This window comes from Rissa tridactyla, chromosome 3, assembly GCF_028500815.1.
Source record: "Rissa tridactyla isolate bRisTri1 chromosome 3, bRisTri1.patW.cur.20221130, whole genome shotgun sequence".
NCBI lineage: Eukaryota > Metazoa > Chordata > Aves > Charadriiformes > Laridae > Rissa > Rissa tridactyla.
The window spans coordinates 20234941-20378123 of record NC_071468.1 but is presented as its reverse complement, the minus strand read 5'-3'; the positions used below and the strand labels follow the sequence as shown (position 1 = coordinate 20378123).

Here is a 143183-nt window from a genome sequence, read left to right as displayed (position 1 = left end):
GGTCAAAAAGTTTTAAGAAGAAAAAAAATGTCTATTTTAAAATGTGATTATTTCAGGTAATTCCATTATTATTTCTTTTAGCTCTGTTATCTTGCTTCAGCTGTGACCCAAGTAGCAGAATTACAACCCAGACTTGCATGTGTAGATCATACATGGCAAAGAGCAAAGTCCTTGGCCTGAGACAGCCTTTTGCTGACTCCAGATGTGCTCTCCCATAAAACACTTTGGAGGCCCGATAGTACATGACATAAGCCATTCAGTGGTTTTAACATTGATTTCAACAGAAGGAGTGATCCCTTCTCTGTGTAACTAAGCAAAAGGTTTGGCTTGAGCCTGTTGCTATAATGAATTTCTAAAGCTGGGCTTGTGGGACAACTCTGTCAGCAAAGTGGGAGCCTCTGCTCTGTTCTACCCCCGGGAGCCCACAGCAACTGTCAGGGCTTCAGGCATCCGTTCCTGATTTCCACCAGTGGAGCAGAGAGAAAAACTCAGCCAGGAGAGGTGGATTTTCCTGGTACTTCTCTTGCGTAAGGTCATTCCACTTGTGTGGAAACCAAGTATTTTTCTTTTATAGGGAGAGAGAGACTTCAGTTATCTCAATGGTACAGCAAGAGGAAATTCTAACGTCATGATCTGGGAAACAGATAAATGCAATCTGCCTTAATGCAACAATCTCCTTTTCAGTTACTCCTACCAAGTTACTGTATCCAAAAATCCTTTGCAAACTCTATTCACTCAGGTAATCTCTTAATTTGCTGAAGGAGAGTTGTTTTTCTGTTTTGCAGGAGGAGGATTGTTTTGTGTTATGGTTGACAAATCTTCCTTGAGCTGATGTAACAAGGCCCCAGATGGTCTGCGCAGCCTGGCCACTTTTGTTTACATGTGTGAAACCTGCAACAAATTTGGCTTCCAGATTAGCTGGTCCCTATCCTCCCCCTCCACCTCCCAGCTGCAGACTACAGCAGTTTGCTCTTGGCAGCATGGGCACTGTCACCGCAGAGACCTTCCCCACAAAAAAAATAAAGGGTTTGGAGATTTTGTAGGAGCCAGAGTTTGAACTAGACCCATTTTTATTTTTAACTCTTTTTTTTTTTTTTTTTGGAAGCAGGAGGTGTAATCTGTTTTAACATATGAATTAGCAGATCCTGGTGTGGCTCCCCTGGTGTATCTACCTTTCCAATACGGAGTGCTTGGCTCTAGCTGCAGTGGGAATTCAGGGCAGCTGGGGCTAGTGGGCTGTGCTATGGGCCAGGGCAGCCACAGCTGCAACAAGTTTGTGGGTCTCAGAGGTGGCTGTGGGGTACCTAGGCTGCTGGCAAACTGGCCACCTTGGGAGAACAGATCACACCAGTGCTAGCTCCTCAGTGAATCTAGTAGTGAAAAGTAAAATGGAGCTGTGATTGCATCTGCTACATCCAGGTAGCCTGTATCTTCCTTTCTTTTTTTTTTTTTTTTTTTGTGGGGGAGGGGAGTAAAATCCCTGAAAAAGTAAAATGTAAGGGTAATCAAGCCTTTAAAAATTTATTATTTGGGTATTTGAAATGAGTAATACCTTGCCTTAGAACAAACCTGAATGTATAGAAATACAAACCTGCTAAATTTCTAATGTTGTTTTAGGAGAGGACATCTTTGTTTTAAAGTTTAATATTAGCTAGAACTCAAATAGATCCCTTCAGCATTTCCTTTTTTCTTTCTTTTCTGTTTTTCACCAAGTTTTGCCCATCTCAACCGCTTTCCTGAGGCTCTTTTTTGTTTATCCTACACAATTTCCTTCCTTCCTTCAAGTCCAGACCCCCGCGCTCCCCTGGGGCTTCCTATGATAGCTAGGCACTAATCATGTACTTCTGCCCCAGAAGCACAGATAGAGGCTTCCTCCCCCTGCTTCCAGTCAAAGGAGGATGTAAGGCATAATGGTAATCTTAAACAACACTGCTATTCATTGTTTGGGAGATCTGGGAAATATCCTTGAATTCAGCTTGCTAAATTAGCTGCTTCTTGAGTAACCCACAGCTGCTGCGTATCTGTCCCATTACATTTTACAAAAATGCAGCAGTTCTCATTACATATGATATTCTCTCGACATATGGACCTTCCATTAGTTTATGTCTCTGTGTAGCTCTGCTGCCATGAATGTATACACAGAAACATTTTCTTTTGTACTTAAAAAAAAAAAAAAACACCGAACGCAACAATTCTTGAAAATAGATTAAAGACAGGCATTTGCAATTATTCAGATGGAGCAAAGATGTTGGAGCGCCTCAGAATACAGCCTCTGTCAGGAGCCAATACTTAGATTAAAATGTTGCTTCTGGCAGTAAAAGTGTAACTACTAGTGGTTTTAAGGCTTCATCCTGCCTGTTGTGCACATGAATATCTCCCTTGAAGTTGGCAGGCGTCGTCTTGTGCGTGCAGATGTTGGAAGTCAGATGGACCATCAGTGTAAGGTGATGCTTAACCACCTATCTATCTGAGCCGCCTAAGGAGGCAGCGACACAGTTTTTTGGATTTGGTCTTCTGTATTTGCTTCTTCACAGTGATTCACGGAGGAATTTGGTTTGAAAGAAAATAGATTCCTGGTGTTAGTGGATTTACGCTCCCTACCCTTTTAATAACTTCCCCAGCATGAGTGGGGAACTTGAGCAAACCTTGGGGAGAAAGGTTTTTATGTCTTTTCCCGCTTGTGCACTTTTCTAGGCTTTGCCCCTCAAAGTGGAGCTGTCTCTTTGAGGTAAACCCAGACCTCCATCTTTGCTGTGCTCCCCGTGAAATAGCTATTTCCAGTATGGTGTAATCCTTGCTGCACCTAAAAAATCCTTTATTTAAATAAAAATACAATGCTAGAACAAGTACAAATTTTCCTTAGATCCCTTGAGCACTGTTCAACACTTCTCTTATCCCATCCGGGCCTTATTTCATTGGCTGTGGAAGGAGTCTGGCCAGAGGTGAGCACCGGCTCTGCTCTAAACCATGAGAAAGGGACACATGTTTGCACGCTGACTGTTGTCACTTTGCACAAACCAAGGGGGGACAGACCATGTCCTCTAAAGGGCATCCTCAAGCTATGCTTTATTGCATGGTCACCAACAAGGGCCAGCAAATATGTCTGTGACAGTGGTCTTGACTGTGTAGCCATGGATAGTAAGGCACTGGTATCCATCTCATTGCCTGCCTTCCTTCTTCCCACCTATCCTGGTCCCCTCTCTTCACCCTCTTTCCCTCTCTCTGTTTCTCTCCCATCCTGTTTTTATTTTCTTGAATTGCATTTTCCTCATTCCATTTTTGTCTTGCTGTGAGCCGATGACTTGACTCGCTGCTGTAAGTTTGAGGCTCTAGACCTCTGTTGTTCTTTGGGATGTTGCCGTGCTTAATCCTTTCTTCTTCAGGGATGTGATTTTGGAGCTTCTAATCAACTGCACTGAAAATGAAAAATATGTAATTAATTCCACTCTGATTCTATTTTGCACCTCGTTCCTCCTTTTATAACTGAACTACAAATATGTGTCCTCAAATATATCCACCCAACTAGAGATATAGCCTGCTTTGCTCCTGTATCTGAGCCTTCTGCAAGGTATATTTATGTCCGATACCTGCTTAGTGCCCCTGTGCTGCAGGAGGGGAGGATCATTTCTCTCCCTTAGGAGCTACAGAGTACTTGGAGAGCCGAATCTCTGCGAGGATGTGTCTCCTATGGCCTGGGGGAGCTGTGAGTGCTCGGGGCTCTCAGGTACCCCGTTTCATGCTGGTGTGTGTGTGAGGGTGTAAAGAGGATCCCCAGGAGCTGGTCAGCTGTGTGCAAGGGGCTGCCAAAACCTGGCACACACGAGAGGCTGAGGACAGGGCTGCGGCCCCTAGATGCCATTCAGGTGCTCAATCCTGTGTTATAAGGAGATGTCTCCTCCCCACCAGGATGCACAGGCAGGAACTCTTTGCAAGAGAGGCCCTTCTCATGAAATAGAGGAAGAGGGTTCGGGTTTCCTTTCAGTGGCCTCTAAATCATTTGTCCAGAGGACAGAAGTGTCTCTTCCTGGAGGTATTTAGGCCCATTCCTTTAGAAGTCATCTATGATTGTGTTAGTTTTTGTGCATAAATGAATATTAATGGTGAATGTGGTCTGACTACTGGGCTCATTTCCTCCCACAGCTGTTTTTTGTGTGAGACCTGATCCAAAAACATCTTGCGCGCATATCTTCCAGCCTGGCTCCACAGGCAAGCTTGATGGAGAACGCTTTGCTGGTGAGGGCCTGTTGTGGTTTAGGCATGGACACAGCGCATAGCTGCTCAGTGCTGTCAGGGTCTCAGCAGATCTGCACTTTCCTCACAGCAGACATTTAGGTACCCAGGGAACTTGTATTGTAACTGGAAAAAAGCTTATGTGCCAAAGGCCTCCTGTTGTAAGGGAGGCTGCAGCTGAGCGGAGGTTTGGAGAGACTGAATGCCGGAGTTCACTGCTCCAGCTGGCAATGGAGGCCCACCCACAGCTTGGGTGGCGTTTAGGGCTCTGGATTTCAACCTGAGCACCAGCACCTGAAATCAAATATTGGGACACCTGCATTATAGCACGTTTATTTTATTTGGATAGGGTTCTGCACCTTTCTACATTTATCTTTTTGTGGCTTTATCCCAAAGAGATTGCTGGGACTGAGCCTTGGACTCCTGCAGGAAAAGACAGTCCCAGAGACAACAGGTCTACAACGCCCTATTTTTTAATCATTAAATCAGCATATCCTTACAGATTTAGATTTATTTAAGTAGGGAAAAGGATTCGGTGTGTGACTCGCACGTCTGCACTAATTGCTACTCATATTTTTTTTGATGCAAAACCCTCACAACTGCTTGCGAACAATCTGCAAAATGGATGTGTGTGCTCGGAAACTCCTGAGCGAGTAATTTTGGATGCGTACACTTGAAAATGTTGTTTGCAGACGATGCACATGCCGACCACTTCTGTTGAGAAGGGGCCTAATTCAGAGTTTACGGCAGGCAGCAAAAGATTCCTGTTGCCCAAAATTAGTCACAAATTATTTGCCTGGCTCTTGGTTTTAATCACATGATCCAATTACAACTTAATCCCATCAATATGAAATAAATGTTCCCACCTTTGGTTATTCTCTTGGTGTCGAAAGCTGCTCACAGCCTCATGCCTGGCAATTAGTCTGTGTTTTGTGTTCCTGATGCAAAAGGGGAAGGGGGATGGAGGAAGGATGGTTGGTGAAACACTTGAAAACCCTTCTTTTGGCCCAAAATGGGAGTGGAGCAGCCCACAGAGATACTGTCACAGATCCAAGCAGGCTGGGGTTAAATGGTTTCCTCAGCTTTTCTCCCTAAATCAATTTGAATATTCTTGGCAAGCTCTGTTACTATGCATGGTGGGCAGCTGTGATTCAAGCAGGGTTTTTTTTTTTTTTTCCCCTTTCTACTGTCCCAGTCTTCCTGTCTTGTGCAGATGTGATCCTTTCCCTCTGTCTGCCTAACAGCTAATTATTTTACCAGACGAGCCAATAGTCTGAAGAAAACAGACCATGCATATTCTTGAAAGCAACAACTGTGTTACAATGTCAGGGGGGATGGGGAATTAAAAAAAAAAAAAAAAAAAAAAAGAGGAGTCACTTCCTTCTGACCCACTCCACTCCCTAAGAAAACCTCCAAAAATAGCAAGTGTTCTGATTTATAAAGGACCAACCTACCTCCTAAGTTAGTGCCCCCCCTTTAACAGCAGAAACTTGCACCATGTATTTGGGGAAAGTGGGGGAAAAGTCAGCTCGAATATAAAAGACATCCAGCTAACAGCTCTGTAATCAACGCCAACCCAAAAATGTACACACCCCTGTTACTGCAAGAATGTGGACAAGAGCGCATCAGCTGCTCCCCAGAAACTGCCTGGGTGTCACTGCGCTTGCTGAAATTTCATTCCCAGTTGCAATTATGCCTTTCTGATTAAAATCATTAGTGCCTAGGTCTGGAAAGAGCACAAATTCTGCATTCCGTGTTTGGTGGTTATGTTTGAGGGGGCTTTTCTGGTGGGATAGATATCTGGGCTTCGCAGCCTGTGCCAAAGCCAACAGCTCTAAACCGCTGTCTGCCGTTTTCCAGGTGTGAGCTGTGAGCTACCAGGGAGCACCACAACTGCACGGTTGTGTTTTATAGCCTACAGGCTGCGTTTTGAGAATGCCTACAGTATTGTGTGTCACAGGCAGGACAGGCAAAGAAACGTTTTGTTTCCAAATCCCATAAAAGCTCAGCACCAGCTGCTTGCTGGAGCATGGCTGTGAGACATGGAGAGTTGTGTTGTCCTGCTGATCATAGAATGGTTTAGGTTGGAAGGAACCTTGAAGATCATCTAGTTCCACCCGCCTGCCATGGGCAGGGACACCTCCCACTAGACCAGGTTGCTTAACCTTAATTTTGAGTTGCAGCTCAAAAGTTGAGTTGCTTTTGAGCAAGCAGTCTAGTCTCTTAAATGCAAGTTTCCTGCTTCAGTAACCCCCAGAGCATCAAGATGAGGACAGCTGTGTCCATCCTGGACTGCCTCATTCACCTTTCGAGGAACACATGACTTCGCTGACAGTACTGGAACAAGAACCAAAAGAATGAATATTCCTCATTTCTTCATTGCCGTTTTAAAAGCGGATAACCATTTAATTAGTTGTTCACCCTCCGGGGCTGTAAGTTCTTGTATAATTAGATAATGAGCAATTATTGTTACAGCGTTTTATTCTCACGTGGTACTACATGGATTCCAGCACTGACCACGTTTCAAAGGCTCGTGTTGCAGGTTATTAGCCGGTAATGCTACGGGAAGCACTAGCACCCCCTTTACAAGAAGACTTTCTTAGCGGAGACAATCTACCAGTGTGACAGGTGCTAATATAAATCCCACCTCCTCTTAGTGGACTTGCCCCAAGGTAGTTTGAAGTAGTGTTGATAGCCACTACAATGGGAAAACCTTAAAATATTCCAAGGAGATTATGTGGTTGGGCACTTCCCGAAATACTGCCTTTCATGTCCTTAATGCCACCCTTGCCTTTCCTGCTTTGGCAGGGAAAGCCAACATCAGGGTTACACGGAGCGGTTTAGAATGGAAAGTTATTGGACGACACAAAGGTTTAGATTTGGAGTAGCCCCCAGAAGGGCTCTTGTGCTCAGAAAAGCACCTGATGCAAGTCAGGACTTACAGGATGTACTTGTGTTGAGGTCAGCAATTGGCAATTAATTAATTCATTAAAATACCTGGAGAGATTTAAAATGGGCACATGGTGAGAACATGCGTGCAAGAGGAGGATCTTGAAACCACTTAAGCTCTAGGGCAAACAAAAAACAGATGGGAGATGGGTGTGGTGATGAAAAGGTGTAGGCAAGGGGCCCATATCTGTCATTATTCCTGCAGCTACAATTTAATTACCATTCCTAGGCTTTGGGGAACAGAATTTTTATTTTTTTTTTTAAAAAAAAGGTATGCAAAGGAACACAAGTTCTGCGGTTGGAAGATGCCCCTTAGCATGGTCCCAAGTGTCTGCTAAGACTCTTAATATGCTTTACTCATCACCCAGAACAGAAATGTTTTCCCTAATCTTTGATGTTAAGGAATTGCTTTCAAAAGCCGGGGGGGGGAATAAATTGAGAAGGAAAGCCCCACACTTCCTTTCCTCTCTGAATTCTTCCTCCTTGTTTCAGCAGCACCAGAGTAGAACTGGGCAGAAGGAAGGCAAGAAGCCCTTCTCCAGCTGTCTGGGTGATAAGCAGATGTGCGCTGCAGTTGTGATTTATGCAGTTGTTAGCTGTGACAACAGGCCGTGCCAACAGGTTACAGAAAGGTAAGCTGTTTACCTGGAGGACGTTACTCAAAGCTGATCTTAACGTTGTAATGCAGTGAAGGTCAAGAGGCAAAATTAGCAGCCTGCTCTGAATGGAAGATTATTTTTTTTCTTGAGGCCCGTAATGGCAAATTAACAGTGACTTACACCACCAGGACAACAAACCAGCCCATGAGAGAGGAACAAGTACTACATGGAAGAACCTGAATAAAGCAAATCTTTAGTTTAGATTTTAATACTTGATTAAAAGGTCCAAAACATTTTTTTCTAACACCGTTCTCCTGGTTGCTAGAACACAGGAAGAGATATATTTGGATAAAAAAAAAAATCAGACCAAAACCAACCACCAACAACAAGAAATCCCAACCCTTGGTTTTTCACAGTATTGAAAGAGCTAATGAAGCTTGTTTGTGGAAAATAGATGAAGTGCCAGCAGGGAGGAATTCACTATTGAAAAAGTTGACTAGCAATTGTCGACTGAGCTGTATTTAGTCCTTTCCACCCAAAAGCCATGTCAGGCAAGCCAAGCCAACGGGGAGGAGTGGGGAACGTGAATTATTACTGAGCAGAGGTAGAGTCTGATTTTATTTTTTTTTTTTCAAGAATGCACAGTAATAGAATAAAGATTTGGGATGTGGGGGTTTTTTTTTTTTGATATTAAAATCCTGTCTACCTGTATCTAAGATGGCATGTGCCTGACCTAGCCACTGAGACAGATGCACCCAGAGCCAAACCAGTTCACTCTAAGAAAACCAAAGCCATGCTCCTACTGGGGAACATACATACACAACAGCATCTACAATGCGCTGGGGTGAAGACGCTGGTTGAGCTCGTTTCAAAAGCCAGATAAAAGCACCGTGATTAGTGGGTCAGCCACTAATCCACACAGCAAGGTGAGAATTACAAAATTTCAGGTGCAAGAGCTGCTTCAAGCCAGTGCATCTTTCTAAATGCTACACGTTAACCACTCATGCAGTTCTTCTAGGGGTTGAAATGCAGGTGATGTAGCATATGAGGTCATAATGCCAAGGAGATTCTTCCTAAACAGAGCATTATTATGTGGCTTCTGAGCTTCGCCAGGGATGCTGTAGTCAATAGAAGTTGAGGGGGTCTTCCCATTTCACAGTACTGAGGATAGAGCTTGAACTAGAAAAGATTTATGTCCAAGCATAAGGATTTTATTTTATTTTTAAAGAAACTAAGATGGAGGGAGGGGAGTCTTGTCTAGAGAATGCAGTAGGGGTGCTTTTCTCACTCTGTGACAGCAAGCAGTAGGGAATGTGTTATTTTGTCATGTCAGATTTCCTCAGCATAAGCAGCTCATGATAGTTTTGTGATGGAAGTTAAGTTAGAGAAAAACTGACAGAACTGTGATTTCCCAAAGGAAACAAAGCAAACATAATCTACTTTGAAAAAAATCTGATTTTATTTTTGTATTGAAAAGACCTGTCACTTTAAATAGATGTTTATTTCCATTCATGGTCTCGACCAGTGTTGTGTGTTAACATTATTCAGAACTGTATAAAAAGCCATTTGTGTTACATCCGTTAACATCCTAGAACACTTGGAGCAGGGGGAGGGGTTTGAAGCAGCTTAACATTAAAAATAGGATGTTCCCAAAAAACTTACAACTGATGCGGCATCTTCTATTCTAATTTTATAGGAGCTGAAGCATATTGCAAATACAACTCAAGTTATTTGGTCTTCAAAAAAACCACTTTAAAACCAGATTGCTTTCATAGCAATATTGAAGCTGTCAGCTGAGAGAACACACACATACACTCTTGTGTGTGCAAACACACACATGGAGAACCACACTGAGCACAACTGGAACACCCCATTCAGTATTTGGATTACGTATGCGTTCTTCTGAATCCATGATTGCTGTAATTAAAAATGCTAGTTGCTTTTTCTTTTTTTTTTTTTTTAATATATACACGGTTTCCATGGAAACCCAAGATTCTGCACAATCAACTGACATTTATTACTCATGGTGCTGTGAAGTTCTCTCGTGAAAGGGCCAAATTCCAAAACCTTTACTCAAACATGCACATACCTAACCAAGGCCAATGAACAGGGGAGAAGATGGTTTAGAAAAGAGGTTGCAAGGTCAAGGTCTAGATTTGAAAAATCACATGACAGATTGTCATTCAAAAAAAAGGTTTTTAAATCATTCTTTGGTTTATTTCCATGAGTCTCAATACTGTCCGAAAAGCCCAGAGACAGTCACATGAGAAACCATAGCTCTAAAGCAAGCCCACAGCATTTTTAAATCTTGTGTATTAAGTGTTCAGAAGACTACAGGAATTCAGAGTACCCCTTACATTCATGTCCCCAAAAATCTAGTAACTGCTTAAGTGCATGCACTGAGGCATGACCGGCATGCCTGTTAATTCATATTGTTCAAGTTAAGAGTAAATATAGCTGCAAAAAACCCCACCCACCTATAATTAAATGGTCATTACTAGCAATACTATAGTGACTGTCTTGTTATTAAAGAAATGCAGACGTGGTTTCTGCCTGTTTGGCGCTCTCAGCCAAAAGGAAACTGTCCGCTCGATTTAGAAAGAAAGCAAATTTTAAGAGTCCAAGGGAGTTTAATATTTCCGTGTTCCCAGGGTCAATTATTACTGTAAAGATGTAGACAAATGGCAAGTATACGAAAGCATCTCTCTTACATTCCAAGGTTTGGAAGTCAAAAGCAGACTTAACTTCCTTACACTTAAATGTTATGGTAGGCTTGGAAAACCAGTAAGAAGTGATACAATATTTCCATGAAAAGCAAAGTAGAACTAAGTCTAACTGGCATTTGGATGCAAGTAGTTTTTGCTATGCTTTATGTAAGGCAGATTTTATTGCAAAGATAGTTACCAGTCTACTAGTAGGAAGAAAAATACAGGCAACTATACTCAGAGAAGATGGCTGATAATTACTAGTGACAACTTCCATTTTTCAGAATAACTCATCTTTAATGTACTTTCTGGAAACAGCATTTTAATCACTGGTTTTCACTTCCTTTCCCATCACACATTAAGCATCAAAAATCAAGACTGGACAAAATGAATTGTGGATATTTACCAACTAACAACATCTCATATTCCAATGTTATTTTTAACTGGAACAAATATAGGTCATTCTCTATAACCTACTGCCAGTGGTTGTTTATAAATATCTGCTTGCTGCAATAAACACTGGTCATTGAAATATTCATTTGCAATAACTACTTGGCACTAGGTTAATATACTTGTAAAGTTTAATGGAAGTGCTTCTGATGCACACACAAGCACTTAAAACATCAGACTTTTAAAACTTCGTTTGGAGGGGGTTTAATATCTATAGTTAAAGTTTTCATGAGCATTTCTGAAAGCATTAAATCTCTTCGGAAGTTTAGAGGCTCCTGTCTCAGCACATCTAAGTTTCTCAACAATTACAGAATAGCTAATTTAACATTCTTGCTCCCTATGCTGAGACAACACGGTACCAAAATTTAGCTATAAAAAGAGGCATTTTTGGTCAGACTGACCCCCAGCTGTCCCTTAACAAAAAAGCAACACAGCTCCAACCTGTCTCCTCCCTCCAGAAAAAGACACCTAAGGCAACAAATTTACATTTGCCAGAGTATCAGGTGTTTCTCCGTTTGTGGCAACTGTGTACATGCCCACTTAGAGAACTACAGTATGAAAGCCCCACCACCACCACCACCTTTAAGGATAAACCACACCTCAGAAGCCAGTTTAGGCAGCAGTGCGTACGGAACCACATTTACATTGAAACAGTGTGTTAAAGCCATTCCAGCTAGTTAAACTAGTTTCTAAAAATGTTTAATCGAAATTCCTAATTGCAGGAAAGAAAAAAAAAAAGTAATCTTAACGTAGAGAGAGGCAAAAAGATGCAAAGATAACCACCACGATGATCCAATAGCAAAAGCTCCCGTTTAAAGGTTTTCTTATGCTAAAAAAGGCACACAACCCCTTGTGAACTAGAGACAAAAGCTAGCAGTACTACAGCAATAAACCCAGAAGAAAAAGCCTACCAGAATTACCCAATTGCCTACTGGGAAGGAACAATGAAGTAGACAGGCTGCTCTTGCTCTGTTTTGTTTGCAGGGAAGTGGTCAAATTTAATAGTCAAATTTAGCCACATTAAGAAACATTTAACAAAAGCTACCCCAAGAAACCAGAACAAAACCTGACCTTTGGGTCAAAAGGCCACAGACAGGCCTTTCCATAGCATGTAGCTGAGTGAGTTCAGAGATTGGCAATGAAAGAAAAAAAGCTTTAGACATGTGACGGGAACAAGCTTTGGGATTTATCGAACAGTCACACCAAGCTTCTCCAGCACACGCACTCCCTTTTCTTGGTATTCTTGTCGGGTCATCCAGAAGTTGTCTTTGTCTTTCATGATGTCTGCTAGAACTGCACCACCCAAAAACACCATGTGCTTTCGACGAGGTGGATCTTCAATTCGGATCTTAAATTTCTAAGAAAAAGAAAAGAAACTGTTACGAGGATTCTTGAAATAAAGCCTTTCAAAATAAAATTGTGCTTTCCACCAGAACAATGAAATGGAAACCCTTTAGTGAGAAAAAATGCAACCAAAATACTGAAATGCTAGCATAGGGCACTCTGCATGAGCTTCCAGCTTGCGCAACCAAAGTAAAATAACTACTTTGCACTGGAAATTAGAGACAGCTATTGACACTTTCCCCAAAATTATACATTCGGTGTATCCACAAAAAGCCCAGGAGTCAGAATGAAAAAATACGGTCTTTAATTTTGTATTTCATGAACATGGTAAAGAGTGAAATACTTCCAAAGCTTCGATGGCTAAAATTATCAGAAGTTACCAGATCATCAAATCACAAAATACTTTAGAATTATACCAAGTTGTAGAAGGGCAGATGGAACAGATTTTAAATTTACACAATCTAAACCAGCTTAACTAATTAATATTCCCTTAAATTCTTCAATGCTAAAGCCCTAACTTCAAGAGAAAAAATGGGTACAGTCAAAGCTATGTGTGAAATACTGTTTTTAACTTAAAACATCGGGTACAATTGAATTGTTACATATAGCTGCAAAAGATCTTCAGAGAACGCTGTATTAAGAACTAGGGAAGTTCAATTCAGTTCAACATTAGAAACTCCACTCACAGGAAATTTCTCTGTAAATGCCTCCCCCTTGAAAAGCAGACAGCATTACAACGCAGTGCTACCTCTGTAACATGAGTGTGGCTGTTTTCCGCTTATCAGGGTAACCACTGAACAAGGGAAATTTATTCCACTTGAAGGTGTGTGAGAACTCTAGCTTTTTACTTTTGAGTATTTCACTTATAGCATGAACCAAAGCTTTCAAAAATAAATAAAAAAAAAATGTAATTTTTGCTCAATGGTGATTTCTAAGGCACAAAAACTCATTAGCTTTGTTAAACCTATATTACAAGTTGTGCCCTAGCATTTAACAGCCCGTTTTACATTCAAACTAACTGAAGAGTTCAGGAATTACTTGCTATTAGCAAGGACTAGAAGGTGGCTTTCTTGCAGATATATACACAAGCCACCTACTCGAAAGGAACTGAGAGGCAGCAATTTTGCAAGTTGCATGGAGGGCCACACGCCGCTTCTGCCATTTCTGACTACTTGGTTCCCTCTAGTGGGGATTCAGGATAAATCGCTGCCCCACACAAATAAAGCCGCAACTCGCCACCTACCGAGAGTTTTTCCACGTCTCCTTTCAGAACTCGTTCCAGGTAGAGCTGTTTAAGTTCCCGCTCCAGTCGCGAAGGCAGCCCGGGGTACATGGTGGACCCTCCAGACAGCACGATGTGCTTGTAGAATTCAGACCTGACCAAAAAAAGAAAATAGTCTTTCTAGTGTCATATAGTACACTTTACAGAGCACAAATAGGTACAGGAGGGTAAATACAAATCTAAAAAATGGTCACTACACAAAAACCGCTTTTGTGTGTGTGTGGCAGAATTGCTCATGCTTTTCCAGGTGTCCTAGAAAGCAGCATTAAAAAAAAAAGTCCGACAACAAAACTGCACTTTCAAGATATTATCCTTGCTTGTTCATACCAAATTCGTCAAGTTTCCAGATGACCCATTAAGCTCCAAGGAGTCATCTCAGATTGACCCCCACTCCTAGTATATACTCTCCCCCAGCAGCACAGATATTTGCGTCCAAAGCAAGAGATGTTATTTTGTTTGAACGCAGTTTTCATGTCACCCTGCACCCTGTCAGAGGATTTTAAGCGTTCCGCTCTTACCTGGTATCAATGTCAGCAGCCTGGATGGTGTTAAACAGCAATTCAGCCACACCGACCCCCTCTACATTGATTAAGTGAGGCTGGAAGAGAGCCTCCGGTGCTTCAAACCGTTCTCCACCGACTTTGATAATCCTGCCATCTGGGAGCTAGTGAAGAAAACACACCATTTAGAAGACTACTTTTAGCCACTTGGATACTAAACAAAGCCAGAGGAAATGACCTACGTTGTTCCCTAATGTTTTAAACAGGAAATTGTTGATAATTGTCACTGCTGCAAGAAGTCATTTGGTACTACTGAAGGAAGATACAAATTCTTCAATCATTACGCAATTTACTTAGCGACATCAGGGACCAGATACATCGATAATGACGTACCAAAACACATTTCGTTGCAATACAGCTCCTAATATTGATTTAAAAGTCGATCTTACAGCAAGAGTAATGCTTTCCTGCAAGATCTTTTCTTCTGTGTGCGATCACAGGAAGTTTCCTCTAAGAGCAAGTTTACCATTCTTATCACTAGATACCAGCCTCATGTGTCACTGCCAGATGGATGAAACTGAAACAATCTGACATGCTAGAGTAAGTCCACTTTCTCTATAAGTTCCCATAATTTAATACTCAAATTTCAAGGATCTACACTGACAAAAATGACTAAAGTCTTACGGAAAATGGGGGGGAAGGAGGGGAAGTGCGCTACTGCCAAGAAAAACGTAAAAGGAATCAAAGCTAAATGCTACCTGAATTTAAATTTCTGAAGTTTAGGACAAGAAAAGCTCTTAAGACACCCACCGTGTAGGATTCAACTAGTACTGTGGTCTCTAGTGCCAGTTTCTGCTCCTGTTCAATGTTGTATCCAACGTAACATAGTTTTTCCTTGATCATGCGAACCGTCTCAAAATCAGCAGAATGGTTGAAAGCATACCCTCGCAGTAAGAGGAGCTAAGAGAGAACACATTAGGTTAGCAGTAAATGAGAGGAACAGCCAGGATCTCTTTATCAGTAGACGTCTACATTCAAACATGTATCATTAAAAGTCTGTCTCCCTTTTTTAACTGCAAATTTAGTATTAAGTCAAATCTATCACAGTGTATCCGTTATTACCAGAAAAAGTAGAATAGCAGCAGCATTACTCCATGTTGGAAATTTCCTTCTTCACTACAATTTTCAGTATAATCATTAAAAAGACAAGTGAAAGATAACCAAAAGAATTCTTATATATAGGACTTCACTTCAGAACACTCTGGTATTCTGGTTTAATCATCAAATTTGCCAATCCAGAATGTTGCTTCTATTTTTTTAAAAAGCAGATATTCTATGAAACATACTGTCTTATTTAATAGTCTTATTTAATAATGTAATCACTACACTATTTTCCACACTGTAAGAAAAAGTCTTTCTGCAAATAGATGAATAGAACTGATAGAATACAATTTTGTTTTCATTTTATGTACGAAGAAAGCCAACTTCGGAGTTTTTCCTTCCCAAATACGGAATAAAATCTCTTCCTACAAGATTGCTACTAAGAAAATGTGAAGTCTCTGAATAGTATCGATAATATCACACGTGATTTAGATGAGGAAACATAATAAGGATAGACCGAAGCAATACAGAGAATACAATACAGAGTTCTTTATGTAATTACCACATAAATAATAAAGGAAAAACGTATAGAGGTTTCTTGCTATCAAGGGATTTTAACTTGAACCAATGTACCACAGATATCAGCCTCAACCTTAAAAATTCTTCCCACTTACCTTAATGAGGTACCTAGTGATATCCCTCCCAGCGATATCTAACCGTCTGGTGAGATGAGGGAGAGAGAAACCTTCATAAACTGGGCAAATATGAGTTACACCATCTCCAGAGTCCACAACAACACCAGTCAACAAACCTAAAAGAAGGAGGGGGGGGGGAGAAGTACAACTTTTATTAGCACTTTCATAAATAGAGCAGAATAGTAGTGTGTTTAAGATAGTTTTTTTTTTTCATTGTAATTTTAATACAACCTCTGTTCCCTCAGTGATCACTTTGGTAAAAGAAGTCACAATTTAAAATTCAGTTATTTTCATTCAGCTGGATTTTAAACTTAATGTTTTCATAGTAACAAATGCTTTCATACATGTGTTTTTAAAGTATTACCTCTACTTTTTCCTAGATGCTTATAACTCTACCGTTCACAATTTTATCTGTTGTTTTGACATATTAAATTGCACTCTAATTAAAGAGACTATCTAATATCATTAAATGCTTGTTGGGGCATAAATTCCTCCTCAGATTCAGTTGTATGTGTGCAACCTTATATTCATTTCTCAAATATGAAGAAACCTAGAGGTATTCAGGCCACAAGTTCACCTTGTTACAATTGTAAGGACTTGTTGATTTTGGCTGGTATTCGAAAAACAAAACAATGCTTTCATAAGGTAGAGAATTTTGGACTATAGAGCAGACATCTAATTTTTTTTCCCACAGAAAAAGCGTTAGGCTGAATCAGATCCACTTTCATAGACTAAAGAAGTGAACTCTGGTGAAAAAAGTTTACCATAAACCCATTAAATTCTAAGGAATACAAAAACTGAGATACCATAAGCATGTAGAAACAGAAGCTTCTATATTTCACTAACAAAATAAGTAAGAAGCCGAATTAACAGTGAAAGTTGACTAGAAAACAGTTTCCTAGTTTCTCCCAAGCTACCTAAAGCAAGAAAATATATTTTAAGGGGAGACATTAAAATAACAAAGGAACATTTAATACATAATGGCAAGCAAGGTGCATTGGTTTGGCTACTGTAATTTGCTCAAGCTTTGTAAAGAGAAGGCAAACAAATTGGTTATTTGCCTCAAACGAACCAAAGAACACACCTTGGTTCAGTTGTGCGATCAGATCTTCAGATTTATTAGTGAACTGGAATAACGGCTACGCAAATGCAACAAGTCTTGCAGTCGGACTCACGCAGTAAGGAAGGAAACAGTCAGTCACAAGGGACTACACCTAACTCCAAAAGGCTGTTGTGAGGAATTGCTAAAGAATTTCCTAATTAGAACTAGGTTTTGATACATAAACCCCTTCGCCTTTAAAAGGCACACGTGCACACAGAATTCCAGGCAAAAGCAACAATTAGTCTTAAGAGAGCTTTAACAGCAGGAACAAAATGTGGTGCACTGAAGTAAAGCATGTCTCTGTATATAATTCTAGCCGCTACTTTAATCTTTAATGTAATGTAAATAAGTAGGATGTTTTAAAGGGCTTTTTTTTTTTTATTTTACTTTCAAAAGCAAATGTTCTATTTATGTGCAACTTGGTTTTTATATTTTAGAAGGTCTTCAACTTTGTTTTAGATGATAATATGTAGAAACACCATGAACTGCTCTAAGCCATTTGGCATTTTGTTAGTCACAAAGTAATTGCACACTATATGGTAAAATACATGTACAATTATAGCAGAGTTTAAGACTATATGTGCTAGTCAATTAAATACTTATAAGGAATCAAACAAAAGAAAAAGCAAGGGGGAGGAAAAAAAAAAAGAGTAATAGCACAGATTGCAGCAAATAAAATTAACATCCAGGTCTGCAAATATGGTTTTGGTTCAACTAGTTTTAATGACTTGCGTAACAGGACCACCCTTCCAGTATCCCATCACTTTTGCATAGAAACTATGGTGACATATTAGTGGACAAGGGTATTTATGTGCTGCTATGTGACAGCTAAACACACCGAGCCACTAGTAAACAGATATATGGAGTCATGTTATTAGAACTGATGTGCTGGAGTAACTTCTTAAAATCCTAGATGGATTGCAGTCAATGGTAGAATTTCTGTCGAATTCAGTGAATCTGTAATTTGCTCCTCAGGCTGAGGATCATTTGTTCTAGTTTACCTACAGCAAAGGAATCTTTTTTTTTTTTTTTAAACTAAAAATAGTGCAAAAGTCACCTAGCCATCATCTTGAAATTCACTTATGGTAATGAATTTTTCCTTTATGAGGAAATCAAAAGCATGCCATTAAGACTTGATGCCAAAGGCTAAATGACTACACCCTGAAACAATGACAGTTTTGATAAACCAGGTTTTTGCATTTACAAGCATGTCTCCACCATTGGTTCATGAAAATAACACCAACAGTGGTACCTATCAGTAGTTCCTCAAAAGAAAAAGCCAGCCCTTAAGTCAGAGCTGAGCTCACAAGAGCGTTGAATTGAGACCCATTAATACCATGTTAGTACTTTGGCTCAGCAACACATTTATAAACTAAACAGATCTTAAGTTATCTTTGCCTACCTTGAGCATACAAAGTAAGAACAGCCTGAATGGCTACATACACCCCAGAAAACTGGTATGTCTCAAACATAACCTGTAAGATGAAGGCAAAAAATTAACATCCAAAACAGGCCAAATACTTAAAAGAAACTTCAGAGATGCTTGAAAACCGTATTTCTAGAATTCTGTATTTTTGCTAATCAAAAACAGTTTCCAAGAAATTTCATCACACAGATCCTACACAAACATTAGAAACCTACTTGCTTTATGGCAGTAAGTAGTACATTCAGTTCTATACCTTACCTGTTCACACAAGACAAGCCATATGAAATATTCCACATCCGTTTAGCAATGAAAGCGAATGCTTACAAGAAACCCACACACCAATTTCTGCAGCTTTACTAAGCCGTTTTCCAAAGTGCTTAATGAGTGGGAGGCAGTACTTGTAGACCAGCCAAGTACTTCATTACTGAAGCATGACTTGGGAATAGAGTGTTTGTTAAAGGTGTATGCTCTAAGTCTAACGAAGCGGTTTTTTTTATTCTTCCTATCAACGCTTACAGACTTTGTACAACTGCAAACCATGTCAAGTAAAGACCAAACAGACTCCTACAGGTATGAGTCGAGAATCAGCCCAGTGTCACAGGTTGTTCTCTGCATCTGGGCTGCCTTCTTCCCTTCTTTAAAGCACAACTGATGACAAACTTGTAGGATGAGTGCAAAACCCACTTCAATGGAAATAGCACAGGTAGGGCTAACTCCGTTACCACATACAGAAAACCACACGTTTGCAGAACTCTTACTGAAACACGAAAAATAACTGCCTGTCTTGTAGATTAGGTTCCCCTAACCATTAAACTAGTTTCAGTGAAGAAACAGTCTCTAAGATTAAAGGATGTACAGTTTATAAGATCTTGGCTTCTTTATAAACACAAAAAAGGCCAAGTAAACAAACCATACTGTACAGCAGTTTTCCCCTCAAAATGCTTTACCAGGAAAAATGGCTGAACTCTGATTATTCCAGCACATACAGAAGTTTTGCTTTTGCTATTCTGCAGCCTCCTGAGCACTTCTGCAATTTCTAGGATTAGAAACTGATTAAATCCTGAGTACTCCCACAGCTCAAGTAAAAGATATCCAAATATTTTTAAAGAAAAAAAGCTGATGCCTGACAATTTTAGAATTCTGAACTATTTAAAGACCCTCCTCTGTTAGAATAGCATGATTTTAAACGGCTGGCCCATAGCGAAAAACCTGATCCTTGCAAAGTCAAGTTAATTATTTCATAGCTGTATCAAGCACACTGCAAAACCCCTGGGAGGACTGACGCCGCCTTTCTCGGGATATTTGCTGTGAGTGCAAAGTATAGCAGAAGTCAAGTGGAAAGGGACCCAGACAGGGTGAGCTGCAGAGCACCCTGCCATAAGAACATCACGCTTCAGGTTTTTATCAGCCCCCAATGTGAACTAGGTAATATAAAAGGAAATTTAATACAGCAGTCAGGCGCACGGGCTAAGGATGAGCAAGACATTACAAGGCTGGCTAGTAAATTCTGTACTGGCCACAATTTCGCACATACGCAATACCTTCAGAAACAAGAAGCAGAAGTGTCTGCCAGAAAAGGAACAGTTGAAAGGGCAACTGCTCAAAAAGAGATCCCATTTGAACAGTAGTTGTCTAAAACCAACACTATTCCAATGGATGAGTCTTTCAAACAGCCCGAGTGCTTACAAAATTAAAAACTAATTTAAGAAAAATCTAAATTGTCATCTTCATACAACAAAATGAATATTCAAATGGCATTAGTTACTGCCTTCACATGTTGTACTAAACCCTAGAAGCCACAGCAAAACCCTTTTATAACCTATATGCAGGCATTTGGGGGGGTTGTTATTCTTTCTTTCAAGACATCTAGGTCTGTTCTATTTGACAAGAGAAATGCCTTGACGCGGGACATATGCATTAACAAATCTTATGATGTAAACACTGAGCAGGATGTTCTGAAAAGATTCTTCTTCTTGTGACAGCAGCTTTTGGATTACCTACAAAGTGATGTTCTAATTGGGCACAGAAAGGAAGAACTAAAAATTAGGGGAAAAAAAAGATAAAGAATACTAGGTTGGAATTAAGAGAAGTGACTGTGCTAGAGTATCTTCACAGCTACATGATATGCCATTGCAGTCCGGCTGCTCCTGGGGGTATTACAGAATGAGAACACAGCAGATAACCGGAGCCAAACAAACAGCAAACACTCACTTAAGCTGAGGAGCAACCAGTGTCTTGTAGGTGCTATGAAAGAAACAGCACTTTTTAAATATATGTATTTTACAATGTAGCTATCATGTGAACACTTGCTGCTGCTACTATGTAGCTGAGTTGATAGAGCGATGGGGTGAGGAAAGAGAATTACTGGAGTAGAATGAAGTACATTGTATGTAATTATCTATAATCTTGATATGGTCCAGATGACTAAGCTTTTCTTTTAAAATGCTGCTGCACTGTATCACAAAATGGAGAGACATTATTATATTTACTGCAGGCTTTAGGAAAACTCTTAGTTCAGTCCTCTGCTTCATACTGTGCTAGCCTTCCTGAAAAGGAGGAGTCCGTGTCAAAAGTGGAGAGAGTATAAGTATGTTGCAGTTAAAAACTAAATATTGCTAGTCTTCATAACACTGTGATCCATTCAAAATGTTAATAGAAACAGTGAGCTTCTCTAACTCAAATCTGAATTTACAAAAACGGATTCTAGGTCTCCCTAATCCTCTGGATTATGATTCAGTATGCACAATCTCTAGAGTGGTTTTAAAAAAGCAAATGGAGCAATACAAATATTTTATCAGGCTTCAGAAGCCATGAAAGACTTTTGAATTTATGGATTACTAAATCCCAGAATAACTAAAACCCAGCCTTTTGTGTTTAGCAGGAAGACAGAAACAAGAACACTATTGTAGACAGCTGAAAAGCAAAGAAGGCTGAACAGGAAATTCAACCATTCCTGCTACAGGGAGGCCACCCACAATAATCTGCTATGTCTATCACACCGCAGCTGACTGATATACAATAGACGGTATTACTAATGTTGCATTACATAATACTTTGGTAACAGGTCCCTAATGTCCACAATTGCTAAGAAATCCTGAATTTAGATTGTACAGTTTGATTTTTTTCACTGAAGTTTTTCCAACTTTGCTATACTTCATTTGCTCCCAAGTCACTGAAAGAAAAGAGTGCAAATATATTCACTGCCACACTGCAGAAAGCCCTGCTGTAGCTGTGACAACAAAAGGATTTCAAAGGAAAGGTCGGCAGGTAATGATAAAGGTAAATTCTTATTAGAACTAAGCAACGGATTTGGGAAAAATACATACATACAAAGCTTTCATATTCAAAGTTCTGATAAATGGATAAGGTTTCAGATTTAGAACCCATTTTTCCTGCCCTATCAGCTACTCTAACACTACATTTTTTTAGTTACATTTTTATTACACTGAACACTTACATTAATTGAAAATACCTATAATGCTTGAGAAAAAAAAAACGAACAATGAGACAGGAAACTAAAGTTTTTGTTCTTGTCAAACGTTACTGCTCTTCAAAAATCAAGTCTTTGTCACATGGTACTAGAGCTAAACAACGTATATTTGACAACCTCCATTAATGTAAGGTTCAGACGGAGCTTAGGTCGCAGAGGCCAGCACTGTAAGATCGAGGATCCAAGAACCAGGCTTTCCTTCTTAGGAGGCTTTAATTGATAATCCCTAGCATTAATCAAAGATTAGTGAATTGGTTGTCATCACACCTTTGTCTCAGCTACCTCCAACAACACTGCTCCATCTGGTAGGCATCATCTTGCTCAAGCCTCATTTTCCTCTGAAGCATTAGTGGCTTACAGAAGTCCAAGTCATTTAGAGTAATTAATATTCATCTAATAGCTAGAATTGGCTATATTGATATATATCTTGGATACATGAAGATAAACATGTATTTCCAATTCTGCATCTTACTGGCGATATGGCTTGAGCCTGCTTATAGCTTTTGAATAAAGTCAGCTTGTTTGAATTTAACCACAGTAGCCTTCATGACTATGGCTGAGGATGAGTTTTGGTTAGAAAACAGGAGAATTGCTTTGCCTCAGACGGTTACCAGGTGTTCCAAGAAGTTACAATCTCTTAGCGATGCTTCAATGACAGTATATATCAGTTTCTATTAGACCGACATACCTCCACAATCTTCTCCCTATTTTTAGTTGGATTCATGGGAGGTTCTGTGAGTAGTATTTTACAATTTTTTGTGTCAATATTAAGTTTTTCTGGTCCAAACGTGTAATCCCAGAGGTGCTTCATATCATCCCAGTTCCGAACTATGCCATTCTCCATTGGATAATTAACTTCCAGCATTGATCGTAATTCACTTGCTTCATCGCCAACCATGAGATCCTGTAAAATTTTAATACAGAAACATGTCAATGCTTGCAAAGTTTTCCAAACACCAAAGTCCTCAAGAATGACAGTGAACTGCTCCAGCCTCTGTACAATTGTGTTCTTAAACAATACCCACATTTTAGAATCATTTTCGGGTACTTAAGAGAAAAGTAGAATACATTTTATGCAGTATTTAAATTTGGTTTTTACCCATCCCAAACCTTTTCCAAAGTAAACTTTGTTAATTCCATTCTCCAATTAACCTTAAACAAACAAAAAACCCTGCTATAGCTAGGCCACAAAGACCTTTATAAGTACAGATGTTTCTCCACTGACACCTCCAAAATTCTTCAGTCAAATACTAATTTCAAAAGGCCAAGATGCAAAATAGCACATAAGGGTAGTAGGTGGGATTGGCAGAATATTTTTCCATGCATGTTGCAAATTTCTGTGCACAATACCAAAAAAGGAATAATGAGTGGTGAATAAGCATACCGAACAGTAGCAAAAGCAAATAAGAGATTAGAAGTTCCACACTAGACATTAAAAGAAACAATGGTTTACATATTGCCTATGTCAGTAGGGTGCAGAGAGACATATTTAAATATAAAATATACCCTCGTCTATTCCATGCCAGAAGGCCCAAGCGAAAAACCCCAGTAATGCATTCTTACACAAATACAACCAACTAATGCATAGTCTGTATAGTCATTTCACACTGATTAAGCAATCTGTTTCTTAAAGTTAGTTATGCAAACATTGCACATTCAAATTAGTAGCACTGTATCTTCTCCTTTCCCACGTATTTCCCAGAGGAAGTATGCACAGTAACATCTTATCTTTGCTCCCTATTATATCCCATACTTTTCTAAATAAACCTTAACTGACTTGCTCATATTTAGCTTGTAAGAGCATGTTTCTAAGTACCAATAACACTGTTTTCATACTAGTATTATATTCATTTCATTGCAAAAAACCCCAGCTTCATATAAAAGTATGCCACCACTTTGCAGTTACTGTGGCATAGAAAACTTTGACGTGAGGGTTACTCAGCCTACTATTCAACGCTAGGGAAAAAAGATGCACAATGAAAAATCCAGCATCCAGTTTACAAGTTTCCTTTTATAAAAGTAACCTAAATAGTTACTGTTGACCATAAAAAAGGAAGTTAAATGAAAATAATTTAAATCAAACCATTCCACTTCCACCCCCTCTCCCTGACAAGGCATTTTATTTGTTCTCCCTTCCACAGTAGGTCACACATCAGTTCTCTACTGTACAGAAGACAAAAGTCAAGACTCTAACATTTTAAATCAAACGTACTCTAGTGAAACAGTACTATGAAAACTCCACCACGCAGCCACGTTACTCCTGAAAATTTAAGACAGCAGAAACTCCAGCAGTTAGCAGAATCAGAAGCCTTTGTTTGTGCGTTATTCTCTGAGGATCTATGCTGCCGAACAGGACATGGCTCAGGGAAAGCCACTATTCAAATGTGCAACAGAAGTTGCACAGAACTTTCAAGTCCTTTTAAAATTAAGTTAAAGGGCAGAACAACCATTCTCCAGAGCACGCTAACAAACATGCGCACTTCATAGCTGAAGAGGAAGAAGGACAGCACAAGTGAATTTGCAGAGAGGAACCCGTATCATGACATTCAATGTTTCCACCACTTTGGTACTCAGTAGTATTTCTCTAACTGAAATCTGAAAGTTGTTTCAAGCTCTTGGTTTGTAATATTAAATAGAGCAATTTCTACCATTAAAGATGCCGAGTTCAGGTTGATCTTTTAAGAGTTATTCTTAACATCTTGCAAACCTAGACGTTATGTAGCATTTAGAAGCAATACATAAAATATTCTCATTAATTAGTTGCTAGTAAACCAAAGCAATGAACAACGTCCAAAATAAGTGTGTATTCAAATGTAAAATGTAGAACAAGACAGAACAATGAATAGCATCAAAAAATAACATAACAGCTACTAGGTCCCATCAAGCAAAAATGGTAAACAAACAGCACAGGGGCACCTCACTTACCATCTTTTTGTTATTCTACTTCAACGGGTCAAGAAAGGTGAAGAAAGAAGGTAGAAGCAAGAAAGTCAGAAAAGGCCTAAATGAAATTCTCAAATTATTTTAATTACACAGTAGATATAGGCTGAAAAGAGACGCACGTACAGCAGGAAGTGATCTGAGTTAGTTTAGTTAGGGCCAAACTAACATTCTCAGGCTCACAGATTAAAATGTCTCTTTAAAGGAAGCTATAGCTACTTGTCAGCAGCATGTCATGTTTAAGCATCTTACGTTGCAAACAAGATCAGTATATCTGCCTGTTTCTCATAAATAGGATTCTGTGCATAAATATTCTGTAACACTGGAGTTTTAGCCCGGGCAAGGCATTTATCTGAACTAGACAAGACTCTGCACAAGGCATTTGATCATAACTAGCTCTGACAAATGCTAAATTTAAATTTTGTTTTAAAAATTCCGCTTTAAATACCTGAGAACTGAAAACTGTAACATAAAAGCATTCACCTATAAGCAGGCTAATCTGTTCATATATCACGGAACAAATACACAAAAAGAATCAAATAAGAGATATTTACTTAAATTATGGCCCCTACTCTCAGCATGGAAATAAAACAATCATGAAGTGCAGCAGTAAGAGCAGTGTCTCAAAGCTCTTTCCCTACAACAAACTATGGAGGTAGGAAAATACGATAATTAAAGCAGCCAGGAAGCACTATGAGAAATTTGAAGTGTATGTGTACAAACATTGTCCAAAATTATACTAAAGCCATTTTCATGAGTACTGAGATTTTTCCTCCTTTGATTAAATTTACTTTGAGTAACCTAAACTGTCAAAAGCCATCTGATAACTATCAGCGCCATTAAGGCAAATCTACTTATTCTGCACATTGTGTCAGAGGAAAAGCACGTAGAGCTTCTGGCAGCTGCCTTTGCCCAGGCAGTACCAAAGAGGCTGGTCAGAGCACGGCCCTCTTCCTCACTTCAAATCCAGAGAACAACCTTCTCCAAGCTGTGTTTGGCAGAAACTGAGCAGAACTGCAGGACACAGACTATGGCTCAGCAGGTCACTGGGTCTGATCTGCCCTAAAATCCTGATTGTTTTAGCTACTCATCAGTTCCACCTTACTAGGAAGGAAACCTGCTTCCCCAAACCTGCTTCAAAGCTTGCCAAGCCAGTAAAAGCTAAGAGCAGCATCTATGCTTCTGATTTTAGAGTTTTAAGGTTGCAATTTTAAGCAAAATAATCTCAGTAATAACTGAATTTTTATATTTATGTCACGAACTGGGGACTCTGAGTAGGAGAAAAAGCTATGTCCCTGCTGCTCTTTCCTTCCAAAAGGAAAACATGGACAAGGCAACTTGAAATCAGCAACTCAATAGATGGATGATAACCAGTTTTGATCAGCTTCCAGATTCTCTTCACAGAGTTTCTGAATTTCACAGGAATGACAGCTTTTCTGAATAGTTTTGAAAAGTTAAACTGATAATCTTCTTGACAGCTTCCTTTACTCAGTTTGAAACTTATCCCATAAGAATTTGCAGTGAATGGCTAGAATTGAGTTTTGGCATAAGACTCATCTCCTAAATTAAATTTTTTAGGAAATCTGCAAGAATCTCACAAAGAAAAACAGCTCTCACACTTAACAAGTCTTCCTACTGTATTATCCTACCAGGAAACCCAAAGTATCTATGGCAGGGATTTCTTCTCTTGATACAGTTTCCTTAAGAAAGAGTGACAAGCTATTATAGGCAGATGCTATAGAACTTCTAGGAAGAATCTAGGTGCAGTTTATACTCTCTAAAATACACCATGCTCAAGCAGAAGATGGGCAATGCACGCGAAATTATAGTTTACTGGTTCTTTCACACTAATCTCATAGCAACTAATCACGTACACCTCCTATCCTTCCAATTCAACACTGTCATCTGTAATGATATAAACAAAGTTATCAGGTAATCAGAGGATACCAAAACTGGCAAGACAGGCTGTATCAGATCAGCTGGAGAGAAAACATGACTTCAACAATGAGATTTCATGCAAGAGAGCTGGTGGTTTTTTGGGTTTTTTGGGTTTTTTTTTGTTTGTTTTTTTTTACTTAAGACTTGTAAATCACTGCATAACTTTCATAAAACTCTACCAGGATCTTTTTGAAGAAATTGTCACATTAGTTCAAGTAGATATCTGAAGAAACACTTCTCTCCATGTCTTGCAAGAAAAAGGAAGATGTTTTCTCTCTCTTCTTCCAAAAACTCCCATCTACTGTGAAGAGGAAAGATCTCCATCCTTTCAACCAAATTGTCCTAGCTGACACAAGGTTAGTGGTATTGCAATATTAAGAAAAACCCAAAAAACAATGAAACAAACCAAACCAGAAAAAAGAGTATTTTGGAAAGGTCTGATGTCTTTCATCCTCTTGACTTCCTAGTATGGCCTTCTGCTGATACTACTAACTTTTTACAGGCAGCAGCAGAAATCAGATAAGTGAAGTTCTCCTTGTCACCCACAGGGTTCTGAAAACAGGGAACAAGACTGGGCACATTATTTTTTTTTTCTTTTTACAAGCTGCTGCTCAGAAGCAACAAGGAAAGCAAAACTGAAAGCCTGTACATGTGTAGTTCTACTTGACCTTCACCAGACGAAGTGAGGGCTTCTACAGTTCTGCATTGCCTCCTGCTTCTCCCTCACGTTTCTCCTTCTGCCTTGCTCTGAAACCGGAGCCTGCACAATTGTCTACTAAGGCAGTCAAAACTTTACCTGACAAAGAAATCACTCTTTTTCAGCTGGATCAGCTCACTAAAGTGTCTCAACACATGACTGCACAAGCAGTACAACCAGCACAAGGTGAGAATGCGTGGCTACGAGCAAGAAGGTAGGATATGACCACAGCAGGGCCAAGACGTTTACTGAAGCCTGTATTGCAGAAGCAACTACTAACATTTGAAGCGTTACTCTGTAATTACAAAATAAAGTGAGAAAGGATAGCTCCCCAGATTTCAGAAAAAGATGCTCAAACAGTGGTGTCCCCCCCCATTCCAAGCTTGGAATAATGTCCCAACATGAAGCAGCCTGAACACAGCCTCCACTGGTGTGGAGTACCTACATCTATCAACAGCAAAAAGAAAAGAAAACAAAAACAATAGAAACAATGAAATGCAAACATGACCAAGGTTAAACACCTCATACAAGATCACCGATGATCAACTGTGAATAGAAAGCAAAGAGTATAGAAAGACCTGGAAGCTCCAGCAGTTCTTCAGCATTGTCTCAGAATCCCACAGTACAGCTTGGTGACAAACATCAACCACTTCCATCTGATTTCTGCCTTCTAATCTTGACATCATTTATGTATTGGCATTTGAAGCCCCTTTTTGCCCAGAACCACTTGAGCCCTACCTCAGTTGGACTATCTGAAGGCCTCCAGTGCTTCAGATTACACTCTTAATAACTTTGTAGTTTGTGACAAGCTAAAACCCAATACAGAAATGAATCAAGAGATACTGAAACAGCATAAAGGGGAATTAAGGAAAAAGCATTTCCAAACATTACATAAGTCAAAAGCTGTCCTAAATATTTTTATCTGTCAGAAAGGAATAATAATGAAAAAAAACCCACCAACTTACCTTGATTTCAATGTTTCCCACTTTAGCAGTTGATCTTATAATGGGTCTTCCAACCAAAGCTGGAAAAATGTGCTCCGGAAAATTTGAGCCTGCGTAGCCACATTTCACAAACTGAAAATGAATAAATAATTTTATTAGAATACGCATTACTTTTGTTTACCAATAGAAACCTGGTTTGGGGTAAAAAATTAGAACCCCAAATTTAAATGCATGTGTCCCACTGGAAACCAATTGGAGCTACACTTTCAAACCAATTTTACACATTTCAGACGACACATACATCTGTAGAACTGAATTAAAGTACCTTACAGAATGTTTTCTGAATCAGACTGTCAGATTTTTGAGAAACAGTATTAAAATAACTAAGTATGTTGAGAGGTGTAAAAGAGTCCAGCGTTTGAATTTGGATTCGTGCCGCTCTATAAAAAAGTTCTCTAGCAATATGAAACACATCATTTTGTAATGGATCACCTTATAATGAGTACCCAATGCGATCAAATTAAATCACCTCTCCAACTAGAGCACACAGTAGCATAATGAATTACACATCAGAAAAAAAACAAAATCTTGTGAATTCAGGTGTTACGCTGGTATAAAAAGTGTCTGACAGTAAACTAGCAGACGGTGCAATTCAGATGGATCTCTCAGAGTTTCATAATTTTCAGGGCTTCATTTAAGGAGAAAGACATGAGTTTGCAGTAAGCACTTCTAAAACCAACAGCACAACCAAAATCTCAGCTGATGGTAGTTCACACCAAACAGGATACTCTGAAAGAGCGTTTGTTACCAAAATACGTATGAAAGGAAGCTTTGTATCACTGGGTCCCAACATAGTATATACACTAAGAAAACAGCAAGGATTAACTGAGTGTAAAAAAAAAAAAAAATAAAATACAGTCACTAGAGGAAGCGGAGCTGTAAAACAAGTAACTTCATGCTGGCCCATTTAAAGTTCAATTTTAGCTCGGTGATCAGCACATTATGTTCTTCAGCTATCCTACTTGATATTCATATATCACACACTGATGTTCTGCTTGCAGCTCATCTAGAGCAGGCGTCTCTTTTTTTTTTTTTTTTTTTTTGATGCACACCTAGCGTACATGCCAGAACAACATCCTGCAGTCACAAACTAAACATTAAGCATTTTCATCTGCAAAATTACTCAACCGTCTAGGTGTGTAGCAGCAGCAACACAGCCTCACGGGATCATTCAGGTTGGAGGGAACCTCGGGAGCTCTCTCAGCCAACGCTGGGCTCAAAGCGGTCAACACTGAATTCAGACCAGGTTGCTTAGGGCTTTCACCAGTCAGGTGATGGAAGCCTCCAAGTACAGACAATTCACAGCCTCCTTGGGACCCTGTTCCAAAGCTTAATTCTCCATTTCAGGTTGTATTAAAAGCCATCTGCTAGAATTTCCAGAATGCTCACTGAATTTTTTTGAAGTGAGGTCTGAAGACTGCCACTGAAACAATTATCACAGCAAAGAGTACAGCTAATTGCAGCTGAAGGGAATTCTGCCATAACACTAACGGTAACATGAAAAGTCACCTTCTGTTGCTCTAAATTCTTCGCCTTACTGCAGTAAAAAGGGCACTTCTTTTAGAAAGAAATTTATAAAGCCAGTTACAGAAAGAGACAAGGGATATTTTAATTAAAGTTGGGCTAATACAGAGGGGAAGGGACTTTTTTTTGCTTTTTGTGACCCTAATTTCTTTCACCCATTCAGTGCTTGCTGTCTCCAAAGGCAGAGCTGCTTGGAATACCTGAGGAATGACACTACGTATACAACTCATTTCACTCGATCAAGGGTTCTCTGAAAAGGCAAGTATTTATCAAATCTTTTGCTTATACAAAGGCCAGAAGTACCTACAAGTTACACAGATCTTAGATCTTATCTGTGTATTCAAGAATGCAGTGCTGCAATGAGAAAGCAAAGAGTAGCCACATGCATTTTTGGATCACACCACCTGAATACACCAGAAGACTTTACCAGAAGTTTTCTACCAGAGGAAACATATGAGCCATTTTGAAGGACTGAGCTGAGTTCAAATAATGGCGTCCAAATTTATTTAAAAAATAAACTCCCTTTCAGTCTTAGCAAATTACTGCATTCCGGGCAATCACACAATTTTTGTTGTGACTACAATATTTGGGTACGCTAGTTATAAATTTCACCATGCAGGACCTCGGCAAGCTAGAAGGAAGTTCTATAAAACAGCCCACACAATCCCATCCTCCAGCGCAGAGTTTCAGAAATTGTTCTGAGTACAATCGTAAGCACCTCCAGGTAGCCCATGCACCTTTACATTTGCTTACAGCTTTTCCTCCTTCTCTTTCCCCCAGCATGAAGCAACTTCCCTAACAGTCATCACCAACTGTGTTGGCCAACAGAAGTAACAGGACCAGTAACTTACTAAATGAATCTTTACAACTCAAGCCACTGAAGCACCCCTCAGTAAGCTCCGCTACCCACACAACAACTACTGCACAAAATCAGTAAGTGCCTCTTGGTCAACCTTAAAAATACCTCCCCAAGTCACATACAACTATGCTGACCTAGAAAATCCCAGCCTACAAAAATACTCTTCTAAGTTATTACTATTCAAACTGCAATAGTAACTTCTAGCCCCTTTCCGCGTTAAAGCCTTGAAACACCTTCCCAGGTCATTAACAATGTTGGCAATTAACAAATCCTAGATTTTAAAAGCAGACTGTCATTTCTCCAACCAGCCTAAAACAAAATCAAAACCAGATCTAATCTATGTGAACTACAATAAGCACAATTAATCTTGGACATTCACGATCTGTTCCCTACCTCTTTCGGGCCAGAATAGAGCGCCTCAAAAATGACATTTTAACAAAGTTTGGTAAACTCAACAGGAGACAGATGGGGCAAAATTTTAACTCGCTCTCTTCCCTTTCAAATTTGAAGTTTACCCCCCCAGGCTACATGAAAATTTGGTGAAGATGAGAACGAGTCAGCCTTGTACATCAGCTTTCCCAAAAATGAGAACATCCCCAGCGTAGTATTTTCCCTGACGTGTTACTGAATACCCAGCTGGTTCAGTAGGTTCATGACGATGTAGCATTGGAAACTATGGCTGAAGAACCAGATTTGGTAAAACTGCCAACAGCTAAATGCACCTAAGAAACACAAACGTATCCGCAGAATAGATCTTGAACGATTTTCGATTTTTGAAGGGGTACAAGAAACATAAGATATTTCTCCCTTCCTCACAGATGATCCTCCAAAACCTTCAGTTAAGTGTCATGAACTGCAGTAGCTTGGAATACAATCAGCTTCTCTTTTCCTGTGCCAGACATTAAATACTCACTGTTCTTTCCACTCTCAATGTGAAACCTTCTAATAAAATTTAAGTATAGCACACTTGTTTCTCTTCTGTTCCTTATTGTGCACATCCCTTGGACGAATTATCAAATAATTTCAGTACAATGCTTAGTATATACACCATGTCTTGAACAGTAACACCAACACTCAATGAATTTACACATCTTTGTAAGGAAGCCAAGAGTTCATCATCATTCATTTTTGCAAGCATTTGATACACATTCAGAATATTTTAAGAATAGCTACTTAGCTTGCCTGTGTGCAAGACCACACATGTAAGAAGTTTTACCATATATAGTTTCTTCTCCATTTCACTGTGGTTTATACTGACTCTTTCACTTCCTACTGAGTCATCGAACAGTAAGAACTTGTATGTATAAGTACTCTTTCAAATGAAAAGAACAAGGAAGCTCGCAAACAGGTCACGTGACAAGTTTTAAAATGAACACCAATATTCTTATCAGGTCTCTGTGCCTGATTCTTTTGATTGATGCAACTCTCAAACAAAAACCCTAAACACAATTAGAGCAATTTTACAGGCCAAGTAACTTACAAGTTGTCCTCTACCAATAAGACCACCCATCTCTAATGCTTTAGACCTTTAAGATGCCATTGTCTGCCTCTCTGCTACACTATATGTTGCAAGAACTTCCTTCTAGTCACCTCTTCCTCATATATCGGTTGCAGCCAGATACATGAGAAGTCCTATTACAGCATAACAAGAACAGTAAATTTCAAAGACAAGCCTAAAGTTAAAATTGCACCTGATTTTTCTAAAGATATTCTCCATTTTTAGGTAATACTTCTGGCACCTGGCAAGAGATTTCATTTCAATCATGGTTTTACGTATGACATATCACAGCGTACCAGAAATCATTCTGACATAAAGCATCTCTTCTTTGCCATACAGAAAAAAATATTATTATAAAAATACTGGTTTGGCAATATAGGACCACTTGGTAATCTCAATACACAGTTGAGGCTCAAAAGCTTTACTGAATGGAATTTTCTTCAGCTTTTATTACCCCATTTCTAGTTCAATTATCCTGATACAACCTAGTATTTTGAGTTTACTGATTTAACAATGATTTCTTGACACTTTGGCTCTCCCACACGATGAACCCTGTGGCCGGGGTGCTTCCACGGGCATGTTGTTCTGCTCAGAGGCCAAACACAACCCAAAGTAGCACAAGCTGAAGTGACACAGGCCCCTCCCCTCGGCACCGCAGCAGCACTATAAAGGTACCTTCCACTGCTATAGTTATTTATATCCTGCCAGTACCACTCCCAGAGGAAACAAAAAATGGATCATTCCAAGATGTCTCTTGATGTAAAAGCACACACAGATATGTTACACTGTACAAAATCCATGTTGCAAACCCAGCTTGAGACGTCAGGTAAAAATAACAGCTTTTACCCCATGCCTCACAACTTACTGAGACCAGCCGCAGCACAACACTGCTGTCACTACTGATATATTAAATGTTTTACAACCCAATGATTTATCGCTACATAAAGGATCACACTAAAGGATGAAGCTCTAAAATTTCTTTAGGATGTGGGCTTGACAATAACAGTATTAAACAATGAAAAAAACAAAAACCCAACAAAAAAGCTTCCACATCCCTTTGTAAAAAGAAAATGGTAAATGCTTTCTTTTTTTCTTTCCTTTTTCTAAATGACAGTATAAAAAGTGCCCAAAGGCTCCAGACCCCAGTCCTATTAACAACTTTTGCTACAGGAAGAAAAACGAGAAGACATCAGAACTGTCAAACCCCAGAACTGTCAAATATGATGTTCTTCTTCCTGAACTGTTCTAATCATTTCAGATGCTAATTGGAAAACCCTCTAATTCAGGATGCTAAATCTCTAACGTCATCCTTTGTCTCAAATATTAAAAAAGAAAGAAAATCTTTATTGCAAAAATAATAATCACTTCCTTTTTTTTTTTCTGACATTCAAGAGATCTTTATATGCTGTCTGCTGTGTTAACTCTCCACATAACATTTCTTCACTGGGGGAAACCCTAGATTTCTAAACAAAATTCCCAAGTGGAAATACCCACCTATAGCATCTTATCTTTTTTTTGCTTTAAAACGGTATCTGACACTTCCTGTCGAGGCACCTCAATGCCTGTGTACCACTGACAAAAGTGTGAATTTCTAGTGGGTGCCTGCATGCTCATGGAGGGCAGAAAAGGGAAAAGGATGGGGAAAAAACCTTTGGGGTTCTCTTGATTTAAAAAACAATGCCAACCTTGAGCATGTTGCAGATGAGGAAGGTATTAATGAACGGTCCATTTTGACCAGTAGTTGCAAAATAAAATAATATCCTAAAAGTAATAATCCTGCATACAGAAACACATCCCTGATGGCTCAACGCACAACGCACTCATTCATAATTTTTTTAAAAATGGCATTTTTGGTTAAGCGCTCGTTGCCGCAGAGAGACATGCTCAGGTTATGTACAGAAATAAGATATTAATGAGAAATCAGCAAAATGCCGGGGAGTGACACACACACACCCCACACCAAAGACCTCCGAGGTAGATTTCCCTCAGAAACAAGGGAAGAACCGGCAAAAACCGCCGGGATCGGGGTTTTTCCGCCCCGAGCTCGCCCCGGCTCCATTCATTCCGCAGGCCCGCACCGCGCCACGGCGGGGCCGGAGCGGGCGGAAGGCGGCAAGGCCCCTCGGGAGATGGTGAAAGGGAAAGGCTGGGAGGGGGAAGGCGGCCGGGCCCGGTAGCGGCGACGGCAGGCCGGGCGCGGCCCGCGGGCGTGCCGGCAGGAAGCCGGGCCTTGTGCATTGGGGGGGGTGAGGGGTAGTCGCCCTGCTTCCCCTTCCCCGTCGGCAGGGCGGATCCCAGTGCCGGAGCGACTCACCCCGGTGCCGTTGTCGCACACGACCACCTTCCTGCCCAGCGTGTCCATCCCGCCGTCGCCGTCGTCGCCCCGACACCGACCCGGCCGCCGCCGCCTCAACCTCCGCCGGGCCCCCCCCGCCCCGCTCCGCGCGCGCCCGCCCGCCGGAAGCTGTCAGCCGCCCGCCACCGCCCAATCAACGCGGCGACACCCCCCCCTCCCCGCACGGCCGCCCGCCTCTTCCCGCCCCCGTTGCCATGGCGACGGGCCCGCGGCCTGCCCCGGCCCTCTCCCTGACAGGAAAGCGGCCCCAAAAACGAGCCCGACAGCCAGGTTTATTTTTTTTTATTTATTTTCGCGTTTCGCCGAGGCCCAGACGGGGACAGACAGACAGATCCTTTCTCTGCCGCCGCAGGAGCGCAGCATGAGGTGCCCGGGGCAGCCGCGGCAGGGAGCCAGGCGAGAGCAGCGTCCCTCACCTCATGAGGAGAGCAGGCCGCAGGCCCAGGGGCTGCCCACCTTCCTCCGGGCTGAGAGGCCGCACGCCTGCCCGCACCTCTCACACCTTCCCCTCCACAGCAGCCTGCGTCTAAATGGGTCTGTCTGCCAGCTCTCCTTGCACAGAGCGAAATAAGGCAGCCGTTAAAAGAACTATTTGTCATTTCAGCCTAGGGGGAAAGGGGACTACAGGAAAGATGGGGAGAGACTCATTATCGGGGAGTGGAGCGATAGGGCGAGAGGGAATGGTTTTAAACTGCAACGAGGGGAGATTTAGATGAGATATTAGGAAGAAATTCCTTACTGTGAGGGTGGTGAGACACTGGCCCAGGTTGCCCAGAGAAGCTGTGGCAGCCCCATCCCTGGAGGTGTTCAAGGCCAGGCTGGATGGGGCTTTGAGCAACCTGGTCTGGTGGGAGGTGTCCCTGCGCAGGGCAGGGGGGTTGGAACTAGATGATCTTTAAGGTCCCTTCCAACTCTAATCATTCTATGATTAATATTGTGTTATTTCATAGCTCAACATCCCAGAAGAGCTTTTACTCTCCCCAAGAGATTTTGCCCAGGTCTGCTTGGCAAACAGTTTGCATTTGTCTGCTACACTTTGAATAAAAGAAAGAATAAGTATGAACCCCTGGCTTGCCTCTGACAGCCCAGTATTTTTTTCTTGTGTTGCCCAAAATTCCACTGACTTCCACGAGACCTGAGAAGTCAGGAACAAACTCCCACTATTTACTTCTCTGCCATGAGCTATGTCAATCCGCTATGAACAAAAACCTCTTACAATTAGACATAGCAGAAAATATTATAATCGCAAGGGATTTTGTGTAGTTGTATTTATATGAGTTACATATAAATAATGGTGATCGTAATGTTGTTTTCTGCCTGGAATTTTACAGACTAGTGAGAACAATCAAATTTTAAAAATACCAGAATATAGGTCATAGTATTTGACTTTTTTTTTTTCTTTAATCACATCCAGATATTAAGAATGAGGAGAAGAGAGGGCATTACCTAGTAGGATGAAGAGGCTATACAAACAAACATGCACTAATCCAGTGCCATGCAGCTATAATGGAAGGACATCCTGGTCACTCTGGAGCAGTAGCAGCTTTACCTGGGTAGGAATTGCATTCTAATTCAGATATGTTCAACATTCATATTTTTATCTGTTTTTCAGGGCATGACATTTTGATATTTAAACAAGTAAAGGGTTTACATTGCTGGTTGAAGCATAAAGCAATTGCCTTAAAAGCCTGCTCTTTGTCCAGAAAAATTAGTTAATCTGTATATCTGAAATCACTCGGCTTGTTGAACACAGCATGGAGGGCTCAGACAGGGAACTACACCCCGTTACCTGCTCTGCTGTTAGACTTGCTGCGTAATTCTGGACACATCACTTAACCTGCCTGTATCTTGGTTTCAATAAGCTGGATACGGTACCATGCTGTGTCATACTAATGCTCATGAGTAAAGCATCTGCAATCTCTGAATGAGAAATGTTTCATTTTGGGTTCAAATAATCTATTATTGATCTGTCAGACAGAATGCTTCATGCCTCCTCATGTACAGTGATGGCAAAATTTACTCTGCTTTGGGGCAAACTATGTTTTAATTTGGCAGACCTGAAGAAAAAAAGAGCAGACTAAAGAGCAGACTGCCTTCACTGACTTTTCTGAGATTAGATATTCGCTGGATCATTCTATATGTTTAAGATTTTAATTTTATTACATTAATATACATCCCCTGTAACCTTTACCACATGAGCCTTTTCCTACCAGGAATTTAGACTACTAGTTAAAGAAAACACTGTATGACAAAGGGTTAGTTTGAGAACTGCAGTCAGAAATTGCAGCGTAAATAAAGTTGAGAAATAGTGATACTGAAGTCTGCCAATCACTTGAAAATAAATGGTTACTTTGCTGCTTCTGGCATAGCATATAAGTTTACATATCAAACGGATGCAATTTCTGTACCGGAAATAGGCCTGTTAAGGAGGAACTTATGTACTGCGTGGTATAGTCAGTAAATCCATTGCTGTTCTTGCTACCAACTCTTGCTGTCAATTGTTGGATAGCCTTAAAAGATTTTGGTGTTTTCTTAAAGGTCACGTACAACACAGGAGAGGAAATATAATGTGGTTTGAACAGAAAACTATTTTAAAATTTATTTTACTAATTTAGTTGAACTGAGATATTACTTTTTGTTCTAAAGGAAAAAAAAAGCAGTGTTTGTAGGAAGAAAGTTGCAGAGCAACCTTGTCAGTAACAGGGAGGGAAGGTTTGTTGTGGTCTGTACTTGTCAGTGTCATTTTCTGCAAGCAGAGTAACAGAGAATGTCTTCTCCGTGCCAGTGCCTCCACTGGTGTTTAATTAAACACCCCAGAGATCCTGCAGAGTATCAGTATTTGTGAAGTACTTGAGCTGTGCTAATAGTACAGTGTACTTATAAATAAATCATAGCCACAGAGATTTAATTTAATTACACCCAAAATACACAGGAATTGGAATTTCTTTTGTAGGTCAGCCACATGATGCAAAGAAATTTTGAAGTGGAACAGCTTAAAAAATCAGTGAATTGATGGGTGAAAATATAGGGTACCATATACGTTTGAATTATCTTCTTTGTGTGTATATTGCACATGTTCCATTCTGCGTGTATTCTAGTTAGTGCAACTTGCTTAGAAGGTTGTAAAGAAATAAGCAAACAGAAGAATATGTTTTTTCTATTTTTAGAGTAATTTTGTATAGATACTTCATAACTTAGGTTTTTTGCAGTAAGTTGAAAAGTAATCTTTGCATAATATTGTGTAAGTAGGAGGTTTATCTTCCAAAAAGCTAGTGTCTGCTCGCTGCTGCTTGTAGAACCATGGAGAGAACTACCCACAGTTTCCTAGTAGGAGAAGGTGTGGTGACTTGTTGTGACTTTGGCGAGACAGCAAGTCTTCGTTATAGAAGATAATAAAAGTACGATGACTAAGCAGAGTGCTGAAGCTTATCAGATAAAGTACTACAACTATTTTATACTGACTTTAATAGATTTTTATGAAGTGGACAATTAAGTGCTCCATGCTTCTCCTAATGTGCAAGCATAGAGAAACCATATGAACAGAGTCAGGGAATACTCAGAACAGAATGGGAAAATGAGTTATGGGGACAGATGTCCCACAGCTCGGCTCAGTATAGCAGAGGAAGGCGGGTCTAGGAGGAAGAGAGACATCTCTCACACAGTGCAGCGAGCAGTGTGTTTCTTAGTCCCACTTTCACTTCCTACAGAGCCCTCTGTCTCTGTGTAGGTGTACAGGATTTGCACATGCCAGCTCTGTGCTGGCTGGAGAAACTGAGGCTAGTTCCTATGTTGATGAGGCCAATTCCAATGTTATTTTGTCAGAGCAGGGGAAAGACATTCTACCTAAGTATTAGAATTAATCTTTTCTGTTCCTTAATCTGTTTTGTTTCTTATTGAGGCATTTTACCTTTGTCTCAGAATTATTTAATTACTTTACCAAAAATAGAAGATTAGAAATATTCACAGAAAGAGTCCCTTAGAATTGAATAAACACTGGGTATCATTTGCTGGATTTATGAAACAGTGGATACAGTAAGTTAAAAACATTCAGGAAGTCTGAATACTTGTAAATAGATCATGGTTTATAGGGCAGATAAGCCCTCAAGAGACACACCTCCAACATTGTGTGACTACCTCATTAGCATTAAGGGACTCTGACCTTTGCCAAATCTTGAATATCTAACTTTCCTGGTTATCAAAACCAACCTCACTCAGGTGCCAGAACCAGTGTGGTCGTGGTAGCCTATGCAGGATAATTTTCCTGCTAAGAAAAGACAACTCTGGTGTCAAACTGTGTCAGACCAGAGTGCTCAGCAGGCCTGGATTTCTATGAAGGACAAAAGGGTCTGGATTCTCCTCATTTTAAGCACCACCCATTCTGAGTCATCTGAGCTGGAAGTACTGGCGTAATCGCAAAACATCTTCAAACAGATGGTATGATCCAGTGTAGGTTACACTAGGATTCTTGAGTGAGATATTTGGCTGTTTAATTAAAATACAATGGGGACGGGTTTTTACTGTTGGGGATTTTTCACTAACATTTCTTCACAAGGGGGACAAAATGTTTTTCCTTTTTAGTATCAGAGGGTTACAGAGTATGAACTTTTAGTTTTGTTGACTTGTTTCCAGATAAACATAAGAACATATTGTAAAAGTCACTTTGTTTTTTAAATTCAACCCAAATTCAGTTCCATGTAGCATCTCTAGTGTGTATCACATCTGCTATTCAAAATTTTTAAAACACAACTTCAAAGTTATTTTATGAAGTTCAGACATTGCAAATCATAATGAATTTTGATCACTGTATATGTGATGATGCTTTGTCACACAGGTCCAGATTCCTGCAGGGCATATACTTATGTTGATTTCACTGAAAGTTAGGGGCCACAAATAGTTTAACGGTAAAGAAAATCTGCCTTTTCAGCTGCAGCTTCTTATTTGAAATGCTTTAATTTCTGATGACCTAAGCTGAAGCACTGAAATGCGGAGATGAGGTGTTAGACACTGGACGCCTCACTCATGGTGAGTCTCTGGATGCTCTGGACCCTGCTCTCCATTGACCTAAATGTTTAGTTGTTGAGGCGTGTGCAGCAGATGCAAAGTATTAATAAATCTGAATTCTCTGCTTATGTCACTGGTAACTTTCTAGGGACACTTTGCAGAGATATAAATGATAACCAATGGAAATTCAGAGTTTGAGGAGTCTGATTTGCAGAGATTTTGAATGCTTTTTATACCAGCTGAAGTCAGTGAAACCATTTTCTGAAAATTGGGTTCCAGATATTAAAGTCTGGCAGGCAAAGCTGGATTATCCAAAATTAGATGCCACCCCTGAAAAGATAATTGTAAGTGATTATCTCGTAGATGAAGTCCAAGACAAAGCCAAGACTAGAATCTAAATCATCTGATACCCGGTCCTGTGCGTTAACTACAACACTGATTTTTTTAATACTGTGAGCTGTCTAGTTCCATGTGAAGATGAGTTATGGGGAGAGTAAATGAAAGGTAGCGTTGAAGTGTGTTATAAGGATGTCTTATTTTAGTAGGAATACTTAGAAAAGGAAAAAAGCTCCAGAGAACATGACACCTGAGGTAACAGTAACTTACGTGTAGTATTTAACTAGTCTGTATTTACTTGCAGTAATGACTCTGTGATAAAGTACGACCTGAATAAAATGAAATCATTGGTAATCGACCTAGCTTGCATTTGTGTACACATATATATGACAATAAGGATATTGAATTTGTGATCAAAAGCATATTATTGTCAGCACCCCATTGTGATAGATTGATCTGTAACAATTATTGTGTACTTAACACCTCATGTATAGTTTTCATAGAAATGACATCCTGCAATGTTATAGATATAAGTGATTCAAGATCCAGTATATATTTTAGGACGTGTGCACGACTGTATGGAGTGTAGTTCCAGATGAGGATGAGTTATGGGGAGAGTAAATGAAAGGTAGTGTTGAAGTATGTTATAAGGATGTGTTATTTTAATTAATTTGAGGAAAAAAATAATCTGTACATACTAGAAACTAGACAGCAGTGAGTTTTTCCATTTCTCGCATGAAGAAAGGCTGAGAGAGTTGGGGTTATTCAGCCTGGAGAAGAGAAGGCACCAGGGAGACCTTATTGCGGCCTTCCAATATATAAAGGAGGCTTGTAAGAAAAGTAGAGAAAGACTTTTTACCCAGGCCTGTAGTGACAGGACAAGCAGCAATGGTTTTAAACTGAAAGAAAGGAGATTTAGATTAGATATTAGGAAGAAATTCCTTACTGTGAGGGTGGTGAGGCACTGGCCCAGGTTGCCCAGAGAAGCTGTGGCTGCCCCATCCCTGGAGGAGTTCAAGGCCAGGCTGGACGGGGCTTTGAGCAACCTGGTCTGGTGGGAGGTGTCCCTGACCATGGCAGGGGGTTGGAACTAGATGATCTTTAAGGTTCCTTCCAACCCAAACCATTCCGTGATTCTATGATTCTATAAGAAAGCAACCCAAGACCTGCTTCAAAACCGATGCAATTTCTTTTTTTGACTTTTTTTTTTCTTCCCACTGCCATGGCACAAGAGAAATAACACTTTCAGTGTTGCACTGAGAACTAGTGAGTACTGCCCTTGAAATTCCTAACTGCGGGCCTCTGGAAGCTACCCTGGTTTAAAAAAAGCCAAAAATTTACAAAGATTGAGAATGTAAATGGGGAAATAGCTCAAATCAGTAGATGCACCACTAGTTTAAAATAAGAAAAACCTCTCTTCTCTTGCTACGTTGAAAAATATCTGAAACTTTCAATTTGCAATTTTGTAGAGATTATTTGCCCTGTATTTCAAATTAAATAAGGCAAAACAGAAAGAAAATGAAAGGAAATAAAGGTATTTTAATTTGTAAATTGCAGGCGAAGATTGGGTGTAGTCAAAACTTCTGTATGAGAATTTTTATACTTCCTTACAAGGAGGATATTGAGGTCTCAAACTAGATAATAACACAGGAATGTGAATTCATTTACTTGGATTCCAGTAGCCAGACTGATGGAGAGAAAGTCTCAGATGTGAATAAAAGACTGTGAGATTGTCGCCTAATTGATTAGAAGCAAAGAACTGTCAGACATCTGAAGCCTGCAAAGCATAAGATTGTCCTCTAATTTCTCAATTTTGGCAGTTTTGATACCACTTTTACTTAAAGTTAGTATTAATTGTTGGGAAAAAAACGCAACCTTTCTCCCTTTAATCTTTCTCCCTTTAATCAATAGTTTCATGTCAATAGTTGACATTTCAGATGTCAGTAATGTATTTTTATCTGGCAATTGATTAATAAAATGGATAGGCCTGTTGAAAGACAGAATAGTGAGACACAGCATAGTGCTGCCTGAGAAGGAAATAATCTCTTTTTGGGATTTTCATTGGGACTAATAGCTTTGGATATCCATGGAAATATAACTGTTTGTAAGACAGATACAAAGTATTGCATAGTTGCTCTACTTCCTGTAACTTATGTAACTATTTTTGTCTGATTATTTTTGAAGAAACATCCTTTCTACATAGAATTAGCTTTACCAGCAAAGGGAGTATTGGGAGAAGCACCCTGATCGAGTTACGCATCAGCCAGAGAGTGACTAGGAATTTAAGACAGGAGGTGGCGGTCTTGAGTAGCAACTCACTGCTCTCTCTGCTTAGTTTAGCTCGGATCCCAACTGGAGTCAGAGCTGGGCACAAAGATCTGAGTCCTTTTTCTTAAACATGGCAATGACAAGCAGCTTAGATATTGAAGATGTTAGCTTTTTCCTTTGTGCCTGATAATTTAAAATGCAGCTAAGTTATTTAATAATTTGGGGCTGTTTGAGTATTCCTAGATTTTTTTAATATTTGGATCAATAGTTGTAGAGGGAAAGACTGCCACACAGGGGAGAGGCAGAATTTAACCTCTCTCATTCTCATCTAGGTTTTTTTTATTCTAACTAGGATAATCATATTGCAAACAAGAATAACTCCTAATAAAATATTGTATTGTTTTATTCAAATAAGAGGTGTGTCTAATTCTGGTCCTCCTTTTAAGTATCCTGGAAGGTTGGGTGATCCTTCATCCCCTGACTGCCATCTACGAGCTAGTCATGAACTACCACAAAATAATGGCAAGAGAACCTACTTTTATTAATAATATTACTGATAGAAATTTTCTAAGCAACAAATCAGCACAAAACCTTGCAATTACCCAGTCTCAGCAGAGAGGGGAACTTGATGACGTCATTGTTTTTCCCCTGTGAAAATGCTTAGTTGGAAAAAGATAAAAAAAGATTAAATGAATCACAGTAGCTACATCGACATCCCACTTCTAATCTTTATGAAGAATGTGAACAGTGCCTTTCACTGGGATGATCAAGATGGAACCAAGACAGTTCTGCAGCATTGCTTATTTCTGCTGGGTATTCATAGTAGGAATTTCACTTATAAATTTTATTGTAAATTTTGTATATCTATTGATTGGTTTTCCCTACAGCCTCGCATTTTAAAAATATGTATTTTGGACCAAATCTCAATGTACATTTTTTTTCATTCAGATGCACATGAAAAATCTTCCTTCAAAAGTTTTCAAAGCAACAAATCCTTCATACAAGTTGCAACTCTGCTCTACCTAGAAAGCATACATGCATGTAAGCCTTTATCCGTAACAGAACTGATTTTCTCAGCTTGTTTTCTGTCACAGCCTGTAGACAAAAAATACAGTCTTTTCTTTTTTCCCTGTGGCTTGAATCCTTCAGTTAGCCTGTGCATGCACAATTGTGTCTGCTCCACACAGACACAATATCTACCTGGATGGCTCTGAATGCAAGATCAGGTTTTCTGTAACAGTCCAGTCCTGTTAGAAACAGCAGACATTGTCATGAAACCTTTTGTTTAATCTTTTTATTAGACAAACATTTTCCTAAGTTTGCATAAGAAGTCGCCCAGCCATGACTTCCCCACAGTCCTTTAATAACTAGCAGGGTGTGGTGATTAAATTTCCTCAGAGGCTTTTCTTCCATCTGACTTCCAAAGAGTAATTTATTCTTCAGTTAACATTATTGCTTACTTGTTTTGTTTCTTAAACTCCTTTGCCTGTTGGAGATAGATCAGTGAGTTAATAGCTGTCTTTTTAGTGCAAAAAGGGGGTGGGGGATGATTCCTTGAGCCTGATTCCCTAAAGAAATAAGGCTTGTGTGATCATACTCTGTCTGTCCCAACAGACAGCACTAATAACATGGAACCCCATTGGCCATTTCACTTCAGATGGAAGAGAGACGAGGACTCCAGTCTTCCAGCTTCCTAGCAATTTTATGAAAATGGATGGCTGGGAGGAGGAGAGAGATCCTACTACTACCTTCTAGTAAGGGAAAGCTTGCAGTGTGAACTCATTTCTTATTAGACAACTGAAAATTCATTCACGCTCTCCTTTGAGGCACAGATGTCTGAGGCGCTGGTCTTCACTAGTGAGTTGCATTGCTGAGAATTTATTCACGTGAGGACAGCTCTCACTTCAGTGGACACTAGCAAAGACAAGACACAGGCAGTATTTGTACTTCAGGTGTACAGAAGTTCTGCAGTGAGATGATAGCTATCACAATGTGAATGCATGCCTCTCCTTTGTAGTGAATATGAACCTGTGCCTCTTATGTGTAGATGGGTACCTGCGTGTGGTTGTCATGGTGCTCTTTCAGATAGCACTGTCTTTAAACATTCCTGTATCCTTCTGAGGGTGGAATGTACTGTACTTGATGCTGAAGAGGTGTGGAACGCATATAATTTTTGAGTGTCTGCAACAGAACAAGGTATTTGTTCATTTAAAAGATACATGTTAAGTTTCAAATATCAAAATGATGCAATTTTAGATTTATTTGGGGTCAAGATGAGCACTTGTCTCCTTGTGTGTATTTGTTTTTTCAATAAGGCTACTGAAACTGTGAAAGAAAGTGTGAAACTTGCTTCATACAGCTGATCAGTACTGATTGGTACTCTTAGGTTGAAGGCTGAGTCTTAACAGTTGTTCTGTGTATTAGTTCAATTTTCACCTCTTTACAGTCATATTTCCAGGTTTGGAGAATGTGCCAAAAGGTATTTTGCTCTATGAAAAAGTTCAATAAACTTGGGCTTTCTAGTGCCTGTGTTGCTGGAGAAATATGGTTTCCTTTTTTTACATAGGTATTTTTGGAGTCCTAAGGACTCCGTTTCTGTTTCTTGGTTTTCTTAGACAACAACAGCTGCAGTTGAAGCAGGCTAGTTTAGAACATGGACAGATGTTTTGTTCCAAATCAGGTGTGCAGAGGAAAGAGGTTTTCCATCCACAGCCGCATGGGTCCTTCTTGCTGCTACAGACTGACCTGTCGGAGAGCAGGTTTTGTGAGTTCTCCCTAATTCATATTAAGCCCAATTAGGTACACTATTTTAAGCAGTTTAAAATCCTGGTCTGAGATATGGCCACTGGCTTTGCCTCACCTGAGTTAGCAGTACTCCCATAAACTCTTGTTAGCACATCTGAAGAGTGGTGAGGAACTTCTGCAGTTATTAATCCTATCCATAGGCATTGCTTGATGTAGAAGAAAACATTTGTAGCTCTGATAACCTGAAGTTATATGGCCCTGTTGATAATGCACAAGCATATGGCATTGCAGGCACGGCTTCTGCCTGCACAAAAGATAAATGAATACCATTTGGGTATTGAATATCCAAGCTCAACAAACAGAAAGAAAAAGACTGACCTGTATACTTCTACAAACTAATGCCAGTTAGCAGAATCACATTTTAAACAAAGCCACCTATGAAAATGGTTTCTTACAGTGAGAAAAAATGTAGATATGTGGAAGTAGGCTATTTGAAGAACTGTTTAGTGGTTTGGGGCACTAGGGAGATCTATTCTGACTGTGGAAAAAAGTCCTCATTAAATATACATTGGAGTTTTTAAGGAGAAGAGGTAGTTGGAGTAGCTGGAGTATAAGGGATAATCTTGGACTGTGAATGGCATGAGCAGGTATTTAGGGAACCCTAGCTCTCTGTGTGGTAGGAAAGTCTAAGAGAAATGAGCAAGTAAGTCCATGAGCAATGGAATCAGTGAAGCCTGCTTTCCAATGGATTTGTGTCTCATGCAAGTTTTTTCCCTGGCCTGGATGGATTGTCTGATGTCTGTTAAGCATGGGGCTTTTACTACATCCTTTTCCATGGCTGGAGGCACCATTTGGATCTCCTCTTCGTCCTAGCTGGCTGCCTACTTCCACTAAACTTGTGACAACTTTGTATCTTGAAACCTGTGATTCACTTTCAAACGTAGTTGAAAAGCAGACACTGGATTCAAAAGTTACTCGAAGAGGAAGTGAAGACAGCGGAATAGGCACTCATACACAAAATAGATGACAAAGGCCTTTTTTCCCTCAGGAAATCGGAACAGTTGGAGAATGCACTTCCTCCAGATTTGGGGGTTTCCAGCACTGGCAAGGTCATCTCAAATAGGGGCATAGAAAGGATAAACGGAAGCAGCCCTAAAACCTGTTTTCACATTGCAGCCCTTGAAACTGTTTCATAGAGAGCTGGGGTACAGGTTTACAATATTGTACTCTTGTGGTGGGTTTCTTGGCATTTATTTGGAACTTGGCTATTTATTAGGTGAAAATATGTATAGTTAGAATTCCAGATGTCGGTCTAAATCTATATGTAGATTACATTTTTTTAACTATTTGTTAGGCAGGTGTTACTGGTACAATTAATTTTGCTTAACATGTTAGTCATTCCAAAGTAATATATATTTTTTTTCCGAGGTGGGAGCTGCAGTGTGTATGGATGGGAACACAAAATCTAGTAACAGGTGCATAAAACAATCTACCTGAACATGTATCTCAATCAATTTTAATAGGTACATTTTGTGAACCAGAACAATTTTCTGTAGTTCTTATCAACATTTTTATCAAATCTTCATCCCAGTAGGTCAGAACTCCATTGTTTTGCTAATGCTTTGGTTGACTTGAAAAATAACCCTCCTTTGACTATTTGAGAACCTGTAGCTGAAATATGTGGCAGTGGCAGGCTGTGCTTTTGTCCTAGGGAAATAAAATGCTTAAATGGGAAATGAAAGAGGAAACTATCAGAAGAACTGTTCATAATAAACAGCGCTCTGTTTTTCCCCTCTGTCTCTGAAAACTTCATTTAGCTCCCGGCATGGGTTTGAATAAGCTACCTCATGTTTGCTAACACCGGCTAAAAATTTATTCTATACTGAGTAATATATACCTTGTATCAGACTTAATAAAAAAAAGAATAGGTTTCATGTAGATTATGTTATTGCACGTTAAAAAAAATACATCTTGACTGCACAAAACAAAATGCTTTATCTAGGTGCTTATCCAAGTGCAAAAGTTTTTCCACCAAGTAAAAAAATACCTGTTGAGATAACTAGGACTGTAGATAGGTGTGATAAAAAGACTTATGTGCCTCAATAAAATTCTCCGTAAGAATGTACCGGCCACTAGGACTTGTAACAGGATAGTAATTCAGTTAAACAAACTATAACTTATGCTTCTAGAAAGTAGTAATGCTTCTACAGGCTAGGCCCTAGGATGTGTTGTCTAACAATGCAGCTCTTATACATGGATAAGTTCTTTTTAAATCCGAGGAAGTTAATTTCTCTTCCCCGCTTTTATATCATTTCATATATTACTCTATGATATAGTAGACTTTGGTATTCAGTTCCTGCCTTCCAAGCCGTGCTTTTTCAATTCTAATAAGCAGTCAGCTTGCAGGGTATAAGCCCTACTTTCAGCAATTGTGGTTTATAATATTGAACAATACTGAGGTAGTTCAATTAGGATTCCCCTCTTTAGGCAGTTCAGGGTGGTGACAAACCTGCCAAATGACTCTTTCACAACACTCTGATAGAGGTGGTGTGACTGGTGTGTTCAAATGACTCTCCCTGAGCAGTGCTGGGGTTGTTTGTAAACTAGCATGGGTATCTAAACTAGCACTGTTCAGATCTGTGCCTGCATAAGCTTAGCCAACATCTGAATCAACTCCAGGGCCAAGAAAGGTAGTAGTGGTAGGGATTTAGGCCCCTTAGACCATTTTCCTGCATTGAACATAATGTTTGCCAGCAAGTTAGAACTGACCCTCGGGTATCATCCATGAGTTTGCTGGGTGTGTATGATAAACAAGAGTTGTTTCCCAATTCGAGGCCTCCTTCAGATATCAGGAAGGTTAAGCGCCCTCTTTCTGTTTATATCAACACTTTATGTACTACGTGAATCTAAATGAGTAGTTTGGGGTGCTGTTTGTACTTGACATAGTATGTGAACAAAATGGTTCTCATGATTCTGTGAGTGGAAGAGGTCTTTTCGTGTGACCTTGGCAGCAGACATGGGCATGTCTTCATGAGACAAATGGTTATGGAAGCTGGAAACTGGGAGAATACTTATGAGAAATATCACTACATGTTCACCTTAGCCTGAATAGTCTTCCTTTGACTTCCTTTGGAAGTGTCTGTGTCATGGAAAACAAGATATAACCACAAAGTCTATATAGAGTGTGACCCTGGTGCCCGAGAGCACAGACCACACCCATAGCAGCCACAATCTTCCTCTTAACATGCTCAGCGTAAGTCACCGCATCTCAGATCACCTTTTCCAGTACCACTTTCAGTGTTCCTTGGGTAGTATTTAGCATATTGTCAGCTTAAAAATTAACTGTTGCTCAAGAATATTTCACTGATTTAATTGGTGAATATCTAAGAAAATCTGAAAGCTACAGCTCATGAACAGGACAGTCTTTCGTTTAATTTCTTTTTCTATCCTCCTCCACATTTTTTTTTCTCCTTGAAACTGACAAAGCCTTGTGTATAGGGATTTTTGCTCTCTGGACTCATGCCCTGAAATATGACCTCATCATTCCACACCAATTTGTGGTAGTCATTTAGCAGTATCTCTGCTGGATATGGGGATATTAAAGTTAACAAAAAGCATGTGGCTTAACTTCTACAATGCAGGCTAAAAATTTAGTGCCAAAGCATGGAAAGTCTGTTTTTTTCCCAATGAAAATGAATAGACTGAATTATTGAGACAATAAAGATGGAGTCCCATGATGGTATTGTACACAGCTTTGCTTTTCTTATTGAAGAGAGCTCAGAAGTAATTGACAAAGTAAAATGAATCACACCCTAAATTCCAGCCAGCTTGTCTCAGCAAATGGTCAATGGTCAATAAAGAGAAATAGGCAATTCAGAAAATGATTCGTTCCATCTATCTTTAATACCTGTTTCAGGACAGAGGAACTTGTCCCTCAGAAGGAGGAAGGGGGATTCTGTCTTGTATGTGCAGCTATCATTGCTTAGCTTTCAAATTAATTCCACTCTAACTAGCCTATCCAGCCAGTTTTTGTTACTAGGAACAAATGAAAATGCAGTCAGTATTTGCAAATGCAAAATACTGCAAAAATAGAAATCATTCTGATGTATTTCACCCTGCTCCACAGAGCAGCAGAGAAGACTTTTTAATTTACCCACTAAGAACAAAGTGCTGATTTGGCTCTGTGGTTCTTGGAAACCGTCTTTGCTCTGCTATTTCCTGTTATTTTCTCAGACTGTGTATTTTAGATGTGAACAGGGACCTACCTAAAATCTCTTTATGTTTGTAGTGGTATGACATGATTCCTTGGACAGATGTAGATGGGTGTTATTCGCCAGTAAAAAGGGAATGGAAAGCAAATGCATGGCAGAAAGCTTTTTCATTTTAGTTTTGAGGATTTGATGCTTACCGCCAACACACCGTGGTTAACAGCCTTCCCCAACGCTGACCTGGCTTGACATATTCAGCAGAGGCTGCATGCTAAATCGCATTTCCTAAGACTTTCAGCGCTTTGCATGAGTGTTGCTCCTTTCATCCCGAGACACACTTTACATGTCTGCACAGTGAGAGGGTCCGTGTTTGCTTTTGTAGCGTTGGCAGCGGTGCGTAAGCAGCTCCTTTCACACAGTCTGACACCAGAAAGTTGTCTGCAGGCCAGACAGTGCTGCAGGAGATGCAGACACTTTTGAACATCATTTCTGGCTGCATTAACACAAGATTAAATTTAAAGATGAGGCATTGCCACCGTGTTCGTGTGAATGACTGTGGTGCTTTGGCGTATGCTAGTGTCTGTTGACATATGTAATTCATAGAATTTTGTTTGTGTCTTTTGGGAGGGGGGAATATATCACTGCAGTGATCTGACACCTCACCTGTGTTGGTGGCCTTATTTCAAACTGTTTTGGATGCCAAAGTGAATAAAGCGCTTTTAGAATCTGTGGATGACTTGGTGGGAGCTGAATGATTGTCCTGAAAACTATATGTACTTTCTGTTTTGCGACCTTGGCAGATCAGTGATTGGGAAAGTTGTTCACATGCCATCTGCACCTGATAGCTTTGCCATGCAGCAATAGGTCATTTCCTTTCCAAACACGACTGGCTTTTGATACCAGTGGGAAATTGGCAGCTCTTATATGAAAGCAGTAGATTCCAGTTTCCTCTTTCGGCTTTTCACTGAGATAGGAAAGGAGTTGTTATTGTTATGGTCCCAGTGCTCTGTGTCAGAGCTCTCTTCCCCACATAACTGCTTTTGCAGTCATTCAAAAACAGTTTGTCAATAGTATATGGCATCATATCTTGTATTGTGTATTGGATTGCCCCAAGATCATTTTTTCCCAATATCACAGACTTAATTCTAAGCAGAACTGCACAACGTATGGTGAAAATACTTCCCTCTTGTCTCTTGGTCTTTCTTCCTCATTTCTATTAAAGAATAAGAGAGTGCAGAATAAAGTGGCTATCTGGTGGCAGGGCTTAAGAAACAACATAGTGGAATTGAAGTGTACTTTTCTCCCTATTTCCTTGTCATATCAAAAAGATGAGGTGAAGTGGCATTCATTGTTCTTTCAGTTCTCTTCTCCAGAAATGATGGAAAACCGTTGCGTCGTCATCTTTGTAACGGGTGTTTAAATCAGCAGGTAGGGAATCAGTGGTGTTGGGCAGGACGCAGGCAATTGCATCATCTCCAGCCCAAAGTATCACCTTAGCAGAGAACTGCAAAGGAGCTGTGTTGCTGACAGCGAGGTGGTGAATTCTGTTTCCACTCTTAACAGCATAAAGCAGCTGCACTGGCTTTACAAGTGATTCAAAGATTTGCTCTTCCTGAATGTTAGCGTAAATTGTTTGTTGCATCCAATGCATGTCTTTATAAATGTGCACTGTCTTTTTCTTCTGGTCAGTTACTGGAGATGGAGATAGAATCATGTGTTTTCATCTGTGCTTTCGTGTAGCATTATTAATGAAACAGGTAATCCTATTTGTCTTAAAATCCAGGCAAATATCTCTTGTGTTCTGTCCATCTGTTCCAGACACCAACAGCATGCTCATCACCATGGTATTGGAACAGCCTGGTACACAAATAGCAATCAGCAGTTATTAACAGAATATTATTACTTGGTCCATAAAGGTGATATTGGCAGAGATACTAGACATCACACACTGTGATGAACATGCTTTGTTCTGGCAGCATATGATAATATTCTGTACAAAAATCAGTAAAAGGATGAATTTTTTTATTATTTCATGCAAGCAGCATAAATTGCCAGTATAATATATGTCAAAGTTTTCTCTTTGCATCCAGTAATTTATGATCCATTGCTATCTTGTTGTAGAACAGCATTTTTCAGAAAACGAAGGGTTTTTTTTTCCGTGCATTAGATGAAATCAAACCACTGAAAGTTCCCCTTTCCCATCCTTTCTCCCCTAGCTGTTGATACAGACTGATACAGGAGTGGCTTTTTACATGCAGAAGGCCATTTATCTCAAACTTGAACTAGACAAGTTAAGGTTTATTTAGCATGCAGTCTGCTTTTGTACTATTGCGGGGGGTGGCATGTTCATTGCAGCCCGCCAGGAAACCTTAAGTCACTCTCTTTCTGCAGACGCTAAATCTGCTCTATGCTCTTCTAGCCTGTGGAAGGAACATGGACCATTCAGACCAACTTTTTTCAGGACTTAACTTACAAGGCAAGCAGACTGCAGTCCCCCAAAAGATCCTGAACACCTTAGAAAATTCAGAGGTTCCCCACCTGTCCTTACTCCCCTTCAAACATCTCACTTACACACATTCAAAAGTCCAACTTCAAATGTCTCCTTTTTATTTGGTCACTTTTCCTATGATATAATGTATAGATTTGTTTCAGAGTTGAACAGCCACACTTTTAAAGTCTCTGGTATTTAAATTGCTAGTTAAAATGAGTAGCCTCCTCTTAGGTGGCATATTTGGGCTGATCTGGTTAAATGAATAGCCCATCTAGATATCATTTTTCTTCCCTTCTTAATAAGAATATATTCTTGGGAGACCTATTGTGCAAGCTTGTCTACAGAGACTGCTATACAGAAGCAAGATGGAGCCTTTTCAGATTGCAGCGTCACAGTTTCAGTGTTTTAACTATGAAACAAAAGTGAAACTAAGGCATTAAGAGTTCCTAGTTCTTATATTCAATAACTTTTGCTTGCTTTAGATGGCAAATTGCTGCTCAGCTAACATTTCTGTAAGCATTACAGTGTCCATACAAGTGCTGCTATAATGAAAGGGAACGTCAATCTGAGCTGGTTGTGATTATGTCGGAAGGCACAAGCAGACTCTGTCAGCCGTTATTACTCTTTCAGTAAACATGAAACTTACTGGTCGTGATACTGGTTCAGTCTCCATTTTTATATCAATTGCTTTTTTTAAAAACAAAGTTAACGACAATAATCAAGCTTTACAGTAAACTAATTAAAAGTGTAAATGGATTGTTAAGAACTCTATTGCCAAACGGGATGTATATATGTGGAGCCTAACTGAAATGGATGGAAAGGCCAACAGGAATCTTGTTATAAAAATGGAGGCTCATTCCCTACAGTTCAGCTCTGCCTTGAACACTTGGCCATTGGCTCGACTGTGGGAAGGAGTCTAAAGTACTGTGTGACTTTCATACAAGTCTAGATACGACAAAGGGCAAAGTGCAGCATTTTTATCCTGTCATTCCCTTTTATCAATCTCAGTTATTAAGCAAGTGGTGGATATTAAGATCAACCTTGACTTAAACATTTAATAGACATATCTCGTTAGACAAACTACATGCGTCCCATTTATATTTCTTTCAGGGTCTGTCTCTCATTGGATACATGCCAGACTGTCCTCCAGGATATAGTCCAGCGAGCAGGAGAAGAAAGGTGGAATAATTGCAATGAACATAAAGGTATAGTTGGAACTTTTTTGGAACACTCTCTTCCGTCTTGCTATCATAGGCCAGTATCTTGGTTCTCTGCAGTCAATTGCTTTGGAGCAACGTTATTGAGAAGAATGAGTCACTTCTGGCTCAGTTTAATGGGTTTATCAGGACTGAAAAAGCTGTAGCTGGACTAAATGCCATATCTGCAGTTCATTTTATGTAGCTCTTTTTATCGTGTACAGTGACTGCCCACCAAAAGAAAATGAAGATACATTACTTTCAGCTTTTATAAGGAAGATCTGTAATGGTTTTTGTCATCTCTGTAACAGAAAATAGTTACGGAGCTCTTTAGCTTTCTCTGCTCCCTGGTTGCAACGTACATCACAACATTACATGTTACCATTGCACAGTTTTCCCTTGTCCCTTTAATTTTAGATAGGCTGCATCCTCCTCAGTAATCCTTCAGGTTTATGACATGGAGCATAAAATGTAACCACGAAAATAGGGAGGATGATTATTTTGCACAGTTTTTAATGACTACTCAAAGTAGGAGCTGGGGAAGAGTATGGCCCTACAGTTTTGTAGTACTGGATGCCTCCCAAAATAGCTGCTCTGAGTGAGATGGTCACTCAGTTTACCAAGTGTTAAATTAGTACATGGGCATACCCTAGAAAAGATCTGGTGGACTGCTTTGAATTAGTGAAGGAGGCTGGGGTTCTCTGATAATGCTAATTACGTGTTGATGGAAAGCACAGCAGTCCATTGCCCTTTCTGAACTATAGTTTTAGGACAAAAGCAATGAAAAATCATCACAGTGGGAGCTGTCACCCTTGTTCCCATGAGTGTTACATCTCTTCTATGAGGATCTCCTGTTGATAACAGATAGGAAAGCAAATACAGTTGTCCTGGTTTTTTTTCTTCAAGTGCTATCTCATGTAATAAGCCTCTGTGGCTTTCTGCCCCACCCCACTTTTTGATGCTCTTGGTTTAGATATGATATTATGATGTCTTCTGAACCATGTATTTTAGCAGATTTTGTATTTGGACATAAAACCCCAACTATGAAATGAATATTACATGGGGCAGTATTGTGTTAGATAACAGCCGAATTTGAATAGTTAATCTCATGTATTCAAAATGTGACCTTTTTTTCCACAGTACAAAAAGAATCTCATTAGTTAATGAACATAGGCAATGCACTCATTGTATAGGGAGTGACTGCATTTAAGTATGAATTACTTAATCTTTAAATAGCTTTTTTTTTTCTTAAAGTAAAAGGAACAAATAACTTCAGTACCCTATCTTGAATAACATTCTTTCTAATTATTTTCACCACAATAGCCAGTGGAATGTAAGTAGTGAGGGATTTTTTAATTTCTTCGTGGCAAATTTATAGCTCCTGAAATGATATATCTATTCTCTCCCCCTTTGTTTGCTTTTAGGGAGAAACTGGAGATGCTTCATCAGTGCCATTTCCAAACTGTGGCTGGTCTCAGGAAAAGGACTGCATTGATGAATTAGTGCAACAACCCTCCCAGCCATGGAGGAATACATCTTAGAAGAAAATCCATAGGTGACTAATAGGCCAGATTGGTCATCCCTCACCCACAGTGGTAAGCAGTCTTTTGAGAGCTGGGAGAAACTTTTTGGTATACCTGGAAATCAGTCTAGATCTAAATTAAATTAAATTAAACATCTAAATACAGAATTTGGAATGTAACATGGTGTGCCTTATGAACAAAAACAAAAAAAGAAAAATGAATTTCCATGGTGGGTATTTTAGTCTTGAATCACGCTTTTCTACCACATTTCAGCAATATGTCTTGTATCTTAATACCTTTGCTTTCATTTTTGTTTGTTTGTTTTTTAAGTTTGTCAGTCATTACACAATGTCATTTAGAACCAACCCTTCCATTGTGTTGAGTGGTTTCCAGTGAATAATGATTGCAGGATTAGCCTGCTAGTAATTAAACGTTGCTGCCTCTTAGATTGAAAATGAAACACCTCTATGGAATTTAAGAGTGTCTTGCTTTATTTAGGTTGTGTGTCTAAATAGTACAGATAGGTATACCAGGTCAGTGCAGACAGAGTGCCTTCTTCAAAAAAACAAAAAAAAAGCGCAAAAAGAAAGGACAGGGAGAAAGAAGAGAGCAGGAAAGTGAGAGAAGGAAAACAAATTCACCCAATCATTAAAACTTTGAATTGCATGGGAAATTTTCCATACTTAGCTGAATCCTGGGGGTAATTTCCTAATTTTGCCTTTGTACAATCCAGATAAAGGCCTCACATCCGTACTCATTTTCACTCACAGATGGGTCTTCAAAATTTGCAAGCGATAAGTTGTGTAAAATAGAAAGTATTGCCTATTTGTTGAAGCCTATAGGTGTACCTATTTCAGTAAAGCAGAATCTAGGTTCTTTTACTGCTTGTGAACTAAAGAATCCGTTCAGTGCTTGCTTCTCACATTGGGATTACTGATAGGCGGGGAGGCAGCAGAACTGCCACCTTGGATTTTCGAAGGGCAGACTTTAGCCTGTTTAGGAGCATGGTCGAGAGTGTCCCTTGGGAGGCAGTTTTGAAGAGCAAAGGTGCCCAGAAAGGTTGGTCATACTTCAAGCAGGTGCTCTTAGAAGCACAGGAGAAGGCCATCCCCATGTCTCGAAAAATGAGCCGACGGGGAAGAAGACCAGCCTGGCTAAATAGAGAGCTTTGGCTGGACCTCAGGAAAAAAAGGAAAGCTTACATTCTCTGGAAAAGGGGGTTGGCAACTTATGAGGATTATCAAGATATAACGAAGCTATGTAGGGGGAAAATTAGAAGGGCCAAAGCTCAATCAGAACTCAGCTTGGCCACTGCAGTTAAAGACAATAAGAGATTCTTTCAGTATATCAATAGAAAACGGAAGACTAGGGAAAATGTAGGCCCAGTGATGAATGAGACGGGTGCCCTAGTGGTGGAAGACACAGAGAAGGCAGAGTTATTGAATGCCTTCTTTTCTTCGGTCTTCACTGCTAAAGCTGTCTCTCACGAATCCCATACCCTGGGGGCAAGAGGGAAGGTCTGGAGAGAGGAAGATTTTCCCCCAGTTGAGGAGGACCAGGTCAGAGACCACTTGGCCAATCTGGACATTCATAAATCCATGGGCCCTGGTGGGATGCACCCGCGAGTGCTGAGAGAGCTGGCAGATGTTATTGCTAGACCACTCTCCATCGTCTTTGAAAGGTCATGGGGAACAGGAGAGGTGCCTGCGGACTGGAGGAAGGCTGACATCACTCCAATCTTCAAAAAAGGCAAGAAGGAGGACCCAGGGAACTACAGACTGGTTAGTCTCACCTCTGTCTCTGGGAAGGTAATGGAGCGACTCATTCTGGAGTCATCTCCAAACGCGTTGAGGAACAGGAAGTTATTGTAAGTGGTCAGCATGGATTTACCAAGGGTAAATCATGCTTGACCAATCTGATAGCTTTCTATGATGTTATAACGGGTTGGCTGGATGAGGGGAGAGCCGTAGATGTCATCTACCTTGACTTTAGCAAGGCTTTTGACGCTGTCTCCCATAACATCCTCATTAGGAAGCTGAGGAAGTATGGGCTAGACGAGGTGACAGTGAGGTGGATCGAGAGCTGGCTGAGTGACAGAACTCAGAGGGTTGTGATCAGCGGCATAGAGTCCAGTTGGAGGCCTGTAACCAGTGGTGTCCCCCAGGGGTCAATACTCGATCCAATTTTGTTCAGTATATTCATTAATGACCTGGATGATGGGACAGAGTGTATCCTCAGCAAGTTCGCTGATGATACCAAACTGGGAGGGGTGGCTGACACTCCAGAGGACCGTGCTGCCATCCAGCGTGACCTGGACAGGCTGGAGAGCTGGGCAGAGAAGAACCTAATGAGGTTCAACAAAAGCAAGTGCAAGGTCCTCCACCTGGGGAGGAAGAATGCTAAGCACCAGTATAGGTTAGGGGTGGACCTGCTGGGAAGTAGTTCTGAGGAGAAGGATCTGGGGGTCCTGGCAGAGAGTAAATTATCCATGAGCCAGCAATGTGCCCTTGTTGCCAAAAAGGCCAATGGAATCCTGGGCTGCATAGGAAAGAGTGTGGCCAGTAGGTTGAAGGAGGTCATTCTCCCCCTCTACTCTGCACTGGTGAGGCCACAACTGGAATACTGCATCCAGTTTTGGGCTCCGCAGTTCAAGAGGGACAGGGAACTGCTGGAGCGAGTCCAGCACAGGGCAACAAAGATGACTGAGGGACTGGAGCATCTCCCTTATGAGGAAAGGCTGAGAGAGCTGGGACTCTTTAGCCTGGAGAAGAGAAGGCTGAGGGGAGACCTTATTATGGCATACAAGTATCTAAAGGGTGGGTTGAAGGAGGATGGAGCCAGACTATTTTCAGTGGTTCCCAGTAACAGGACGAGGGGCAATGGGCACAAGTTGGAACCTAGGAAGTTCCGTTCAAATACACGGAAAAACTTCTTTACGGTGAGGGTGACAGAGCACTGGAACAGGCTGCCCAGGGAGGTTGTGGAGTCCCCTTCTCTGGAGATTTTCAAGACTCGCCTGGATGCAGTCCTGAGTAATGTGCTCTAGGCAATCCTGCTTTAGCAGGGGAGTTGGACTAGATGATCTCTAGAGGTCCCTTCCAACTCTGAAGATTCTGTGATTCTGTGATATGCAGTTTTACCACCTGAATTCACTGATTAATGTTTTAAGCAAAATGAAGGCTTTATTTATTTTATTTTTTTCCAAATCTGCTACCAAAAATCACAGTATTTCACCGTTCAAAGACAGTCCTTTGCTTCTTCAAAGACTTTATAAAACTGATCTGTACCATCCTCCTCACAGGGCTGTAGTGGTCTACCCTCGTATGACACAAATGATGAGCTTCTGTCTGAAATAATAGGGATGATACCTAATCCTAAACTGACATCTGAAGGATTTTAAATAAAGGTTATCAATGACAGGTCTGTCATCTACCCTTAGTTAGTTCTGTCTGTCCTGTGTTAGGATGAAGATGAAAGCATTTGACTCTCTCAACAGATCCCAAGCCTGAACATTTTTCCTTGAGCTTTTGTTACATTTAAGGACTCGTGATGAATAACAATAATAAAAGATTGAATCCCATCCGGTTTTCTGTTGATTGTTAGTTTAATTTAGTGTATGACTACTCAAAGTTTAGTCTGCCAGCCAAGGAAGGTATGCAGTTATCAACATTACTGATAGGATAAACCAGTTATGTAAGCTTATTTTCAAGTCTCCCTAAATCCCATAATTCTTAACCAAGTGAAACTCTTGAGCTGAAATGCACCTGTTTACAGAAAGATACAGCATCAAACAGAGGTTTCATTTAGAGCTTTGGGTAGACTAAGTGGCCTTGTTGACTGATTCTTTGCCCGTTGCCATTTTTAGGCGTGAAATATAGCAGGAAACTGAAAGGAAAGTATGTACAAGAAAAACACAGGGTTGTAAGAAAGACTTTTGTGCTTAGAAGGCTGTGGAGGCCCAAGCACTGAAAAGATCAGTATGTGCTGTGTTTCGGGGGTCTAGTTAGTGCTGCATCTTGGAGCTGTAACAGGATTTCTCAAACTGTGCGTCCAGCCATTGCCTTGGCAGGACTCCAGATCAATCCTGTGGGGGGAGAGGAAAGTGCCTGTGGGGCTTGGCAAAAGTTGTTTGTCCTTTCCTCATGAAGATATGCATTTGTTCCTGGGTAGTGTGGGAGTTGGCTACACCTTTCTCTCTGCATTTGTAGCCACCGTGAAAACAGATAATTCCAGGAGACAGTCTGATATGCAATTGCAGACCCAAATGTCATTGTAGAAGTCTGAGACTCTCTCCCCTGACACAGAACTGAATTGTACGTGCGTGTGCAAGCGGTTTCACCAGCCTGCTAATGAATGCCCCAAACCAAATTAGATGGAGCTCCCAACGGATGAGTAGAGAGAGAACAAAATGCCAAGGGGCAAGAAAGATTAAAAAGCACAAAGAACAGTGAGAAAGAAATTCAAAATGTAGATCATGGAAAGTGTAAAATGGTATCATCGATGTCAGGCCATGAAACAAGGAGGGGGCATTCTCATGTTGAATCACCTGTTGCAGGCCCCCATAAGTGTGCAACACACAAAGTATGGAAGATGCTGCACAAGGCAGGTGTGTGAAAAGGATGCGCAAACGGAGGAGGATCATGAACAAAGAAAAATTGAGAAGACAGTTTTTGAACAAGAAAGAGGTCAGAAGAGAGAATAATGGCACAAAAACGGGTATTGAAGAAAAGAGGTGGGACAGTAGAAGGAAAAATGAAAGAAAGTACAGCCACTGATTTGATTTACTGTTTTTCATTAGAAAAGTATCCTTTTGCCACTTCTGGATGCCATACACATATATTAGAAAATACAAGCTTTTCAGCTTAATGGGGTGAATCTCCCTTTCAGCACCGTGGCATCTAAACCACCTGTAAAACCCAGTAAAACAACCTTCAGTACTAAATGGATGTCGGTGGTAAATACCATCCTGTGCCAAGCGGGGAGATGCCAGCCCAGCTGGATGAATACATGCCAGAGCATTTAGATGATAACTGGTTTGATGAATTGAACTCTTAAGCAAATAGATACCTAGGCAAAGACCAGAGGGACCAAATTCCACGGTGCGCTACCCTGCTATCTCTGCTGGGTTGCAAAATGTATGAGTCAGAGGTAGAAGATAGCCCTTGGCAGTATCTGTGGTGAGTACTATGATCCCCACTTAAACAAACCCGAGTGTTCTTACTTCCTCATGTTTCTGGGCCCTTTTTAAGCGTACTTTCTAGCAGCACTCCGCCCCAGTGACTATGTGGCAGTCAACCAAGGTCTGCATCAATAAGAAAGGGTTGGTTTACTAGAAGGAAACGGGTGCTGCAAGCAGGACATCAGGAGGCGGCAACCTCAGAGTCCGGCCTCCTGTTGCACAGTTGTGGTCCAGAGTCTAAGCTGCCATTATAAAACCAACAAACAGGCTGGATCCTCAGCTGGCATACAGCCACAGAAGCTCAGCACATTAGCTTGAGCTCTCTCTTTATCTCCTGTGGCACCGAAGATTATGATTAGAAAGATCTCCAGGATATAACAGATGAAGTAAAGTGTACTGAATTCACCAATAACCTTAAGTAAAAGCCTAAGCTGCTTAATTTGTCCTTGGAATCATTTTGCCACTGAGCTTTTTTTACCTTTCTTGTGGGTGCTGTCATAAATGGGCTGTGGAAACAGTGGAATTGTCATTTCTGGAGGTTTTCAAGAATATCGCTATTGGGATTAAAATAGATGCAACTGATGGAGAGGAACTGATTAGATCATCTCTTGGTGTCTCGTCCAACTTGGGTTTTTTTCTATGATTTTAGCAAATGCATTCAGTTACTGTCCTAAGCTTGCAGCGTTACGCTGCTTCCACTAGGTTTATGTAACAAAAGCCCCAACTACCAAACCCCTCTGCTTCCTCCATGGCTACTCATGCAAGACAAAATGTGGTATTGTCAGTTTTGCATAAGGTTGGGAAATCAAGACCTGAACCGTGGCAAGAGCATAAAGTAAAAAGTTAAGAAAGATATCAAAGTTAATATGCAGCCAGCTTATTACAGTGTTTCATGTCCTGCTCAAAATAATTTTCTACTTCAAATTTGGGTGACAGGTGCCACAAAAATTCCCACATGCTCACAACAGTGCTGAAGCAAACTGGGCCTGGATTCTGAAGAAAGGATCCAGAGCAAGGTGATAGTTCTCCTTCTTGCAGTTTCCCAAGAGATTTAACTTACCAGAGTTGGACATCTGCTCTCTTCTCCTTTGCCCTTTACTTCCTAAATCAAGAATTAACAAGGAGAACTTGCTAACACCATTTTAAGTGTGCCGCCGGCATATCACAAATGGACTGGTTATATTGTCAGAAAAACACTGGTAGCTGACAAGTCCTGCAGAGAGATTAAATACAGGGGAGGACTGTGAGCAATACGAGAGAGACCTGCTGCTATTGATAAGCTGAAATCTGTGTTTCTTCCCCTGCACTCCTGATATCAAAAGAGTCAGTTGCAACATCTCAGCTGGCTGTTGTGCATTCCTGGTACGTGCCCTTCTCCACAGGGCTGTTGTGCATCTGTTGGCCCGCGAGCTTCCCACTACATGGATCAGATACTGGGAAGGGGGAGGGGAAAGGAAGAACAGAGTAAAGCAATAAGGGAAGTAAAGGAAATAAACACCTAAATTGTTTTATTCTGATTTTGTACATAGTCTAGGGAAAAGGACGCTGGCAGGAGCTGAATGGTATTCGAAAATGCTGTGCTAATGTGACAGCTTTGTGGGGAGGCAGGCTGGGTCTGGAGCCTGATTCCCCCTACCTTTGGTTCAAGAATGGTTACACAAGGGAAAGAGAGATTTACAGGGTGGAAACTGTGGTGGAGTGGTAGAGAGCAGACCTGAAACCTTCCTTTGCCCTGTGACTGCGTGGTGTGGTTATATAGCTACAAAATATTGACCATTTCATATGAAATAAGGGTGGAAGAGGAAGGTAGAACGAATCGTATGCCGGTCACTGCTTTCTGCAGGCTGCAGTCCACGGGGGCGGATTGTCCCAGTCCCAGTGACAGCCCCGCGGCAGAGCAGGCATGCGGGCTCCCTGCTGCAATGCAAAACCTGAGCTCATGCAGCTGTAACCTTCCTCCTCCATCATCTGTGCTGTCTTTCCTCCTTCCTCTCCCCTCTTACACCTGCCTGCAGGCACTGCAGCTTGCTTTCTCCCTCCCTCCTGTCCCCTGCCCTCCTGTCCCCTCATTTCCCAGAGGGAAATGTCCCTGTCCTCTGGCACATGCCTTTTGTGGCCTAGGGAGGAGGGAGATGGGAGCAGGGGATGGCAGGTCACCATTACAGTTCAAGGTAGTCTGTGCTCATGGCTTTTCCTGGGCCCTTTTCCATAGCCCAAGCCAAAGGCAATTCTGCAGCTGATTTCACTAACAGGATAAAATCAGCCTCTCTTGGCGCAGGCAGAATTCAGCCCTGAAGGTATATGAATAATGTTTCCCTAACTGGCATCTGATATTGCTCCTTGCATTACGCTCCTATTAGCGAGAGACGAGCAAGGCCTCTCTGCCTGTCCGGTGGTTCGGGGTGGCCAAACTATGAATCCCTACCGAAGGAAGGAGGGGACACAGGGCAGAACGTGATACACAGGTTATAAATCATTGCTCTGATCCCAGTGAGAAACCAGGCGGGTGTCCTGAGCCTCTTCATCTAGTTAAACGGGTACACATGCAGGTGACATCACAGCAGCAGATGACCTCATCCTGCAACGTGGGCAGCAGGAAGCCCTCCCTGCAGAGCTGAAGCAGACCCAGTTTTCCCACTGCCCTTACACTCAGCCTGGAGTCATGGGTCGCTTCGCCTGCCGTGCCGCCCGTGCAGTCACACAGGCTCAATATGCTCTTCTCAGGCACAGACACTGTTATTTCTCTGAGATGAAACAGCATCCCACACTCCTATTAACCCGTGCCCTACTTCAGAAGGAAATGTAATTTGCGGCTTTTGTTGTTAGCTAGTGCTGGTGTTGGTTTATCCCCGTGTCTGCTCTGACTTCACTTTTATGCAGTGCTACATGCGGAGAGCCCTCTGTACTGTGTGGCCTGTGAGCATTATTCCTCACAACAGAATAAGGAATTGAGGTGGTTGGAGCTTTTTGTTTCGCTGGGGAAGAGAGAAGTAAAAGCACAAATGTCAAAAATATCCCTGCAAAACCAATTTTTTGTGTTCAGCAGAGAATGAGGTGCTGTCTGCTAAACAAAGTTTGTCAGCCAGGATATTCCTGCACATCCAGTCACCTTCCACAGAGCGTCTTGAGAGTCGTGCTCCCCAAGACAGAGTTTCAGAGGATTCACTGGATTTCTGATGGCAAACCTCACATGAAACAGCCATTGTTTCACAAATACACAAAGTGACGGGGAAAGGGAAGTGGAATCTTCAGCGATGGCCACCACAGCAGCAGTACATACAGTCATGCGTGTGGTAGATTCATCTGTTACCTAACAAGCAAAGCAAAGAAAGCAAAGGAAACTCAAGACCTTTTTTCACTGATGCTCAATATTTTCAACTATAGTCGGCACAGTTTGACCTTTTTTTAAGGAATTGAACAGAACTATATCAAAACCATGAAGATGCATGGAGTGCAAGTGACTTTTCACAATCTTACTTGGGGGGGGAAGGACAAGATGGTGCAATTTCAGTCCTTCTGGGGATTCAGATCTGTTGCGTTGATGTCCAACGGAAAGACTCCCGTTCATGGTGGTTATCCCGGTTGTCCCTTGGTGTATTGACATGGTCAGGTGACTTGCGGCCCATCAACAGGCTAACATCTCAATGGCCACAGCAGCACTGGCCATAGGAGGACGAAGCCCCTACGCGCATGGGTTGTTTCGACGATCTCACAATCCATTCGCAGACTGTTCCTCCTGTTCTTGGAGCCGGCTGGAAGATAAACGTTGGTCAATGTGTTATACTATGCCCTTTGTCATGAAATAACGCCAGATAATATGTATTTAGTGGGGATTTAAATTCCCCAGCTGATTACAAGGAGCTGTAAAGACTCGTAAGGTTTAGCAGTGTACGAGTCTAGAATGATGCATAGTGTTGTTGCTGTTCCGGTGGCACTGAAAAGGGCAGGACTTTGTTAGAAATAAATCTGAAAGCATAAACAACTAAAAATGCCAGCGATACAACTTGATATTCAGTAAGAATTTGTTTGAAGTTGTTGACCAGAAAAACAAGCTCCTGTATTCTGAATTCTTTAAGAAGTCGTTTGCTCTGACACCCCAGGCATGTGACATGTAGTGATATGACGAGGGGAGATGGTTTTAAACTGAAAGAGGGGAGATTTAGGTTAGATATGAGGAAGAAATTCTTTCCTGTGAGGGTGGTGAGACACTGGCCCAGGTTGCCCAGGGAAGCTGTGGCTGCCCCATCCCTGGAGGTGTTCAAGGCCAGGCTGGATGTGGCTTTGAGCAACCTGGTGTGGTGGGAGGTGTCCCTGCCCATGGCAGGGAGGTTGGAACTAGATGGTCTTTAAGGTCTCTTCCAACCCAAACCATTCCATGATGATCCTGTGAACCTCTCCCTTCCCCTTTCCCAGCAGTAAAACATTCACTGCACCCAAAGAACATTATGAAATGTGACTGGATCATGCTTTTGAGGAAACAATGTCCTGCTTTGACAAAGATGCAAAAAGGGATTGTTACTGATTAAGGCGTGGAGAAGAGAGCTCCGCACCCCCATGGGCACCCATCGACGCCGGCCACCCCTGCTATCCCTGTTTTGATGACAACGCCTCCATTTTTACCCCCCACCGGGCACGAAGGCAAGCGGTAAAACGAGCAGCAGAGCGAGCTGTCCCCCTCCATCCCTTCCCTTTCCCTTTCCTTTCCCCTTCCCCTTCCCCTTTCTCTTTCCCTTGCCCTTCCCCACCCCGCCCGGGGCGAGGGGCGACCGCTGGCCCCCGGCCCGCCGAGGCCCCGCCCCTTCGCCCGAGGCCCCGCCCCTCGCCTGCCCGCGCCGTGACTCGTCCCAGCTGCCACGTCTCCCCGCCGACGTCACCGCCCGGCCGGCTCCTCCCCGGCCAATCGGCGGCGCCCAGCCCCGCGCCCAGCCGACGGGGCCGAGGGAAGAAAGGCCGCCCGCCGCGCATGCGCCGCCGCCGCCGCGGGGGCCGCCGGGAAAGCGAGTCCTCAGGGACGGGGGCGGGCGGGCGGCAGCGACGGGGCGGACTCGGTTTCCCGGCATGCCCCGCCGCTACCCCCCGGCCATGTAAGCGCCGCTCGGCTAGAGGCCGCCCCGTTTCCTGGTTGGGCTCCGGCAGCCATTTTGGGCTGAGGAGCGAGCGCGGAGGCCGCGGAGAGCGGGGCAGGGCGCCGGCGGAGGGGGGCAAGGCCGAGCCGGGCGAAGGCGGGAGCCGTTGGACGCCTGCATCCGCGGAAGCGCCCGCCTCGGCGGCGGGAGGTGCCAGGCCGCGACCGCCTTCCCTCCCCCCCCGCCTCATCCCGCCTCACAGCGCGCTCGCCGGGCCGCGGGCCCCACGGACATGTCCAGCATGAATCCCGAATAGTGAGTGCGGGACGGGGCCCGCCGCGACGACATCGGCGGACGGCGGCGCCGGGGTGGGGGGGGGGGCGGGACGGGAAGGAAAGGCCGCCGGCGGGCCTGGCGCAAGGGGGGGGTGCGGGAGGGGAAGGCCGGGCCTTCGGGCCTACGCTGGGCCCGCCGGTCACTGGGGAAGGCGTTAGGCCTGTCGGTGTTGTCCCCGGGGGGTTGGGTTACGGCCGCTGGGGGACATGAAAAGTTAATGATGTTTCTGCTATAAACCGGCGCCGTGATCCCTGTGGCTTCGCCTTTGCCCCCCCCCCCCTCCCCACACTTCTTCCCTCCCTCCTTCCCCGGGAGCGCTGCCGGCGGCGGGGTGAGTATGGGCGGTGTTTTTCCCGGTATTTCCCGGACCTCGAAAATGCGGAGCCCGGGCTCCAACAAGTGAGGTGTGTTTTGGGGGGGGGGGGGGTGGGGGGCGAGAAGAAAAAAAACCCAGCCCCGGCTCTTTGTGAAAGCCGATCTTCCTGGCCGGTTGCTGCTGGCAGCTTAGTAGTCAGAGGTCCACCCTTCACTTTAGCTGCAAGTCATGTGTGTGTCACATGGCTCTTGCAAAACACTTCTTGCCTATGTAGATTTTGCAACGCTGTGACTTGATAATGAAATGCTCTTGGGGCTGTCTTGAGCTGAAATAGCTCTTGCCTAGAAAACCTGGTCATGGCACAGTTTTTTGGTTGGTTTTTTTTTTTCCAGAGGGTCGTTGTACCTCGTTGTGTGAATATGGCCTTCTTCCTCTAATTGGCCTGCTGGGGAGTAAGGGTGTCTGAGCTCTCTGGTCAGTAGTTGTCTGTATCCTGGCAACTGTAAGAGCAGTGGCTTGGCCACCAAGATGTCAGGGACAATAAACCTCATTTTGCTCATGGCTTTTTTTGAGTGAATTAAGAGGACAGACTTGGGACTAGTTTAAAAAGCACTTTAAAAACCATCAGCTGCGCTCTCAACACTTTAGTGTTCCAGAGTGTTTCTAGGATTCCTTCACTGATGCTGGCTTTTCTGGCACTCCAGTTTGGGATGATGAAGCCGCTGTGCCCTCCAGTGTAACTGGAGTTGTTATTGTACTGAAATGCATGTGTAGTATGGCATTAGTGCTCTAGATGCCCATTGTCTTTGTTCATGGATTACATTTTAACAACTTTTGGATGAAATTTTAACAACTTTTGTCCTGAAAACATTTTCCATGCAGCTGAGGCTACTGGCTTGCATGGTCATGGCTTTTATGCCCTCTGCTTATGGCAGTGTGGTTGGAAGAGCTCTGGGCCCATTAAAATCACCTGAAAAGCAAGTAGGAGTAGAAGGCAAAGTAATCATCAGCTTCTGTGGGGGAGTTGGTGAAAACTAAGAGGTACAGCCAGGAACTCAAGTTACATCTTGGCAAGGTTACCAAACAGCCTTGCGTGTGTGGCTCTGGAAAACACCAAAACAGTAGCTGGAGATAGTCAGTGGGTGAAAGACCAACAAATTGTTGGTGCTTCTGTGGTAGTAATGACCCTTGGGGATTTAACTCAAATTTACTTTGCAGGCTGGTGGGTTTTTTTAGTCAAAAACTGCCTGCAAAGTGTTAGGCCATTAACACTGTGCAGAAGCAGGACGAAGAGGGCTTTTTCTGTAGTTGCGTTGCCTTTCCTAATGCCTCTCAGCTTTCTAGACTGATGCAGAGGGTAGTTCCCTGCAGTGAGATACTGAATGTTGCTATAAAGATGGGGAAAACGTTTTGAGGGAGACTCATTCTTGGTGAAGAGTGCCCATTCCTGGTGGTGGGGATGGCTGAGTTTCTGAAAGTGAAACAGAGGAAAAGCTGTAGTTTAAGATTAATTTCTAGTATTAAATTGCTGCTTTCTGACAGGGCTGTGCCTGCAGGATGAGGATAGGAGATGGGAAGGTTGTGGTGAGATGGACAGAGAATATTTGTCACTGTAATATGTATACTTGTGTTGATGTTAAACCAGGAGTAAGATTTATGGGATTATAACGTTATTCCTTCTAGTTACCTGTAACAGATACAGGTACAGGTGTCCATTTGTCCTTTAGAAGCGCCTTGCCTGTAATGTAACACATTCCTGCTTCCTTATCACAGCTTCAGATCAGTCTGTAGCCCCAAATCCTCTGTCCCAGGCATGCTAGAACTCCCTGTCAGAGGTCAGTGGGATAGCTTGTTAAAATTTCTTAGTGAAAAGACCTGCCTCATTCAGTTTCCAAGAATTAGAAGCTGCTGGTGCCAGGGTTTGCAGGGAGTGTGTGTTTAAGAGCTTCCTTGAAACTTCAGGGCTGTGGGGCAGCCTAGTGGACTAGTTAGTGTGCTTTTTCATTTGAGTGAAGGAGCCCAAGAGGGGTGGATGAGATGTAGGTGCTAGCATTTGGAAGGTAAATTCTGAAAACACCTGTCCACCTAGCCCTGGGATGTATGTATTCCTTTTGTGTTACCACCACCATCATCCCCCTTATGGTGTAAATGAGCAAAATGTCAATATTGACTCTTGTGGCTCCATGGTGCCAGGTTCAGCATTTCCTACCCCTTCTGCAAATTGCAGGTAGTCAGCTGGCTAGCTTAAACCCATTGGTGGGTAAGCAGCTAAGTGGTGTCAGGAATTGATTTTGACCAATGCTTTATAGTGTCTGGATCTTGTTTTAGATAACCTCTTCAAGGGGAGGTGGGGAAATGAAGTGCTTTTTGGAGTAAATCTGGGGTTTTCTGCATTGAGGTTTTCAGTATTGTATGAGTTCAGTCAATGACAATTAAGTGACAGCTGCTGGGTTGTGGGAATTATCTGAAATTGTTTGTGTTCTAGCCTTTCTAAACAGCAGTCTGCAATGCAAAGTGGCATTGTGTTCTGGATTCTGTTTACTTACAGAAGCAGTGTGTAATCAGAGTGACAGTCATGCTTCTCTCAAAATTTCTTGGGTGGTAGAACAAAGACTGGGGATTTGAGGCTGCTGTGAGTACCTGTTTACAGTAAACTTGCAGCTGACACTGGTGATTAAAGCTGATTCCAGCAGTTCCTTGTTGGAGATGGATGACTACCTAGTCTTGTCTGTTCTGGCATAAAACCTTCCTGGCATTTAGAAAAAAAAAATCCCCATGCATCTACCTGTATAAACAACAGTATCTGAGGCCCACGGGTCCCTTGTTCCACACAGCTTTGGCCAGGTCTGTCCTCAACTTGACTTCCTGGTCTTCTGCTGAACTTGTGCTGCCTAATGCATGGAAGATGCACATAACAGGAGGATGCTGCTCTCTGCTCAGAATTGTTTTGGAGGTGCATTTTTTTGCAAGACAGAATTAAACTTAGCGTATCTATCCTCTGTCTCTTTTGCAAGAGGAAGTTGCTGTATCCTCTTCCCGATGGGGAGGATTTGAAAGCCTCGCCCTTACTGATGGTACCTGCCTGCCTTGCTGCATGTGTTCCTCTCTTACAGGCGCTAACACTGACTTGCCTGTATAAATGGGAGTGAGAAATAATTGAGTGATAAATCTGATCCACGCTATCTCCAAGTAGCGTGGAGAAGGCTATGCTGCATAGCTCAGCCCGCTTTGTTAATGCTCCCTAAACTGAAAGAGCTGATGAATTAATTCTTCAGGTTTACTGCAAAACTTGTCATTTTTATTTTATTTAAGCTGTTCCTATATCCTGGGAGCTGTCTCTAGCATCACACTGGGTGTAACAGGCTGTTGTTCGAGGCCCCTGTGTAGGCACCTGCTGTATTTTAAAAGGTCCTAAAGCAATTATAACTAGAAAGCAACTGGAATGTGGAATTATTTTAATTTTTTTAAAACCTAAATGGCAAGGTTCTACTTAAATTACCTCTGAATGGATGCAGGTCTAAGTGTCTGCCTTGCTCACCTGGCAAAACTAGGTTTTTGGGACACAACACCCATGTCTAAGGTCAGAGGCAGAGCAAACTCGGTCATGGCTGTTCCCACCCTGCTGCAGCCTGAGTGATGCTGGCCCGGGGCTTGGGGGGTGAGGCAGGTGGCTTAAGTCACCCTGTGAGCCTGGGGTTGTCACTTGCTTCTGGAAATACTGAAGCCCAAAGAGAGGTAAGGTCTTAAAGACAAAGATGTCAAACCCAGTATTCAAGGCTTTTGGGTTCTTGTTGTGTCAGCTTAACATTAGTGCTATGTGTAAACCATTATCGTTCTTATCTGCTTCTGAGCAGTGAAAGACCTAATAGTGGGGTAGATAGATCTGGTTGGGAGCCACTCTTAGCACTGAGGAACAGAGGAAGACAAGTCACTTGATGTTTGGGGGCTGGGGGGACCTGAATTCCCCTTGGAAGCAAGGGGAGGCTCTTAAGTGCATCCTCAAGACTTATAGCTGAAGCCTTACCTACTCCAGGAAGGAATTAATTTTTTTCCCCACTAATTTTAGTGAAGACAATATAGTGGTAATATTCATGTGTTACCATTCTTAAGGGGATTATAACATGCTGCAAGCTCTCATTCTTTCAAGTGTATTAGTGCTTACCGTAAGTAATAATTTAACTTCAGGATTGCTAAAAATTCTGCTTTTGTGGAGAACTGAGCAACCAAAACTTCCTGCTGAAGTAGGAAGGAGCTGTTTGAAGGCTGAGGCGATTGTAGCTTCAGTTTATGCATAATCCTGGGGAAGCAGGCAGGGGTTTAACAGTGGACCCAGTCTCAGAGCTGCTGTACCTTAGCTTGGGCTCCAGGTTACACAGCTTCTTTCTTGGGGAACTAAGCTGTTAGTGAGGGTAAGAAGTTTTAAATGTCTCTTGCTGTGGTTGGTATTCAGTAGCATCTTGCCTGGGTTCCTGGGTGATGATGATGGCTGAGAGGTAGCAAAGTTGGATAGCTGAGGGTCACTAATGCTGGTCAGCACAGTCCCACTTCAATGATCCTTAGGCTTAAGACACTTTTCTTTTGTGATAAAGTACAACTCTGCCTTCTCAACCACTAGCTTGACAGTGTGGCTGCGGTGGCGTTTCTGCAAGGGGAAGTGCAGGAAATGCAGCGCTGCTGTTTTGGAGCACGCAGAGGGGCAACGCTTGGTGCTCTGGGATGTGGGGTTTTGGTGTCACCTCATGGGCAGCCCCAAGCCTCAGGAAACGTGTTTTGTCAGTGATCACCAGTGTAAGAGTACCAGCAGCAACAGTGCGTCTGGTCAGTAATAGTGCCTCAACGATCTTGAAGCTGTTAAGATACGTGGGTTATGATGTAATGTAACTTATCTCCCCTGAACAGTTTGGGTTAATAACTGTCACTTTACTAAAACCATCTTCCCTTCTATTAGTACATGACTTGACAGATGGAATAGTGAGTTCCGTGACCGTAAACTGCTAGGTATCCTTTGATTATTTTTTTTTAAATACTAGGAGTGCTTTTAGCTTTACACTGTGGGGGAAGGTTGCAATTTGAAGGATCAGCTTGTCAGTTCTTCCATTTACCTTCTTCCCTAGCCTTGAGGAGTGCTGTGGAAACTGGTGAAGGTTTCAGTTGAGCGTGTCTTTGCAGCCCGGGACCAGCCAAGATGCCAGTCCTTTGGGCGCTTGAGCAGAGGAGTGGTGAAAAGCCGAGTGGTTGACCATCTGCTTGGCTGTTGTCAGCTGGGGATGGATGTTGTTTCCTGGCTGGATTCCTGCCAGACAAGAGTCAATGGTGATGTTAGTAGGGAATAATAGGTGGGGACGGGTGACTTCAGGCATTTGCATAAATCTTCTCAGTTTGGCGAAGTGGGCATGGAAGTATGTCTGTTGTAAACTTGAGTGGTTAAATGAGAACAGGACTTAATCCTGGATGCTACAGGGCTGGAAGCTGTAAACCTAGAATGGGTTAGTCTGGTACTTAGAAAGCAAGATAACTCAAGTAAGTGGTGGTTCATTGCTTTTTCTCTGCTATTTGATCTCTAGTATTAAACTGTCCCATTAGTCTTATGACTGACACAAAATCTAATGTTTTGCCAACAATGAAACCTTCACTCCCTTTGAACTATAAGACTAAGTTGGGCATTGATGATACTGTGCTTGCTCCCTCAATATTGGGAGGAGTCAACATCAAGCAAAACAATCTTTGTCACCCCTGCTGGGGTGAGTTCAGGATTACTAATATCACACCTGACATCCTTGAGAGAAGGGATGTATCCTCATCTGGCAGTGGCTTTAGCTTTTTTTTAGTTTCTGAAAGGCAAGCTGAGTATGTGGCCAGTGTCAGCTGTTAATAGTCTGTTGTGGAAGGTGGGTGTTCATTTTGCTGTAGAAGGCCACTAGACATGGTGTTAATAGCTCGTATGTTTGAATTGCATGTGGCACTAATGGATTCTGCTGGAACCTAAATTTGGGTAACGTAACCTGAGGGAAGAATGGACTGCTTTTGGCCAGCTATGTGGTGTTTGCGAAGCTGGGCAGTGGAATCAAGCCTTTGACTGTAAAGATGATATGAAGATAATGGCTGTGGTGGACAGCAGGCTGTTACTGCCATCTGCGTGGCACTTGTGTCACTCAAACAATGAGGCTTGCACTTAATTGCGAAGCAGGATTTTAATGTTAGCTGGATCACAAAGGGTTGAAGTAGGACGGTGTTAGTCTTGGTGATAGCCACGCAAATATCCCCAGAGTAACTTCCTAGGAAAGCACAGTTCTACTCAAAAATACTGTGTTCAGAGCATCTACCTCACACTTACCTTAACAAGTAAATTGTGGGAGTGTCTAAGCTGAGTGGAGAAGCTTGGAATTGTAGGTGACTTCCATAGTAGTGAATTAATTTGCCCATTTCAAACATTATAATATGCTCGCTATAAGGAACTTGGTTCTTGGTAGTGTTTTTCATTAAGTGACTTAATTTTCTTTTTCCTTCTGCAGTGACTATTTATTCAAGCTACTTCTGATTGGAGACTCCGGTGTTGGGAAATCTTGCCTTCTACTTAGGTTTGCAGTAAGTGATCACGCTTGAAAACTCTTATGTAAAAAAGCTACCAGGTACTTAGCAAGGATTTCTCAGCTACAAGAACTACTTGAAAGGACCGATGTCTGTCAGGTCTGGTATACCAAGGAATAATTGAAGTACTGCAGAGCCCTCCTGTCTTCTGCATTTGTTTGTAGCTGAGGTATTTGTTCATGAGCGAGTAATATGAAAAGAAATAGTATCAAAAGTATGTCCAGTTAAGCCTAATTCTCATTTTCGTAAGAACAAGAAGATATCTTAATTTAACTTCCATCATTACGCTAGTGGTAGAACACTGAAGATGGAAGAACATACTTGAATTCTGGGGTGTGTGCCTTCAGGCATGAAGAGTACAAATGTGTCAGGGTAAGGTCTTGATCAGTTACTACTTGATCTGAGTATTTTCAGCCAGATGAAGCTTGATCGCACCATTGAAAAAGCCTACTAATTGCTTAGCTAGAGGGAGAAGTAATTTAAATGATACTCTAGGAATAATAAGGCCTTATGGTTCCTTTAGTGAATGAGTATATAATAAACATTAAAACTGCCAGTGGGCTGATGTGGCTGAATTTTAATGCAAGAAGCTGTAGCTTTCCTGTCAACAGGAAAAGTTAAAATGGGTTTGACAGCTCTTGGTAGAAAAAGCTGGAGCCCAGTGAATGCCTTATCTATGTCTGTGTCAAAGTGCAGCTTTACGTTGCTGTGGGAGGAGAGGCAGGAAGGGAGAAAATGGGGCATTTGTTTAGAAAGGGGAGTTTGATACTACTGCAAGATGATGGTGGTGGTTTCACAGCCTCAACAATTGCTGTAGGCACCTCTGGGAAGAGCCTGTTGTGTTTCGTGTTCTCAGCCAGGAAATGGCTGGCTGGTGTGTACAAACAGCACCGCTGCAGTTAAAGCTATTGCAGCCACCGCTTGTGCGGTGTTAGGACAGGGAGAGGCTCAAACCAGTACGAACACTAGAAAGATGCGTCCTGCTCTGCCTTTAGAACTGGAGGCGGTGGATTGGAAGTGACACCAAGGCTGGAGCAGTGCTCCCGGAGCAGTCTAGCCTGCTTCTCTTGCAGACACTCTTGAATTAATTCTGGCTTCATGTGAATAATCCAACTTATCCCTTTTTTTTGTTATCCAGCTTTAGTTCACGCTTAGTTATCTGGTGCTTCTTCAACTAAGTAGCTTTTTCCCTTAGAAGTTTGACTTTCTAACTAAGCTATTTTACTTTGCCATAAGGAATTACCGCAGCATTCACTTCCCTGTGTTCTTCCTGCTGCAGGTTAAACGGCACTGGGCTTTTCAAACATACCCTTTTGAGTGTTGAAGTGTTAAGGAAATAAATGTTGTGTCATTCTAAAAAGCTTAATGCTTTATTCTTACTTGCACATGTATCATCTAAGGTATCTTCCATTCACAACCCCAAGAAATCCCTTGCTTTTGTGGTAGCTGTCGGTTGCATAAAGCCTCTTGTGGTATATTTTACCTGAAGTTCTATCCTATTGGTACTCTGGGAATAGAATTTTCCTTCATGCTGGCAGGCTAACAGTTGCTAGAAGGTAGCAAAGACTCTGATCCAGCGCTTCCTGCTGGAGACTGCCGGCAGGTCCGTGTGAGCTGCCAAACCAGTGCTGCCTTGTCCTTCCTGTATTTACACAGGCTGTGGAGCAGGGGACTTCACAGGAGGACCCAAGCTGTAACTCTGAACTGCCTCAGTAACCAGCTGTGGCAGCAGAGGGTCTGAAATTCAGATGGGGAGTGCCACTGAGGCACCGCCGCTCACTTGTAGGTAGCTGCTGTGTAATACAGATGGAAAAAAACATTGGAGGAAAACAAAAATCTGAGGCACTTTAATAACCATAATGGTTATTTTAAGTAGCTCTTTGGTCTGCCAACATGAACAAAGACTATTTTTTAAACTACAGTTCAAAAGGACTTAATTCTGTTTCCAGAAACTAGTTTTATTGGCTAATTTTTGGAATGTAAATCTTACTGTATGAGGTGCTGCTTTTAAAAAATAAAAAAAACAACTTTGCAGAATTTTTGAAAAGTAAATACTCGGTGAAAGTACCTAGCTACCTCCTGGACTTTGCCATGAACGATGAGGCTGTTTTTGCCAGGGAATTAAGTACCTTTGCCTGCCTGGTGCATAATAACGTAGGTGCCTGCAGAAGAGGTGCAGCAGGCTTGACTTCTGTTCGCTCTTTCTCCTAGGATGACACGTACACAGAAAGTTACATCAGCACGATTGGTGTGGACTTCAAAATCAGAACTATAGAACTAGATGGGAAAACAATCAAGCTTCAGATAGTAAGTAGTATTTCTCAACTCCTGGGTACTTTAATCTGTCAAAGCACAGAATTGCATTCATAACTATTGGTCGTTATCTTTGTACTTTAATCATTAAAATATAAGCGATATCTTCCCTCTTACAATAGGGTAGGCAGTTTTTACAAGATTACAAGACTTCCCATGACCCTGTCCTTAAAGAAGGATGCTTATCAAGGCTGTCTGCCTGAAAGAGAAAGTGACCTGTTACAAATGTATTTTCCTGGGAAGAAAAGAAGGCTTCAGTATTTAAAAGGCACTGTGAGCTGAAGAAGGGCAGAATCCTTGCTGGATTCCGCTATCAAATAGCGGGTCAGATTCTGCTGTCAAAACCGATGTAGTTCTGCAGTATTTAGCAAGGATTTGTGTAAGTGTGAGAGTATCCTACAGTTGTCCAAGATGCCTGAATCCTACAGCAGCTGTTAGTAGTTGGCTGCACTGTCTAGTGCTGGAAGCACTGCTTTTGTTGACCTGAATGGAAAAACTGACACAAACGTGTTGTAACTGGTCTGTCTGCCTTGGCACTGGGTGGTGTTTTCTGGTTATGCTTTTGGCCTTTCACTTGGAAGAGGCAGGGGAAGAGACTTGGCAGTTCTTTCCTCTAATCTTGAAGCACTCTAAAAGGGTGGCTGGTGTAACGAAATCTAATATCTATGCAAGGTCATGCAATCCTTGTCAGCTACTGCTTCCAGCTCAAGCAGAGGCTCTTGGGACTTGAAGGCAATGACTCAGGGATTCCAGGCCGTGTTGTGGAGCAGCAGTCCGGTTTACAGCCAGAAGCCTGAGTCTGAGCCTGCAGGCTGTCATGTAGCTGTCCCCAGTGCAGAGCAGCCTGCTGGGAATGCTGTCCCACTGACATCTGTGAGCCTGGCTGTGTTTAATACACGGCTGGCCCTATTCTTGACAGGGCTCGAGGGAGAGAAGGGTTTGGGTGAGTACTGTTCCTGTCCTGGGCTGTAATGTTTTGGCCACTTACCCCTGTTACGCTGCTTCAGAGATGCCCTTTTCTGTTGCAGAAAGGATTTGGAGACCTTTTATGACTAGTTTGGGAGAGGTCAAGCACCTAATGGTCCATCCTTGACTCTCCCAGCAGGAGAAGGGAGCCAGGTTTGGTGTGAGTTGTTTTACTTCATCCTCCGAAGAGGATGTTGCCCTTAAATACCCTTGCTGCAGCTTCTGTACTGAGGAATTCAAAGGGAGTGGTCATGTTAGACACCCACATCTCTCTGACCTTATTCCTAACAGGTTTTCAAGCCCTGGCTTGTGTTTATTCTTCTGACCACTGAACCATGGCTTCTTCATGGGTCAAAACTGCTTAATGTTTTCCTTGGTGAGATCTCTTGGGTACGCTTGTCCGAAACCAAACAAATGAGCCCTTCTAGAAAAGCACCTACTGAAGTGTAATTCTTCCCCGTTCAGATACCTTGATCTCCTCAAATCCTGTTTGTGTACAGTTTCAGAGCCACTCCTGTAGCTGTAACTTGGATACACTTGTAGTTGGATGGCTGATGAGCTGAGCTGTATTTCTGGAAGCTAACGTGCAACACGGGTACAGCTACGCTGCAGTAACTGATGCTGTTATTTGTCTTGCAGTGGGACACGGCGGGACAGGAGAGGTTTCGAACTATCACTTCCAGTTACTATAGAGGCGCTCATGGCATCATAGTTGTGTATGATGTTACAGATCAGGTAAGTGTTAAACCTGTGTCTGGAGACTTTCTCCAGGTGGAATATATCAGGCTGATAAGTAAATAAAAGTGGGAATTTAACAACATGGCCCTTCTTATGGAGGCAGTGACCGTGCTCTTCAGGCTGCGTTAAAGTTTATGAAGCCACACAGAAATAAAAGAATCAGTGGGATCTGTGGCTCTGAAGCAGTTGGATCTTAGGCTTAACCTAAAACCTGCTGGGCAGGTGAGTGATTGTTCTGTGTGAATGGTTCTCACCCTGCCTTTGGTAGCAGGAAGTCTGAGTTACTGATGGAAGCTGTTGAAAGGTTTCTGAATGTACTTGAACTTTGGTCTCCAATAAAAACTGGCATTTGAAACAGAAGACTGTCAGCGTGTGTGCAGGGTACAACTGAGCCAGTGTTTTCTGTGAAAGACTCTCTGAAGATTACTGGCGCAGGTGTCCTGTTTGAAGGGATCTCAGGAAGTGTGGAGTTTCCTGAATTAATAGGAAAAAGAACAACCGGGTTCAATTGCTCACTTGAGTATCTGTTCAGCATGGCAGCTCTGCAGTTCTGGAGTCAGTTTGTTCCAGCATCTCTACAGCAATGTGGTTTGCACCTGGTATCTGGTGCTCTGTAAAGGCCTGGGATTCTCCTGGCTTCAGCTGCGAGCTGTGTCTTATCTCTGCAACAGGAGGAGGAGGAAGAGTCCCAGATGATAGAACTTGTTGACTGTTCAAGATACGAAGCAGGGAAAAACAACATGGGGGGAGTACAGCGCGGGAGGAAGGGCTGAGGAGCTGTGTATTCCCAGGGATGACTGCCCTGTCCTGAGGCGATGGGGGGAGCTGCTCTGCAGCAGAGGAGAGAGTTCCCTCTCTCTTGTGGTTGTGACACACTGCTTTAAGTACACCGCTCTGTATTCTTTCCCAGTCATTATGGAATACGGCTGAGCTTTCCTCTTGGTGAAGGGTCTTGCTTACAGTTCTCTTATCTCCTAGGAGTCTTTCAATAATGTAAAACAGTGGCTGCAGGAGATAGACCGTTATGCCAGTGAAAATGTCAACAAGTTGTTGGTGGGGAACAAATGTGATCTGACCACAAAGAAAGTAGTAGACTATACAACAGCAAAGGTATGTGGATATTGATGTGTATTTGCTTTGGTTGAACACCTGGTCTGGCTGGTAACGTACTTGAGTATGTTCTAGTGCAGGGACGTGTCGTGGTGCCCAGATGTCAAGGTGCCATAAATGCAGGTGGTTTAATCACCCCGTGCAGCAAAGTCACCGTTGGACTGGAGTTTGGGAGTGGGGTGGTGGTCTAGGAACTCACGGCTTACCCAGAAGTGCACCAGGAAAGGAGGTGAGGTGTGAATCAGTGTATGAGCTTACTGTTCACTGTTTCTTGATTTGCAGGAATTTGCAGATTCTCTTGGAATTCCATTTTTGGAAACCAGTGCAAAGAATGCCACAAATGTAGAACAGTCTTTCATGACCATGGCTGCAGAGATTAAAAAACGAATGGGTCCGGGAGCGACAGCTGGTGGTGCAGAGAAGTCCAATGTTAAAATTCAGAGCACTCCAGTCAAGCAGTCTAGCGGAGGTTGCTGCTAAAACTTGCCTCCCCCCTTTTGTCTCACAACAATGAATTTGCAATCTGAACCCAAGTGAAAAAAAAAAAATTGCCTGAATTGTACTGTATGTAGCTGCACTACAACAGATTCTTACCGTCTCCACAAAGGTCAGAGATTGTAAATGGTCAATACTGACTTTTTTTATTCCCTTGACTCAAGACAGCTAACTTCATTTTCAGAACTGTTTTAAACCTTTGTGTGCTGGTTTATAAACGTGTAATCCTTGTTGCTTTTCCTGATACCAGACTGTTTCCTGTGGTTGGTTAGGATGTATTTTTGTTTTGATGTTTCTATTGGCATGTTTAGATGTCAGGTTTAGTCTTCTGAAGATGAAGTTTAGCCATTTTGTATCAAACAGCACAACAGTGTCTGTCACTTTCCATGCATAAAATTTAGGAAGATATATGTAAGATCTGATTTGCTAGTTCCTTCTTGTAGAATTATAAACGGAAAGATCACACTATCTGATTAATAGTTCCTTCATACTCTGCATATAATTTGTGGCTGCAGAATATTGTAATTTGTTGCACAATATGTAACAAAACTGAAGAAATGTTTAATAAATATTGTACTTATTGGAAGTAATATCAAACTGTATGGTGATAAATATTGTCTTAATTTGTATGGCTAAGGGGGAAATCAGGCTTGCATTGTGCACAAAACATATCTGTGTGCAGCCATGGCTCTCAGACCTTCTGGTAGACCAGAGACCTTCCCTGCAACTGAAACTAGTGACTGTGGCCCAAAAGCCCGAGCCGTTGTGGTGCTTAAGGCACGTACGCTGTACCAGGGACACCCGGCCCATGTTCACGGAGGCATAATGCACTCTGAATGTACAACAGTTCCCTAACTTAGTCTTGGAACTTAATTTATTTCTCAAGGACTTGATGTGTAGGGAATTCCTGTCTGCTTTGCGTAATAGGGGAGAGAACAGTATTTCCCTAACATGAATGACGTCAACGTAACCTTGAGGTGGTATAACTTTCTACCAGTATATTATGTCTTTTCTATATACTGTTAATTCCATCCTCTTTTAATCAGTACTCTTCTGACTTAGTGCAACAGCTTAAGTTTCTATTCTGTTATGCATAGAGGTGTCAGAAGGATGAGACGGGGACAGTAAGGCCCCACACCAGACTGTTGCTCAAAATAGGCGCTATCTTGAACAATTTGGAACTAACCAGCAGCCAAGTGGTTTCGGACAGTGTGTGATTCTTTGTACAGAGCTAATCAAATCATTAGTGCCTGATGTCTAGCTAAAAGCCACAGGAAAGCTAGCCTATAACACTTCCTATACATGTAAAATTGTTCAGCTTTATCTAAACTCAAATGTTCAGCTTATTCTGTAAATAGTCTCATGTTTGAAAGACCATGTAACATTCCCCTAGTAGTAAATACACCCTGTGATAGTAAAAAAACAAAAAAATATAGCCTAGGTATGTTGTGAGGTATAAACTAAAATTGGTGCAAATATCCTCTGACTTTTTTTTTTTGGGGGGAGGGGGGTTGACTTTGGCTAACAGCTTTCTTCAACATAGTTGCATCAATCAACAGGCAATTGTAATACATGCAGTATTGTCATGGTTAAGTTGAACTCTTCCACTTGAGACCTTCACAATAAAGTGATGTGCTTTCTATTAGAGATGTGCTTGTCGGTATAATTCATTATCTAATGTGACTTGCTCCTCCCTGAGAGCGGGAGCGGTAGGAGTAGTGAGCGCTGCTGAGATCAGGAAGTGAAGCAGAAGGAGGTGTATTGAGGGTAAAACATCTTCCCTTCAGAGAAGTGCACAAATGAACTTAAATGTCAAGATGCCTGCTGCATACTATCCAAAACAATGTTAATATATACAGTAATAAAAGCATTGCAAAACCAACTTGGCCTACACCAGTTGTTTGGTGGTTATTTTTTTATTTTTCCCCTAAATCATTACTGTGTTACGGTGCTGTTCAGTGCTAGAGCCTGGGGTGGAAGAGGGTAGAGCAGGCCTAAAGATCTCAGACGAGGGCACTGTAGTCTCCTCCGAGAGCTGAAATAGTAAATACCTTTGCTGTAAGACTCGCAGGTGGTAGCGAAGAGGCAGCTGTAGCCTTTCCCTGCGTGTAGCACCCGTCTGGCCCCGCTACAGGCTTTATTTAGGCATCACCCTGAATGCCCAGAGGTGCAGAAGCCGCTGAGACCACTCTTGCTGTAACCATTTGCTTGAGCCTTTTTGTTGAACTTCCCCTGATTTATAAATGTCACCTGCAACTCAGCAATAAATATATTTTTTTCCCTTTAAGCCAAAGAGGCAGAAGATAGGAGAGTATCAAAAAACCCCAGTGAATTATTTGTCATTTATAACTGCTTCAGTTTAACTATGCTTTCACCTTCTGACTTGTGCAGTGCAGAAACATCACGTTGTGTTCAGAAGAATGGGAGGAAATGATGTATTCTGCGCGAGAACATGATGATCGCCATTTAGTTTAAAGGTTAATTAAAGCCAGGTACCAACACTCTGTAGCTGGCTGTAACTGGTTGGCCATGTACCTTGTTAATGCTGCTTCAGAGATGCCCTTTTTCTGTGGCAGAAAGGGTTTGGAGCGCCTTTGCGAGGGGTGTGTGAGCAGCGGTGGCCTGCGCCGGCTGTAGGAGGGGACAGGCACAAACTCCTCACCCAGGGAAACCAACTACTGCAAATAACAGCGGTTTCTGCATAGCCAGGTTCTTCCCCAAGCGCACGCACCTGGTTATGATTTTATGGAGATTCATAGAGCATATTGGCTCTTTAGGTATAAGAAAGCTGACAGTTAAATAGGCTCTGCGTCAGCAGGGAATGGCAATTACAAACACCAGTTCAGTTTGCTCCCAAGAACCAGGAGTTGCTATTTCTTGGCTTCTAGCACCTGTTTTTGAGGAGCGTAAACAAACCATGAGAACACAGCTAATAAAATCACACGGCTTTTACTTAGAAGTGAGTTGCACGGCACACTATGGATTACTCAGTTAAAAAAAAAAAAAAAACAACCCAGCGTGCTCCTGACATTTTGCTAATGTGTGGAACAGGCCACTTCAATAAAAAAAGGAAAGCTACATTAAAAAAACAAACCAAACAAAAAAAAAAAAAAAGGCCAGCTGTACATTCCTCACGCACAAACCTCCCAGCCGTAGTCGTCACTATTAACGAGCCATCCGGGTAGCCAAATGACTGCTGTACAGCTTGCCTTTCTCAAGCCACGGCAAATAAACCCGACCCAACTGCCGTCAGGCGGGGCTGGCTGACTCCGCGCACAGTGCTCGTGCCGCTTTGGCATTGCCGCGAGAGGCGGTTTGGCGCTTGCTGCGGCTCTCAGCCATCCCGCGACTGGCTCGCAAAGCCCAGGGCCGACGGAGGCAGCACCTGAAATGAAAAGGATTATGTTTGCTACTGTGCTTCAGCTGCAAGCCAACCAACCACCCAACCCCCCCACCCTGCCCCGCCGTACTTAAATCCCCTCCACACACGCTTGGTAGCGTACAGCACCTAACGATGTATATTAACCTACTTACTTAAGACGCTGTTACACTCCTCTAAAGAGCTAGAAATAATTTTTTTCCCCTTTGCAACTCTAAATTTTAAGGCATGTCGTGGCTTGGGCCATGGGGAAATCTGAGCTGATGGAGGCGGAGAGCGGTGAAGGGTTATCCTGCAGTTCCTAAATTCCTACCTGGTGGTGCGCAGAAGCTGTTGGGAGCCTTCCGGCGCCTTGCCAACACCCGGGCTCGTTTCGTGCAGACACGGTTTGACAGTGATTTCCCATCACGGCTGGAGCGGCTGAGGGCTGTGGCAGCCCCCAGCTGACCCCATTTACGCTGCTCTGACTGCCCTGGGCCCCCCCACACCCCTCCGCCCCTTTACACTAACCCTCGGCCATGCCCACCTGAAACCCTTCTGTGTCTGCAGCCTTATTTGGAGAAAGCTGTTCAAAAAAAATCAGCAAACAAGTTTCCTAGCCTGCATTTTCACACCTGAATTCACTTACCTCCCTTCCCCACCATGACATGGCAAGCAGAATTTTTCTTTGAGAAAGAGAGTGGAGGAAAACCAACCCAAACAAACAAAAAATTCCCCTTTCCCCTCTTCCCTCTGCTGCCCAAGTGATTTGGGCAGGTGCCCATGCCGGACTGCTGCCCTCCCCTCCACCCGCAGTGACGGGGCCCTGCCTGCTGCCCCCCTCCCCGGCGCTGCCACCGCTCTCTCCTCGCTCTTGGGTTTCACCAGCTGGTTCATCGACACCCTGCTCTCCCCCGACACACGTTTAAAGACGGTGGGGCAGCTATTTTGAGCTCGCCCTCGCTTCCTTCTCCTTTTAGGCTTTCCAAACATCAGATTAAAAGAAATAATAGTAAAGCCTGATGTATAGTGTTTGCTAACTTAAGTGTTTCTCTTCCTACGCCTCCCTCCCTTTCCCCCTGCCGCAGAAAGGCTGGTTTGCCCCCCCTGCTTACCCACGGAGCAGCCTTCTGCTGCACCCCCTCGTCCTCCATTCCGTCCTCGCCCCGCATGGGACCCACGGCAGCTAGAACAGACTCGTACAAGTGCTCCGCGTGGGTTTCTAGCTCTTCTGACTGTTTGGCAATCAAACCCAGCGTGTCTTTCAGAGCTGGAAAACAAAACGTACAATGGAGGTGGCAGTAACATGCCCATTCAATGTCTGTCAGAGCAGTAAGAGTTCCACTCACCCGGAGAGACTTTCAAAGGAAATCGAGTGTTAGAAATCAATACGCTGCTCTTCATCCCATCCCGGTTGTGATGCAGAGTTTGGAGGGGGGATAGGGAAGGAACTAGGAGGCTCCAGGTTAAGAGTGAAGATACATAAATAGGGGCTCCCGAAGGAAAACTTTAGGAGGGTGTAAGAAAGCCCTTCCATAACGCAGCACTTGACCGCTGCGTGGTCCCCATGGGCGAGTGCAGACGCAGCCCGCCCTTGAGCACTCCCTTGTGCAGGATGCACCACGTCACCGGTGTGGAAATCACCTCCTCCCAGCTGCAGGCCGACAGCATCCCACAGCCCAGTGGGATCAAGATAAAAAGATAAGAAAGGACACATAAGAGGCAGAACCGCCTCCACCACCCACGACGGACGGCATGGTGCAAGGCAAGGGCCAAGGCATGGTGCAGCTGAAAGCGCTCGGGTGTTAATTGCATCAAACCTCCAAGTCTCTGGGCAGCAATGGAGGTGTAAAACCCTTTTACTCCCGCACAGCTGCTGAATGGCAAACTCTGCCCACACAAGTGGGGCCAGGCGTTTTGGGGGGGCAGCCTCACCACTGGCTGCGTCCATGACACATGCGCGCCTCCTCACCTGGCGAATTCGACGCCATGCAGTCGAGGAGAGCTTCTCCCCTCTCCAGCACACTCTCCGTCAGGCTCCGGTGGTCGGCCACATCTTTCCTGAACTCCTGGGAAGGAAAGGAGAAGAGAAGCGTTGCTTAGAAGATTTTTTTTGGGAAGGCACACACCTGCGGCAGGTTGTCTGGGGAGCTGTTTCCCGCCCCCCCCCCAGCAAGAGTTGCTTCACGCTGCTTGCTGCCCACAGCGCTGAAGGGGGAAGAAACGCCAGCGGCGATACCTACCAAGCAGCGGTGCAGCGATGCCTTCAGGCTCTCGGCATCCGGTGAGGGTGGTACCCAGCTGTCGGTGATGTCCGCGACGTTGTATAGCCAACGGATTAGCTCTTGCAGCTGGCAGCAAAACATCTACTTAACGAAGCATAACAAAAGTGGTTACTTATCTATTTCTGCAACAACAATAGACCGGGCACAGCAATAGGTGAGCCAGCGGTGTTTCAGAAAGCTCCTGCTCTCCCGCCTCAGCACACAAGTACCCCTACGCTTGGGAAACCAAGGGGCGACAGAAAAAAGAAAAACAAAAGGCAAAAAGCAAATTAAACCCCTAAACACTCCCCAAACTCCCTGTGTGGCAAGAATTGAGGGTCACCCTGAAATGGCCGCTACGCAGAGGTGTTGGAAGCCAGTGGCACCCAGGCTGAAGGAAGGGGTTTGCCTCCACCACCTCCCAGCCGAAGAGACGCCCTCCTCCTCTCTGGAGCCACACAGTTAATTCGCAGTTGCTTTTCCCCAAGGGTTTGTCTTGTTCAATTAAGTGCTTTCATTTATTTTTAAAGCGTCTTGGTAAGGGATTATTTTTGTAAGATGCTGCACAAGACCCAGAGGCCTCTGCTCACACTAAAACCAGACTCCAGCCCGGCTCCTGCTCCTCGGGAGTCGGGGTTTTGCTATAAAGCTGAGCTGCTTCTCCCCGGCACCGCGATTTGGAGCAACAGATAACACCCTAATGCTGACAGTAGAAAAGACCCCTTTATATCAGAAGAGTTACTGCCATGCAAGAGGAAGGGATGAGTTGCACTGGTGCTGGCAGCTGTGTGCACGATAATAATAATGACTCTCTCGCAAACAGCGCAGCATCGCTTCCAAATTCAGCCCGAGGCTGGGGAGGAAGATGGAGGGGACGGCGGGGAGCAATGCCATGAATACAGGCATGTTTTATGCGAGATCTTCCCATAATAAAGTTTCTTTCTCATCTCAGCCTACCTTAATGCACTGGACAAGGGACTCGCTCTGCTGGCTCTTCTTTGGATGCCCCTTGACCCGTGGTTCATTTAGGTACGTCCCATCCAATGTGTCCCTGAGACTGGTCGGTAGATGAAGCCCCCGCAGAGGATCCCTATGGATCTGGCCACGTGATCCAGTGTTTTCCCAGCCGGGCTTTCGAGAGCTGCAGGGGTGCCACAGCCCAGCGTAATCCTCAATATTCCCTCTTTTGTCCCTGCCACCCGCTTCTCCGAAAGGAGCCACCACAGAGGAAAGGGGCCGCCTGCCGTCGCTATGACGTGGAAGGTTACGGTGGTCGTGCCTGGGCGTCCTTATAGTTAAGGAAAGATCGGATAAGAAGTGAGCCAGCCTTTCCAGCTCCCGCAGTCTCGGAGGCAGGGAGAGAAATTCTTCATCATCCTCCCACTCTTTCCTCAGAGGGAGCACTCGCGTTGTAGGTAAAAACCTATTATTGCTTTTTGCCTGCCCGTTGTAGTTTGGGAAAGGGCTCCCTCTGGTACACCAGCTTCTCCCATCCGCAGCAGGGCGGCCAGATGAACCTGGCCCCGCTGACTCCGTCGGTACATCCTTAGCAAAACCTCTAGAAGGATGAGAGGAAGCACTCTTTGTGAAGGATGCTTTTGCAATAGGTAAAGGTTCATAGGACGAGCCAGCTCCTGAGCAGTCTCTTTTTCCAGGCCCTGGAGTGGAGGACCTCACTGTAGAGGCCACAAACTTCCGACGTCCATTTTCTCCGCTTCCCCGAGCCTGCCCACCTCGCCCGTAGATGCTGGTGGACCTCGACGTGCCCTCGGGGGAAACAGAAAAGCTGTCCAAACCTATTCCTGAGTCATTGAGGAAAGGCTCCGGCATCTTTCCCAGCTTGTATCTTGGCTTCAGCGGATAAGCATAATCCAGCAAGTCCTCGTACTCTTTATTGGGGTTCCAGTGGGGTGAGTGACGGTCTGGAGAGGGGGGTAACGAATCTGGTATGGCACACACCCAGTAATCGGCTTGGTAGGATGACATCCCTCTGATGCGCTCCATGATGGAGAGGTCATCAAGCAGAGGACTGATGGGCTTGTGCGCCTGCAGCACCCTGCCTTCTGCCGCACCCCACCGACAGCACGGGTCCCGAGCAGCAGTGGCCACAGGAGAAGGCACATCCATGCTGGCTCGCAAGCTTCGGGATGGCTCTTCCGAAAGGCCATTTTCTTCTGAAGACAGACTGGAGAAGCTCAAGGCAGAGCGGCTCCGCAGGGCGCTCTCGGAGCTGAGTGGGGTTTGGGGCCGCAGAAGCTCTGGGGTGGAGGAAAACGGGGATTGACCTCCCAGCTTTCGGCTCCGCCGGCCGGCACGGGCACCGTGGCAGCCACCAGCGTGGATGCTCTCCTCTGCAGAGCTGTGCTGGCTGGGAGGGCTAGATGCTGGCTCCCAACAGTTTGATGCCTTCACCTGCTCGAGGACGGGGGGAAAAAGGAAAGGGAGAGAGAGATGTGTGTAAAATGAAGCCCAGCGTCCAGACAAAAGGCTCCTTTGAGCCAGGACATGGAGATAAAAGCCCAGCCCTGGACCTGCTGTGAGGAGAGGCTGGAAGGGGAACTGTTCCATCTGCGGGACGGCACAGAGCTGCCCGGAACCTGGAGTGGGGCTTGTTTTTAAGGAAAGGGCTTGGGAAGCTTCACAAGTCATTTGGCAGCAAAAGGCGCTTATATAAGGAGCCCCGTCCTGAGCAACTTTCCAGCTCCACAGTGGCAATATGGGAATAGAGCTCAGGTGTTCGAGCCCAAGCCCTTCCCCACCACACGGCTTAGCCCATGGGCTGGAGGAGATGGAAAGCCCTTGCTAGAACAGCCCAGACACAAGTCCCCACCTCGCCTGGGACCTCCCAGTGATGCAGCACCACCTGTACATACAACCTTCTCACCTGATGCTCTCCGGAGGAGAGGAACCGGTGGCTAACATGATGATGCGCATCACCATCATCATCCGCTGTATAAATTAGCGTCTCTGTCTCCAAGAGGCTTGCTCTTGCTCTGGGAAATCTGGATGCAGATGCTGAAGACACTTCTCGATGGTAGCTGGAGCCTCCCTGGGTAACACCAGTGGCCAAGTGACTGCGTCCACTCATTGCCACGCTCTCTGTCCCTTGTGGGCAGGGCTTGGCTTCCTCTGCCCCTAAAAGCTGGTGCAAGCTGTCCGCTAGCTCCGGGTAGTCCGTCTCCACCTCTGCGCAGTCCCACCTACCATCACCCTCCGCCTTCCCACTCAGTGAAGCTTCAGAAAGTGATTTTCCCACATCCACGGCCATTGGGACAGAACTTCTTCCGCAAGATGATGCCAAGCCTCAGGCTCTCTGAAATACACAACACACAGTAATGGCAGCTCACCATCCCCCCTCGTCTCCAGGTCAAGTAAAGAAATTGGATATGTCTAATAATGAAGAGCTTAAGCATGTTCTGGGTCAGACACCCAAAATTATGAAGTCGCATCTCGGTGCATCAAGTGGGACAGAGGAAAGAGCAAACCTTCGCATCTCAGCAGCGTTTTCTTGTTTCGAGGACATGACACACAGGGAAAATCTAATTAAAGCTCGGGCCGCACTGAGAACAAACCTGTACTTGATACCTTGCTGGCACGGTGCAACTGTCTCCTAAATTAATGGCCAATTTCACAAACAGTTGGTGCACTATGAAGTTACTGAGCCCAAATGAGACATCATTAATTAGGACATAAAGCACTTATTAGTGTGGCTGAGCCCTGAAGGCCACTGGGGTAGAAAGCTGAGGGTTTTTTAAGAGATAAACTCTAAACCTTGAAAGAGAAGTCACCCAGAAGTGAAAAGTATATATAAAAAGTTAGAGGGGGAGGTAGGAGGCTGTAAACCCCAAACCTGGCGCTTAGCTCTGCAGTTTCTGCCTCAATTCATGAAATTAACTCTTTGTGAAATTAATTAATGGAAATACTTGCTCAACCAATGACACATTTTCAGGCGTGCTGTACAGCCAAGCCCATTGCATCTTGCTGCAAATCCTTCCAAAACAAGGTAATTATTCTCGAAGCGCGAGCCCTGGCTGCCCCACGCAGGGAGATGCTCCACCACAACCCTCTCGCTGCCCACGCTGGACTCGAGCGAGGAGCAGGACAACCCGATGAGCCAGATCAAGGGAGGATCTTGTTTTGCAAACACCAGCCAGAGCCGAGCACCTCTGCTTGCGTTTGCCAAGCTAGCAGGACTCAAAAATACTTTCTCAACACCAATGACACCTTGGGGGTTCCCTGGAGAGCATCTAAACCGGCGCTGACAAAATCCAAATTGCTTTGGCAATGGCGAAGCCTCTTCCAGCAACCCCAGTCCTAACAGGCTGCCGGCATTAGGAAAACCCTGGCAGAGTGGTTTTGCCGTTACACACCCAGCTAGTGCCGGGCTAGCGATGGAGAGGCCAGCCAAGGGAGTATCAACAGCAAACTCAACTTTAAAAGAAATTAAAAAAGAAAAAAGGAGGAAAGAGTATTCCCAAACAATACGTGGAAGTGGGAAACAAGTTGATACTCACACCCTCCGTCAGCAATTTTTGTCGCGATCTCGTTTTATGATCCACCCCTCCGGCGATGGGGGTTTTCCCACGGGCCGAGCCCATGCAGGCGAACAAAGGGCGGCGAGGCGACGCGCCCGTCTCCAGGGGAGACCGAATCCCCAGCACAGCCCATGGCAGGCACCGCAGCTGCCTTCACCCTCCCCGTCACACTGCCGGGCAGCTATATTCAGCACGGCAGCAGCAGCTGAGGAGAGGGCAAATAAAGCCTGGGCTCTGCCGGCCCTCCACGTGAGCCGTGTCCCTCTGCCGACACCTGGGCTCACCCCTTTGATCGCTTAAGTCGCTACCAAATACAACCCCATGCGCATTGTTATCCTAAAATCGACACCATTGCTCTCTTTTTTTGCCCCAAAAAAGGTTGTATATCCCAACAAAAAGGCGTGGTGATTGCAATAAACGTAATTGATAAACCTATCCGATAAATTCCCTACATATTATACAACAATCTATCTTTAAAATATATGTAAGCATACCTATCTTCTTTAACAGAAGGCAGATTTCTGATGCTAACAGAAAGAGTATCCCAAACCACTCACGAACCCACGTGTGCCTCCCACACAGCGTGTGTGGGATTTCTTCACATACCCACCATACAGATTTCTAAGGCCGGAGATCTCCTGAGGCCCAGGCAGCAGCCCCCTCTTACCCGCCAGCCTTCACTGACTCCCGTTAGTCTTGTTTAGACAGTCAGGCAAGCAAGTATTAGCGAATCAAATGCCAAAGCCAACTTACAGGTGATTTAAACGGCCAGAAAATCCCCTGAGATATATTTGTTTAGTGGCTTTGAAAGCCAGGGCCTTGGCCGCAAGCAGAAACGATGCTCACTGGTTGGATTCCTCCTCTTCCAACCAAAACCTAACGAGCAGAAAGATGCCAGGCTAATAAATTGTAAGGTACTGCGCATTAAATTCCAGGATCCGTTTCAGAGCCTAAGAGCCTGCTTCAAATTCACCATTTTGGGCGCTTTCCTCTGTGACAAGCAGCAGGTGATTCAGCAGAGAACGGCAGTAATTATCATGACGTTAACGGGCACCTCACCGGCTCTAATCCCTCCTTGCACGTGCCGGCAGCACTGCACATACAAAAATGATCCAGTAAATATAAATCTGAACAGAGAAGTGGGTGCTGGACACCCATAGCTTAGGACATAAGTGCCTCGACATCAGTTCTGTTGTTGGGTAGTGATTTTAAAAAATACATAAGCGAAAGACAAGCTTAAGAAGGCACCGAAGCAGACTTTAAAGTTTTAAATTGAATGTGCAGTAATTAATAATTGACCTCGGTACCTCTTTATTTTAAGAAGATGCCGTGTTAAAATCAAAGTGTTGTTGAACATCGTTATCTCCATCAGATTCAGTGGCTTGAGTCATGTGTCAGTCAGCGCAGTAAAAACAACTATTAAAAACATATAGAAGCTTGACCATAAATCTGAAAAGCACGTGTTAAGCAACATTAAAAAAAAATAATATTATAGGTCACAACCCATCTGCTATTTTTGTAACTGTATGCAGGAGCGCAAAGGTTGAACTATTCTGAACTTCAAAGACTATTTGTTGGCCTTATGGAGGCAGAATGCAGTGATGGACATTTCTATGAGGCCATCAGTCTTTAAAGAAAGAGGAAACGCTGGTGCACAGGTTCATTAAATCTCCAGAAGCTAAGTGGAAGTTAAAGAGAAACCAGGAAACCTGCCAATACACAGGAGTGAGAGTAAATCTGCTTATTTGAGAATTAGTAAGGATATTCTAATGGCCACCAGAGATTTCGCTGCATTTTCAAAAGTCTCTAATTCAGGCAGCTAATTTCAATTAATTTCAGGGGGGAGCTGGACATCCAACCACACTTGATGCAAACAAGATGGGGAAGTCACAAGCATCCTGTATGCAGAATGATCAGGCAAAAAGTCATATTTAAAAAGCAGAGTGAAAACGCTAACGCCCAGCTACAAGAGCATCTAGGAAGCAACATTTCTCACCATTTTCCAACAAAAACGCAAGAATTCAGAGGTCAGGCTGACAACGGTGGCAACAGACCAAGATTAACCCTCACGATGAGGAGAAGCGAGCCCAAATCCTCTGGTAGGACTGACACGGCTCTGAAGAGGGACGTATGACCGCAGCTTTAGGCATAGCAGAGACTTTCCACTGGCCTTAAAACCACAGGAAAACAGCCACAAATCCCGGCTACACCCAAGCCCTCTATTGTCTCACCAGCGACGGGGCGGCACAGAAATGGTATACGCATGGCTGATAACTTTTTTCGATAAGAGCTGAAGACAGCGGCTGTTTCATTCATTTCAACGGGGGAAGGTCCACGGGGATCTCTCAAGAAAAGCGACCCCTGAACTTTTTCACGTCGCCAGAAGAAAGCTGCCTGCCAAAGAGCTGCACAAAACCCGGAAGACAATGGGAGCTCTGTCCCAACGAGTGACATCCCACCGCCCACGGCTGGGGGACTTCGGCAAGAGCAGCGGACACTGAGAAAAGTCTCCATCTCCCACCAGCTCGGGTTTTGCCACGGATGGGTTTTTTGGGGGAAAAAACACCACCACTCTCGCCTTTCAGGCCTGCAGGACCTGAGTTTTGGTGTTTGTTTGGGGTTTTTTGCCCTTTTTCTTGCATGCTTTCTGCCCGAAAAGCCTTTCTGCAGCTGAAAAAAAATGGCAAATTAACGTAAAAAAAAAATATTTTAAAAATTAAGAAATAAAGGCAATAAAGCCGAGGAGGCACCGCACCCCGGGGATGCCCTGACCCGCCACGGGAAACGGGGACGGGCTTCCAAAGGGAAAGACGTCCACTTCCCAACCCTCTCCCCCGCTACGGGTGGCCACCGGGGCTGACTCCTCGGTCTCGGTCTCGGTCTCGGCCTCGGTCTCGGTCTCGGTCTCGGTCTCGGTCCCGGTCCCCCCCCTCCCCGGGGACCGCCCCCGCGGCCCGTCCCGGCCCGCACCTACCGATCAGCGGCCGCTGCCGCCGCCACGCCCCCGCCGCCGCCGCCACGCCCCCCCGCCCCGCCTCTCAGCCAATGGGAGAGGCCGTCGCCACGTCAACGCGGGCGCCCCGTGTCGGCTCGGCAGCCAATGGGAGCCGAGCGGTGGCGCGGGGGGCCCCTGCGGCGCCGCCGCAGTGGCTCAACACCGCTGGGCGGGGAGAGGCCGCCCCGGTCACGCCCCCTAAGCAGGCCACGCCCATAAACCCTCCCCGGCCCCGCCCACTGCTCCTCTCTGGCCACGCCCCCGGCCCCGATCCGGGACGCGCTCCCGATGCCGGTCCCGATCCCGGACCTGTTCCCGGCTCTTGACCGAACAAGTTGGTCGAGGAAATTAGTCGCCGACCACCGAGGACCTGAGGAGTCCTCCCCCCGGGACCGGCGGGCACTGCCCTGGCTGGAGCAGCGTCCCCTCCAGCGCCCCTGTGAGGAACTGATTGTCACTTTAGGGTGTTTGCTTCTATCCCATACAGGGACCTTCCCGGGGCGTTATCCTGCTGTTTCTAGGGTGGAAAACCGTAGAATCATAGAATGTGTTTGGCTGGAAGCAGGGACATCTTTAACTAGGTCAGGTTGCTCAGAGCCTCATCAAGCCTGGCCTTGAATGTCTCCAGGAATGGGGCCTCCACCACCTCTCTGGGCAGCCTGTGCCAGTGTCTCACCACCCTCATTGTAAAGAACTTCTTCCAAACGACTAACCTACTAACGCTGCTCTAGTTTAAAACCATTGCCCCTCGTCCTATCGCTACATGCCCTTGCAAACAGCCCCTCCCCAGCTTTCTTGTACCCCTTCAGGTACTGTGCTGTGTCTGGGGTGGAAAACCATCTAAAAACAGGATTGCCTGAGCAATGACACTACGCATAACAGCAAACAGATTTTAGCATCCTACAAGGGCAACGCAAAGGAGGAGGTCACCAAGACCTTCATCCTTTGCAGCAGAGCAGGCCCAGGGTTGTCCCCCAACATTTGGGCAGCTTTCTGGGTTGAGTCCTCTCTTCACATGGGTAAACGGTTTGCTCTGGGGTTTGTACCCACCCTCCGTTGGTGGATGGAGCAGCTGTATGTGCCCATGTCCTGTAGAAAATACAAGGCTGATTCTGGTCCTTGTCTGCCTATTAATGAGCAAATCCGTTATTTCACTTACTTCTTTGGAGTCCAAACATGTTTGCGGGGTGAATGTTGCTCTGACCAATCAAAAAGCTTTTGCCACCAAAAAAAGTCTCTATGTTAGGAACTGGAGTGCACTGAACTTTCTCACTAGGCAAGAAACCAGCACTGGAGGAGGCAGGCACCTCTAGAGAGCGGTTCAGGCCACCTACGCTGGGATAGGACCAGCCTCCTGACCGGGTTTTCTGTCAGGTAGGATGAATCTGGTCCTCAGAGCAGCGTCATGGCTGTTCTTGCGCAGCTGGATGGATCCTCTGAAACCAGGAAGCTGATTTCTTAGATAATACTGAGATTTCCTAGAGGTCGGTTATCATAAAGTGCTTTATGAATGACACTGGTGCCAGCTTTAGGTCATGAAGGACCAGAGTGACATCTGAGGTTCTCTCAGCAGGCTGGTGGCAGGGTGAAGGGAACACCATGGGTACCCCAAGTCCCTGGCTGGTGTTTAGATCTGCTGGCCACACTCCTCAGCCAACCCCGTGTGTTACGGTTTATTCTACCAGGTTTATACTACTGACCTCACTGGAACCGGACCCATTTACCATCCCAGCAGATCTTCTCTCTAGAGACACAGAGCAGGAGTATCTTTTTCAGGGCTGCTTTCAGAAGCTGTAACACCGTGGCGTAACATGGTACGGCGCTCTCAGAAGAGCTCGCAGCCAAGAAAAAGCTCACACCGTCTCTGTTCCCGCAGAATATTTCTATATTGGGGGTTTCTTTGATGAATGTTACAGCAGGTCTTCCGGAGGGCTGCACAACCCCCTGCCTCAGATGCACGCGTTTTTTGAGAGATATCTTTTTTTTGTTGTAATTCACAAAGCCTCTGCGAAAGAAAAGGCCTTTAAAAAAATGTTGTTTATTGCTTATTCTCCAGGGAGCCATGTGCCTGCCAGTCGAGGCCATGCTGACTTCAGGGGAGCCGAAAGGCCGAAGCAAACATGGATGGGTCATGATTCATACCCCGGCTCGGCTGTTTTTAGCTGGTTTAAATTACTCGCAAGCTGCCAGACATTGTTCTTGAGCTGAATAGCGCTCGGCTGCGGTCTCAGCCCCGGCAGGAAAGGTTTACGTCCTGTTCCGCCTCTGATCAAACGAGTGCCAGGATGTCTACAAGAACAGTCAGAGCGCTGCAAAACCTTTCTCCTCTCCTTGGGCTCCTGCTGAGAGGGTGTCAATAAACAAGGCAGGGGAATAAACTGTTGATCTAAAGGAGAGATTAATTAAAAATTGCAGGGAAATGATACCATTTTTCATCCGCTGACATCTGCCCCTCTTTGTTAGGTAATTTGCCGAAGATAAACTAGTTTATTTGATCTTTCATATAGGGTCAAGTCCAGCCAACCTCCCACCCCAGGTCACTCAAGACTGGCAAAGACTAAGATGGATGTTTTCTTGCTGATTTGAGACCTCAGGATTCTTTCAGATTTGTGTTTTTCAGCAAGAAGGTCCTCCAGCAAAGACAAATTATTTCACCCATTCTGTGGATGACAGCACTCCAGCAGTAATCCCCATATCTATGACATCAAGAAGAGCTTTCTTATCATGGTCAGATTTCAAAGTGGTGCATTTCTAGTATATGAGAAGCTGGGATAGGAAGACTCAATTTGCTTCAAAAACTTCTACCTTCTTGGTGGGAATATCCATGTTTTTCTGCAGAACTGGATCCATCAGGAGCACCAGCTATATATATCCTGAGTTTTAGTATGCCCAAAACCAATGATATGCTGTTATCCAGAGTTTTTTGGCACATCAATTTGTAATTTCTTTCTACCTTGAACAGTCTCACACTACAAGCCAGACAATTAACAGCCTGCGACGAAACCTGAAGCACGGATGTGCACCATATGCTCTTGCACAGCATCTGCACTATCTTCCGCATCAGATTTCAGTCTAACAACGCAAATGTTTGGGATGGATGAGATGTCAGCAAATGCAGGGCTTGGACCTGACCTATTTGTTCCCAGAGCATTGCTAGCAATATTAATAGGAGTACTGCAGTGAAAAGAAAAACTGGTTGTATTCACTTTGCCATCTTTTGTCCAGCAGTATGGCATTATCTGTGGGAAGGATTTGCCTGCGTTTGGAAAATTATTCCATTTTTGATGCTGTGTCTCAGACAGCCAGAGAGTTAATATTACACGTAACCTGTTAGTATACCTGCCCGTCTTTCAGTGTTATCATCGAGGTGGGAAGGAGCTGCCACAAGCCTTCTTTGTTTCTGTTGGCTACATCAAAATGATTGACATTATTCCTCTCCTGTGTTAAAATTGCTCAGGCGCTGATTTATAAAAATACCTATGTTGCAACCCAACAGTGCCACAATTCCTCTCTCCCTAAGGACAGGCTGGCTGGCAAACATCACCTGTGGTTCTGGGCAGGAGCCGACTTCATACAAACTGCTGAGGACTCTGTTCGCGGTGCACTTGCTCTGCCTAACCTCTCTCTGAAAGCTGTTTGCAGGGAGAAGTCCTTCTCTTCTTGAGGGTAACAAACCTTTTCTTTTCCCCAGAGGTCAGGATTTCCACAGCTTGAACTGTTCCCCTTGTTCTCCTCATGATTCTCACTCTTTGGGCCATATTTTTTGGAAGCTCAACACCTAAATCCGGTCCAAAACTCCAGCGTGGACTTGGCTATGATTAGGCAAAACTGGTATGGTAGTCCAGGCTGCTTTTCTGTTTACACACCCTGGTATAGTATCTATCTGCCTTATTCATAGTGCAGGGCATTTGGCTCATGCTTCTGACTGCCCGTAACTTCCTGATCCTGCTCCTTGATCTACCGTTTCCCACCAGTATTAGGGCAGTTAACTACTCTTATCTAGATTAATTCTTTGCAGCCTCTGATGCCGAGACCTTCTCTCAGTTTTTCTGATGTTGCTATGATTTTCAACCCTGCATTTTTCCATGTTCCCAGACCTTCTCCTCCAGGTGGGGCCTAAAGATTTTCTCGGTTCCAACATTTGTGTCACTAATCAACCACTTACGGTCCTGGACCTACGGTAGGCCCCTGAGGAATCCAGTCATTCAGCTGGACAGTCGCTTTAGTAATGTCTAAAGAGGCGGGTTCAAACTCAGCCATGTTGCTTGAGCTTCTTTATAAAGTCATGAGAAAACTCATCAAAAGCCCACAAACTTTCCCTCACTCTTTTAGATCGTCATAGCTACTACTGCACTATTACTAAATATTTCCTAAAAAAGGTGGCTGCTGCTTTTTCTTCCTGATTTTGGGGAAGCAGCTGAAAATATGACTTAAGCACACCCAAGGCAACTGACACATGAAACACGTAAGGCAGGATTAACAGAGGAAAAACAAGAGTGACATCTATTTTAGTGACAACATTGAAGTGCAGGGCAATGAATCCCAGTGCTAGCAGCTGGGCAATTTCAGTTCTTTATCACTGGGTTGCTCAGCTGGACAGAGTGGCAGGATTTAGCCCAAGAAAAAGTCAAACAGAAATTGCACTTCTCATTTCTGGCCACACGATGTACCCATCACACCACAAACAGCCTGGCCGCACAAAGGCAGGTGTTTCAAGTTTCCGTATTCCCCCAAAACATCTCCCTACCTTTCTCCAGGCCCTCTAAAACACCCACACAGCGGTAGATTAGGGCTAGGTCCCGTGGTGCAGAAGGGGGTGAATGGTATGGAGTTGGCGTGGTCCAGACGCTTCCTCTTTCCTCTTGTTGGATGAAGGTGATACATTGCTGTGAAATAAAAATAGGAGCCGTCTGGTCAAGAGGCAATGAATAATTGGGATTAATATTACTTTTTAAATGTGAGATTTTACTGCTGCTTTCAGTGGGGAATGCAAGGGATTTCTTTTTCATTCTAATTGCTGGGTCGTCTTGAGCCTTTGTCATTTGTATGTTGTCCTGAGCAGAACTGAGAGGCTCTTCAAAACCAGAGTTGGGATCTGGAAGAACCAGTTGTCAGTGCAGGGATTTGCAAAAGAGATATTGGGACTGGTATGAATGAAAATCTGTTTATGTAAGCATCAGAAGAAATAGCAGAGCAGGGGAGGGTTAAGAATGGCTTCTATTTGTAACATGAGACACCATTCCCAGCCAAAAAAATGAGACTATGTTGTTTCTGTCAAGCCTGGAAGGTCTGCACACCAATAAGACCACGGCACACACAACTCATCCATGAAAGACCCTCTTCTCTGATAACAGGAGGATGGCGGCATATCACGTCTCCCATTCCTTCTCCTGGCAGCCCAGCAGGAAGAGAGACTGCAGCAAAGGACCATCATAAAAAAACCTATCAATTCTTAAAGATTATTAAAGAACTGTCTCAAAACTGGGAGGTTTAGTGAAGATTTGACAGCTGTCATCCCTTCTTGTGTATGTTGCATGCAAGTGATTGGGGCCAGACCACTTGAACAACCATGTCTTGCTGCTTGCGAGCATGAGTAAATGAAAACTGTAACAGAACAAGTGCGGGAGGGTAAAATCACCTTGTGTGGATTTAGCTTATGGAAATCAATAGAATCACAGAATGGTTTGGGTTGGAAGGGACCATAAAGGTCCAACCCCCCTGCCCTGGCCAGGGACACCTCCCACCAGACCAGGTTGCTCAAAGCCCCATCCAGCCTGGCCTTGAACACCTCCAGGGATGGGGCAGCCACAGCTGCTCTGGGCAACCTGGGCCAGTGTCTCACCACACTCATAGTAAACAATTTCTTCCTAATATCTCATCTAAATCTCCCCACTTTCACTATAAAACCATTACCCCTCGTCCTATTGCTCCACTCCCTGAACAAGAGTCCCTCCCCAGCTTTCCTGTAGCCCCTTTAGGGACTGGAAGGGGCTCTAAGGTCTCCCCGGAGCCTTCTCCAGGCTGAACAACCCCAACTCTCTCAGCCTGTCCTCACAGCAGAGGTGCTCCAGCCCTCTGAGCATCTTCATGGCCTCCTCTGGCCCCTCTCCAACAGCTCCATGTCCTTCTGATGTTGGTGGCCCCACAGCTGGGGGCAGCCCAGCAGGGGGGTCTCCCCAGAGTGGAGCAGAGGGGCAGAATCCCCTCCCTCGTCCTGCTGGCCATAGTCCCCTTCTTTATGATCTATACTGAGTTTGGCCTCATGAGTTTCCTACCTCAGCAAGAATGCTACTGCTATAACAACAGAGCCCGGTGCTTCAGGATGTTCAGTGAGTCAAATTACTCGAGCCGATTAATGATGCAGTACCAGGGAAGTTCAATCTTAATGATTTGCCAGCTGTTGGTTGGAACCTACTCAGTTTATGAGACTTGAGTTGCAAATGTTTGTAGGCCTCCCTCAAACTCTAGTAGCTGTAGGCATCGCCATCTAATTATACTCTAGCACACCATGATGAAGAGAATCCAGATCTGCCTGACTGTGTACATGTTTTGGTGACACAGTAATTACAGCAATTTACATCACATTGCTGATCACTATCCTGTGGAAAGGGTGAAGTCCTGTTACCCAAGCCTGTGGAGTGGCTTTGCGTTGCATCTCTGGTCCTAGGTTTCAGAGCCAGTTTGTAATTTGTCTGGTCCCTGGCATATATTTTGACAAACTCAACCCTTACGATCATAAGGATAACTTTCAAAATGTGGAAATAAATTCCAGCTGCTACCCTGCCTGCCCCGTTTAAATCCACGGGTATCTTCCGTAGCGTGATGGCTCAGCTCTGACATCCACGATGCAAGAATGTGAAAGAACAGCAAGTTAGGTGTAAGCTTGCCAAGCTGTTTTCATACATATCACAGCTCACGAAACTCCCAAGAGGTACAATGTGCTTGTACGTTTGCTTGAATGATCATAATGGGGAGATAGCAGAGATTTGATTTTTCAACCAGCTAACATCAGTCTACATATTTTAAAGATGACCTGCTAGCACAGCTGTACCACAAAACCTGTTTGACTCAAACCATTCATTTCACAGCAAAACAAAATGGTGGTGTCTTGCGTTTAACTAACTCACAAAGCACTTCTCTATAATTATATCCATCTTAATCAGACAAACTGGGGGAGAGGAGAGGAGAGGAGAGGAGAGGAGAGGAGAGGAGAGGGAGAGGGAGAGGGAGAGGGAGAGGGAGAGGGAGAGGGAGAGGGAGAGGGAGAGGGAGAGGGAGAGGGGAGGAGAAAGGACTAATCTGCTCCTTGGCCATAATTTGATTTCCTCTGTAAATATTAAGTTACAACAGTAGCTGCAGTTTTAGTTACGAACTTATTTTTAAATGCTTTTCTTCGTGTGAACTAGACAAATGCATGTCACCTGCCTAGAGCTTTTTAGAAGGAAGAAGTGGGGAGGATTTTCCCAAAAAACTCTCTTCCTCTTAAAAAAAGATGAAATTATTAAGAAATTGGAAAGCATGTGGCCAGATTGGGAGGTTGTGGTAGAAAAACAAAATAAAGTCATTAGACTTGAATTAGAACTTCTAACTTTTATCTCTTTGTTGAAATATCGTAGGAAACTTTATCTATTTACCTATAATAATGCCTAGCAAGCTGTAATAATGTCTGGCTTGAGTCAGCTCTCATTAAAGACAAGCAATCATTCCACATTTTTCCACGGGTCTCAAAGTTTCATGTGTTTCAAAATGTCAAGGCACTACAGCTCTGCCAACCACCACTTACCTCAGAAGTCTTCAGAAAACCTGCTTGTTTTAGGCAGCAGCCATCTCTGTATCCAAAGCTGACATTTGAATGGCTAGAGCCTAAGGTTCAAGAGGACATCTCTGCTAGCTCATTGGTCTAGCATTCCTCCAGGTATCTCCTTGGGGTTTCAGCTAGGAAGCAAGAAGACAAAGACACAACCATGGGGTCAGATAGGCTTTTTGGAAACCACCACATTGATGGTTTTGTAAAATTCACTTGCCAAGACACAATACCAGTCACAATTTGTAAATCATACATGGGCAAGTCTTTCAATTCTTGCAAATTTTGCACCCTTGTTTATTAGTTCTGGGACCAGAATTTAATGCTTGAAACTAACCAAACTACACTTAAGTAGTGGATTTTTTTCAAGATTTGTGGTATGGTGTTGCGCACCTCAGGATAAAATCTACCCGATGGAGACATATGAGCTTTTAATGGAAAAACTGTATCAAAACCACTTTGATAGCAAACCCAGGCCCTCAATTCTGGAACCAGCACACTGCTCAGACTGACTGTGCATGTCAAATGCAAAATTACCCTAAACTCACCAGCCCAGTTGCCCACTGCAAAGGATTTGCTGGATGATTTTTCTCACTCCTCAAATCCTCCTCCTGGGCACAAAGTCTGTTTGCTTGGCAGAATAGGCAGCAGGTTTGTCTGTCAGCCCTTGTACTCCACTATGGCACTCATTGATAAAAAATACCTACTGATCTGGGCTCTGCCAAAGCCCCTTTAGAGCCGAGTACCCGTGCAGAGGGCTTGGAAAAGTGCTATGCTGCATAGGCTTGCCCTGGGCTCCAGCGGTAGGAGTTATATGCAGCAGTATGTCAATAATCGGTGTCAATAAACCGGCATGATGGCAAAGGGCACAGTCTGGGAAAGTGGACCCGAATACTAAGTTACACAATTCTCATTTGGGGGCATTTCCAAAGGAGTCGCAGAGAGCTTGCCAGCTGCTTAGGCAAGGTTGATCCAGCTAAAAGGCTAGGTCTTCTCCAAACAAAGATGGAAACGTGAATTCTATTCGGGGTGATTTTTATTTCGGATTGAGAAGCTACACAAAGAGAAAACAAATATACATTGCCATGAGAGAAGGGAAAAACAGAGAGACAACATCCTATTGTATCACCTCCCTAATACAACAAACCATCTCAACCTGAGCCAACGGACTGTTTGCTCCCCAGGCAGGCAGGGAGAGTTTTTACACAGTAAACATCTGTAATATCTACCCCAGGGTCACACACCCCCAGACACAGCAATATGGTCTTTTTTTTGCAAATGTGCATGTACATCTGTTCTTGGTAGATAATAAAAAGGCTGATACAGAGTCACACGGATCAAACTCATAGCTTTAAAAGAGGAACAGCTACAGATGTTCACAAGGATCAACACACCCACATGGCACAAGTACTTACTCAATGGATGGTTACTCTGAGCACTAGTTTTATGTGAAGGCAGATATCTTTGTATCAATGATACTGGATTGTACTGGAGCAGATGGCAGTGAATTTCAGAGTTCATCTGTCTGTTGTTTTATTAAGGTAATTAATCAAATGGCTTAGCATATAAAAATACAAGAACCCTCCCTCCTAATTAGAGCAATTTGTGTTCATGTAGAAATAAAAGCACGCACACATACACACATCTGAGGCAGGATTGCTGACTGAGAGCTTACAGGATAAAGAAACTCACTTTCCCCATCCCACACTAGGACATCACGTTCTCCCTCACGATTCCAGGGATAACGGAGTCTCTCACCTTTGGTGCATAGTTATATTCGAAAGCCAAACAGCAACTTGGAAGTTGTCCTGAAAGGAACCAGGACAAGGCACCTTTAAGGATAATAAGGCAGATCGTGTACCTCTGCTGCAGAGACTCCTCGTGTCTCAGGGGTGGTCCTGCTGTCCCTGAATCTAGAGGGATTAATCAAAATCTAATCAAAATCTTCACCCTCACAAAGCGGTGAGTGAGTCAGTCTCAGTTTGCCATAAACAAGCAATTCAGAAAAAGAGGCTTATCTCCCATTAGTAGAGGTACACTCAGCCATTTGTAGTGCTATACATGGTCTCCATCCTGTACAGCACATGCTTTGAGGATGACCTTACCAAAGTGTAGCCAGGATAGTGACAGAGAAAAGTCTAAATAAGACTATATTCTTAAAAGATTGCATTATTCAGGGATGGCAAACACATTACCTCCACACTGGTCCTCAGGGAAGTAATGTCAACAGAGCATCTATTGTGGGGCAGAACAGGGAGGCGGTCAGGGCTGGGCTAGCTTGGTCACAATTATTTGACTTATTAAGTGTAAAATGTCATTAAGGTATTGCCTTAATGAAGTAGGGTTTTCTTCAGCCCAGCCCCTCCTCCCAAGTTGAAGCTACGTCTTTGTCCCCTCATACTGGGATGTGAGACAGTCTATGTCCTTGCATGGAACTAGAATACCGCTAAGTTTAATCTATGTACTATAGGAGCCTTGTCCTGCTGGAGTCTCAGCAGACTGTAAGGACCACAGCAGACTCTGCAAGAGAGATACAGAGAAGGAAAACCCATCAAAAAATGAGGAAGCTTTGCTTCTGCATCAACAATGACCATCTAGAAAACACATTTTTCTTGTGGGAGGCGCCATGTCATAAGAATAGTATAAGCACATAAAACGCCTCTACTTATAGCCAACGAGTTTTAAAAATGTTCCTTTACTGACCATGATCATCTTAAGAGGACCAGACCAAACCCCTGTGCTGCTATGGAGGTATCATCTCCATCAGAAGTCCATGGGTCACTGAAGGCTCAGGAAATTACTTTATTGCACACCAGTGAAGGCCCTGGCCCATCTACTTTGTGGCATTCCTTCTGGTTCTTACAAAAGCTACAATCCAAACCAGTTAATATTTGGAGTATTTTTTATGGTTAAGCACAATTCTTTCTGTGGGAACGTAATCCAGGGGGATTCAGGCATGTGTAAACAGTTTCCTTCAGAGAAGATTTCCCCTGGTAATTTCTTTCTGCCATGTGTTACTGCAAACCTCAGTTGCATTGACATGCCATATGCAGTTTAGTTTCAGTTACTAAATACATGCTTGCAAAAGAAGTGTATTACAGCACTGTTATCTGAAGGAGCAAGCGAAAGCTATCCTAAGGAACGTCTAATACCAAATTTCTTGGTCTCTGTGGCTTAAAACCACACTGTTAACTTTGCATTACAACAGGGTTGGCTCAAAATTCATTTCCTCGTTTTGGTTCCCATTGGTAGGCCTGCTTGCCTTGCAAACAGCATCTGTGGCCTTGGGAAAGACAAGTAGAAATGTTTCTTGTGCAGGAACTTCAAGTAAGAGCAGCTGGCCTGCTGAAACATCCACAAGTCCTCGCCTCCTGCTGGCACTGAGATCAGAGGTTAAATCCAAATGAGATTTCATAGCTGATGAGGAGGATGTATCTGCTGACACTGAGATAAAATTAGATAAGTAACCATACCATGAACTCCTCAATGAAAGAGATTTTCTTTTTCCTTTTCTATTAAAACATCCATCCCAGGGGGAAGATAACTCTCCTACTTCTACACTTCTCTTCTTCCATTCCTCCCAAAAGAGAAGTGATCATTCTGCAGTAACATGCTATTAATACTCCAGTATAAATACTCAAATAAATACATTTATAAATCCCTAGACGTTAATTTTTTTGGGTAGGTGACAGTTGTTAGCTAACAATGAACTTCAGGATTCGAGGTCTGCTCTGAGCCTGCTTGATGATTCTTCACGTGACTCGAGAAATGTGTTCTTTCACCTTTTTCTGCGTGCATTCACTTCTGCAGCTGTGAAATGGTGCCTGCTGGTCACAAATGTCTGTAAAGACCCCATGCAGAGAATGAATATCATGTTAACATTAACTTTCCAAGCCAGTGCTCAGATGTGAAGACAGACAGCTACGGGAGCCAAATAAGGCTCTTGATCACTTCTCGTCAGACTTAAAATACTCACTGGCAACTCTCTCAACGTGTTGCCCAATGTCTGGAAAAAGTTTCAGATCATTTGTCGTACCCTTTTCCCTCCTCCCTGAAACTGCAGCAGCAAGCGAACACGGCTTTCATCAATATGCTTGCACAGATAACAAGGTCGTCTTTGTCCTCGAAGAATAATGGCTACCATGCCATTTATCTGAGGAGCATTTGTCCCAGCTATCCTGCAAGGAGGAATGTGGGTCAATCCCTGATCCAGAACTGTACCGCTATTTCTCTGTGGTCATGGCTAGCAGCCAGGAGCAGCTTATCAGAGCTCCACGCTGACACGCTGCATTGTTGCCCAGTGACGGCGCGCTTCAGAAAACAGCACTCAGCGTCTGCCTCTCCCTGCAAATGCTGGCCAGGCAGCGGGCACGGATTTGCAACCTCTCTGCTACATGCTGGACAAATGCCTGTGGACTTTTTGATGCTATCTGTATCAAAACACAGGAAAAGATGCTTCTTTCAGTGTCTTAGGTTCTTTATCCACTTGCTTACTCTGTCCTCTGTGATGCTGCCGTGCAATCCTCCAGCTCTTCCTTCTTTTTCTCCACCTTTTTGCCCGTACTGCCAAGATAACTTGCTTTTTCAGTTGAAAAGCTCTTTCTTTCATTGAAACTAGACAAAAACAAAGCTGTCAAGACTTCTAATTTAGACATCAAATCCATGGTGAGGTCTGTTATTTTACCTGAACCTAAGTTTTCATGGGCGTCCCAGGTGGAGATGGAAGGAGGCAGATGTAAGAGGGCACTCTGCCCACCTTGAATAAATCACATCTGCATTTTGAAATGCAACTCCCACTGACAGTAGCTCCCCTGCTTCCCCAGAGTTAGCCCAGCGAACGCATACACTGGATCTCCTTTCTGTCACACAGTCATTCAGACTCTAGCACAGTGCAGCTCCTGACTTCATGATGCTTGCTTTAATTATTTGATTCCTTTCCGATTTTTGAAAAGTTCATTGTTATTTAAGATTTAGTGCTCTGTGTCTTAAGAGTGCTTTCCAAACACTACGACTCACTATCCTCCACACTGTTGCCTGTGAGAGACAGGTAAGTATCTGTAAACTTAATTTACAGCAAAGGAAGCACAGGCAGAGGATTTATGTGACCTGCCTAATTCCGTGCTGTTCATCAGTCACAGGATCAGTCATTACAGGCGGGTCTGCGAGTGATTATGAACTGCCATGGCCCAGTTAAGAATCAATGAAGACTTGACATTTTTCCTTTGGTGACAGTTTGCCTTTTTGTCTTCCTACCTGAGGCCCATTGCTCACTGCTTGTGAGAAGGTCAGGATTAAAAATGATGATTTCCAACAGGAGGATGCTTTCCAGTGGCTGCAGAAATGTGCTGTGCCACCAGAGGACCAGAGTGGAGATTCAGTCCGGATTGTTGCCCAACACTGCAAATATTTGCAGAAGGAGGTGTGGGTTTATACCTTTCATAAGCTCTGCAGGACATCATAACCTACAACACATGGCAGGGTGGTCACAGATTCCAGGGCCTTTGACTTGACTGAAAGAAGAACTGCCTAACACCTCAGTTTTCATTATTCCTGCTGGAAAATATGGAGGAACCACAGGAGAATGAGCCTAAGAATGGTGACACTGGGTCATGGCCATCTCTGTCACTGGCCACAGCAAGTGTCCAGGGAAGAGTATAGGAACAGAGCAAGCACATATGAAACCTTCCTGCCCCTCATACTGTCCCCCCAACCTCTCACCACCTCCAGCTCAGGACACTGCCTCTTCAGGCAGTAACAGGACTGCCCAGAAAAGACAAAGCAGAGGTTGTTTCATCAGCTGATTTGGTACTTTGGCTGGCTCCACTTTTCTGTTATGTCCGAAGGACACAGTCCTGTTTGTCACATCCCTGCAGGGGAAGCCCTGGGTTTGACCCTAGTCTGTTTTCAACACAAAAGCCATCCTGATTGCAAGAGCCATCCCCAGAAGGGTTTTAAGCCCTTTGCAATTACTGAATCTTGCAGTGCAATTACCAACACAACAGCTGAGACTCAGCTAAAGCTCAGTTCCTGGGAATAATGGTTTTTTACTGAAAATATCCTAATAGCAGCCAAGTGCTGGCTCACTACAGCTTCTAATGCATCCATAGCCACATCTCACAGCACAGAACAAGCACCTTTCGCAGGATGAGAGACAGATACTGCTCCGTACTCTCAGAGCAACTCTTTAAATTACCAAGTCTCACAAACCTCTGGTGAGTTAAGGACAGGAGCAAGGCAGAATTCAAACTACTTTCACAAGGACCACGTGGAGCCCTCAAAACTTTGTCCACTCTCCCATTTATACCTGAGCCACTGATACATCAAAACAGCATAGGGCATTCCAGGGAATGGGATAAGATCAGGCAGTGATGGATAAAGCATGGAGTGGGAAGCCAATCCTGGAGAAGAAGTAATAAAAGATAGTCCAAAACAGTCAAAGAAACTTCACTGAAAAGAGAAGTTAAAAGTGGAAGAATAAATGGCATCAGAGACAAAATGGGACTGCACGTGCCAAAGACTTGCAGACTCTTCTCTTCCATATTCCCCTACCTTTCTCCCCAAAGGCAGCCGCTGTACTAGAGGGTAGGACATGAGCTGCTTGTAGCCTGCTCTCCTAAGGAGAGAATTTGTACCTTCCAAAAAAAAAAAAAAAAAGACAAAAAGACTAAAGCCAAAAAGAAAAATAGTGTTTTCTAGATGGAATTTATTTCCTCTTGAAAGAAAAAGCAACTGACTAACGGTTTCCAATGTACAGTCATGTTGGAGAACATAAACATAAGTCTGGTCAAGAGACATTGGAGTTAAGTACCACACCAGCACCAGATTCGTGGAGTGCCCGGGTGAGAGCAGAGCAGCTACTACTGCCTGCACCTGTGCTGCCGCTGAGCACCTTCTCAGCTCAGAGCCTCTTGGAGTGAGGCTGCACAGGGACCCAAAATAGGAAACTCCCAGTGTAACACATTGCACTGCAGGTCAAGGACAGCATCTAAAATGCACATCCTTTAACAGCCCTTTCATTTTTCTCCCAGTGGCCTTACCTGAGGACCTTGACCACTTGAAGCAAATGGCAAGCCTTCTATCTCATCAGGCTTTTGATCACGATTCGTGTTGCTACAAGGACAGCTACTGGAACGTGCCAAATTTTTACAGTCCAAGAAGAGTGTAATATCGGATCTTTTACATTTGTAACTTGAGAAAAAAATCCGAAGCCAGGTGAAGAGCCCTAGAAGATGCGGCACAGCCATTGAGGAATGGGAACATCACAGAAAAACAAGAAATATAATTTCTGACACAGATGATACAGAAAAGACCAAGAAGATGTTCTGACAAGTAGTAGTTACCCAGCGTGCCTGCTTCCATGGAAAATGCTGGGATCTCTCTTGCTGTACACAAATAAAAAAAGAACTAGCACCTTTGTAAGTCAAAAGTAGGGCTTCTGTAAAATTACAGATTTCTGGCAGGTTAAGACCCGAATACTCATGCTTCATATAAACCCTATGGCACCTGCTTCCAGAAGGAGTGTTAGATTTCCTTGGTTAAATTCCTGCTACGAGAATGATTTGACCTTTTTAAATCTGACTGCTCTAATAAGCTTTACATGGGACTAGACATTCACATTGATGCAAAATGTGGCAATCCACTAGTGGGGACTGGGAGAGGCATTCTTCAGCAAAGACTCTGAGCTTCTGCATTGCTATTGGAAAATACTACAAAGACTCTGAGGTATTGACTTTAATTTACCATTTCCTGGGATCTGCTGTCAGAAAGAATGTGCCAAACGCCTATGGCACACTGCTACAAGGACAAGGCACAATCAAGCTGCAGCACCAAAGGGAAGAAAGATTGACACAGCAATGGCAAGGTGCTGCCTGCGAGGAAGCACAGCCTTTGGACTTGCCCAGGCGAGTACTTTTACCTGTAGGCAACGACAGCTTTGGGGTGGAAAAAAATAAAAATTGAGAAATGTTCTAGTCCAGAATGGTGCTGTGATGCTTCATAGCAACGTCATTTGAGTGCTGCATGCTCTCATGTCCTGATCCCAGCTGCATGTGCCATGGAGAGGACAGGGAACAGTCATGCATTTTCAGTGTCCTTAAGACATCCATATACTGCTTTAAAAATCAAAATATTTGGGGTTCTGGTGCATTCAGATTTTTCAAAGAAATACTTAGACTTGATTAAAAAAAAAAGAAAGACAAAAGGTTTTGTTGAGAACCATTTTTTCAAAACTCCATTTTTCAAAACACCTCATATTTGTTGACTTTCATTGTCAGCTACAAAGTGCGCTTTTGATTTCCTGAGTTGAAAGGAGTTGGGATGATTCTAATGGGAGGAAATGCAAAGTTTCAGTGGGTCTTGATCTGCTAAAAATGAAATAATAAATACTGGGCAAAGGATGTCCCTAGAGAATTGTTTGTCTCCTTCCATTTTGAAGATGAGCCAAGGAATGACCAAATTTCATGGACGTGGTTATAAACAAACAGGTTAAAAAGAAACTCCACCTGCAGTTTCTCAGTGAGCTGACTAATTCTTTCCTACCTCAATTGTTTGCATAGCCCTGCTGCACATGATTAAACAGCCAGGAGTGACGCACTCACTGTGTTTTCCCTCAGAGGTAGCCACATCTCATTCTGAGCGTCATTTTGGAAAATTCATTGTGTCCCTTTACCAGGAAGGATGCTTTGCAAATGAAGGCTGCTGCTGCTGCTGCTATGAAATTGGAGCTGCCTCTTCCTAGTGCCGTGAACATAAACATCAGCAACTGGTTATCTTTCCAAGATAGCTTCCTCTGAAGCAAGAGAGGAGAAAGAAAAAGGGAGACTTAGCATTATTTTATATCAAAGCTAAGTGTAAATATATATTGCTGAATTAACAGTGTGGAGTCTGACCATATGCAATTATCTTGCTGAAGTAGCCAAGGGAAAGCATCACAAGTCCAGGCAAATCTTGGCATATCCACAGCCGTTATTTTGTAACTATTTGCTGTCCAAAAAGCCAAGAAAAGTCAACAGGATCTTCACAATGAGTTTGCCAGACTTTGTTTGGGTTTGGGGTGCAAATTCAGGAAGTATGTTGTAAAGGAAAAAAGGTGGAGTCAGAATCCAGATGCATTTGGCTCAGCCTCAAGCAAAGATTTCCATCTGCCACGAAGTATTACCCTGGCCCAGCACCACCCAGAATTACGAAACGTAAGCTGCTGGCAGAAGGACATTTATAGCAGGACCAAACTACTAGCAGGCACAGGTATGCAGCTACCCCAACACACAGAGATCACTGAACTACACGGGGTTATAAACTCACCTCTTCTCCTCCCCTTTCAAGCCAACACCGAGACTTGCCTGTCATCAGTTCCCAAATGATGTGTGTTCAGATTTTTTCCCCCCCTGTTCAATTTTGCTGGAAGAGGGATATGACTTAACTTGTTTGGACTGACCCATTAAATAGACATGAGCAGGATGTGGTGTGCTAGCAAGGGAGCATGCGTGTTTTCATGAAGGGAACTGACTTCTTGATCTCTTGATGTTGTCACAGGCAAGCCTCTTCCAGACAAATTTATGCTGGAACAGACTCAACATTTTTTTCATCCGCCGAGGGATTACACTAACAAAATTTGTGTTTCCTCTGGATTTTTTCTTTAACAGCTTGGTTAGAGGAAATGCGTCCTTGATCTGCATGATCTCCTATGTTTGGTCCCAAAATCTGGGAGTTACTCACCAAAAGGCAGGAAAGCTGCTGTGAGCTGCAATGCAGTGGGGCAATGGAACAAGGTTTGGACCCCTGTAAACTATTAATTCAGATATGAAACAAAAATTTTTTTAAAAAAGAAAATGCTAGTTTTCAGGATATATGTGACGTTTTTAAGGGATCGAAGAACAGGAGAGGAAGGGGAGTGGGAGAAAAATGTTGCTTCATGTAACGTCAGTAATGGTCTGTAAGTGTTTCCAGGCCAGAAACTAAATTTAAGCAACATTTTCATCCACTCTGGAGTTTCTAGACTGCATCTCCATTTGAACAGCAGCACAGTAAGCTTACTAATTTTTCCCTACAATAAGCACATACTGGGTTTGTCTCCAACCCATGAGCCTTTACTAACAGAAGTCTTGTTAAACCAGAAGCCTCAATGACATTGTTTTCACATACATGTACATGTGTGCATGTGCAACACATATACATGTATACATAGGAATTATCAAAATACTATTATAAAGCGAGTGTTCTTTCTCAACACCCCTTCTCTGCCCACCCCACCTCCCTCCCCTTCCCCAGGCCAGCATATTTCAAAAAAGATTGTAACTGAAAACTTCCAAGAGCCACCCAGCCCTTGTTAGCACTGCAAATGTCTAGGTGCTTTAACAAGTCCCTGGTCCACCTCTAGGACGCGTGTTGACGAATGGCCTCTAGTTCACAATACTGATTCCTTGGATTCAGGGTCTGCTGTACTGGTTGTGTTGGAGACTTGGTCTTTGTGGGTTACCAAAGGTGATGTTTCCTCTTCAGACTTGCTGTTAGCGACTGCTTCTACGTTGACTTCCTTTAGCTCCTGCTCTTTTTCTTTCTTTTCTTTTTCATTCAGGTAATTAAGGATGCCTGCTCCTAGGGCATCCCCTTCCACATTCACAACTGTGGTGGTTCGATCCCTGGTCAAGATCAGAAAGAAAAAACAAAGCAGCAGGCTTTTAGCTTAAGAGAGTTACAACACAATAAGGGGAGCTGATTCACCCCTGCTGATCCACTAACATCAGTGGAGCTGGACAAGGGAGACGTTACCATCGGTATTTTTCACAGAAGTATCACCATTTCAGAACTGAAAATGTGCACTGGAGCTGGTTTAAGGTCGGCCCAAATGTTATTTTCAACTGGTTCTGGTCTCTCAGTGGGTTGCAACAATGGTACTACTCTTTTTCAGGCATCCTTCTTTTCCCAGCCCACTTCCTTCCTCTTTCCCTTCCCTAGGCCAACATTTTTCAAATGCAAATTCATAGCAAGAACTTAATTTGGGCTTATTCAGAAGGTGAATCCTACCCAGACCACACAGCTCTCTCTAACTATAGAGACTCATACCTTAACCCAAACACCTACTTAAGGGGTCCTTCCAAAAGCAGGCAGAATGACCATGTTCTCTGGATATCTTGCAAGTAACACCTGTCTAATCTTTGGTCCTACAACACAAAACTACTGTGTCCCAGGGTCTAACAGAAGAAGTTTATGGGTCATAAAGAAGAACAATTTTTTCACGTGCCTTTTGAGACTTCTGTTAGTCATTCTGCAGTCTGACTTCAACATGTGCTCAACCTGCAACTGTGGTCCTCTCTGGTAATTAAACGGCTGGCATTAAAACAAGACACAGGAGTCTCCTCTCTCCTTTCGCTTTTTGTTACGATAAGGCTGAGTTCCTTGACTACAACAACAGTGTTGACCACAGAGGGATGCTACATATTTTGAAAGGAAGGCAGCCAGCACAAGACAGGCTTTTCATTCTTGCCTCCAGGCACTTGTAAGTACAGCTTGCGGAAAACACAGCTACTGCTGTAATCCCTGCGGAAGACGGGATACAAAGAGCTAGCCGCTGCTTTGCTGATTCCCAAGAGGTGACAGGAAGAAAGAGTTTGATGGCCCTAATGAAGCCGTAGGAATATGATTACGCTCCACAGACAGTGGAAGGGAAGGAGGTAATACAGCTGCAGCCTTCCCCAGCCTCTGGAATTCAAGAGTGTCCTCAGGCATCCTAATTTCCACATCTGCCGTGGAAATCTATACATCTATACAGAGAGGCTGGTGTTTCCAAAAAGCAATACAGAGGGAACTGCCCAGAAACCCACCAACTGGAAAAAAAACCCAAGGGGATTCAGATCACTTGACCCATACTGACCAGTCATTTCAGCCCACTACCCAACTCCAACCAGATGCTTAAAAGCAGATTATGCTTTTAAATTACCAGATCATGCTTCCTTCACTAGCCTTTAAACTCCAAGCATGCTATAATTCATAAGTGCTCAGAGAAGTCTTTCCAGTTTGTTTTTCTAGTATTTGAAGAACAGTAGCCAGCCAGGCTCGTTCGAGGAAAAGCAGAGACACCCTTTTCCATGGGGCTCATCTAAGCTATAAGAAATGACCTGCATGTGGCATTTACACTTATCATGCACTTGTGGCTGAGTCCCTGATAACTTAAAGCAAAACAAATTTTCTAGGCTTTCCTTAATCTAATTTATGTGGTACAGAAGGTAAATTTAGGCCTTAACAAGGACATAACTACACTAAGTGGTGATATAAGCTCTTCCAAACAGAGCTGGGCAAGGAGATAATCTCTCATACTTCAAAGAGGGGAACGGCTCTTGGAGAGAAGAGAAGGAGCTGAGCAAAGATCTGACCTCTTCTCTCTTTCCCAGAAGATGGAAAGGATAGGTGGTTATACTGTGTACTAAACTTGTTCTCCCAGCAGCATGTTCCAGACATGACAGTGCTCACAGCTGTGATGAGGGCCACAAATCCTCTGTTGTCCCTCCTCTGCCAATGGACAGCACCTCTCTGTGTTGGTGCTTTGACCAGACCTGAACTACAAAAATAGTTCAAACAATGGCTGACAACAGCTTCTAATGAAGACTGCTTCCCCCATGTGGCCAAGAAAGCTTTCCACCACTATTCAGATTCAATTTCCTTTCCCCCCCGCTTCCCTCCTAGTGTCCAACTAATTTCCAGCAATATCAAAACCTTCTGAAAAAACTTTTAATAATCCTTCTAAAGAGTACTGAAATCAGGAAGAAATAAGTTTCAATAAAGGCTGAGTAAAAAAGCTGAAGAGGGATTTTAGCACACTAACTGCTTTAATTGAGAAGGGACCACCTTTCCCATTACCTGTCAAGAGTCACCTGTCCTATAGGCAGCCATATCTTCTACATTTTTATTTTATCCTGTGCTACATTAACTACCCTGTCCCATGTTTCCAGCTGAACGTGCGAGATGTCATGCAACAACAGATACGTGTGGCCTAAAGTACTTACACAATCCAGTCCACTGCTAATATCAAGGAGAGATCGTTGGTCGGAAGTCCAATGGCCTCCAAGATGATAGCGATGGTGAGCACTCCTCCGGCTGGAATCCCAGCTGCACCCACACTGGACGCGGTAGCTGTCACACTGCAAATCAATTTGTGTACCCAGTTAGCAGAAGCTCCGCAGCACTCGTCTCCTACACTTACGTCACACATTTCCCTGCTATGGGAATTGTAAACAAACTCTACAGCATGGGACACACAGATCATTTGCTTCCCAGGCAAATCCTTTCTTGCCTGCTGATGCAAAGTAATGGGTATAGAGCACATTTGCTCAGCAGGCATCCACAGCAGCTACCAAGGCAATGGCTGTGTGTTTAATACTACAATTGTCTTTTCAGAAAAAAACAAAAACAACCAACACAACTATATCCTGCTACCTTACTAATATACCCATTTCCAAGTCATGTATCAGTTCAAATATGCTAAGTACATTACATCTCCTGGTCCCAAATGTGTAAAGGTAAACCCTGCCATGCAGGGTACTGTCCCTTCTCCGTGTCTCCTTTACATTCAAACACAGAGACCAAATCAGGAGCCGGAAACCTGCTGTGCATGTGCTGTAGTCATGGACAACACCTTTTCGTGTGCAGACGTCTACAACAGAATTTTCCTCAGGCTATCACTACATAATCCTCAGGCCTGTGTTAACACCTGATTCACTAAGAGTACCTGAAAGGCTAATTCGGCCATCTGCAAAGAAAGTAATGCCCTGGCCCTGCCTTAAGTAGACAAACAATATACTAGGAAATGCAATAAGGAAGGAAATAAAACCTGGCCAGAGAGGGTAAAAAAATGCCAGGAACCATTCCTAGGAGGCATCTGGTAGATACAGCTATGGCTTCTTCGGACAGTGAGGGGCTAGAACTCCTTGCAGGATCCTCACTTTAGGGATTTTAAGGAAGGAAATAAAGAGAATGACACTTCATGGGATAAGGGACATGGGAGGATATTCCCGGGATAGAGGGGAGAGAGTCCTAGAGAGACGGAGGCAGGACTGAGAGTTAGAGGGGATAATGGAGCAAAGCAGTCAGGAGGAAAATGATAATGAGTCTGACCTGGGAAGCCAGCAACGTGATGGTAGGAAGGGCAGATAAGCAGGAGCAGAGTCTTCATTATAAAACTGATACATAAGGAACTGAGGAGCTGGCAGAGGGATTTTCTAAGACATGCAGAGGGGGAATCATGGCTAGCTGGGTAAATCAGCATGCCTCGATTACCCAGCTTAACGGTGAGTGGAGGGTGGGGGAGTGAGATGTGTAAGGAAGGAGAGGAATTTCATGTGAGAAGGAGCTTTAAACAGCTCAAAGTCTGTTTTGGAATTCAATTACCCCTCCCAGGTTCCACCTTTTATTAAATCGAGATTCTGGCAAATCCGACAAAGCTTGAAAGACTCCATCCTTTAATCACCCTATAATTATGTTTCATAGCAGTTTGTAAGCTTTAGGTCAGAGATGTGGAATGCAAACTGCTAGCTATTAAGAGAGAGACCACAGGCTTGAGTGTGTCTGGGGGCCAGAAGGATGTGGTTGCAATAGCAAGCAACTTACAGAATTGTAAAGATTTGCCCAGGGTTGAGGTCGACATTGTTCAGCTGAGCAATAAACACAGCTGCCATGCACTGAAAAATAGCAGCTCCATCCATGTTTACAGTCGCCCCGATAGGAAGGATAAACCTGCTGATCCTCTTGTCGACTCCATTATTCTCCTCAATACACTTGATCATTGATGGGAGAGTGGCTGAGCTAGAAACAGGGAACAGGGAAAAGTCAAACACAAAGCATCAGAGCGCACTGAATGGAAAGTCAACATCTCATGGCTTTCATGTTTCTAATGTGCTGCAGACAGGACTGTCAAGACAACGATGCCATTTTATAATCTCTCTCTGTCACGATAGCAATGAGGGACCCTCCTTGTTGGGCTTGAGCAGCAGTATTTAATAATCTGCTTCCATCCAGAAATAGCTAAGGACTCTAATCTCTCAAAACAACTCATGACTTAACACAGTATGCAGCCTAACAGGGCTGTGGAATGATCAAGTCTCAAGCCACAAAAATACACCAATAGATCCCCATATAAACACAGTCGATGCAACAGCAATCTCTGTTAATGTTGTACCTTCTCAAATGAACAGAAAAATAATAAATAAAAATAATAAAAAAAATCACTGTTGGATTTATTTCTTGAATTATAAATTACATGGTTTTATTCATAAACTCTCTCCTTCATGTACTTCAGCTCCTGTGACAGACATGCATCTACTTTTGGGGATGACCTGAAATGATTTTATATAGTTACAACATTTGATCAGGTCCTTGCCCCTTGAGAAAAGCGTAAATTACATGCTTGATAGTTAGGTTATGACAAATAAAAGCTGATCAGGCCAGATCTTTGAAATCAATAATATTAAGTCCCTTTACGCTAGCTAGTAAGCCTGCTTTGCTCCTGCAAAATTAGTCTAAACTTGTTCCAGATCCTTCTGAACTTGGAGAATGAAACTTCTAAGGACAAAGTCCCTCGCTTCTGACCCTCATTTTACTTCAAATTGAAAGGACACCTGACAGGATCTTTTTAAGGCAAGTACTTTCACTTTTTTAAAAAAAAAAATAATAATTTCCAACTCAGCATCATGCTACAGTCCCAATATTTTGAGGAACTGTTTTCAACAGCTAATTATCAGTATGTGCTGTGTGTCAGGCTGCTGACAGCAGTGAGACTCTATGCTCAAAAGTCTCTTTCTGCAATCTCAGGAACAATATTCACACCTAAAACTCAACACAGCTTGGTGCTAGGATATAACCAGTTTACAGTGACAAATATAACCAGGCTATAATACCAAAAGAAGAACAGAAACTCACCTGGAACAAGTGGCAAAAGCAGTGGCAAATGGTGTGATAAGTCCTAAGAGAAAACGATATGGATTTTGACGTGTGGCTGCAAAATAAATAAGTGGCAGAATGATTCCTCCATGGATGAAGTGTCCCAGAATAGAGGCGAAGATGTATTTTCCCAGACTGGTCACTAGAAGCACAATATCTTCCATTTCCACAATCTTGCTCCCAACAAGGAACATAATGCCAATAGGTACATACCTGTATAAAGAAACATTGCCTGTCATTAAGTACAAACAAAAAGTCTTGAAAAATATGCCAGCTTCTGTCCTGGAGACAACATTCTTCTAATGAATATGCTGCTCCTACTGAGGGATAGTGCCTTATTCACCACGCACTCAAGTTACGCAAATATGGAAGGCCTCTGTAACACTCTTGCTTGGTGGATGGCAAGCAGTCAAACTGAAAAAGCTCTGTTCACCTAGGCCCTCAAAGACACAGCAGCTAGGAGAGTGCCAAAGGAAAGCCAAGTGGGAAGCAGTAATGCTGGCAGAAGCTATCAGGACAAGACACTGGTAGGGAGTTTTAGTCCATCAGGGAGGAAGGCAGGCAAAGCCCTAAAACTAAAGTCACTGCTGAAGGGACAACAAATGGAGGAAAGAAAAAGAAGCAGTATAACGTCACTGGAGCAGAGAATGGGATGGAAGAGTAGGATCTTACACATGAGGTGACTATCAGCAAAACTATGAAGTTGGGTCATTAAAATGGTAAACATACTGGGTGCCAACATATTCAGTGTGGGAAAGAAAAAGCTATGCCCATACCAGAGAGCTCAGCTAAAGGCTGCTGATGCACATGCCAAAGATAGCAATTAACTCTACTACTTGCCTACAAAAGCTCAAGTTAAATGATTAGGCTTACAGAGCTTCCCTCAAGCCAACAGCCACGTATGCATACATTGCCATGCCTCCTATCTAGAAACATGCCACGTCTTAGGACGTCAGCATTTGTTTGAGGTTTCATTTGTCAGGAACACTTGGAGCTGCTCCAGGGGAAGGGCCACCTGCGGGCCACAGCCACACCTCTGGTCCCAGAGGTGCAGCTGGGAACAGCCCTGAAAAGACAGAATTGCCCTTGCACCTAGAGCACAACAGCTACTAAATAAACTGCAGGAGTCACTTCAGGCCCAGGGTCAGTTCCTCCAAAGCTCTACTTGGAATGTCTGTGTCTGAGTGCCTCTGCTGATGCTGTCCATGCTCCATCCATTTCTGCTTCTAAGATTAAGAAATACTAAAAGATCACTCAGCTCTCCAAAACCCTGCCCCTGGCACACATGTGACTACAAAAGATCTGCCTGTACATCTCAGGAATAAAGAATGGTTTTTCTTCCACTCTCCCCTCCAATCCAATGCCCGTGTTCAGAGAAGCTGATCTGTGGAGTCAGGACAAACTTCAGAAGGTTCAGTTAAGCATACAAAGGTTTGGAAAGGTGGGCAAGCCATAAGGTTGCCCAGATCACTCACTTCTTTCTAGCCTGCCTCTCCCTCAGTAGTTCTGCAGCTCCTCTGTTCTGTGCAGAGAGCACCTCCTTATGTCCCAGATCAATGTGAGCATCCTCTCTCTGTCCTCCTTTGGCCAAATGGCTAGGGGGGCCTGTTGTACCTTCCCCACATAGCCTCTGCCAATGCTGTGGCATGCTGCTTTTGAACTATGTTTCTGAAACCCCAATTAGCCAGATCAAGATCAAGCTGAGCTCTGGTCCTGCACAAGCTCTGCAAACATGAACACTGGATTCAGAGCTGAAACTGGACCCCTCCCCTGGAAGAGGGAGGCTGGAGAGGAAGGGACTGAAAGTTGAGACCAAAGTGCTGCTAAACACGAGAGTGGCCATTGAATGGGACTAGATATGAGCTCAAGCTGCCTTTTTTCTTGGTAGTATGATTTCACCCATTCCAAAGTACCCTTTGGGAAGTACATGCAGCTTGACAGATTTTTAACAAATACCAGGATGACACAAGAGCCTTAAAGAAGGAAAGAGAACAAGTAAGGGCTACGGTGCACTGCAGTGTTAAGAGTCAGCTGCAGTGCCAATAATCCACAAAGTAAAGGATTATATAGCAACTGATTGGCTTGAAGTGTTAGCACTGTAATCAGCTGAATACAAGAATACAGCCTCTTATCAGTATTCAGTGTCCAAGGAATTACACACAAGAGTAAAAGACTTAAGCTGCTTTGAGACTTTGAATTTTTCAATCCCTTATGACAGCAACTAACAGAGATCTGCCTGTGTAAAATCAGGTGTTTTGTTAAAACCTTTCTACTTCTTAGAGGGAGGAAAATAGTAGGAATGAAAAATGCAGAAAGAAGGGAGAAAAAACACCTCTGCTAAGGTAAGCTTATAGCTTCTCTAACAGCTTTGAAAAAGGAGTGAGAAATGTCCCACTGTTAATTTGTTAGCTAGCTGTCCTTATGAATATTTTTATTTTTGCGCGTGAGGTATTAGTACTGTTGGTTTCACAGGAGCAGCCTAGACCCATCCAGCTGCACAAGAACAGCCATGATGCTGCTCTGAGGACCAGATTAATCATACCTGACAGAAAACCCAGTCAGGAGGCTGGTTCTTCACCATCTTAGGTGGCCTGAAGTGCTCTCTAGAGGTACCTGCCTCCTCCAAAGCTGGTTTCTTGCCTAGTGAGAAAGTTCAATGCGTTCCAGTTCCTAGCCAGCACTGCTGTTTTGGTAGGATGGAGAGCATGGCCCTGGAGACTGTTCCTCCCTCCACACAACAGGTCATAGGTTCTCCATCACCCTTTGATGCAAGCGAACAGATGGAGCTCTGTATTTATGCAATCAACAGGGTTTGTTTTTTTCAAACCAATACCAGTGAGTAGGCTATCTTCTGATTTCCTCAGATATCTTTCAGGGCAGTACAAGTAAACTTTTGACCAACAGAAAAGTCAAGGCATGAAGCTGCAAGTATAAATTTAATTAAGCATTGCATTTGCAAATGCACTCCAAGCACAAACATCCCTGGCCTTCGCATGACCATATTCCTCACTTGCTCATATCTCCTTTACTCTATTAAGGCCAGTGCCTTTAGGCATATGATGGCAGCTAGCCATGGGTTTCTGCTGCCTTGAAACAGAAAGCCGCCTTTCCACTAATTAATCGAAAAGGAGTCCTGGAGAGGATTTTAAAGCAACCCTCTGAAGTGTTCCAGACTGACACCTTAAGCTATGTGTGACTGTCTAATTACAGGGCACAAGCAAGAGGAAGAGACCCCATTGTGTGACACCATGACATTCACTTTCGCTATGATAAGGGATCTGGTAGGAAAAAAGCTGGAGAGATGGATAAGTGGTGAGATTCCTGAACTGAGCATAACATTGTACTGCAGATGTATCTGCAATCACACACACTTACCACATAATCCAGGAAACCAAGACCATAGTTGCCTCATTGAATGAATTAAAGAAGCGAATCAGATCTTCCCCTTCCTGGCCAAGCTTTTTCAGCGCCACTCCTAAAACCAGAGCGAACAGCACCAGTCCCAGGATATTCATTCCTTCTATCTCAGTACCGACAGGGATCTGCAGAGGCAAAAAAAGGCAGCTTGTTAGATGGGAGACCAGCACAAAACCCAACAAAACGGTCACCTCATTTTGTTGCTGCTTGATTGATCTGAAATCAACAAGCAGAACTTATTTTGGGAAGGAAGAGCCTATTTTCTTGATGGGAACCAAACAAGACCTGGACACAGTCCAGACACAAACCTCCTTAGTTATGAGCTGGCATGGATTCACTGGAAAAGAAAAGGGCTTGCCCCTACCTCCCCTCATGCTGTTCAATATGACACGTGCTCTCAGTGACCTGAAGAGGATACCTCCCCTGTTTACTCAGGACAAGCTCCACTGCAGAGGGGAAACAGCATGGGCACCGATCACACATGTGCGGTTAAAAGACGGAAACTTTCCTCCCTGTTTCCCCGTGAGTGGACATGAGTGTTGGAGAGACTGCAAGTATAAATAGCAGATAGTGGTGATATTGACTTCCTATCTCTGCTTATTCCACCAAGCATCATTCACTGTTGGCACTATGATATTCTACCGCCTAAACAAATCATACCTGCAAGAGGCTTGCAGCGGTCTGGCCCCAAACACGATCTTATTTCCTGACACCTCTGATGGGAATCTGCTCTCAGAAACTGCCAGCTCCATCACTTTAGTGCAATGTTTATACCAAAGTGAAAACCACGAGAAAACAACCAATGTTATGAAGCAGAAAGGGAGGAGAGAGGCAGAGAAAGGTAGCAAACCGTGGAAGCCTACTCATTCATCTTTCCAGCTGTGGGAGATACAGAGAGAACAGAAGAAATATCTGTTCCCCTTCTCAGAAACCACGTGGCTGCACATTAAAAGTAAGAGGATAAAACTAGGATCCATCTATTGACAAAAACTAGTCTACTCATAAGCCTGCCCTGCTGGTTCTCCACATTTGGTTTCTCAAAGAAAGCTGGAGTTTGGCAACGTAGTGTTATATGAACTGAATGAGTGTCCTTGTGGCTACATAAAAATATAATTGTTTTGACAAACCGGTTTTTTTCTCCCCCCAACTTGGCAATACAAACTCAGTATGTCAAATTGTTGTTTTATTTGGAAGAGCTTCTAAAACAGATCAGGTTTGCGTACAAGTTTTGGCCTCCTGGCTAGTTTAAGCAGACACTAGCTCAACACTAGGAAAGAAAAATATATTCTGAGCTAAAAGCTTGAAATGAATATTGACTAAAGAACTTGGGATACTGATCTGCTAAATCTGATAAAACCAGCCTGCTTGAGGCGATATTTTTGCTGAAAGTATACTGCTGAACTGGACTGTCTCTTAGTGGCAGGTGGAAACAAAGTACTGCAGGGAAGGGGATAAAACAAATTATGCGCAAAAGCATGCAAGCTGAACTGCTGTCAACAAAAGTGCTTACAAACAATGAAGTTTCTAGCTTTTTTTTTTTTTTAATTTATTTGCTAGCTACAAAATAATGAGATGGAGGATCTGCAATTTTTTTATGGTAGTTCCTTGTCCAGGGCTGAGTTGTCAGTATTTATTTGATTTCCATTTGCAAGAACTGAAAACCTCGCCAGGATATTAAGAATGGGGCACAGTGTATCTCCAGAGATGTCTGAAGAAACACGCTGTTCTCTCCACACACAGTAACACTTTTCTGTCTTTATAGTTTTGTCTATATTCTGTTTTGTGTGCCTGAAAGCCCTGAGCTCTTCTGTGGTTAGAAAAGTAAAACAAGAAAAATTATACCCTCCTATTAATTGAATAAACTGTGTACAGGGCATGTACATGTTTTTCTGTTTTTCACTTCTGTTGGTAAAATATAACTCTAGGGTAGGAGATAAGGTTTACCATAAGGCTGAAGAGAATCTAACAAAATTTCAGGGACAATTTGTCAGTAACAATGCACAAATCAATGTACAAGTCTCAAATTTTATGACTAATTTATTAGCAGGAAAAAAGTAAATGGGCGGTAAAATGATGCTGCCGCGTCATTTCATCAAAACGAAAGCTTTCTCTGGGAAATGTCAACTTGGGCAAAATGTGAACATTTTTACACCAGAAAAGAAACATTTACTTCATTCACATGGAGTCAATGCAATGCTTTTTCATTTTGACACAACTTTTCATGTTCGTTTTTGGGGTTTTTTATCCAACTCGTTATTTTATAATATAACATCTTATATCAGGCTCATTTGATACAATATGAAGAGTTCAGCTTGGCATAATGGGCCCAAACTTTTTCCACAAATAAACCACAACTAAAAACAGTCAATGCTCTCTTGTTCTGGTTCTCATTCAGAAAAAAAAAAAAAATAATAGATATCAAACTTTGCTATGGAATAGAAATTCAGTGTTTCAAGCTGCTGTAATTGCTCAGCATCCTGACCTGGATGCTACTGGGAGGGAATTTCATTATACTACTTTATACCGATGTTTCGCAAAGCATCTCTGCTTTTTAAACTCCTCCTATGAGAGATTTGCTTCTCAATTCATTAAATGCAGTGGCGTGAGCCTGAAGCCCAGTGACCCCCTACCCTTTGGGTTTCTCAAAGATCTAGTCTCAGGAACAAGGCAAAAACGTACTGAATCTGCAAAAAGACTGCTCAGCTTCCCACCAGCTGTTTAGGGCACACAGGGTCACAGAGCTTGGGAGGCACACAGGACAACCAGGGCCAGAGCTCCTAGTGCTTGATTTGGAAGGTGACTTCGCTGGCTAGAGAACTCCAGGGCTCTTCTTCTAGGTCATTCAGTCCCCACAAGCACCAGCCACTCCACCTTCTTCAGAGCCATGGGTGCCAAAGGCTTGACAAATTTTGGTTTTGGGAAGCTAGAAGAGGGCAAGAGGTAGTAGCATCTCCAGCCACACAGGTGGCTCCTCACCTTTCATCTTAACCTTCACAGTGGCCTACTGTGCATTAACCGGCCAAATCTCTTTGAACCCCCCTATACCTCTTCAGAATGACAATACATGGAGTTTAGTCTTCTTTTACTCTTGGACATGTCTCTTTCCACCTTGCTGCCAGCGTTGAGATCACTGCTGCTGTTCTCCAAGTGCTCACACTAACTAGTCCTTCAAGCATAGCTCTTGTGAACTGTGGATCCCTGAATTCTTGATGACCAGAGGGAAGACTGTGCACAACTACCAAAAACTTCTTAGCTGTTACCCTCTATCCACAGTAATCTTGCCACCCCTTTCAGGTCTTGGTCTCCCTTTCTCCTTCTTGAGCCAATTTCTTTACAACACACAACATTCACCATGTAGGCAGAGAGTACATCATTTGCACAGAGTAGTAACTTACTGCAAGAAATTGCTCCCTGCAAATCAAGGAGACAATGCACAGCACTCAGGGAATTTCACCTCCTTGCAGCACAATATGGAAAGAGTCCAGCAGTAAATCCTCAGCAGAAGATCCTCACAATTCCAGCCTCTAAAACTGACAGATGCTGAACGGCCGTTTTGTACTCTAACAGAAGAGTGCATCATCCCAAAGGAGGTGCCAAACCAAGCAGCATTGTGAACACCAAACAAAAACAGCTTTCATAAGAGCTTTGTTCCTGGATAAACTATGGGATGTGTTATTGTTTGCTTGAAATTATGTGTTCTGTAGGAAGATTCACAGAACTCTTCTGGTCCTTGAATCTCTCTGAAGATCCTATTGTTTTTTAGCTCTTGAAACAAAATGCTTATCAAGGAAACAACTGCCGACATTGAGCTGTCCCAGTAGTAGGTGGCTGAAAAGAAAACGCAGCCATGTGATGTGAGGAAGAAGAGCAATCACCGGTTTGTGTATTTTTACTGCTATCACAAGAGGAACTCGGAGGCCCCCACAGCCTCCCTGCGCTGCAGATGTGGAACTGAGATAGTCTGTGCCTCAGGAACCCTTGCTGCTGAGAAGACAGAGAGGATGTAGCCATAAAAGCTAGGTAAACATGAGGGGAGCATGTGAAACAACAAAAAAAGACATGGCTGAGCAGATATCTACATGCCCCGCTATTAATATCATCAGCAAGAGAAATCAGGGCCTATTAATCACCGGGAGAGGGGGATGGGGGGAAAAAAATCAATGGAAAATTTTGCTCTGAACTATTCATATGGGGAGTAGAAGGAAAACATTTCTCATCTTCAATCAAATATTCTGCTGACGAAAGAAAACACTAGATAGGAATATCATCTTGTTTCCATGGAACCCAACTTCTATTGCTGCTAGTTATACTACCTATTATCCAAAAATCATACTCTTCCCTTTCCAAACTTAATCCTCATCTATCCATAAATAATATGGTCAGACCAGTACTGAAACTGAGCTAACACTTTCTTTTTATTTGGCCCACTCTTCCCTAGAGACAGTAGGGCGTCTTCCGGAATTAAAGAAATTCAGCTCTGGTTTTGCTCCAATAACTGAATAAAAGTTTTGGAAAAGTAATAGCGGAAATAGCCTTTACATCATAACCACTGGCAAAAACAGGCACTGGTGACAAATTCAGAATATTTTTACAGATATTGCATCAAACAGGATTCTGATAAGTGGGAAAAGGAAAGAAGAAAACTGTAAAAGAATCCCATGTTTTAAATTGGCAAAAGATGCATTCTTATCTCTTGAGGAGGAGTGATGGCTTTGAACAAGCCTTAAAAAAGTACTTGACAACCAAGCTTATGTCCAATGGATGTGGCTGGCCCTGATCCATTCTTGGTTGCCAAGGAATCCCTATCAAACTTGACACTGAAGATGAATAAGAAGAGTCTTACCTTTCATTTACCCCTGCTTAAATGAAGAATAACTCTACACTCTGTAAGCAAACAAACATGCCTAAGTGCACATTGCTACAGCCTTTCATATTGTACTTGGTTTTTAGCAGCATGAGGCTGCATGGGCACGTACTGACCAAGGATGTAACGCTGTGAGAAGAGAAAGTGCTCTTTTTGGAATCACGCGTCCCTTCTGCAGTCACTGCCGCGCATCCATGTCAGATGGGGTGAGTGCAGCTCTAGGATGATGAAATCTTACAGGCACAGGCAGAGCCCAGGCAGATGGCAGCTGCCTTCCTTCCCCAGGGAAACTGCTCACTGTGTGATAGCGGGCTTCTAGGCAAGGGCTGACTTTTCCCCTGCTCAGGTCTTGTGCCATCCAAGTCACCTGTCACCCTGCCTCCGAGGCTGGTGAAAGTTCAGGCCTTCAGCCGAACGCAGAGTTCAGAAACACACTGTTCTTTATCATCTGCTCACGCATCATGCATGGCGAGGAGAAGGTAATGAGGCCAGTACTTCCTGCGTGCAGGGATACGCTTCAGAGTCCCTCTGGGTGAGCATAAACTGCTTTTTCCTCGATGGTTTTACAAACTGGTGGGCAAGCCCCAGCTGAACCCTTCCATGACAAATACAAACATGACAAGGCTTTTGCCCTAGGGACATTCAAATCATATTAAAAATATAGTAACCCAACATCCGATACTGATCTCAGATGGTCAGAATGAGCCTGAAAACTAGAAAATAACTCTGAAAGTAATTTCCAGTCTCAGACCTGTCTCCCCAAAATCCCATGAAAGCACATGAGATATTTCATTTGGAGTGAGGTGACACATCGCAGGTGGGGATACTGGGTGTGTTTCATAACATGCTGCCTGTAAGACAACGGTAGTTATTGCTAGACCCGAAATATGTTGGCTCCATCCAATAATAAAGATGTTTGATAGCCCCATGTTGCAGGAGATATGCCACTCAATGGGATACAGAGCACCTCTGGAAGTCCTATGAGCTACATACAGAAGATATCAGCTACACATGCAAATTATTTTTCTTTTTGACACCACTGCAATAGCATCTTATTTTTAATGTTCTGTCTATAAGTTTTACTCCTTCAGACCACTTGTTACTGCTTTAAACAAAATTTCAGCAACATAGCAACAAGAAAAAATTCTCAAGTAACTTTTTTTTTTTTTTTAAAAGAGCCTTGGAGGTAGTGGAAAAAGGCTCATTCTTTCCAAAACTATTAATGAAGAGCAATGTTTAGGGACATATTCAGGCAGCCTGATTGCTGTTTAATTCCAAGTCTACAAAAAGTTATTTGGAAACATTAGATGGAGTGACTAATCAAAATTTAGACCAAGTGAGACCAGCTCTAAGAAAACATGGCCTAAAAATAAGGTCTCAAGGGTCAGATCAGTTGAGACCAACTCTCCTATCCATCGTAGCTTTCCTGTGTGGCTGTGGCTTGTGTGTGCCTCAGTTCCAGGCAAAGAAAAGTACTTGTTTCTTTCCAATGACTGCTGGAAAGGATTAAAGACTACGAAGTAGTCAAATATTACAGAAGACAAGGGTTTGTATGAAAACCTAGGAAGTGATCTTACCTTTTCCCATGTGACATTTCCAGAGGTAGTGTTTCTGAGCAGCATCTTATATTCTGTCGCATACTGTGGGTAAGAAAAAAAAAATCAAATAAAACTACAATGTTTGCCAATCATCTAGCATTTCACAAGGAGAAGATTACTGTTAGGAAGACATTTTCTGGAGACCATACTATGGAGGCTAATGAGCTTGTCCTGAGCAAGAAAAGGCAGTGACAGCAAACGCAGCTCCTTCCCTATGTGGCAACAGAGAAGTGCTCTGTGATCTCCTGAGCTCCTAGGCTTGGACAGCAGCTGAGGAACTTCCCTTTCCTCCACCCTGCTGTTGCTCACACACCATGCTGTCGCACTAGCTCCTGCAGAAGGCAAGTGGCTGTTTCACTGTTAGAAATGGTGAGGCCACATTAAAATTGTTAGTAAAAATATCTAAAATCTAGGGCAACAGTTTACTTTGATAAATAAGCTAGACACCTTGCAAAAGCAGGGCACTTCTTTGGGCTTGTTTTCTTCAGATATAAAAATAGGAGAGAGAAAAGCTTATGTACTTGCCAATTACCTGGGACAACAGCAGCACAGAAGAAAGGAGGACTTCATTATTTCATCCTGAACATACAGAACCCTGACACTCGAGGTACCACAGAATACCTTTTTCTTAATTATATTTTTGTACTGCTCCTATTATTTTTATTTACAGCATATTGACTTGTACTGTATTATATATACACTCAAAGCTCCAAACTACATACCCAACGGTTTCCCAGCTAGCTCCTGCAAAGTGATAAGCAGCATGGCACAAAGCAGAGTTGCCATTGCTGCCCAACACAGCACCTGAAGTATAAAAGTTTAAAGGAAGTTTTTGGTGGAGGTACGAGACATAGGCTACAAAACATCTGCTTTTGTTTGAGGAGTATTTTTCAAAATCAAACCCTTTGCCAAGGAAGTTGTGTGTCTGATTACGTTAGGTGCTTTTAAAAAAGACCTACTATAAGTAAACTTTTGGTATTAACTTATTAACTTTTGGTATTTTCTACACCATCTTTCTAGTCGCCTCTCAAAAAAAGAGCAGTCACTTTTTCTGTCTGTGCACTGTACTCATGTCCAAAGTCCACACATATCTTACCGTTCGGAAAGCTGCAGCAACAAGGTTTGCAGGAAACAGGTTTCTGTAAAATATAAACAAGAAAATGAAATATTTCTTGTAGAACTTTTAAAACGAATGCACTAATGTTTTTCACTCTCAGAAACTCAATTCCTTTTGCAAAGGAAAGCATACTGGCATTTGTGAGATACGTACTACAGAAGATACTCTGGTAGCACGGAGCAGATGTCTCACCACATCTCCAGAGGTGTGAATGCCATCTTCTTCGGCTCACGTAAAAAGGTCCCTGCTCATCTGCCACACCTAACCATTTGGGTAGGGACACCAGAGGCAATGAGACATGCTGCTGCTTACACACACCCATCACCCAGTGGCTACAGAAACTGGCTTAGCCACACCAGCTGCAGCAACAGCTTATGGCCTCCAGGGTCGGGCAGATTTTTAACATTACTCATGTGATTACACTTTGCTCATAGCATCAACGTGAAGGACAATCCAATCAGCAAAATCTACTTAAGAGAACGGATTAACCCTTCAACACAAGGTCAGCTTCCCTGAACAGTGAGGTAAAGCAGAACAATGTCACGGGCCAGAGTTGTCTGTAAAGGGCTCAAGTGGTTAAACAGCACAGATGAAAGTAGGGGCAACTCATATGGAAAGCTGCAACATCTGAATTCGGTTGTGCCTTCATGCAGAAATGCAAATCGAGCACCAGTTTTGCACAGAGAGGATCGCATGCAAAATGACACACGCTTCTACTGGGCATCCAGTATATATGTGCATCTATGAAGAAACAAGGACAGGAAAAATGGTTAACTGGTTGATTTAAGGAAAATGCTGGTTCTTGTTGTATTTGATAGTTGTTGTTAACGCTACACTTCCTTTCTCCCCTTATGGTGGGCAAAGAGCATGTGTTTCCTTAGCAAAATGGCAGTTTTTTCTGTGTCAGAAAGCAAAATAGGAATAAAAGCTGAACTCTGGGGTAACAGCAGGACTCTAGTGGACAAGGGCAGGAAGGTTAGGGGTATGAACTGAAAATACTGCCAGCCAAATGCAAGAAGGAGGCACGAGAACTCTTATGGTACGGAAAAAAAAACCCACAACACTACAAAAAAAACACACCTTACCCAGAGCGAGTTAACTGTGGCAAAAAACATTTGTGTAGCTGCTCCCCATCCTTTGCTCCTTGCACTGCTCCAAGGAAGACTCAGGTACCTACAGGCTGTGTCCTCCTAACCTGCCCCCAGTTTTTGCCATAGTTACCATGGCAAACATGATTTTAAACCAGGCTTCTGGTTGTGATCATTCCACAGATGACACGGAAAGCATAAATCTGAACAACAGCAAGAAAACAGAGCAGCAGAGTCAAATCTTTGAAAGCAAGAGGGAGATTAAGATATGGCACAGGTAAGGACTCAGGCCTTTTCCATTGCATAGCCCCGCTATCCTGCCACACAGTGAGGGTTTTCCCACAGCCTTGACTGCAATTTAAAGTACATGGACCTTCACCAAACAAGTGGCTGCTGTGAACTACCTCAGTCTCTCTCTCTGTTGCATTATTTCAAGAGTTTTAGCAGGCAGTTGCAAAAGCCAAACTGCTGTAAGAATAATGTGGCTTCTGGAGTCTACATTCCACTGAGCATGAAAGAAACGGCAACTTTTTCTCCTTAAAATTTGACAATGCAGCTGGCTGTCTGAAAGCAGGAGAGCAAGCTTTAACCCTGCAGAGATGATTAGGAATTGGTCAAATAAGATCAACAGAACAGATAATGTGCATCAATTCTTGGACAGCTAGAACTCTCTGGTGGATGAAAACCTCATGTAAAGTAAAAGCAAACTTACTTTTATCAGGAGTAAAACATCACGTATATAAATGGGCTCAGCTCAGTGCACAGTTTTAACCAAAAAAAACCCAACACATTGTTGGGAAAATAAGAATATTTCTTTTCAGCTTTTCATAGCAGGGTGATTACTTTTTTAAAAAAGAATTGGCTGGATTTTGATGAAGCAAAGAGATTAAAAAAGGACTGAAAACCAACAAGAAATCAAATTAATTTTTTTTTTTTAAAATCAGCTTTTCCATCCTGACCAAACAAAGCCAAAGGAAGCAATTCCTAAAGCCTAAACAATACGGTTCTCCAATGTTTAAATGTGGCCAAGAAACCAAACCCTCTATAATTTACACAGTATGTCAGGCATGGGCCTCAGTAATTAAACACTAACTTAACTCCAAGCATATACTTAAAGCACATACTTGAGTGATGCCAGCAGCCCTGCTACAGCAAGGGGCAGGTTCTTGCTTCGGGTGTAAATAGCACTAAAGCTATTCAAACACAAGCATATAGGAGTCACTCTTTTTTATCCATGGAGCACTGGTCACAGGACCTGACTCCGAGGACAGCGAAGAGCATTTTTTACTATCTACCAAGTAAAAAATTGCAATCTTAACTCAGCAGCTCAAAAGGAGCTGTGTGTTTTGTTCAGTCCCACTTTAAGTATACCTGCTTGCAAAGTCCCAACAACACGTGAAATAATGTTTTGCTCCTCTTTGTTTCAAATCTTGAAGTTTAAGAACAAAACATGTCAGGTCACAAGAAGCAACCAACAAATAGATGTCTTACCTTAGAGGCACGAGTTCTGCACAGACTACATTGCTCACCTAAGATCAGTCAGCTTGCAAATTAAATTAAGCTTTAATAACGGGCGGGTCAGACTGCGGGTTTTTAGCTTAAGATGGATTTGTGCAAGAACACCACAGTAGTGCCTGAAAAAAACAGGTTGGGATGCCGCATGCTCCAGGGAGAAGCAAAAGCTGGCTGGTGACCTGCCTGGGCTCATCATGTGCTCGTGCCTGCAGGCTTTGCTCATCATGCGCAGCAAGGCAAAGTTCACCCACCACAGGAATCCAGACCCAGCTCTGTCCCTCTGTTCACTGTGTCCCCCAACCCAAGCGGAGGAGTCGCACGGGTAAGCGCAAACATCCCTCCTGTCCAAGTGAACCAGTAAACAGGAAAGCTAATGAGCTGGATAATTGGGCATGCAAATTAAATGCGGGTGTCTGCCAGTCAGTTTTACAACACAGACCAAATCTTTAGAAGGTTTTTTAGCTTTGAAAGCCCATACCAGATGTGAACATGAAGTTTAAAGAAATCACCACAGTTATATCACCGGATTGCTGACTACTGCTGCTGTTTCTAACATCCCCATCCCTGACACTGCTATCCCCCATGCTAGAGAACATGGTTGCCTTTTTGAAGCAGACACGGGCTATCGCAAGAGCACACTGCTGAGGAAACCTTGAGTCTGGGTGATAAGGAGCCCAGCACCAAGGTCTGGGACCAGGCAGCCTTGGCCCCGCGAGGCAGAAAGACAAAACTTGGTGTACGTGGCAAGAATAAGACGAGCCAGCGATGCATGACATTACAGCAGGGGTACAGACATGCACCCTGGGAGCTCCACTGCTGCCGGGACCTCGCTCCCCAGAGAGGGATGGATCATCCACGCACAGACCCAACGGCTCTGTGGTATAAAGGCGAAGTAGGTGGTACAGAGAGACTTTATTCCCCATGCCAAGAACCAGGCAGGAAGGTCTCTCTCTGCCTGTTGCAAGTCATGCAGACAGCCCAGAAAAAAATATATCAGAAATGTATCGGACAGCTGTCATAGGTGACAGCTGAGTCCTGGGGGTGAAGCAGCAGCTGGGCTGACCCAGGAAACCTCCACGTAATGTGAGAAAGCACGTCTCGGATCCTCTTAAAATAGGAACCAGAAAGCAGAAGCACCAGGGGCGGGAGTTTCAGGGGCTGAATACTGTACTCATTACACCATCTCCCCATGCACAGCCAGATAAATACAGCTTTCTCCTTTCTCCAATGAAACGCTGCTCCCACCAGGCAAGAAGGGACCATTACTGCCCTAACTGAACTTAGCAGGAAGGTGTCACTGTACTTTTGCTGTAACAGAAGTCTTTAGTTCAGCTGCAGCATCCGCTACTAGGAATCCTAGATGACTAAGGAAACCTAGAGCTGTAAAGGGAGCAAAAAGGGGCTGTAGCTCCCATTCTTCTCAATTTTGATACTACAGGCAAATTCCTCTCTTCCTTACCCTGTATCTTTCCACCAGCAGGATAAGGATGGCACAGGAACTCCTTCATTACATGTGTAAGGGATTATCATTAATAACTGTTTCTGAACGATTCTTTTGCTAGAGCTCTGCAAACAACTTTGCTCTGTGAGGAAAAGCATGAAGGGAAATCCAGGCAAGCAGAACGAAACCCTAAAATACTACGCATTCCTCTTGCATTGCTTCTTACAAAAAGGTTCCACTTCCAAGGCCAAAAACCTTGCTGTTGGAAAACATATTTTTGTGAGGAAATCTAGAAAAAATGTTCTGTTGCATTATCTCCTGTTTCACTTTTTTGTTTGGTTGTGGTTTTGTTGGTTTTTGGGTTTGTTTTTTTTTTTTTTTTTTTTTTTTTTCAATGAAGTGTTTTCAATGGTAGGAGTCCATTGACAGCAACTTTATTGCCATCTGTGGCAACCTGCCAGACACCAGTTTGGATTGCTCTTTTGTTTTTCTTTCTGTCCCAAGCTTTTCATTCAAGATCACACGATTTTTCTCATCTGCTGTTTGATATGTATGTGGATGCACAATACATGCCCTGAACATATACATATTTATGAGTGCTGTAACACAGAAAAACTTGAAAATGCGTTTACTTATAGCAGATATTTGTTACTTTTTTGCCTTAACAGTCAGGTCTGCATCTGTGTTGCTTGGAAAATAAAACATAACTGGGGGGAGTCAGTAGTAAAAGGTAATGAATATAAAGAACAAAAGAAAGGAACAGAAATGTTCAGAGACTTCCTAAAAAAGCCCCACCAGACAGTGCAGGCACATGAATGAAACAGTGGAATTCTTCCTACAAGAATCAGTCAGCAGTCGCTATACTTCAAGAAAGGATCCAGGCGCAGAAAACACAAGCAAAGGTGGACAGTAACATCTACTACTTTCCTTCTTCTGAGTACCCCGGAGTTAAGAGCTAGCCATACAGCTATGAAACCCAGTGGTTAGCCTATCTCGGGGACCTGCCGTTGGTGTAACTGCAGCTGTTCCCTGGCTACTTCTTATTCTATTTATCACTACCAAAGGTGGCACCTCACTCTCCTCTCCTAACAGTCAAGTTTTGCTCTCTTTCCACACTGGGATTTCAGAGACAGCTCTCATGGTTGCTCCTTTTTGGGTCACCCACTGGGAAGACCAAGGCTGTAAGAAGCAAGTGCTACTGGAGCCCGAGCAAGGGTCACCGCATGAGTGCTCTGCACCCCAAGGTCCACCCTGGCCCTCTGCTCTGCAGCTCAGCCAGCAAAATGCAACCGATGCTTCTCCCTATGCTCAGGTTCATGCCTGCCTTCCCTCCAGCTCCAAAGGCACTTGGAGCCAATGCACGGGCTTGCTGATGGCACTGTGGGTACTCCCTTTGGCAGCACAGCTGGTAACCTCTGGCAGAGAGACAGAAAGGGCAGTGAGGAGCAATAAAATTTAAATGGCTTTTGCAGACTTGCCTGGCAGCCTGAGAAACCCTGAGTTTACTGCTTAGGGCAGACACCTGGACCTCTGTGTACCCTTCCTATAAAAAGCAGATGATGCTACCACCTCTTTCCCTCCCCGGACTGTTAACAGCTAGAGCTGGATTAAAAAACAGAATTCTCTTCCCAAAGCCAATTCCACAGTTTCAAAAACATGTTTTCATCCCAAAATTGGGCAAAGAAAGCCTGTTCTAGATGTTTTTTCCTACTAAAAAAATATTGTAAAATATTCTGTTGAAATGTTCCTTTTTGATGAGTGAGATTTTCTACTCAAGCTTTTTGTATAAAATTACAGCAAAACATTGACCTCACTTAAAGGAAATGCCAGGATCACCCGCTGCTGGAAATTGCGACAGGATCAATAGGTTCCTGGGAAACTGTTTAATTTTATTGAATCAGCAAATATAAATCAGAGCTAAAACAAAACTCTGACCTTATCGAAACATGCAGTCTTGACAATTGCCTGTCAAAAATGTTAACAAATCAATAAATTCTTGCAAAACACTTGATCCTGATGTTTCAATCACTTTCCAACAAGCTATAGGTGGGCTGTGTTAGCTGGTGGCTGGAGTCACCTCTTTGTCACCACCTCTCTCTTCTTCACCTGTTTCTCACAGACTAGACACCCAGAGTGATCAGAACCAAGCTGGCTCTCTGCAATGTCACCTACCCAGGTGAGTGCTGAGCCCCAGAGGCCACCATATCACAGCTAGCCGCTTCCTGCACCTGCTACCCACTTCACAGCCAAGCTGACAAACACTCTTTATTTTCCATTGCTTTGCCTTCTCCACTGAACAAACGTGTAAGGGATGAAACCAGAAATTCTAAAATTTCCCTTCACTCTCCTTCTCTTCTGCTGGCACTCAGCCCTCTCCTATTTGGTACAACTGAGCTGCTCTCCATGCCAGATGCTCTGGAGAGGTTCACAAAGTCCACCTTCAGCTAAGAGCATGGGGAATAAGAGTGCCCTAGAGCCTGGCTTAATGCAAGAGACTGAAGTGGGTGCTTTGGAGAAGCCTGTCTTTATTCTTCGATATGGGACAGAGTTAAGGAAATCCAAGGTCCTCCTTGGGTTCAGAGCACACCCCACTTTTTGTTTGGTTTAAGCCACCAACCTTGTGGAAGCACCTCTGAACTCTTGATGGATCCCTCCCACCATCACTGAGCTGCAGACTCTCCCTGCCTTTGCCCATGCTCATCTTTAGGGAGCTCCAAAGAGCTGCCCACATGGAGATGAGATGGGCTATCAACATCCCTGCTGTGGGGCACAAAGGCATCTTCAGGACAGCTCTGCTGTCCCCACCCTGCCTCCTGGGGCAGGGGACAATATGTCTAAGCCCTAACCGTAGCCAAGCACACTGGAGGCTTGCCTCCTGCACTTGCCAGAAGGGAAACCAGGAAGGTGTACCAGCCAGAAGGCGGCAGACAAATTAGACCTGGAGGTTATGGTCAATGGATGAAATAAAACAGAGAAAGCCTTTTGGTTCACCAGTGAGTCATCATTCATCTGCTGCCAAAGCCCAAGACAAATCTCTTTTCCAGAAGTCATGTCTGCATGCATACATGCATGTTTGTGTGGAAGCATTAGACTTGGAAACAGAAAACCACGATGAAGAATTAAGCTGGCTTCCAGACATCGCTGCGACAATGGAAAGAGACATCTTTGCTCATTAACTAATACACTTCCCAAAAGCTGAAGGGATTTGCAGCCTGGAAAAGGATACCCTGTGTCATCCCTGCAGAATCCATGGCAAATACTGACTCACAGCTGTGATTTCCTCTTAGCTGTTTCTTCCTTGGGCCATGTTTTACATCTGCTTGCAGTGCTGTAGGGGGACTCAGTTTACCCATTTGCGCCTCATTTTTACCTTTTACCTAAAACTGAGCAGTGAAGCCTTGAAGGACACAGCCAGTCTTGTGACACAATTGAAAACAAAGTTTTCTTGCATCTAATAAAAAGTTTCATGAACAAAAGAGAGAAAAAGAAAAGAAAAGAGCAGGATGCTGCGAGACCCAAGCACATTGAAGGCAATGGCTTCCTCAAGGCCTCATTAACTGAAGATGAGGTTACTCTGGTACCTTCGACCACAGCAGGGACCAAGATCGATGCTCAAACCAGAACACCCACATTTTCAAGAAGAATTTTAAAAATAAAAAATTTAAAAAATAAGGCAGATGGAGAGAGATATTATTTCCAGAAAAATCACATAACTCACTCCATCCCTAGGTCTGTCAGGGATTTATGCTAAGACTGTGAGTTTTAGTGATGGCTGTGTCCAAACACATCTTTTCTGGATTGGATTTTGCTGTCACTGCTGTGACAACTGGACTGTCTGACAATGTGGTTGCAACAGCCCTTCCAAGAAAAAGCTGAATTCACAGCCCACTGTGGGAAAGTCCCCGGCCCCTCATTTCCCAAAAGGAAACCCCTCTGCAACCTGCGTGCTTTGCCCAAGTCTTATCCTTATGAGTGTTACTTTCGAGTTCAGGACTCAATCCCACCACCATTACAACCCCTTTGAAGATGAACTCTCCACTTGCATTTACAGACCAGAACAAGAAACAGCTTTCTGCTCCCACTTCACAGATGTTACCCATAGCCTGAAGCTTGCTGGAGCATCCTCGCCCCATTTCTCAGCCACATCCTACTCCGTGTTACATGGTGACACAGGAATGAAACACCAGCTACAGCACCACACCAGGACACACCTGGGGCAGCTACCGCTACAGTTGTCTTCCCAACTCTCCGGGTTGTGCTGACTCCTTTTTTTTGTAATTTTCCTTCACCTGCCTACACTTCCATTCAACTCCATGTCACCTTCACAGCCAGACCACCTACCCCCACTGTCCTGTTATTACTTCTTAACATGCTCTGACAGGAATTGTTGGTCCTTAAGAGAGGTGGGCTGAGGACACAAAGTACACAGCCTGCCAATGGGACAAAGCGGACTTACTTTCTGTCCAAAGGGAACATGTCTCTGGGGAGGAAAGGACATTAGCGTGGAGTTGTAAATACAGTTTTGGTTTTGTTTTTCATTTTTGTATGAACTCTTTTTATCTTTGTTGTCACATCTGTTTACCCAGACACAGTGAAAACGTTTCTCAGCTGAATAACTTAACTCATAAAAGCAAAGCAAGTGATCTGAATAAAAACCCCCCACTCAGTTTTGCAATTACGATATCTGCTAAGCACAACTCTCACGCCACTTCACTGGTACACAGGTCACCTCCCTTACTCTTCTGTTTGCATCCTGGTAACAACATCCTCCACCTCCAAAGCCATTCATCTTCCAGTGTTTCAGCAAACCTCCACACTTCCCGTTGATGCCCTATCACTTCCCATCCCTCCCTCAGTTACAGTCGCCGGGAGAGACACAGCTGCTGCTCTCAGCTTTTTTTTATTCCACTGCTTTTCTCAGGTGCCTGTAATATGCTTTTCCATGACTGCCCAACACTGCTCAGATGTGAATAAGTGGCAGAGCCAGACCTGGGATAACCTGGGAAAATACACCAGCAGTTCACATCTGGGGTTCTGCACCAAGATTCATCAAAGTACGGGAGACTGCAGTTGGAAATTGGATACTTAAAAAGCTGGCTGGATGTTTGCCTCATTCGTGTAAGTGTTCCTCTCTTATTGAAAGAGCTGGACAGATCTCAACAAGACACGGGCTCTGAGAAAAAAAGACGTTAATTCTACAACTTTGCAAGAAGGAGTAAGGATAAAACAAAAAGACTATGATCTGGTTAGAAGCGGAAGCCTTACTTCCAGGTATTTCTGTGGAATGCGAGTCTTGTCTTTGGAAGGTCCAGAGGTGGGATGGGAAGCTCATGAACATACAGGGTGTCCTCAGGCCAGGCTATGCTTAGGGCATGTCCTCAATGGAAATACAGGATTACATTTCCATGTCTGCATCTACAGGGTGGGGGGGCACTATAAGAGGTAGGTTGGCATTTGCGTGAGGAGACTGAGTCAAGGGTAGGGGAATAAAAGAAAAAGGTGCGTGTGAAGGATGGGGAAAGCTGCCCTGCCCTGCCTGCGAGACATGGGCAACAACAGGCAGCAGCGAAGTGGAAGGTGCCAGGAATTGCCATGCCTGCCCTACAGCGAACACGCAGGAGCCACTCTCTCTCCAGGTAGGACCAAAAACGGGCCCAGGCACCCAGAGCTCCCAGCAAGTCTCGACTCATCCTCACAGCCACCCAGCCAACATTAAAAATAAAGGCGGGGGTGGGGGGGAGACGTAGAGCACCACACAGCCCTATACCTGACCGGGCTTGTGGGTACCTGGGCAGAAAGCGGTGCCTCTGGAGCAAGCAGGAGTAAGATGAGGAGGGTGAAAAGAAGGAGGAGGAGGAGGAGGAGAAGCAGCATCCAGGAGGAGGATGAGGAGAAAAAGAAGGAGGAGGATGAGGAGGAGGGGGGAGGAAAGGGGGGTTCCCCCGCCGCTAGCTGCAGCGTGCAACACCGCCGAGTCTGTCATCATCCTCCGGCGGCGGCGGGGAGGGCGGGAAGGAGGAAGGCGGAGGAGGCGAGGGGGCGGGGGGGGCTCACCTGATGAGGTCGAGGAAGGAGTCCACCGTCTCCTTGCTGGTGGGCACGTCGCCCGACAGCCCCAGCCTGGGGTCGTTGAGGGCGGAGGCACCGGCGCCGGGGCGGATGATGAAGCCGAGGGCGACGGCGAGGCCGGAGGCCAGCAGCGTGGTGCCTAGGAAATAGGCGAGGGCGATGCCTCCCAGGCGGCCGAGAGAGCGGGTGTCCAGGCTGGCGGCGCCCGACACCAGGCTGCAGACCACCAGCGGCAGGATCACCATCCGCAGCATCCGCAGCAGCAGCTCCCCGGGGAAGGCCAGGTAGGCCACCTGCGCCGGGCCCAGCGACGCACGGCGCACGGCGGCGCCCAGAGCAACGCCGGCCACCACCCCGGACACCGTCAGCAGCACCAGCGCGTTACGCCGCAGGAAGCCCCGGCAGCCCCGCAGCCCACCCGCGCCGCCCCTCTCCTCCGCCGCGGCCGCCGCCGGTCCCTCGGCATGGCCGTTGCCCGCCTTCCCCTCAGCCGCCGCCGCCATCCCGCCCGCTCCGGCGGCACCTCGTGCCCCGCTGCCTCGCGAGCGACTGACGGATTGACTGACTGGCCGGCCCCGCCCCGCCGCGCGCCCCCGGGGAGGGGCGGGAGAGGGGCGGAGCCGGCCCCGCCCCGCGGGGGGCGGGGGGAAGGCGGGCCGGGGGGGTCGCCTCAGCGGCATGGCGGGTGGGGGGGGGTCCGGCGCGGCGGGCCCGCGGGCGGCGAGGGGGACCTGCCGTGTCCTCGGGCCCCCTCTTTGCCCCTTCAGGGTCCCCTCATTGTCCCAGAGCTCACGTATGTCCCCTCAGGGTCTCCCTCAGGGTCACAGAGCTCACACACATGTCTCCTCAGCAGTCCCCTCAGTGTCCCCACAGCTCATACGTGTCCCCTCAGTGTCCCCGAGCTCACACATGTCTCCTCAGCCACCCTATGGTTCATACACATCTCCTCAGTCTCTCCACGGTTCACACAACATGCCTCCTCAGTGTGCCCATAGTTCACATGTGTTCCCATCAATGTCCCTACAGCTCACACATGTCCCCTCAGTGTCCCACTCAAGTGTCCCCATGGCTCATACATGTCCCCTCAGCATCCCCATGGTTCACAGACATACCCGCAGTGTTCCTATGTTTCACACATGTCCCTTCAGTGTCCCCATGACTTACACACATCCCCATCAGTGTCCCCACAGCTCACATATGTCCCCTCAGTTTCCCATGGTTCACACACATCTCCTCAGTGTCCCCTTCCTCTCTCCAGGAACCTCTCAGAGAGGCAGGAGCCATTGTCTGCACCAGAACAGGTTGTGGCTGTGGCTCCCGTCCCCATGCTCAAAGCCATCTAGCATGTCCACAGGCTCATCGGTGGAAGGATGGCACAGACACGTGGGCTCTGGGCATGCTTCCTGGAGGAACAGGGCTCAAACCCACGTCTGATCACACCAGCAGGTTGTCTGAGGAGCAGACGATGCCTCTGATGGTCCGAGGGGCTGATAAAGGACACCTAGGTCTCTCAAATCTGCAAGGGCCTCGGAGGTTCAGGACTGTCATGTTTGCCCACGGAGCCAGTTGCACAAGTTGCAGCTCATGTTTGGATTTTAGAAGGGGCTTCGTTTCAGTTCATTCCCTTGACATCAGCAAAGCACAGCCTAGCAGAAAACATGCTGTGAAAACAACCAGCCACACATTTGCTTTTCAAGTAGACCCGGATAATTAAAGAGACTGACAGGGCATGATGGGGCAGTAATCCCAATGTAATAAGACTCTTTTCTGCTTTCCAGCCTCATGGATAGACCCAAAGATCCCTACGCCATGGCTGGAACTTCTGGGAATAGTCTCCGTCTTCACCGACGAGCAACTCCGTCCACCACCACCCACCTCAGAGCTCGATGCCAAGTCTTGACTCGCAGCTTGCTCTTGCACTGAAGTTTGAATCAAGATACCAGGCATATTTTTACTGATTTTATAGCTTTTTCCTGACAACTTTCCCTTTGAGGAATGCTTGGTTTGTGGAAGTCTGCGAATGAAAGTTCCACCAAATTAGGATAAGCAGAGAGAGGAAACAGAGACTAAACTTAAGAGGAAAGCAAGTATCTGCACACACTTTCAAAGACACTCAATTCCACCAATCTCAAAAGGAACAAAAAGCTACGTGGGTCTTTTGAAATCAGGTTTGAATTTTTTTGTGAATAGATTTGTAAATAATAAACAATTAGCTCTCCAAAAGAATTGTTTCTTTTCCCATCAGAAGCATTTCTAAAATGGATTTTTAATTAATATTTTGAGAGTACTCCCCGCAAAAACATCATGCCTTGTTTTTCCCTTGCATTTTTCCTTGCCGTTATCTCCCAGTCTCACCCTTTCTTTCTTTTCCATTTAGCCATGAAAAGGGGAAGGGAAAGGGAGCAAAGAAAGGACAACAGAAAATGATGAAATGAATAAAAAAATATAGAAGTCTTTATTTTCTGTTTCAGTTGAGAAAAGATTCTAAAACGAAACAATGAGCAGAAATGCTGTTCCGATATGCAAACTGAAAAGCAAGGGGAGAAATTCAGGGAAGTGTGAACAAGAACATATGAAATTGGAAAACTCATCTGTAGCAGCACATGTACCAGATCAGCGGGAGAGTTAAAATAGAACCTTTTCCCCCAAATGAATTGATAGTAGGCTCCTTCTCTCCTGGAGGATCTCCCCCTGTCTTCACAGGGTTGACTTTGCTCAGAGCAGTGCCACGAGAACAGCCAGATGACCTGCAGGAACACACACCTCCAAAATTGTAGATCCCACTGTGTGTTTTTTAACCCATGCTAAGGCTGGTTGGTGATGGCCAAACCTTCGTGAAGAACACCTTGGCGTAGGGATGCCTGTGTCAAGCTTCCTGGTCAATGACACCATAAGAATTTCGATTCCCAGTTTCCCCTCCCTTTTTTTCCCCTCTTGATTTTCTGATTTAAACACTGATCCAAACAGTTATCCTTCAAGAAGTGAAGTCTATTTGTGCTTTTCAAGCACAATTACAGGCTGGGTGGAGAATAGATTGAGAGCAGCCCTGAGGAGAAGGACTTGGGAGTGTGGATGGATGAGAAGCTCAACATGAGCCAGCAATATGCACTCACAGCCCAGAAAGCCAACCCCACCCTGGGCTGCATCCCCAGCAGCGTGGCCAGCAGGACGAGGGAAGGGATTCTGCCCCTCTGCTCTGCTCTGGGGAGACCCCCCCTGCAGGGCTGCCTCCAGCTGTGGGGCCACCAACAGCAGAAGGACATGGACCTGTTGGAGTGGGTCCAGAGGAGTCCTTGAAGATGCTCAGAGGGCTGGAGCACCTCTGCTGTGAGGACAGGCTGAGAGAGTTGGGGTTCTCCAGAATGGAGAAGAGAAGGCTCCAGGGAGACCTTAGAGCCCCTTCCAGTCCCTAAAGGGGCTACAGGAAGATGGGGAGGGACTCTGGATCAGGGAGTGGAGCGATAGGACGAGGGGTGATGGTTTTAAACTGAAAGAGGGGAGATTTAGAGATATTAGGAAGAAATTGTTTCCTGTGAGGGTGGTGAGACACTGGCCCAGGTTGCCCAGAGAGGCTGTGGCTGCCCCATCCCTGGAGGTGTTCAAGGCCAGGCTGGATGGGGCTTTGAGCAACCTGGTGTGGTGGGAGGTGTCCCTGCCCATGGCAGTGGGGTGGAACTGGGTGATCTTTAAGGTCCCTTCCAACTCAAACCATTCTATGGTTCTACGATTCTGTGATTCTCTTAACATATCTTCAGATGACAATGCTTTCATCAAGAAGACAACAGAGCATGTGAACCTCCCACTATATGAATGGACATCATCCCAAGGACATTCTAGGCAAAGCTAACTGTTTTTCTGCACCCTGTGAGAGTTCATGGATGGCTGCAGTGATTAAGTCTGAAGCCCGCTGACTTATTCAGTAGTAACCGTTGACTGATCCATTGTGTCATGTTTTCATTTCAGTGCTTGTTGATCTTGGGAGCTTTCCAATGAGTGAGTCTGCATGTTTCCAATGTCCACCCTGCTGGTGCTTCTAAATCAGGGTTTTTGACTTTCCTTCTTGCAACTTGAAAAATTTTTGTGTCTTACATGGCTTTCACCTGCACGGGGCTAGAGTGCTTCCTCCAGAAATCAGCAGAGGGATCATAAACAGGCAACAACAGATAAACAAAAACAAATAAACAAAAAAAAACCCAAACCAGAACAAAAATCCAGTTCCTTTATAATAAAATAAAGGAATTCCTTTTGCTTTGGGTGAGGAGACAGCCAACATAGTTTTCAGCACTGTCTCAGAAAGGAAGAAGTCCTGCTGATTTCCAGTCAAATTCTGCTTGATATCATTTTTTGATGGTGGGTGTTGAAATTTGAGCCTCAGTGACGGGAATGAAAAAATCTCGACAGCTGTAAGGGCATCAGGTCCTTCCTCTCTCTGTTTCAGCACCAAGCAAGCAGATTACAGGACTTACTTTGAGCTGTTCCCTCAGAAAAAGTCCTGCTTTGTTGAGGGAAGTTGGTATCGAGACCTCTCTGAGGAAAGGCTTACAGTGCCTTTTTCCTACAGCTCATCCATTCCCACTGTTAACCTTTGGCACAATCTTGCTGCAGATCAGTGAGATGGACACTTAGGACGGGATCTATGTAATCTAGATGTTGCCACCCAGAAATTTAATGTCTAATTCTTGCTTTTTCCATAGTCAATAGAGATATAGGGAAGGTTACCCCCTTTTAAAAGATGTGTCTGAGGCAGATGAGACGAAATTCCCATGGGGGTATCTGCCATGCTCCACTGAGTATGGAGAAGACCTGGCAAATTGGTTTAGGATACCCAGGTTTCGGGTAATTTCTGTTTTGTGACCCTCTCCGCCCCTGACTTACAATGCAGGTATCACCAAAACCAGACTGTGCAACAATATAACAGAAAATCATTATTTTCCTCCCTCTGTGACTTCTGTATATACTATGCTCACCCAACATTAGAAACTCAATGTGATTTTTTGTTCCTCAGAGGTGATTTAACCTGGCATCTGAACTGCATCCTACTTTTTTTCTGCCCTGACCTCCAAAATATAAATGTACCTTGGCCCTGAGGACATCCACATCTGGAGCTAGCTCTGAACTTCTTGGTGGCCTCTGTAATAAAATCAAACCTCTGCATAGAAAACAGCTGTGATCTCTGGAGAAAGTCAGATTTGACAGTTAACTGCACAGCGCTGCTCATCTCAACCGGAAATGAAGGTACTAAAGAAAGCTTCTGCCTTGTGATTTTTGGTTTTGGGGAAGGAAAAAAGTGGAATCCTCTCTGCATTACTACAGAGTATCTATCTGTCCTAATGCATGTGTTGGGTATTATTATGTACTATCATGAAGCACAAGCGTAATAGACTATACTTAACAAATACTTCTGAAAGAGCAAAGCACATGAAATAAAGTAGCAGTGACTACACCCTTAGCTTTTGATATAATAAACCCATCTGTTGAGCGTTTTCTCCTTCACTCATAGGGTCACATCAACACATATTAGGTTGCTGGCCCAAACGTGCTCCACTGACATTGGTTTCAGAGGGTGGAAAAGCCAATAAGAAACAGAGAAGGTTTTCCACACCTGAGGAAGGTCAACACAGTCTGAAAGAAATCAGACTTGAGTTTCTTTGATAGAGAAGGAGAGGAAGGCTTTCAAAGAGCATCTCCTTGGGTCTCACACCTGGCACGTGCCCTTTTGGCACAGGTTAGAGTAGCCCTTGGGCCACGTTTCCTACAAAACCACATACCAGCTGTGTGCAGCAGGAGTGCAGTGAACACTCATCCTGCCACCTCCGCTTCCCTCTATCTTCCTGCCGCTATCTCCCTCTTCCTAAGACCTGCAAGGTCGTCTGCAGCTTTCAGGAGCTTCCTCAAGTCTGGCTGCTGTTTACCCTCTCTTCCTGGGAGACCTAACAGAAACCTCTGTCGTCTGTGAAAGATATCATCAATCATCAGCCCTGTCTCCCGTGACTGCTTTGATTTGAAGTAGTTTGGAGACTGACGCCTAAAAGTCATGGTGGGGGGTGGAGGGAGCAAGATGAAAAGGAGGAAGGCAGGAAGGGCTTGGGGTTTATATTTGTGTTTTTTCAAGAGAAGCTTGAATAAATGTGCTCCTGAACATCCCAACGGAGATGTTCTGGACAGCCTGCAGTGTCCCACAGGGCTGTGTTACAGAGTGGCCTTTTTCTGAGGAGAATGCATGAAAAGCATGTGGGAGAGAGCTTGTTTTCCACCGGGCAAAACAAAGTCCTCAGAAGAGCCACAGCACGCTGGCTGTGGCACGAAGGCCTACAGCACTTCCTTGGTATGCAGACTTTAGCTTGGCAGGGAGACTTTTTTTGGGCCTGGGATGCCAAGCGATTTGGACAGAATCCAGCCCCATCACAGCAAGGCTCTCTGCCTGCCTCTGGGAGGAGCATGAAGTCTGCTCCTCAGCTCTTCTCAGTGCCACCAACCTGCTCGCCCCATTGCAAGCTGAATGCAGGACCAGCCACCCACACACAGCCACCTGGACTTAGGATAATGGGCCTGATTTCATAGAATCATAGAAGGGTTTAGGTTGGAAGGGACCTTAAAGATCATCTAGTTCCAACTCCCCTGCCATAGGCAGGGATACTTCCCACTAGACCTCCGAAACCACGGAAAGAACCTCCTCCTGGCCCACAGTGATGCCAGATCCCAAGAATATTCCTGAGGTCCTGCTACATGTACGTTCCTGGCTAGCAACTGAAATAACCCCATCCCAAACATAATCCTACCACAGTTTCACACGTGGATTCATGGTCTCTCCAGGTGAAGGAAGTTCTCACGCCTGATTGAAAATATTCTGAGGATGAAAAAAAAGGCCTTTGTGAGTGCATTTACTAATAGTGGAGGCAGGCAAGGAATTTTGCAAATACCACTTGCGTGCCCAAACTCCAACAAAATATAAACTCTGCAGACAGGCATGGTTGACCTAGGGTAAATATTTAACTTCATCCTCCAAAGGCACATACAGGTTTACTAGGAAGAAGATGAAAAATATAGAATAATACCCTCCCACATACCTTGTTTACTCTAAGCTCCTTTGAATGGCTCTGGAAACAAAGTTTAATTGAGAGATGAGCAAATTTAAAACTGAGTGTCTTGTCCCCTTTTTCAAAACCATAATAATGTACAAACATGAAGAAAACCAAACCAGTACATGCTGGAACAGAAGGGCCCCAACTCGCCTCATAAGAATAATGTCACTTTCTCCTTTGTAGGGTCTCCTTGAGATTTTTCTTTGAGGGTAAAGTGAGGAAAAGTAGGAAAAAAGGGCAAGAATGAGCACAGATGTTCAAGATCTTGGATGTGTGACATCCTGTCCTAGCAGGGGACGTTGCCTCTAGCTGGCGGGGGAAATGCTGGGTCAGGCTTTTCAAAACAAGCTGAGCTGATCTGAAAACAAAGCTGTGTGATCTCCTCTCATGGCGAAGCTTTGCTACTGAAGAAGCAAAGGGAAACAATGGGAGGGTTGCAACTATGGTAAACATGCTTGGATGAAGAACTTGCGAGTGCTCGCGGTAGAAGCAGCTGCTGATTTCTCCTGTGGTTGTGGGTGGATAAAGCCCCTCGCCGGTGCCAG

At 43.8% G+C, this 143183-nt stretch overlaps 4 protein-coding genes across 12 annotated transcripts; 1 reads left to right on the top strand and 3 right to left on the bottom strand.

Annotated features, from left to right (window-relative positions):
- Positions 1–9215: 9215 nt before the first annotated feature.
- On the bottom strand, positions 9216–34780 carry ACTR2 (actin related protein 2). Of its 2 annotated transcripts, XM_054195618.1 has the most exons (10): positions 34648–34780; positions 28414–28524; positions 24799–24813; positions 22562–22777; positions 18360–18432; positions 15835–15971; positions 14870–15019; positions 14078–14223; positions 13521–13653; positions 9216–12290 (listed from the first exon to the last, which is right to left on the bottom strand). In XM_054195618.1, exons 1-10 carry the CDS (start codon positions 34693–34695, stop codon positions 12120–12122), a joined length of 1200 nt encoding a protein of 399 aa, XP_054051593.1. In that variant the 5' UTR covers positions 34696–34780; the 3' UTR covers positions 9216–12119. The 2 variants fall into 2 exon arrangements, with proteins under 2 accessions (XP_054051593.1, XP_054051594.1); XM_054195619.1 differs by lacking the exon at positions 24799–24813.
- Positions 34781–64837: 30057 nt separating this feature from the next.
- RAB1A (RAB1A, member RAS oncogene family) lies at positions 64838–79211 on the top strand. Its single transcript, XM_054197231.1, has 6 exons — positions 64838–65017; positions 71867–71939; positions 74154–74249; positions 75861–75956; positions 76938–77069; positions 77352–79211. Exons 1-6 carry the CDS (start codon positions 64995–64997, stop codon positions 77547–77549), a joined length of 618 nt encoding a protein of 205 aa, XP_054053206.1. The 5' UTR covers positions 64838–64994; the 3' UTR covers positions 77550–79211.
- A 1286-nt stretch (positions 79212–80497) lies between these two features.
- On the bottom strand, positions 80498–107208 carry CEP68 (centrosomal protein 68). Of its 8 annotated transcripts, none has more exons than XM_054197224.1 (9): positions 107118–107208; positions 98500–98651; positions 95464–95602; positions 86071–86499; positions 84144–85598; positions 83166–83288; positions 82895–82991; positions 82038–82192; positions 80498–80949 (listed from the first exon to the last, which is right to left on the bottom strand). In XM_054197224.1, the coding sequence occupies exons 4-9, from the start codon at positions 86452–86454 to the stop codon at positions 80899–80901; spliced, it is 2265 nt and encodes a 754-aa protein (XP_054053199.1). In that variant the 5' UTR covers positions 86455–86499; positions 95464–95602; positions 98500–98651; positions 107118–107208; the 3' UTR covers positions 80498–80898. The 8 variants fall into 8 exon arrangements, with proteins under 8 accessions (XP_054053199.1, XP_054053197.1, XP_054053196.1 ...); XM_054197222.1 differs by lacking the exon at positions 107118–107208 and adding an exon at positions 105558–105630; XM_054197221.1 differs by lacking the exon at positions 107118–107208 and adding an exon at positions 99069–99383.
- Positions 99539–136092, bottom strand: SLC1A4 (solute carrier family 1 member 4). Its single transcript, XM_054197230.1, has 8 exons — positions 135542–136092; positions 125423–125465; positions 124306–124368; positions 117823–117989; positions 114427–114660; positions 113119–113313; positions 111519–111653; positions 99539–109157 (listed from the first exon to the last, which is right to left on the bottom strand). The coding sequence occupies exons 1-8, from the start codon at positions 136057–136059 to the stop codon at positions 108923–108925; spliced, it is 1590 nt and encodes a 529-aa protein (XP_054053205.1). The 5' UTR covers positions 136060–136092; the 3' UTR covers positions 99539–108922.
- Positions 136093–143183: the final 7091 nt, after the last annotated feature.

Excerpts from the sequence above, each read along its gene's own strand:
- ACTR2 (XM_054195618.1), bottom strand. The coding sequence starts at position 34,695 with ATGGACACGCTGGGCAGGAAGGTGGTCGTGTGCGACAACGGCACCGGG. Across the intron at positions 15,020-15,834 it reads TCACTAGGTACCTCATTAAG|CTCCTCTTACTGCGAGGGTA; the intron begins GTAAGTGGGAAG and ends GTTCTCTCTTAG. Across the intron at positions 12,291-13,520 it reads GAGACGTGGAAAAACTCTCG|AAATTTAAGATCCGAATTGA; the intron begins GTAGGTGGCGAG and ends TCTTTTTCTTAG.
- RAB1A (XM_054197231.1), top strand. The coding sequence starts at position 64,995 with ATGTCCAGCATGAATCCCGAATA. Across the intron at positions 71,940-74,153 it reads GCCTTCTACTTAGGTTTGCA|GATGACACGTACACAGAAAG; the intron begins GTAAGTGATCAC and ends TCTTTCTCCTAG. Across the intron at positions 74,250-75,860 it reads AAACAATCAAGCTTCAGATA|TGGGACACGGCGGGACAGGA; the intron begins GTAAGTAGTATT and ends TTTGTCTTGCAG.
- CEP68 (XM_054197224.1), bottom strand. The coding sequence starts at position 86,454 with ATGGCCGTGGATGTGGGAAAATCACTTTCTGAAGCTTCACTGAGTGGG. Across the intron at positions 85,599-86,070 it reads TCTCCTCCGGAGAGCATCAG|GTGAAGGCATCAAACTGTTG; the intron begins GTGAGAAGGTTG and ends GTCCTCGAGCAG. Across the intron at positions 82,992-83,165 it reads CATCGCTGCACCGCTGCTTG|GAGTTCAGGAAAGATGTGGC; the intron begins GTAGGTATCGCC and ends TTTCCTTCCCAG.
- SLC1A4 (XM_054197230.1), bottom strand. The coding sequence starts at position 136,059 with ATGGCGGCGGCGGCTGAGGGGAAGGCGGGCAACGGCCATGCCGAGGGA. Across the intron at positions 113,314-114,426 it reads GCTTTTGCCACTTGTTCCAG|CTCAGCCACTCTCCCATCAA; the intron begins GTGAGTTTCTGT and ends CCCTGTTTCTAG. Across the intron at positions 109,158-111,518 it reads TTAGCAGTGGACTGGATTGT|GGATCGAACCACCACAGTTG; the intron begins GTAAGTACTTTA and ends GATCTTGACCAG.